This window comes from Miniopterus natalensis, chromosome 4, assembly GCF_054644295.1.
Source record: "Miniopterus natalensis isolate mMinNat1 chromosome 4, mMinNat1.hap1, whole genome shotgun sequence".
NCBI classification, from domain to species: Eukaryota; Metazoa; Chordata; class Mammalia; order Chiroptera; family Miniopteridae; genus Miniopterus; species Miniopterus natalensis.
Genome location: NC_142084.1, coordinates 80151963 through 80292287, shown reverse-complemented (window position 1 = coordinate 80292287; position 140325 = coordinate 80151963). Strand labels below are relative to the sequence as shown.

Below are 140325 nucleotides of genomic sequence, written 5' to 3'. Positions count from 1 at the left end.
CCCATGTCGGGACACTGGGCTGCTGGCAGGCAGGGACCATTTCTGGTCAGTCCTAGCAAAATGCTCAGCACAGTGTCTCACAAGTGTGTGGTGAGTTTAACTGCCTGAGATAGTCTCAACCAGGGGTCAAAAACTTTTACTATAAAGTTTAGTAAATCTTTTGAAATGTTTAATAAACATTTTAGGCTTGGGGACTCTCCAGTCTCTGTAGCAACTATTCAACTCCACTGTTGTAGCCTGAAAGCCGGCAGACAGTAAGTGCAAGAATGGGTGTGGCTGGGTCTCAGTAAAACTGTACTTACAAAAATAGACTGGGGTCAAAGTTTGCAGACCTCTGGTCTGAGCTAAGAGCATGTCATTAATTCCAGCTTCAGTTTCTAGTTTTTGACAGTCCCGAGGGGTAGACTCCCCCAAGAACTGTCCTCCTTCACCCTCCAACAAGTCCCCTTTCCCACGGCTCAGGACCTGCTGGAGTGAGGAGGGCAGAAAACACTGAGTCTGACCAAGCCGGGCAGTTGCTTTCTATGGTCACCTACATCACAGTCGCTTACGATTTCGTGCTGCTGCATTTTCAGAGGCTGTGCATGAGTGTGCATGCTTAGAGGTCTGTGTGGGAGGTATACACACATATATGCATGAGAAAAAGTGAGTGCACCCATGCTGAGGAGCAAATGTGCACCTGAGTTTACACTCGAGAGAGAGGCTGAGGGTGTGAGGGTTGAGCCCCTGAGCCCATGTCTGAAGTGTGCGCCTGTAAGCAATGGGCATTCCAGCCCTGGACAGGCCTCCAAGCTCCTACCCACTACCCACCTGCCAGAGTGGGTCCTTCTCCTCAGAGAAGATCTGGAAGTACTTCTGGGCCAGCTGCACGGGGGGCAGCGTCTGCAGCCGGAGATTGGTCCAGGAGTGCAGGAAGCGCACCAGGTGCTTAAAGGTGTACAGGCCCAGGCGGTCATTCCCGTAGTTGGACAGGTGTGTCATGAAGATGCTGATCTGCTCCAGGAGAGGGAGGTGGGAGGCAGGGGCTGGTCAGCTTCTGAGCTGCCTTCAGCCCACTTCCAATCTTCTGGTCTTGCTTCAGGTTGAAGGGCCATTCGATGACCAGTCCAAGGTTCATCGGGGCCGTAAACAAATTCGCAGTGTGATCTTGGGGTGGACACAGCCAGGGGAATGCAGATCTGGCTGACTACCAACTATTACAGCCCTGAAATGGGGAGCTGACCTACTGCGCAGTTATTCGGGTGTCCTGTTTTATTTTTTGGTGGTGTGGCGGAGTGTCATGTTTGGAAGATAAGGAATATTCAGTTATCCCATGAAACTAAATACCACCACCACTTGACATCTATTTAACATCTTGATACCTATATTAAAACATGAAGGATTATTTCCACTTTACAGATAAGGAAAGAGAGGCCCAGAAAGCTCAGGTGAATAGTTTAGACTAAATATATTATATATAGTTTATATACACTCTAATATATTACTAGTTTACTATGTATATTAACATGTATTTATATATTTATACACACACACCAAGACTGGAGAGAGAGCATGGGTCTAGTATTCTAACACTATTATACTGAAGTGCAAAAGTATAAAAGGAAAAAAGAAAGCTCAGATTCTCCGCCCAGGGCCATACTGCAGAGCAGGGATAGAGCCAAGGCTGGAGAGTGGGTTTCCCAATTCCAGACCCTCACACCTGCTTTACACCCCCTGCTCCCTAGGCCCCGGGAGGCCTGACTCCTAACCACTAGCCGAGGCTGTGAAGCACTCACAGGATTGAGGAGCACAGTGAGGAAGAGCTCGCCCCCATTGATGATCTTGTCCAGCTCACTGGAGCCACCAGGGTACTCATTGTAGAAGATGGTGTGTGTGAAGAGGCCACAGGTCTGCCGAGGAAGGACCTAGGGATGGAGGCAGAGAAGAGCTATGGCACTTCCAGGAATGGATGGCAGTGGGAGGACTCTTTCTCAGAACAGCCAGGGTGTCCCCTATGTGATAGCACAGCCCCCATCCTTGGGGGTCTTCTCCCACAAAGACCCACAGCCAATGACACTCTCAGGTGAGCCCACAGGCCGGGCTATTTTACAAACTTCACTGTTATTCTCTGTACGAAATGAGCAGACTCAAAAGTAACAGAGATGGGCTACTGATAATGTTTCTGGAGACTTGGTCTGTTTGCACAGTGAGGGTCCCTGACCCTGTCTGCAGCAGCTCTCCCAGTCACGCTCTGCCACTCCTGTACCAGCATTAGATGCCTGGTAGCACTCTTGGTCACACATTAGTTTAACTGTGTATTATCTGTCTTCTCCCATGAAACTGTGGGCTCCAAGAGAGCAGAGAACTCTCCTTTTTTTTTTTTTTTAATATATCTTTACTGATTTCAGAGAGAGGAAGGGAGAGGGGGAGAGAGAGAGAAACATCAATGATGAGAGAGTCATTGATCGGCTGCCTCCCACATGCCCCTGACTGGGGATTGAGCCCACAACCCGGGCATGTGCCCTGACAGGGAATCAAACCCCAATCGCCTGGATCCTACGTCGACGCTCAACCGCTGAGCCACACCCAGCCAGGCTCTCCTGTCTTGTCACCACCTCATCCTGGAGTTAATTCTAGTACCTGGTACTGAGAAGGTTTGTGGGTTGGCGAATGGATGGATGGATGGATGGATGGATGGATGGATGGATGGATGGATGGATGGATGATGGATGGATGGAAGAACCTAGCCTCCCCACTGCTGCTCCATCTGGGCTGACAACTCATCCTTCCAGTGGCTCAGGCCAAAAACCCTGGAGTCATCCTTGATTCATCTGTCTCCCACACCCAACATCCAACTCATCAGCGGATCCTGCTGGCTCTAACTTCTAAGTAAGTCCAGAATCTGATCCCGTTCCAACACTGCATCCTGGTCCAAGCCACCACCATCTCTTGTCTGGAAGACTGCACCTCCTAACTGATCTCCTGTCTCCCACTTTGTCCCCAACAGTCTCTACTCCACAAAACAGCTAAAATGATGGAAATCCTTTTAAAATATGTCAGATACTAACAGCACACCATTCAAAACCTTCCCATCTCAGAGTAATAGCTAAAGTGCATCCCACAACTCCTTCATGCACCATCTGGCCCATCACCCCTCTGACTTCATCTCCTGCTACCTGCCCCTCACTCGCTCCCCTCCAGCCATACTGGTTTCCTAGCTGGTCCTCAAACACACTCGACAAGCCCTCCTCGTGGCTAACTTGCTTTCTCTGCCTTGAATGTTTTCCCTCATACGGCCGCAGGGCTCACTCCCGGGAAGGTCCTCCCCTACTTAAACCAGCGCATCCTCTCCCCTGCCCCGCGCTCCACCCTCCCTGCCCTGCTTAATTTTTCTTCACGGCACTTGTCGCCATGTGACCGTTACTTTACTTATTTATGAGCACACTGTCTCTTGCCACTAGAATGTCAGGTCTACGAGGGCAGGGACTTCTGTATCCCCAGTGCCTAGAAAAGAGTCAGGTGCACAGTTGAAGCTCATGAACAATTTTAAGTAAACAAATGAGAGACAGAGGCCTGTCTCTTTAAAGAATGTTTACCCCATCACCACAGCTAAAAAGGAGCCCATGAAAGGGGCAGACCAGCAGCTGAGAGCCTCAGATGGCAGAGGAGGAAGCAGAAAGTGGCCTGAAACCCCCAACCAAATCACCAAAACTGTGCTTCCCAGGACAGTGTGTGCACACCCGCCCGCAGCTGCAGGGCCCACTCACCATGATGCCGTTGTGGATGAAGCCACGGCGGTAGCGGGCCGGCTTCAGGTGGGGGTACTCCTCTGTGCTGGTTACTCGGATGCTCCACACCTGCTTCCAGGCCTCGTACAGCTGCACGTGCACAGGGTACACGCCCGAGTGATGGGGCGCCACTGCGTATCCCATGTCTGTGGGAATGCCGTGCTCCTGGGGAGAGGAGGGCCAGAGCAGGGTAAGCGTGATGGTCTGTCCCCCTTGGGGCCTTATTTCCCCTTTGCAGGACGGGAGAGAGAAATCAGAAGCTAGAGCAGCAGGGCAGTGGGTCCAAGCCCTGGTGGTACAGATAGGGAAACTGAGGCCTGGGAGGGAGGGGGATGTGCTCAGAGTCTCCAAGTAAAGGACTGGCCAAGCTGGACTCTAGCTCTCAGCCCAGTGTCCTGCCCTCCAGCACCCGGGAGTGGGGAACAAGATGGGGCTTTTCCTGCCTCCCTGAGCCTCAAACTGGCTGGTGGGCCCAGGCTGAGCTAGCACCAGGCCTCATTCCCTCCTGGCTGAGCACCTCCTCCAGCTTTCTGGAGCCTCCCGTTCTAGCCTGAAGAGAAGAGCTTGAGCTCAGGAAACAAACAGGCCTGGGTTTGAGTCCTGGCTGGACTCTCATTAGCTGGTGTGACCTCCCTGAGCTTTGCTTTCTTGTCTAAAAATAAGGCTATCGATACCTGCCTCTTGGGGTCTCTGGGAGGGTTCCATGAAACAGTGGCTATAAAGATGTTAATAAAAAGCTGTCAGACCACACTGTGAAAGCAGCCAGAGGCTGACAGTCGGACCCCAGCCCAGCCCCTACCCCTCCCGGCTCTGCCCTGTAGGGAATCTTACTCACGACAGCGAACTTCTTGTTCAGGGCCATCTGCTCAGCGAGCACAGACTGGTTGTGGAAAAGGTGGGGCTGCATGTGGCTCCACATGTGGGGGAACCACCAGAACTCCTTCACATAGGACAGCAGCAGGTCGTCCCCAGCATCCTCCGCGTCAGTACCTGCCGCCCAAGCACAGGCAGCTCAGCCTTCCCCTGCCACAAGGTCCTCTAACCTGGACTGGTGCGCAGGGACGGGAGGAGGCACATGGCCATGCCCCCCCACACCCCAAGAGCTTGGAATAGTTGCCTGAGCTACATAACAGCCCAGGAGCAAAAATCTATACATTTCTGTAATTTCTTAAAATCCAGTAACATTTTCAAGTGGAAATAGTGCAAATCATTTTAAAAGGTGAGGGTGAGGGGATGACAGGAGGGAGGGATGCTTCCCCAGGACAGCACAGCCTGAGGCCAGGGAGACTCATGGGAGCATCATCCTGTTGTTGCTGTCCCCAGTGGCCTCTGCCTGCGGCTGTGACTGTTCTGTGAGCTGTTGGTTAGAGGGGCTGGGGGGTACAGGGGTCAAATGTGCCCCTAATGTGGCCCATCAGCCCACCTGCTGCCCCATGGCACAGTGCTCTGAGGGTCTGGGTGTGAAGGCCCTGGAGGTTGCTAGTGAGGGCACAGCCAGGCACACTTACCTGTGTGGAAGAATTTCCCTGAGTAGCCCAGGTTGAAGGTGAAGTTTGGGATGTGTGTGCGTAGTTCATTCTGTGTATCAAACAGGGCCTAAAACAGGCAGAGGAGAAAGAAAGGGGTGAGGGGAAAGCCAGGAGCTCCTGCTCCTCCCATTGAGGGCCTGGAAGTGTCCTGCAGCTACAGGACCAGCCAAAATGTGTGTGGGGCCTGGGGAAAAAGAAAGTGTGGAACTCCTACCCCAAAATTAAGAATGTCAAAAAGGCAACAGCAGAGTATTAGACGTTGCACAGGCCCTTCTGAGCATGGGGCCCTGAGTGGCTGCGCAGGTCCCACACTCATGAAGCCAGTCCCGTGTGGCCACCTACAGTAGGCTTCTGGCAAGAGAAGTCCTAGCCTCTAGACTCTAGCCCGGCTCTGTTGTGTGTCCTTGAGAAGGCTTTGTAACTTCTCCAGGCCTGTTTCTCAAAGCGTAAAATGGGCAAAATATCATCTCCCTGATGGGGCTCTTGGAAGAATTAAATAAGATACTGCATGTTGAACTGCCTGACGTTTGGTAAATGATGAAAAATGGTGGGGTCGTGTGTCTGTCTGTGGTCACTGCCACTGTAAGCTCCAAGTCTCTGCCTGTCAAATGTGTAGGATTTCTCCTCACGGGAGAATGCAAGGCAGATGTCAAAGGGCCATGACCTCTGCAAAGATGTACTGGGCACCCAGCAAAGCAATGTTCTCATGCACAGCACGCCCAGTGCTTTGCAAGTCAATGAAGGGTGTTGACACTTCTGAAACAAACGTACAGTTGTGCTCTGGGGTCAAGACTCAAAAAACGTCCTTGCATGACGCACAAGGCTGCTAAGAAACCTGCAAGGGCCTCCTACCCGAACACTTTGCAGACTCAACATCCTGGCCCTCCTGGGCCACCACTGGCATCTTACCATGGCCACACACTGCCCGGTAGACACACACACTCCAGCTGGGTGGCCTCGGGCAGTTACTTCAGGTCTCTGAGCCTCAGTGCCCTGCTCCGTAAAATGGGATTTACGACAATGCCCACCTCACAGGGCTGCTGTGAGGATCCGATGAGGCAATGCACAGGAAGGCCTGAGCCCAGAGCCTAGCCCTGGCCAAGCCCTGAATAACAGCTACTTTTGGTGTTATTTAAATTGCACTTACAGCCAGTACTGCGCCAGTCTCTGAAAGAAAGGCTCAGTGTAGCCTGTGCTTGGAACTGAAAAAAAAAATAACAACTCTGTCCTTTTTGACTCACAAGGACATTTAAGGCAAAAGGGACCCTGGCTGGTGAAGTGCGCTGCAGTCTGCACTGAGCTATGCGAATGGCAGAGGGAGCCTCTGTTCATATTCTTTTACAGAAATGGCTACAAACTGCTAGCATTCCTCCCACTCTAAAAATGGGGAAAGTAAGAACCAAGAGCAACCCCAGGGTTCATGGGGGACAGAGTGAGCCTGGAGCCTGGAGCTTGGTTTCCTCATGGGGTCAACCCTGGAAAGACCTAGGTTACGGCAGGAGACAGCATGGCTGGGCCACCAGAAGACGGTCCTAAGTGAAATCTCAGGAGGAAACACATGATTCATAAAGCAGATCAAAGCAAAGCTGCCCTGTCCCAGGAAGCTGGAACCACAGGGCTCAGAGCCTGGCTGTCCGCACACGCCCCCTCACACCTCACCTCAGCATCTCTGTGAAATCCTAGGATGTCAGAAAGTAGCCTGAAAACCTCCCACCTACCCCACCTGTCATTTTATAGCTAAGGCTCAGAGATGGGAAAGGACTTGCCCAAGTCACCCAATTAGAGTCTAATTGGAACTTGAACTCAAATCTTGATTCCCGAGACAGTGCCTGCCTTGGTCAAGAGTAGAGAATTTACTCTTGACCAAGGCAGGAGGGTGACCCCCAACCCACCCCACTCCCACCTCCCAGCCTTCCTTCCAGGCCCCACGGCCAATCCTAACAGTGAAATCAGAAGGATGGAGGCAGCACAGACAATCTGAATCACTCAGGGAGAAAAGCATTCCTCTTGGAAGTCTCTTCTCCAATCCCCCTAACATCAAAAAGAAATCTTGGTTTGGTGCTAATATGTCTCTCACACTTGCTAATCCCTTAGAAGAGAGGACAGGCGGTCAGAGGCAGCAGTATCTCAGCAGAATTTAATCCCCCGGCTTTGTTTTCATTGGAGCTACTGTTTTGGTTGCTCTCTATTTATGGCAACCAATACCGATTTCCCCATTTACACTAGTGAGGGCCTTTCCTTTGCAAATAACTTTGAGTAAAATAGTGAGCAGATGAAAACTGTATTTTAAAGACTGCTTAATGGTCTTAATTTGCAGGCTTCTCTTTAGTAGTGAGTGGTGTGTAAAACTCCGTGGATTATAAAACACCTGCACATAGGGTTTAGTTTGGTAAACACGCTATGACTTACACATAGGCATTCCTCTGTCTATCCAGACCTCAGTTGAAATATGCCTTGTGTATGACTCAAGCTCTAGTTCTTATTTTAAGAGTTTTGTAGGAGCTCTGACACTGACATAAACATTTTCGAGAGTTAAAAATCACGTTTGGATTAAAAGGCAGATGAACAACCCTGCACTGTTGGGTTCCCATCTGTGTCTCCATGGCTGGGTCTCTTCCTCCACAGATACATTCTTGAGCTTCACACTCCAGATCCAAAATTCCTCCACAGTCAATAATACTTCAATATACAGTGCTACCTCGGTTTTCGAATGTAATCCGTTCCGGAAGACCATTCGAGTTCTGAAACATTCAAAAACTGAGGGATCAACAGCCGACAGCTAGGCCTCAGGATCTTGCCCTCAGTGGAAGCCATGTGGCATGTTCGACTTCCGAGGCGTGTTCGAAAACCGAAGCATTTCCGTCCAGGTTTACAGTGTTCGTAAACCGAAATGCTCGCCAAGGGAGACGTTAGAAAACCAAGGTACCACTGTAATTTTAAATGATACTTGCTTCGAATAAGGCAATTAACTAAACCAACTGGCCAAGGAAGGGGGACTAACAGTGCGGGGGAGATGCAGATGGCAAAGTCCTGATGGAGTACAGGAAGGTCTGAAGGTGGGCGGCCCTGCCCTAACCGGTGTGGCGCCTGGGCCCTACCTTCACATCCTCCACCTTCATGCGCGTGCCCTCCTTGCCCACGAAGATGTCATCGATGTCCACCAGGATGTAGCGGTCCAAAGGCAGCGAGAGGCGCTTGCCGGTGAGGAAGGCCACAGCGTCCACGAAGACGAGCTTGTGCAGCCAGAAGTTGAGGTTGTTGCCGAACAGCACGCGCTGGATGCCGTCGTGGAGGCCCAGGTCCTGGACCACAGTGGCGTGCAGGGCGGCGTGCAGGCCGGCGTCGGCGCCCAGGTGCGGGATGGACTCGGACGAGCGCGTCTTGGCCAGCAGCACTGGCTCGTAGGTGGAGTGGTTGGACTGGAACACGGTCCAGTCCTCGCCGGGCAGCACGCCCTTCTCCACCTCGCTGGGCCGTGTCACATAGAGCAGTGGGGACCTGGGGTTGATGCTGCAGTCCTTCAGGCCCAGGTTCGAGTGCAGGAACAGGGGGAAGCCCTTGAGCTGCGCACTTAGCAGGCTGTTCTCATTGGCCTGCAGTCGAGGTGAGACAGGGAGGGGAAAACAGAGCTGTCATGTCCAGAACCCCAAGGGACCAGGAATCTCAGGTGTGTAATAACGGTAATGTCGCTCACCTTCATGGAGAGCTCGCCACATCTCTGGCCCTGTGCTAACTGGCCCATGCAAACCGAGCTTCACCTGTCACGTAATATACTAGCTAACAAGTATGCTGTCCTTACCAAAGGCAAGCGCTGGGTTCAAGTGCTTTGCGTGCAGGGCTGCTAGTAATCCTCGGTGACCCCTGTGATGGAGGCATTGCTATCATTCCCATTTTACAGATGGGGAGAACGAGGCCCAGGGAGGCTAAGTAACCTGTCCATAATCACAGAGAGGTCCAGCAGCAGAAAGTATGGGCTCTACCACTAGACTGCTTGGCCCTGGGCAAGTAACATAACAACCTCTCTGTGCCTCAGTTCCCTCTGCTATACAATGTGACTGAGAATTCGGTAAATAGCTCAAGGGGTGGTGGAGGATGGTGAGTGCAATGCAGGCAAAGTGCTCAGAGGAGAGCAGCGGCATCACCAATTGCTCATTCAGTCCTCACATGAGCCTCAGGAGGAAGGATCCTCTGTTACCCCACTTCTCAGGTGAGGAAACCAAGGCTTGAAGGGGAGTGCAGCCCTCAGTCACACAGTGGTCAGGAAGAGCCAGTGTGCAGCCGTAAGTCTGGTACTGGGGTCCATATACCTGACTACCAGGCTTTGTTTCCTGGGGTTTCCAAACTGCTTTTGCCACACAAACCTTTCTTCAGGAGCAATCTGAGGTGATGCGAGTGCAGACGAGATCAAAGAGTAGGTATCTACTGGGGGTGCAGGGACAAAGATACCCCATCTCATAGAATTCCCAACCCCCATATACCCTCAATATTCCCAAGGCCACCCCCTCACAGGAATCCAGCTCCCTGTACTTCCCTGCTCCTCCCAGGGTCTGCTGTTGCTGCCCAGCTCCCTGGGATCCTGCAGACAGTACCCCAAACCTCCACTTCTCCTCTTCCCTAGGCTCACAACCCCTGCTCCTACACACCATCTCTCACCCTCCCAGCCACCTGCCTCTAGATATGGTACAATTTGTCTTTGTCCCTGTGCCAGTTCTATGCTGTCTTCTTGGCCTGGCAAACTCCTACTCATCCTTCAAAACCCAATGCATATACCCTCTTCTCTGCACTGGCCTCCCTGGGACCATGTGAAAGCCTCAGCTATAGCACTTTTTACTGTGGAGGCTGCATTTCTGTTCAGGGTTTCTCTCCCACCCCACCAGTCTGTATGCCCCTGAGGGCAGGGGCTATGTTGTTTCCACCTTTGGTCCCCAGTGTCCAGCACAGGCTTGACACCATGTGGCAGCAAACACATATTTGATGAGCAACTAAATTTTTAAAAAGGATAAAAGGAACAGACAGATCTTCAGTACCTGGCACATGACAGCTGTTCAATACAGGTTTCATCTGTTCATTCCACAACTATTCATCATGCCAGATACTGTGTTTACTGTCAGGGATGCAGTGAGAAAAAAAGGACAGGGTCCTTGCCCTCATGAACCTTAAAGTTGAGCAAGGAAGAGACAGCATTCAAAGTCGCCAAAATAAACATAAAACTTTAATGAGAAACGTGTTACACAGAGGAGGTTCATAGTTCTAGAACAGTAGATAACTGGGCATAGTCAACCAGGAAAGGCCTCTTGGAGGAAGGGACTTTCCTGGAGAAAGGGACCTGAAAAATTAGTAAGCATTACCTAGGGGAGAGGTAGAGGCCAAGTTCAAAAAACAGCAGGTGCTAAGGTAGGAGAGGGCTCAGCAAAAGGCCAACAGAGTGATCAAGAGAGGAAAGGAGACAGACAGAAAGGTCAGCTGGGACCAGACCTGCAGGACCCTGAAGGCTGAAGTGGCAGTGGAAAGCCATCAAAGACTCCATCAAAGGGTTTTGAACAGAGGGATAACAGGCTCAATTTGCATTTTAAAAAGACCCATCTAGTTGCGGTGTGGAGAATGAGTGGGGTGGGGCAAAGCAACAGTGGACAAAGGCACCAAATGAGGCTGGAGAGGGAGGCAGTGGTGCACAGGGCCGCCCTGGAGAGCTGGCCAGGTAAGCACTGCACAAGGCACTCAGCTGTGCCCCAAGGTGGAGCTGCATCTACCCAGAGGGTGCCTTTTACTATCTCCTCCAGCAGGAGTGCTTTTCTTAATTCCCACAAAGGCTCTGCAGGGCCCTGGCCTTGTAACCAAGGTAAGCAGGAGCATTTGATGTTATCAGTTAGCAGGAGTACCTGCCAACTCCCACACTGTCCCAAGCCAGCCTCAATGCAGAGCACCCCATCCTGAGAGGCCACCTCCCCCAGCCCCAGTCTCCCCACGACCCCTAAACCAGCACTGATCAAAGATTAGAACTGCAAAAACGGTAGGGGCCAGGGACATTTCAGGACCTGTCCCTCACCTGCCGTGGCCTGGGAGGTCACACCAGACCATAGGCACTGGGGGATCCCATTTCAAAGCCCCGACCCTGAGCTGACTGCCAGGCGCTGGCAGTTCAGCCAGCTGCCCAGCTAGGGGACACTGAAGAAGGGAAACAGCCAAGTTGCTGACTGTCCACTCCAGTAGGCAATGAAAAGAATGGAGAGTAATGGCTGGGGAAAAGAATGGAGAGTAAGCCTCAGCAGCACAGAGCTGACCCCCATGGCCAGCCTCACCCCGAGGGAGGGGAACCCCTCCTGATCCTCAACACTGAAGACCCACTCAGGAGACACTAAATCTTCCAATGGGGTTGTCCAGGCAAAGGAAGGAAGCCCTGCTCCAGGCACTGGGACACCCAGTACAGACTCAGTGACCAGCTGATGACTTTGGGAAAGTCCAAGTGTCCTCTCCAGGCCTCAGGTCAGCTTGCTCTGATATGCTCACCTATGGTTGGGTTAGAAGCCTTGAGTGTGGTCGTCAAATCTTGGCTCTGACTTACTAGCTGTGTCACCCTAAACAGCCATTTAACTTTTTAATGTTTCTATTGATTTTAGAAAGAGAGAAAAAGGGAGAGGGAGAGGGAGAGAAACATCGATGAAAGAGAAACATCCTCTCATGGGGATTGAGCTTGCAACCCAAGCATAGGCCCTGTCCGGCAATCAAACTGGTGACTTCTTGGTTCATGAGACAATGCTCACCCAGTTGAGCCACACTGGCCAGGGCCATTTGACTTTTGAGTCTTCCTTACCTGTAAAGGAAGTGCCTGCTTCACAGGGTAGTTATGGGAATTACATATGGTAAGACAAGCAAAGCAATGAGCTCAGTGTCTAGCACATAGTAAGTGTGCAAAAAAAGAGGTCGGTAGCCCTTGTCATTCCTAGGAACTGGAGCTACTGGTGAAGACCTGCTCCCACCCTTAAAGGATCTCATGTGAGCATAGGACTCAGACACAAGACAGTGCTACCACCAGCTGCTTGCTGGACACAGAAATGACACAGTATGACAGCTGCCATTTATTGGGCGGCTACAGGTACCAGGCACTTTGCTAGTGTTTCCTACCCACTGTCTTGATTTATCTTGGTCCAGTGAGGCAGGAGCTGTGATTGGCCCCATTTCACAGATGGCTTGAGTAATACCCTGTCCAAGGTCACTCTGCTTTTAAATGACAAAAGGACCTAAACAAGGGTCTGGACCTCTCTGCCCTGCTCTCATACTGACCTGGGAATCCAGTACCAGTGGGAAATGGAAAATGAGTCTCCAGGTCCCTGAGGTCCATAAACAGCTTGGGTTTGGCCAACCCAATGCACAATGAATGGTGAAGCTGGCCTTGCAGAAAGAGCCCCCCCGCCCCCCAAAAAATGTAGCCTGACCACCAGAGGGCGCCCATAAGAGTAGAAAGTCATAGGCCTCTGCTCAAAACCAAGCTGGGGGGGTGGGGGATGGGGGGGTCTTGTCTTAGGCAATGGGGTAGAAAGAACAGGAAGACCTGGAATTGCCACTGACCCCAAAGTGACACTGAGCACGTCCCTGCCCCTCCCAGGGCCTCGTGTTCACCTGTAGAGCAAGGAATGGGGCTAGACAAGATCCAAGTTCTCTGTTGACCAATTGTGCCAAATGACCCAGCCAACTGCCTGGTTTCCAGAGACTGGGAATTCTGTGCACTGGATGTGGCTTCTGATGCAAATTCTACTAAATAAATGGTATCTGAGGTTCCTGGATTCGTTGCTCAATGGCTAAGACTAAGGCCTCTAGAGACAGACCCCTGGGTTCAAATCCTAGATCTGTACTCATTGGAGGTGTGAGCATGGGCAGGTTTCTTCCCCCTCTTTGCCTCTATCTCCTTCCTGTTAAATCAGGATGGTATCTACCTGGCTTGGAGAACGGGTTATGAGTGTTCAATGAGTTAATTCATGTAAAGCATACAGGACAGACAGGGCATGGCTCTGGGTGAGCACTCAATAAATGTCAGCCATTCTGACATTTTCAGGCCTGCGGCTCTGACTCGATCTTAATGAAGTTCATAGCAAGAAAGGGAACAGAGTCCAGGAGAAAAGAAGAAACAGACAATGAAGACGGTCTGACTTTATGCCACTATAAAGCCATAAACCAGGTCAGCATTTCCCGGAGGGTGCTCTCTGATCAAGAGTTTTGTGATCAAGCCAGGTGGGGAACAAATCTCAGCAGGTTGCTCTACTGCAGGACTTCTAAAGGCCTTCGAGTCCTTGGCCCACAAAACCTCTATTAGTGGCAGAGCATCCTGCTGCATTAACGCATGAAAGAACAGCTGTGGGAAACCTGTCATTATGCCAGGCTCCTCCCAGCACAGGGCCAGTGCCCAGGGGTGCCCACGAACCCCTGGGGGAAATGGTCATCTGACAGTGGACATGGGCCACTTCTGTCCCACCTCCTGCTCTCCTCACCGCTCATGCCAAGCAAGAACCTGCTTCAGGACACGTGCTTATCTTCTCCTCTTCCACGAAGGCCCCTTGCACAGAGAGAGCCACAAAACTCCCTCTCTCACTTCCCTCCAGTCACTTTATCAAGGACAACTCCCCTGGCCATCTATCAAAAACAGTCTCAACCGCCAAACCCATTGCCTCCGATGCCCTTGCCCGGCTGCATTTCTTTTTGAAGTTATCACCACCTGCCACATGGTATGTTTATTTGTTCACTGCCTGTCATCCACCCTAGCCTATGGCACTGAAATGTCAGCTCTGTGACAGCAAGGACTTTGCACATTTTGATCACCATTGTGTCCCCCAGCACAGGGCCTGGAACATATTAAATGTTCAGTAAATATTTGCTGAATTAAGGAGTGAATGTCCCCAGGCATCCAACTAGAGTCCCAACCAGTGCCTGCTTTCACCTGGCAGGTCAGAGTTCCTTGGCCAGAGGCTCTGGATGCCCCATCCAGCTGTCCCCAACCTCCCCCTCCCCAAGGACAGCTTCTCCATGATACTTTCAGCAAGGACTCTGATCCCAGCAGTCATTCTGAGTGCCCCACAGAGCCCAGAGCAGCTCACCTGCTCACTGGGATTTCTCTCTCCTCTTTCTCTCAATGCAAAACGACTGATTGAGGAGGCATATACATTCCACACTCCACCACAGCCTAGAGGAGAGATCTCGTGATCCAGAGCCCAAAAATCTCAGTCTCGGTTTAAGTCCTGGCTCTCCCACTTATAGGCTGCACAGACACATATACATAACTTAACCCTCCTGAGCCTTGATTTGCCCATCAGCAAAATGGGGATCACATACCCCATCCCTTAGGAGAACTGCCATGACAGGTTTTCAGGACCCTAGAAGAGCATATCCTCTGCTACCTCGCACCTTTCCCCAGGGTGTCCTTCAGGCAAGTACCTGCTATGTGCCAAGTCCCATGCATGGCAAGCAATCCCTCTGCCATGTGCTCCTAATAAAAGCGAATCCTTAAAAAGCACTTATTAGGCACCAGGCACAGAATGCTCCACATGCTTTATATATACTCCTCATTTAACCTTCACAAAAACCCTGGGAGTAGGTGCTACCACTACATCCATTTTACAGATAAGAAAAGTCATGCACTCAGCTAAGGATGTGGAGATGGGATTCAAACTCAGCTGAAGCCCTTAACTGCTTGGGGACCCTGCTCCCTGCGTACCTTGAAGAAGCCGATGATGCCCACGCCGTAGGCCACACAGTACTTGTCCAGCAGCTCCCGGTTCCAGGCATCCAGGTTCACGTACTTGAGGATGTTCTCATAGATGATGAGGGCGAAGCGGCCGCGGCCCTTGTCGGTGAGCGTGGGCATATCCCCCTTGCCCGGTGCAATCTCTGTGCGGTACTTAAAGCGGCTCGACTCCAGGATGGCCACCACCTCCTGGCCCAGCTGTGAGTAGAGGCTCTCCACAAACACCAGCACCAGCGGGTCCGTGCGGGAAGGAGTGGCCGCCTGCACGGGCTTGAGTGGCAGCAGGCGGCTGGGGGCCACAGGCGGTGGGTCCCCACAGTCAGGCTCGGGGGCGTCCGCCGAGGGCTCCAGGCCCCGCTTCCAGCCATATAGGTAGTAAGCGGAGACAAAAACGCTGAACAGGCAGAAGATAAACAGCAGGAAAAGGACAGCCTGCGGGGACACATGCCGACACAGCCTGCGGAGGCGCGCCAGGGTGGGCATCCTGGTCCCCGAGACCTTGGCCACCAGAGGCCCAGCCTGCCCTGGCCACCCCAAGGCCCCACGCAAGAGGAGACACCAGAGTTGTCCACTGATCAACAAATTCACAGACACTTAGCAAGGGAGGCGCTCAGTGGGCACCAGGAGTGGAGGATCCGGGCCACCGGCCCTTCCTCCCAGCCAGGAGCACAGTCCACAGGCTGATTGTGCTCCTTCCTTCCTCCGCGCCCCTTTATGTCACCATGGCAAACCCCCACGTGGTCCCGTGCACAGCAGAAGTACCCCAGGGCGTCAGGGCCTCCTGGGGGGGCCGGGCAGTGGGCAGGAAGACACTGGGCAGGTCCAGGGGTGCTGCATGCCGCTGGCTTGGTGGGGCCCCCAGGGCCAAGGCTGTGGAGAGAAGAGCCAGAAGGTGAAGAGTCAGAGTATGGGCTTTAGGGAATCCGCTGACAGTAGACGCACAGGACCTGAGCTAGGCAGGCCCAAGTTCAAGTACTGCTGCCCAACCTGGCTGAATGATCGGGGAAAGCTCCTTAATCTCTGATCGTCAATTCCCCCATTTATGAAATGGGGCTGCCATTAGTACTCACCTCACAAGACAGGCTGAGGGATTAAGTCTAACAATGTGTATACACCACTTACAGCAGCACCTACCAGCATCTGGTGTCTACTAGGGCAGTTGCTATTTATTATAATTATCAGTGTCTGAGACTAGACCAAGAAAACTCCAGAAGCAGGAAGAAGCGAGACAATAAACATTTCCCAGGCCTGGGAGCTGGAGGTGGAATTCTAAATCATGATTGAACACCATGTCCTCACTGTCTTCCCCTCAATTACCCACAGTGCTTCCCCCCATCTCTCTCTCTGAATGGTCCCAGCAGTCCCAACCGACAGATGAAAAGACTGAGGCAGAGCAGCCAAGCCAGAGCCGTGAAGTATCAGTGGCTTAGCTGTGAAATCACCACCTGCAGCACAGGGTTGGGGCCAAGGGAGAACTGAGTGAATCAGTCCAAGGAGCTTGGCACTTAGGCAACACTTAAGAAATGGCAGTTGTCACTACTTGCCCCAACGCAACAGGCATCTCTTAAGCTCAGGGCACATGCCACAGGTACACACCAGGATGCTGAGCTTGACTAGGGACAGGCAGGCAGGGCCTCTGTCCACCCAGGCAGCCAGAACTCTGGGTTCCAGCCTCCCCCTTGGCTCACTCCTAACAGGCATGGCACCTGTATGGGTTTCCCTGGAGAGTTAATGAAGACCACTCACCCACATCCACTACACTAAGGCCCCAATTTTATCGCCCCAATTTTATCACCCCAAATAATACCCTCCCATCACAGCCCTCTAGTCTCCCTTCAACATGAATGAAAGCAGCTACTGAAAACTAGCAGGAGAGCTCCCCAGGGCAATGGGGATGGAGACAGGGAGAGTGGGTGTGAGGGCCTGGCTTGGTGCAGCCAGAGAGGGAATATGAGTCTCAGACATAGACTTGGGAGTGAAAATCTTCAGAGTCCCTCCCAGCTCCAAGGCTGTCCAGGGTGTTCTGCATGGGTACAGCATACCAGAGACGCTGAACTTCTAGGAACTTATCCTAGAAGTGGTAACTGCAGAAGTATATAAAGATTTCCCCGCAAAAATACAAACCCAGTGCTATTTATAATAGTGAAACATGTCATTCACGATAGCAAATGCCCAACAACAAAGGACTGTCTTTGGCAATTACAGCGCAAGCATGTGACAGCATCCCGTGAAGGCAGCCATGTACAAGACATCAAAGAACAACATTTACTGACACAGCAATAGAATTACCATATACATTGTTAAAGTGGGAAACTTGTATGAAACTGTATGCACTGTCATATTTGGGGTAAAAATTTTTATGCATAAGCCAGAAACTGGTACTAAATCCAAAAAAAGTTAATGATTATCTCTTGAGTTTTTATTTTCCTCCTTTTGTTTTTTTTCCTAAATTTTCTACAACAATCATTTATTATTTTTGTGGAAATAAGAAAATAAATATTTTAAAAAGATGTGCTCAGAAGCAAGGGGAAGACACATCTCAGTCGCCAAGTCTGCTCCCAGTTCTGCCATAATGTGCTGTGTGACCCCGAGCACACCTTGACCCTCTCTGGGCTTCCTGCCTATTAGAGAGGGGCTTGGGCCAGATGATCTCTGGGGGCTCTTTCACCTCTGATGTCTATAATTCAGTCTTTACTATGAGCCAACACCAAGGCCACCAAGAAAACAGGCACCTACAGTGCAGGAGGACGAGTGTGACAGTGGGGAAGAGAGGGTGTTTGAGAGACCTGAGGGCCACCTAACATCCCTGGAGTGGGGAGGACCAAGGAAGGCTTCCGGGAGGAAGTGGTAAGAAGTGGGATCTAAACTGACCTGAAGAAAAACGGTTGATCAGGGGTAGAAGAAGGAGGGGCACATACCGCAGCCTGGAGTTAAGGGAGTGTGGGTAGTTTTCCAGGGATCCCGAAGTTCCAGCTGACAGCAGGCAAAAAGGGGCAAGTTTCCTGGGCAGAGTCAGGAGGGCTGGGTGACTGGTCCTGTTTATACCTAGGTGCACCTGTGTCCTACTTCCCACTGATAAAAGCAGCCCTCTGCCCTGCGGTCACAGTGAGCCCCACCCCTTGGCCCGAGGCCAGGACAGGAGTACAGGTGGGGAGGTAGAGCTGCCTCATGCCAATGAAGCATGAAGCCACCGAACCCCACTTCCCTTGCAGGCCTGGGCCCTGTGGTCACTGTCCCTCGGTCTACTGCACTAACAGCCTTTCAGCATGTGTGGTAATGATGCAACCAGTAGCGTCTGGTAGACACAGACCCTTGTGGGAATCAGATAACATTTTCCCATCAAAAAATGTGCACATCCTGGAAAATGTAAGGATTTCAAGAAGTCCAGACCCTGTAACCCCAACCTATCCATAAACCTAAAGCCCTAGGCTAATAGAGCCTAATGGTTAATGTGCAGACTGGAGCCAGACAGCTCCAGTCAAACCCTAACCCACCACCCAGTAGTTGTGGAATCCTGGGCAAGCTAGTTAACTTTTCCGTGCCCCCATTTCCTAATCTGTAAAATAGGAAAACTTGACATACTTCGCAAAGTTGTGAAAATTAAGTGAGCTGATCCATATAAAGTGCTCTGAACCATGCCTGACGCACAGCATCAGCCGTTATCATCACACACGCCTGCTGTTTATTTTGTGTACTCATTGTATGGGCAATAACTGAGTCCACGAACACTGTAAAGCTCTGTGCGTGCTTCCTCTTGATCCCCACTTGCAGAGGCTGTGGCCTTTCCCAGGAACTGGATGGATAGGCAGGAAGGGGCCAGATGGTTAGAGGCCAGAAGGCCAGGGAGAAGGCCAGGCTTGAGAGAGGGTAAAGGGAGCAAGAGAAGGGGCCCACCAGCCCATCCCCAGAGAAGTCCAAATACCTGGGGTAGGGGAGGGAGGAGCCAGGAGCTTTGTAAACAAAGCGCTAGCTTCCAGCAGCTGGCTGCCCTACTGCAAGCCCTCACGGGCCTGGCCCCAGCCATTCAAGGCCTCTACATAGCCTGGGTTCCAGAACCCTTGGCTCCAGGGATAGAGAACTGAAGGGTTTATAACCCCCTGGAGCCACCAAGGCCTCAAGGACTCCTACCACCCTGGACCTTGCCTGGGCCTGCTGACATCACCAGCCAAACTCCAGCCTCACCCAACCAGTCACCAATCTAGGCCTTCCTAGTGAAGTTCCCATTGCCTGGAATGCCTCCCCCCACCCCTGGGACACTTACTCATCCTTCAAGACCCCAGTTCCAATGTCATCACCTCTCTGAAGTCATCCCCATGCACCAAGCCCCTTCCTGCCCCCGGGTGGTCCCATTCCTCAGGCTCCCACCCCATCCCTACTCCACAGCCAGAGGCTGAAAACCAGGATCCTCAGGCTAGAAAACGATGCAGATGTGTCTGTCCTTTGACCTGCACAACATTTTTCTTTAATTTTAGATTAGTTATCAACATTTTAAAAACAGATTTCACACCATTTCTAAGTTGCCTTTAAAGAGAGCTTGTTCTGATGACATGGGGCATGCATCCCTACTGGCCACCATCAGCTGAGGTCCTTACAGCACCTGCCTCAGACAGGCTGGCCATGCATTCCCCAGTTAACACAGTCCCACAGGCACCCTCCTTCCCTCGTTTGGCTTCCTGCCCAGTCCGTGCACCTGAGCGTGTGGTCCATACAGAGTAGACTTGGGACGTTTTTACTCATGGCTCTGCACTCTGTAGCCTGCAGGTCCTGGGGCTTCCTGACCTCTGCACAGGCAGGCCCTCCCTGGCAGCTGGACAAAGGTCCTCTCCAAATACCAGTTTCTTTCCTTCCCCTTCCCAACATGCCTGGGTGCCCCTAGGGCAGGGATGAGTCTGATTTATCCTGAAGCTCCCATGACTTTCCCAAGGCACAGGTCCTTATTGAGCAGTCAGGATATAAATAAATAAGCAGCTGTTATTATCCCCAATTCACAGATAGGGAGACTGAGGCTTCAAGGTGAAGTAACTTGCCATAGCCACACAGGAAATTGCTAATTGTTGACTCAAAGTCTTATTCCTCCATGAAACCCAGGGGTTTCTATAATTTAAAAAACCACACAAAACATTATAATTACCATCATTGTTATTTTCACTGCTACCATGTATTGAGCATTTATAATGCGCCTGGCCCTATGCTAAGCACTTTTTACATATGCCATCTCATTTAACCCTTACAACTAATACTGACACTATTCACATTTACAACTGAGAAAAATGAGGCTCAGAGAGATTAAGTCACTTGTCCAAAATCACACAGCTAGTCCGTAGCAGAGCTAAAATGTCAATCCAGACACCATGAGAGGGGTCCAGAGCCTGCAGGGGGATCTTGGCTGGGATGGGGGACAATATGAGGGGGCCTCAGCCACAGAGACCTCTAGCCCTCAGCCAGGCTCCCACTGTGCTCTCCCAGCCCTAGGCCCAGCTTTCCCTGCCAAGATGCTGGGGATAATGAATGAGATGCTCTGGTTGTCATGGAGACACCATGGCAACGCCGCACATTCGGGAAATACCACAGTAACTGTGGCCACTGCTCCGGAGTTGAAAGTCACTCCCTACCCTACCCCCCACTCTGAAATGCTCTGGTTCCCTCATAATCCTCTCTAGGGCCCAGAGAGAAAGGAGGCAGAAGTATATGGGCCTTCCCAGAGATCAAGATGTCCAGAGATCAGGACTGGGGAGGGGGTCTAGTTATGCCCCAGATGGAGAGGTAGGCTCCGAAGTGCAACCAAGAGACTGAGCTTCTTGTGCCTTTCATGGTGAAGTGCACCCACACGTAACTTGTAAACACTTGGTTCCTACTATGTGCAGCAGGCCTCCTGTGAAGGGCTGTATGCTTCATGCCATTTCACCCCAACAATCTGAGAGGTGGCAGTGCAGTGGCTGCTGGCATGGCCGTTAAGGGCTCTGACTGGAGCCAGCCTGCCCAGGCTTGAATGTGGCCTCCATTATTTACTTAGCCTTGTGACCTTTGAGCAAATCACTCAACCTCCTTGAGGCTCAGTTTCTCCAAGTGTAAAATAGGGTTTATACTACTAATCTATGTGCCGCCAAGACTCAGAGAGATGAAACAGTTGTGTAAAACAGCTCAGTGCCTGGCACACGGTGATATAGGTTAATAAACTTATCCATTTAGGAGATTTGGAATTTGAGGCTCAGGAAGGAACTGGCCCAAGGCCACATATCAAATTCATAATGGATCCAGAAAGTGAGGAAGGGAGATCAGGTTTGAGAGCATACTGGGTGTCTGGGACAAGCAGATGACCCCTCTCTGTTCCCTCCCTCTGTGCTTTACTGAGCACCACTAGGGGCACACATAGCCTGGGCACTGAGGATGGAGGCCTCTGGGCTCTGAGGTTTTGTCTCCGGCATGCTGCTGCTGCAGGGTGAATGAAGGCCCTCACACCCCTCATGCTCGCCCAGCCCAGATTTGCTTTCTTGCCTGAGTTATTCCTGACAATGTCCCCTATACGTCCCACACTCACATGCACATGAAAGCACAGGAAAACTCACATGGTGCTTACACGTTCACATGGTACCATTCACAGGCATCTGGGCTACAGGCATAAGAACGGGGTGGGGAGCTGAGAGGAGGTGGCTCAAAAGTATGTGAATGGGCACTGGGCTTGGGGGAGAAGGGGTGGCTGCAGGCCAGGGTCTGACACTACCACATGCAATCCCAGGAACACTCCCCACAGCTGACCCAGCCCCTCCCAGTCTGTCACACCCCCAGCACAGTCACCCACCACCCACTACCCAGACACACCCCACAGCCACCCAGCTCCACCAGCCACCCCACCCCAACCTGCCCCACCCACCACATACAGAGCAGCCAAGAAAATCCTCCACATTTGCTTCCCAGCTGTGCAGGAGTTTCTCCAGCTCAATCACACCCCTGGGAGGCCCAGACCAGAAGCAAATCCCTCCTCTGCTGGAATTCACTGCACACCCCATCCCCCACAGCCCTGCAGCACTGCCTGGCCCAGGGCCAAGCTGCTGCCCATCAGTCACCCTGGAGTCCAGGGCAACCACCAAGGTGGCAGTCTGGCTCAGTCTTAGGGCCAAAGAGTGTACAGTCCACTCTGCAGTAAGGACAGGGGACACTGAGGCCCAGAGAGAGAAAAAGACCCTCTGGGATGTACCAGCCAGGCCTGCCCCACTCCCCACCTACCTTGGCTCATTTTCTTGTCCAAGAAAACTCTGCCCATCCCCCTCAAAGGCCAGCCTTAGCCGGAGGTGGGACTGCCAGCTGTGGATTTCCAGTCCTCGATGAGCTAGCTCCCTGCTCTGCATCCTACCATGCATGCTGGATTTACACTGCCAGATGTCAGCTGCTCTTACAACTGGAACACTGGTCCCCCAACTTCACAGGAAGCTTTCCAAGACAGAAGTGGTCTCCTACCCATGGTTAAGTACCCACAAGCCACGTGCCCTTGCCAGTTACCCTCCCTTTTTTAATTGGCTATGAGCTGAATGCATTAATAATATGAACTTCCATTTATTAGACAGGATATGCCTGCACTGCATGCTATTATTTAACCCTTAGGACAGCACCATCACCTACTTTCCACTCATTTCACAGATGAGGACACTGAGGCCCAGAGGAAGCCCATGAGTTGCCCCAGCACACAGAGCCAATGAGTGGGTGATGGGGAATCTTAGCACAGAGCCACCTGGGCCCATCCTCCAAAACCATGGGCCCTTCATGTTCATCCAGGACACCCCACTCTCTCTCTATACCCTTTGAATGGTGCTTTTTCTGCTTTTATTTTCATCCATTTTATGTGTATTTTAACTTAAAAGCAGCCTCCAACAAGCCTTCTTGGAAGCAGGCCCACAAATCACCCATCAATGCACAAGCAAACAAAGCATAAAACCCTGGGTCACTCGCAGGTTCTCAACCCGGGTCTTGTGGGTTCCCCGGCAGGGAGTGCCCAGCAAGAAACCACAGGAACTTAGACCTGCTTGTTGAGAATCTGTCCTTCGTCCAACAGGGCCTGAGTTGAGAGTTTACCTTTGCACCAGCTCTGAAGGGCTTACGGGGCAAACAAACAAGACAGCTTTTGGGAGGGGTGGAGTGGGGGGCAGGCAGGTCAGGACCAGCCACCCTCCTGTCCCAAGGACAGGCTCTCTTCCAATCCCCCTGAAGCTCCCAGTGCAAACCCAGATGGGCAGGCCCATCACAGGGCATGCTCCTCATTAGACCATTCAGCTTCCCAGAATAGGGGTCCCTCTTCCCAACCCCCAAATCCACTTACAACACAATCAAACCATCCCTAACTATTTTTCTTAGGCTCAGATCATAAGCACCCAAAAAGACTAGAATATTTATTTGCAAATATCATAAACTCCCTGGCTGACAGCCTCAGCTGTGACTGAGCTCCTGGTAACTCACCAGCCCCACACCCAGGCTGTGCTGAGAGCTTTCTCTGAATCATCACACCCAATCCTCACATCCTGAGAGATGGTGTCACTGAGATGTGCACTTTACAGATAAGGAAACAGTCTCAGAGAGTGTAAGCAACTGACTCAAGGTCACACAGCTGGGCAGGGCTGGAGCTAAGCCAGCCTCAAGTCAGCTCACCTATCCCTGCGTATAACCCCTATATAGTCCTGCTGCCCACCATTCCACACCATTCTTGAGCCAGGTATTTGGCCCAAAGCATACCCAGAGAGAGGCTTTCTGCAGGTGACCAGCCCCAGCTGCCTAAATGTAGGCTAACCCAGGAGAATCTGCAGCGGGGAAGCCTTCACTGGCAGAAGGGGTACCACAGGTCCCCAGAGAGGCAGGACCTCAGCTAAAGGGTCCTTACCTTCTCTTACACCAGGGGCCTCTGTCAGCCCAGGCAGGTAGGAGCCCCACATGCGAAAGGGGGGCTGCCTCCATGCCCCAGGAAGAGGCCTTTTGCTAAAGAAAAGGAGAGGCAGGAGTGAAAGTCAGAAGCAGGAGATCTCAGCTGACCACTGACAAGAAGGACAATGGTGATCAACTTGCTTCACAGGTCTGCTGCATGCAAGGTACTACAGCAAGCATGTCCCAGTCGTGACCTCATTTATCCACCATGTGGTCCCAATGAAGTAGAAACAAGTTTATCATGCCCTGAACTTACCCGTCTGCGAAGCACAGAGGAGCAGCGAAATGCCAGTCAAGCCCAGCCCCTGCCCTCCCACATGCCCATCCCATGTGGCCAGATGCTCAATGACAGATTTCTAGAAGCAGGCATATTTTAGGGTCTCCACTTCGAGGATGCAGAAGCCAAAAATCCATGTGGGCCTGAAGTCCACATCAGGATCCCAGAGCCTTCAACATGTTCCCCCTGTGCCTCTGGACTTGACCCTCCCCTTTTGTGAGCCTCTGTTTCTTCAACTGGACAATGAGGGGAGTGAACTAGATCAGAAGGTGATGACCTCCTAAGGTTACAGAAGCCTTTGAGAAAATAATGAAGGCCACTACTGGACTCTCCCCAGACAGGCGCCACATTCCATACAAATTCAGGTGGTTGGGCTGGCCCCCAAGTTAAGAACATGGAAACCTCCAGGGACCCTGCAGGCTTTGATGAGTAGTACTCTCAAGGTCTAGATGGGACTGAAGCCACAAATGTGACATCTGAGCACCCTGGAACCTCACCATTCCAGCTCCCCCATGGCCCTGTGGTAAATCTTTAACTGTCAGACCTGCTGGCTTCAGGTGGATTTGTGGACTTGCAGAGCTGTCAAGAAAGTCGCAAGAGAAGCTGATCCCTTCCCTCCTCCCCATCCCTCAGCCGTCACCTACTTCTCCAACAGGAAGCTGCCGGGTCAGCCTTCGGGGGCCCCAGGTGCTGGGACACTGAAGGAACCTGCTTACGGTTCTGAAGGCAGACAGGTCCCAGCACCAGGCTGCGGGGCCAGCCTGCCCCAACTCTGCACCCCGGTACCCTCCTGCATGGGTATGAACACGCACACATCGCGTGTACACATACGTACAGACAGACCTGGGAGGGCTGGACAGGAGGGTACAGGGAGGCCAGGGAGAGGATGACAAGACCCACAAGACCCACCAGAGCTCCAGGCAGCAGTTGCTCACCTCCGCTTCCCTTCACTGCATCCTCTCAGTGGCTCCACACTCCTCACTTAACACGGTCACACCTAATCCCAGAGCCGGGACAAATGGCATTACAGTCAGCTCAGTCCCCTCCCTGGGAGGAAGGGGGAGTGGCCCTAGGGCACCCTGAGCCACCAACCATGTTCCTGGAAGCCTTCAGCACCCCTGCCCCCCCCATGTCCCTTGTCAGAGGCCACCAGCCCCTACCTCCTGGACCTCAGCCTAATTCAGCCCCCAGCCCAGGGATCCCCCCAACAGCAGGGACCCCTGCCTGGAGGTGTCTTCCAAAGAAGAGAAAGCATGTCCCTGACCCTTATGTTGATGGGTCCTCTGGTCCCGCTCAAGAAAGGTGGCAGCTAGGAGTAGAGGAGCCCTCGCTGGCAGCAAGTGTAACTGCCTGCAGTTCTGCCTGACCTCCTATGTGATCTTAAGCAAGGCGCCTCCCCTGTTCCAGGCCTCAGTTTCCCCACCTGTCCCGAGAAGAGGAGAAAGGAAGACTGATATTCCCTGCTGCAGCCAGCTGGTGGTCAAAGCCCTGTGACGCTGGCTTTTGGTCCCTGCTGCACCCCAGCTGACCTGCCAGGCCCTTCCCATTGCCCCGCCCTGCAGAGGAGGAAGAAGGTGACTGCCAGGGCTGAGGGGAAAGCCATGCCAGAGCGTCAGGTGCTAGAGCTGGAAAGGGCCTTACAAAGCCCAGAGAGAAGCGACCTGGCCACGGTCACACAGGCAGCTAGGAAAGGGCCAGGCTGGCCTGGATTTGCTTCTTAGCAGCAAACATTTAAAAGCGTCCACCTGCCAGGGGTTTTGCCTTTTTAGAGGACTCCAAGGAGAGCACAAGGCAACTTTCTAATGACATAATTTCAGGACCCAAGAGCAACAATGGAAAAAAAAAAGAAAAGATGGTGTGCTTGTACTCATGGGGCTTGGGATGGAGACTGGGAAACTCGGCAAACTGTCCAAGGCGCCCTCCCATCACATCACGAGGGTGGCCTACAATGCTGCCAGCCCCAGGTAAATCCTAAGCAACCCTGAAGGGATGAGTAGTCTTGGCCACCTCTTAACAAGTCACCTGAGGCTCAGTCAGCAGGCCTGGAGGTGGTGATGGGGAGACTGGCCCAGAGGGATGCACCAGATCAGGCTGCCCAGAAGACATAACTGAAAGGCTCCAGGCCTTGTGGCCAGAGTGGAGGGAAGCCAGGTACTTGGGGGCGACCGAGAGGGAGGGAAAGCTTTGAGGCACTTGGAGCTGCAGAAGGCCCCTAATCTTCTGGAGGCCTGGTGGGCTTAACATGGAGGCTGCTGAGACCCAGGGCCCACATGAAAGTGGTTTCATCCCTCCAGACTTGCTGGGGCTTGTCACTGCAACAAGAGCCCCTGCCAACTCACGTCAGTGGCGCAGGGCTCAACACACTCACACAGAGGCATAGCTGGCAGGGAAGAAAGTAGAAGGTGGGGGTGGTGGGCAGGCAGGCCTCACATAGACAGCTAGAGAGAAGAGACATGGCAAAAAGCGCTGGGTGACCTACATATCACAGTCTCCTTTTAATGGGACTCAAGGGGCCTCAGTGAGATTCTAGAAGGTGACTTGCAGGTGTCCCCATGCTTCCAAGGCTCAGGAACACAGTTCAGGGGGTCAGGAGACCAGAGTTCTAGCCTTATACCTCTAGGGTGAGGCAAGTGAGGCAGCAGGCACCAACGTTAAGGAGACACTCCTCAGGTGCGGCTGTGCACCTGCACGACACTGGGAGGGAGCGCCACCTCACAGTGGCGCCCAAGAGTCAACACTCCAAGTTGGCTCTAAGGGCCTCACTTGCCTCACCTAGTCCCAACCTGGCCTATGACCTCAGGCAAGCCCCAGCTCCTTTCTGGGTCTTCTCTGCTCATCCATAAAATGGAATAACACCAGGTAGTTCCAAGGGCCCTCCTAACTCTAAGCTGGGCAATTCCATAGGGTGTATAACTGACCTCCACAGCTCATCCCCAGAAATGGGCACAGTGATCCCCACTCCCCACTATCCATAAACCCGTTAAAGTCACCACACTCCAGGTGGACAACACTTTATACAACTGCAGCTGTGTAACTGAGTGCTAGGCCCTTTGCTAACTGCTTGGCTCAACTTCAGCAAGGCCTCTTCTTACAAATGTGGAAACTGAGGCTCAAGACAGATAAGCAACTTGCTCAAGCTGCCAGCTGCAAAAGTGCTTAGCTGAGATTCAAACAGGCATCTGGTTTTCATCCCTGCATTCCATAGCATCCGCCACAGATCCCCAAAACCCACGAGGGCCTGGAGGATGCCACCGGGTCTTTGCACCTCCCACAGTGGGTGCACAATGCTGAAGCTAACGTGAAAGGCAGGCTGGCAGAGGCCGGGAGCAGATGGGGACGGGAAGCCAGCGTGGGCACTGGGCATTTGCAAGCTGACCAGCCTCCAGCCAAGCCAGCTGTCCACTGCTGTGGCTACAACGTCCTCATCACCACCAGCACACCACAGCCACCACTGTGCCATTTTTAAAACATTACACAGATGCAAAGCTTTTTCACAGGCATTGCTTTGGCGTCATATGACAACCTTATAGGAACAGAGCAGGGATTTCTTCTCCCTTTCTCAAATGAGGAAACTGGCGTTCCCAGCGGAGGAGTGACTTCCCAAAAAGCACACAGAGAGGGAGTGCTTGCGGGTGAAATTGGAGCCTGTGTCTCTAGCCTCCCGGTACAGGGCTTTGTCTCCCCTCCATGTCTCCTTTACTTTGCAGTGTAACCAGTATTGATGGCCTTTGTAACAACAATGCCCATTGTTGAGCTCACTCTGTGCAGGTGTTATACCCAGCACTTCATATATTCTCATTTAACCATCACAACATCCTCGTAAATTAAGTATTGCTACTGTATTCATTTCACAGATGGAGACACTGAGGCTCAGAAATGCAGAGCATCTGGCCCCAGGTCGTCAAGCTAGAAAGGGGCAGAGCTAGGATTTGAACTGACGTCAGTCTGGCTCTCCAGCCTAAGCTCAAAATCTCGGTGCTGCACTGCTCTGTCTGGAACTTGAGGGGCCAGGAGACCAGATGCACTCAAACAGCGTGTGTGCCTGGCAGGTTATGGCAAGATTACGATAATAGAAGGACAAACAAAGCTCTTGGAGAGCCCACTAGATGGAGGTTGTTACAAACATCTGGGCTGGGTGCCAGGAGTCTGAGCAAGGGACATGGGAACAGAGGGAGGTGACAGATAGGAGGGAGGTGGCCTTGTGAGACCTTGGTCAAGTGCCTTGCTCTCTCTCAATTTACCCAGCTGTTGAGAAAAGTCCCTGGAATATTTCCAGAGCCTCCTCCATCCCTAAAAACCCTTGGACCCTGGGAAAACAAGCAATGCTTGGTGACAGCCTGGCTGTGAGCCCTGGGGACTCTGAAATGTCCTTGGCTGTCCTGGCACGGCTCAACTACTGGGAAACAGGCTTGCAAAACACAGGGCCGGGCCAGCATGCCTGGGCACCACTGAAGTGTGGGTCCTGAGGGGACCACATTCCACCATTTCAACCTCTCCACGGCTCCGCAGCAGCAAGCACCACCCAGCCTGGACCCACACACGTGCCCAGTGGAATGCCACTCCGGACCTGCCCCACTGGCCCTGTTCAGAGCCCTACATGCAACTCAAGTCCCCTCACTGTCGCCTTATCCCTCAATGCCCCTCACTCACATTCCCAAGGTTAGCCCCTGGAATGTACAGACAAGGGGTCCTGTAGGAGACTTTAGGGGAAATGACCACCCCATCCCAAGGGACCTGTGCGAGGCAGAGACTGCCCATGCCAAGCCAATGAAGACCCTCAGGTAGGGAAAGGCAGGAGAGTCCATCAGGGCCAGCCCTCAGTTCTCACTCCAGCAGGTGGAAGGGGCTCAGCCCACGTCTCCACACTTACTGTTGCCCCTCAAACCACATGCAGTAACCTTCCACCACCCACCAGGCAAAACGCCTCAACCTGACCAACTGCATGGATCACGGTTACTAAAAGCCTGTTAACTGGGTGCAGTATGTGGCAGAGCCTTTGGTAACTGCCTTGTGCACATTTTCTCATTTAAACCTCATAGTAATCCTGTGATGCAGGCACTGTGGTTGGTGCATTTTTACAGATGGGAGCACTGAGGCTCAGAAAGGTTATGTTACTGGCCCTGAGTCTCACAGCCAAGAGACTATGTCGCTGGCAGAAAAAGGATTCACACCGTGCCTGAACCCTAGGCCCAGGTTCCTGACCATGGTGCTGTGCGGCCTTCTCAACGCTCCTGAGCCCACAGGAAAGCAGGAGGAGGTTTGCAAAGAGAGAAAAGAACACGAAGGGCCCGGGAAATCTTGGTTCTTACAGACCAGATTCTCAGGGCTCAGGAGGGTCCCACCAGGCACCCTCACAGCCCCTGAAGAAATCAGCCCTGCCCAGGACCAATCTCCCCCAACCCAGGGTAAGCACCAACCTAACACCTCTCACCTGAAATCTCCATTTTTCTCCCCAAACCTGCCTGTCCCACAGCCTTCCCTGTCTCAGTAAATGACAACACGGTCCTCAGGGTGGAAACCTGCCAGGGACACCCTCTTTCTCTCACACCCCACGTCTAATCCATTGGCTCATCCTGCAAATTCAATCCACTAGAAGCAGACCCCCGGCTGCCTCCTCGACTGTCCCCACACTGAGGTCCTCCCTCACCCGCCAGTCCCCCCTTCCACCTCCAGTCTCTTCTCCATGCAGTAGCTCACACGATCCCTCTTACATGTATGTCAAAACAAGTCAGGCCTCGGCCCAGCCCCTCAGCAGCTTCGCCTGTACTCAGACGCAACAGCCAAGTGCTCTCCATGGGCCAGGAGGCCCTGCACACTCCCTTGGGGCCCATCTCCCACCAGGATGGCTCTAATTCTTCCTGCCCAGCCACACCAGCCTCCTCGTTGTTCCTCAAGCACACCCGCACCCTCCTGCCTCAAAGTCTTTGCCATGCTGTTCCCTCTGCCTGGAATGCTCTTCCTCAGAAACCCCATGGCGCCTCGTCTCCCTCGAGTCTACTGTCCCCTTACCAGAGACTTCCCTCGACTACCGGACCCAGCAGAGCCACTCCCTGAAGTCACACTTTCTACCTCCCATTCAGCTTTATCCTTGCAGGCAGTGCTGAGCTCATACTTGTTGGTTTGCTGATTCTATCTCACCACTTTGATGTCAGCCCCAAGCCTTGGCCCGTTTTGCTCACTGCTGAGTCCCAGTGCCTAGAAAAGTGCCTGGAACGAAGTAGATGTTGAAAGAGGGACTAATGTCTTCCTTATCTGAACACAGATTCGGTTTCTGCAGGCCCCTAGAAGACCAGTGTCACCTGAAGGCCAATACGATACTCCATTTGTGCCAGCTGAAACCCAGAGGGTTGTCACATGAACAGCGCCCGGTCAAATCCCCACCCTGTCTTGGTACAACTGACTGCTTGGACCAGAACAGGACAATTACATTGGTCTCTGTCTGATGCCTTTGCCCACCCTTTTGGCCACTGAAGGAGAACTTCTGAGTCTGACAGCTGGGCCCTCAGGGCAGCTCCAGCCACCAGCAGGAACATGTACCAGGCTGCTGCTGCCCTCCCATCCTCCCAACTCCACCAGAGCTGCCAGGGGTCGGGCATCTGCAAAGGCTGCCCCATGCTCCCAGCAAGAAGAGGCGGAGGAGGGAAGCCCGGTGCCACGCCTGCCCTTTTCCTGTTGTCAGCAGGAGGACCATCAGAAGGAAGCTTTGTTCTCAGAATAAAGACGTGAAACCCAGTGCCAGGCGGAAATGGGCACTGGCCCATAGGCCACAGTTTAAGGAAAAACAAAAAATGGGATAGAGGATGTCTGAGGGGTAATTTGCACACTCAACCAGTGTCATGCCTCTAGGGTGGCTGTGACATGGTGACTTCACTTTTCCAGGCCCTAGCCTAGAGGTCATCATAGATAATCAGATGATCGCCCCAGCTGAGTGATCAGGCTCTGATCTTGCAGAGGGAGGTGGGGACAGAGGCCTGGGAGTCAGAAGACCTGGAGTCCAGGCCCAACTTTCCACGCACTCATATGTGACATTGGAGGGTCCCTTCTGCTGTGTACCTCCATTTACCCATCTGTAAATGGCTTGGCCAGATCTTAACTTGAAGCCTCACCCTACCTGCCACACGACCCACACAGTGGGACGCCTCTCAGCCTGTGGCCAGGTCATGGGGTTGTCCAGGCCGGTCCTCTAACCTCTCTGGGCTTGGGCCCTGCCTGGCACCAGGGACACAGCCCCTGCCCACTCTGACCCAGGCTCCTGGACTGCCTCCTCCACTGACATAAGGGCACTCCTCTCCTGAGTGAGGCCTGAAGAATGTGGAACTCCTCTGGGCCTGGCCAAGGTGAGGACAGGACTGGGGGTCCTTACCCCCACCCTGACACTAGTACCTGCCCCAATCCTCTCTTTCATGGCTCACAAGGCACTTTCAGCTACAACCACTGGGAGGAGCCTACTGTTAGTGCACAGAGGGGAAAAGAGAAGCCCATAAAGGGAAAGGGGCATTGTGGATGTCACACAGCACAACTGTCACCCAGGGGTCCTTCCTGGACTCTGAGTTAAGACAGGGTCCTCAAAGCATGTCTACGGACCCTGGCATCTGAATCTGCTAGGGCTGGGGAGGCTGTACCCCAGACTAAAGGAATCAAAGATGGGACAGAAATCTTCACGCATTTTTTAAAAGCTTCCTGGGTTTTCTTCTACCCAGAGCAACTGTGACCTCTTAGCTAAGACCTCTTCTAGGAGGAGACATCTTAACTGCCTCAGGGGATAGTTTAGGATTTCAATTAAGAGTGAAATGAACCTCAGATGGACAGACAGCTAGACAAAGGAGCTGATGGACAAAGCCAAACTCTAGAAGAATGAAACAGAGAAAGGCCTGAAGGAGGGGAAGCCCGGTCCAGTAAACACTTGAAATGACCACGCCTTCCCCATCCCGTCCCCTGAGGACACAGAGGTCTCGAATCGATACCCTCTGAAAGCTGCTGATCCCAGGCTCCTTCCTCCCCGCAAACTCCTCCTAGCCCCCTGGGAGAGTGAACCACCGGGACAGTGGCAGGTTCAGTGCTTCTCTCCTTGGTTATGCTGCAGCATGAAACCCTTCCAGTGACTATTTATCAGCAGCTTAAGAAGCTGTCTGGGTCAGTGGCTAAGCAGCCACAGATTATGTGGGAGAGGATTCAAGGGCCACAGGGCAGGCAGATCCAGAGCCTCTATTAAATGGAACCTTCACAGCTGGCAGGGAGCACCACCACCACACCTTCCGTCATAAGGAAGCACTTATTATGCTCCTACTGTGTGCACCACCCTGAGCCTCAGCACAGTGCTTTGAGGGACACAGAACCCTCCATCACCCTCAACAAGCCCACAGAGCAGACAGAAGAGGTACCACACTACAGCACAGGAAAGAAAGCAGCCAGTGCCATCAGGATAGGGCTGCAAACTCAGATGCCTAGAGAGCCAGGAAGATCACGTACATGTGCAAAGTGGCTGGTGGGGCTGGGGCAAAGCGAGTGTGTGCACCTCATCTCCAGTAGTGACCACTGGAAAACGGAGGCTCAAAGTCATCTGATCTTCCCGTTTTTTGAAGTAAAGCCAGAAGTTGGGATTTTGATGTAAAGTCTCCCGTTGGCAAATGCTCAATTTTTGGCATGGGTCAAGTAAAATCTGCCTGTGGGGCAGATGTGGCCTGCCAGTTGGTGGCCTCTGTTTTCTTAAAAGGGACAGAGAACACACTGTGGAGCTCAGTAGAGGCTGACTTCCCTGAAGCTGAGATACCAGGGAAGGCTTCCTGGGAGAAGAGGCATTGGTGCTGGGCTGCAAGGATGGAGAAGGCACTGCTGGGGAAGAAGTCATGAGGAGGGGGTGGGTGTACCTGCTGGGACCACAGGGACCATGGGTCAAGGGCCCCTAGCCCACTGCCTGCCTTTCCCCTTATAAGAAGAGTCTTTGTTTCCATTCCCAAAGCAGGCACAAAGGCATCAGCTCTGTCTGTCCCCAGGTGGCTGAAGGAGGGGCACCTGCCCAGCAAACCTCCAGACTAAATCAATTGGTGGTAAAATAGCACAGGTTCGATTTCATCCCTGGAGCTTAAAGAACAGGTCAGCTAATGCAACAGCTCCATCAGGGGAAGGGAGAGGAAGAGACAACGGGGACAAAATGAGGTTGAGAATGGAGTCCTGCCTGTCCAGGACCGGTTGGTTACATAACCGTGCTTCAGGACAAAGCCACGTTCCAGGCACCAGGGGGGCCTGGACTAGGGAGTCCCAGAAATGCAGAGGGATTCCCCCTCCTCCCCTGTCCACCCTACTCTCCAACCTTGCCCTGCAGCTCCTGGGAAGCCCAGCACAGAGTGCAGAGCCAGAGATGGAGACTAAGACCCCAGGATAAGGCACTGAACAGGATCGCACAGTAAATTAGCAAAGATGGAACTAAAACTAATAGCAAACTTTTATCAAGCAATGACTTTGTACCACACACTGGGATAGGTTATTTATGTCCATTTTCTTATTGAAGTCTATCACATCATAACTATTCTTATTATTCCCATTTTATAGATGGAGGAACTGAAGCACAGACATAGAAACTCACCCGAGCTTGTGCCACTCGCAAGTGAAGGTGCTGGCTTAGAACCCAGCAGTGGCCTCCACGATCACACTCTGAACCACGGAACTGCACTGCCACCAGGCTACTTGCTACAAGAACCACACAGGCTCTTCAGCAGCCTTCTCTCAAGCCTGCGGTGCAGGCATGTGGCCTCCTGCCCCCCTGTCAGCACCTTAGGGGAGGTCAAGTCCTCTAACAACCTGATGAAACTTACAGGCTCTCTCTTCAGGAAAAGAATGCACATATATGCCTCTAAATATTGCACGTGATTTTGGGGGCTCACAGATCCCTGCATTGGTAAGAATGAATGGGTCAAGATCCCAGCAGGATACACAGGATCAAGAGATAGGAGGTGGCAGAGGAAAGGGACTCCCTCAAGCCCTCTGGAAGCCCTCATGTCTGTAAACTTAGAGCCCAAACGCACAGCCACTTAAGTCCACAGGTGTGGGCACAAATCAGGGCTCAGGGCCTACTCATCCCTTCAGGACTGGGAGAACTGAATGAATCATGACACACAATAGCCCTTGCCTGTGCACCCACTGGGTGTGACTCACAGCTCCCAGCTGCTGGGCAGGCAGCACACAGCTGGGACCCAGCATCTGGAGGGGATGGCATCACCATTCAAACCATCCCAGCCTCCTCTCCACCATGCAAGTCACCATCTAGTGGGCCCACCTCACTGCAGACCAGACCTGGCTTGCCTAGAACCAGGCAGCTCTGAGTGTTTCAAAGGGGGACCCCTCCACAGCCCCTGCCCAGCCTCTGTGCCAAGGGCCCTGGGAGAAGCCAAGGCAACAACCTCTTGCAAGCAACCAGAAGACCCAAGCTCCAGTCCTAAGTCTTCTGAGGCCTCACTGTTTGACCTCAAGCAGGCCCCTCCCTCCTCTGAGAGCCTCAGTTCCACCAACTGTAAAATGGGGAGACAACCCTGTCAAGTCCTTCCCAGCTCCAAAGCCCTGAGTCTAGACACAACAGCGCCTGGCAAACTTCACAGGACCCTGGGATCATGCTTCAGGAAGTTACATAAACATCCTCCAGAAACACAAAAGTCAAACTTAAAGACTCTACTTTTTTTTTTTTTTTTAAGGATATCAAGAAACCCTTTTTATAGTCCCACTTCCCCCTTCCTACTTCCATTGTTCCAAATATCCTCTGAGGACCAAGAAAATGCATTTGGTTTCCGTCTGGGTTTTTGGGCTTCTTGGCACTCTTCCTCTTGGAAGCTGCCCCACCTCTCCTTGGCAGCATTCTCCCCAGCACACACCCATCTCTGCCCCCCAAGCATTGCTCTGGGCCACCCTGAGGGCTCCAGCTCCCCAGCCTGCCAAAGATGGGGGATGGGGTGCAGGGACAGTTTTCAGGAAGCAAACCCTTCCCTGGTCAGAACAGAGATAGCTCTGGGTTCTGGTCCCAATCGTGACACCATGTGTGGGCCTGTGTGGGCGAGTCCTAGCTCCTCCCTGGGCATTGGTTTCCCACTGAAAAATGAAGGGGAACATTGTGTTGGGAAAGCCCTTGGGCTCCTGGGCAGTGCTTTGGGGACATTGAGGCAGAAAAGAACAGCAGGGTAGGCAGGGGCTCTGATCTTGACCCCACATTTCTCCTGCTAGAACCAGAGGAGACCCACTTTTCTCTCTCTGATTTTACCTCTGCCCCCACTATGGGGCCTGGAACTCAGCAGTCTCTCTCTGTACCTCAGATGGCCCATCCACAAGACAGGAAGAGTGACAGAGTCTGCAGTGGAGGCCCCAACTTGGAGGCTCGAGCCCTAACCAACCCAACCCTATCACCACCCCAAGCCTGCTCCACTCATTTGATAGAATGTATATTCTTGTATCTTTAGAAAATCAATTTAAGATGTGCCTGCTACACAAACACTCCAGGGCAACCCCCACTGCCCTTTTCCCAATGAGATCACGCTTCTAAGCACCGCTAAGGAATTCTACAGAATTCCTAGATCTACCACCTCATGGTTATCTGGTCTCAGTATTTTCATCTACAAATGGGGATAATAAGAGTGCCTGCTTTACAGGATTATTCTGGGGATTACTACAGATACGATTCCATGGAAGTGTCCAACAAGCACTGATAAACTCCCAGTAAATGTGAGTGGCAATTACACGATCATCATCATTAAAATTATTAAGATGCTTAAAACCACTGGACCGGTGACAGCTAAGATCCCTTAGCACTCTTGGATCACATCTGGCCACTGGAACCACGCATCTATGCTCACGCCCCCATCCCCACCCCGCCCCCAGCACACACCCATCTCTGAAGCAGGACCCACACTCTGTCCAACCCCAGCTCTGGCCTCAGCCCCAGAACATGGCCAGCTTGTTCCTGGCACCCAGCCTTGCCACCCACAAACTGTCCCCCACCTTCAATCCCCCAATCCTGCCTTCCTCGGTGGCCCCAGCACTGTCTCCTGTAACCCTGTTGGGGCTCTGTTGAACTCCATCACTGCATCGCAAGATTTTTACTGGACTTAGAAAGCTTTTACACGACAGTGGCTCCTTGAAGACAGGGTAGCGAGAAACTGGGCTTTCCTCTGGGTCCCCCACATTTGCTGGGTGTCTGAATATGCTGACAGCCCAAGGAGAGAAGCATCTTTTTTTTTATTACCTAAGCAGTGTTTCCCAAACTTTAGCATGCATCAGAATTGCCTAGAGGGCTTCTTAAGACAGACTGCTGGTCCCTTTTCCCCAGCTCTCACAGTGCCACCCCCCGCCCCCCAGTTTTTGATTCAGTAGGTCTGGGGTGGGGCTAGGTAATTTGCATTTCTAACAAGGTTCCAGGTAATGCTGATGCAACTGGTCCAGAGACCAACTTCGAGAACCACTAACTTAACCTGCAGGTGAATCAGGGAGAGCTTCCATAAAGAGGTGATGCTGACACTCCTGTAAAAGCAGGAGCTGCCCAGATGCAAGGCGAGGAGGAAGGAAATCTGGGCACAGGGTGCAGCATGAATGAGGCACTGCAATGACGACATTCATTTCTTCTCACCTGGCCTCTGCCTGGGCAGGCAGGGTAAACCAGAGGTGGCTGCAGCTGCACAATGACTATAGTAAACCTTCACCAACCGCCACCCTGGACCTGCCCCAACAGGCCAATCCTTGGCCATCCTGGTGGTGATGAGAATCTACACCCCGCCCCCTAGAGCCAGACCGCAGATCTGAAGGAGGCCAGAGTCCCCACCACATCCCAACTACGTGAGTGCCAGGATTCTCGCTCCACACCTCTAGACACAACCCTCCATCCTGGCTAGTTTTGTTTGTTTTCTCATTTCTGGTGCTTCATCTGGCCAGAGAAGCCCCTCAGAAACCAGCAGACGCTGACAGTAATCTGGCTGAGCTGCACCCCCTGCTAAGCCTTAGTTACCACATCTACTAAAGGGGGATGACATGGTGCCTATCTCCTACTGCTGTTGGGAGGGAGGCTAAAATGAGCTCCTTAGTCAATAACATCATTGTCAACTATCACAATCACCATAACTAACATGGACTGAGCTTGTAGTTAAGCACCTTCTGGCATTATCTCTTTAAATGCTGTGAGAGGGGGACAATTATGGTGCCCTTTGTACAGATGACAGCTTGCCCCAGGTCCCCTAAGTAGGAAGTGGCCCAGCAGGGATTTGAACCCAGACGGTCTGGCTCCCGAGTCTAGTTCCCATCTCTGCTGTCTGTGTCCTAGCCACCTGCTCCAAGGCCTGGCTCAGGTCACCTCTCTCTACCACCATCCTTTCCCCCTTCCCAGGGAACAGGGAGGCTGGGCAGGAGGCGTCTGGAGGCTCCAGCCCTTATCACACACAGTCTGGGCCTTGGGTCCTTGGTCTTAAGGGCAGCCCCAGGACCTGCTAGCCAGGCCATCTTGCTTGGCACATGTCTGAGATGCCATTCAACATGGCCTCCAGTCTGGGCTTACAGAACGTGAGCACCTTAACCTGAATGAAAGGGCAGAAGAGGAAAAACAGGTGTGACAAAGAGAGGAAATCCTGCCAGGCTTCCTGGATGAGGCCAGCAGCTCCCACACCCCATGCAAATTACCCCATTTCTCTGGGCCTCAATTTCGTCACCTGAACAAGCCTTCTCTGGCCATGAGACAGAAAGTTCAGGCACCCAAACTCCCAGGAGTCCTCCCTCCATCTCAAAGGGGTGGATCACTTCCTAGATGTACATGAACAATAACAACAACCACTGTTATCTTTAAAGAGTTCCTACTCTTACTGTGATCTGCTTGACCTCCCTAGCAAAACAGGATTCTTACTCTCCTCCTGCTGCCACTGAGGAAACTGATGCCCAGGGAGATTTAGGTAACTTGCTCTGGATCCCACAGCCAATGGTGGCAGTGATGGGATTTGAACCAAGGACTTTCAATTCCACTCTGCAATGCTGCCCACCTCCGCTGGTGCAGAAATAGGCCACATGAAGCCCCTGCTTCCAGGGCACGGAGTCTAGGGAAGATGAGACATGCTCTTAAGGAACAAAAATTTAAAGCCAGATGTATGAAGGGTCCATGAGAGGGCCAGACAACAGGCTCTGCACATATAAAGCAGGGTGTGGGTAATGCCAGCTCTTCGGAATTAGGAATGACTGCAAAAAAAAAGGCAGAATGATTGCACGTAGAGGTGACACTGGAGCTGGGAATGGGTGGGGCAGGATTTGGGGGTGGGTGAGCGGGAGTGACTGGGGTGCAGCATCCTTGCCATGAGCAGAGATGTGAAGGAAGGAAGGGATGGGGCACACTCAGGAAGGGAGAAGAAGTAGGCTCTGCTTGAGGGCTAAGGGGGAATGGGAGATGGGCACTGCGGTCACATAGCCGGCCACCTCCCTACCTTGCCTTCCAGTAAACAGGTGTTCATTCATGATACACATTTTAAAATTTGATAACTCCAACCTGTATCAAAATAAGACAGGCAGTAATAAAAAGGGCCAGAAGGCAACTTTACACAAACTCTCCTCCATCTAGAAAAGAGCTTCATCCCCAGTATGACTCCTTTGGTGACAGACTGGCTCTAGCCTTGAGGCCACACAGTCCATGACATCTATGCCCAACCCTTCTACCAAGCTCCAAACCTCCCAAGACCAGGAGATCCTGCTTTAACCTCTAGTTCAGGGAAGGAAGGGGATAACCCTGCCCCCCACCCTTCCCACACCTCCCTTTCAAATCCATCAGCCCTTTTCTCCAACACCTACTGATTCAGCCGGATTTATGATTCAGCCTTATTTCCTCATATTTGAGGAAAGAGAAATTGAACCCATTTCACAGATTGCGAAATGGAAGAAAAAGGTTCCAGTCCTCTGTGAAACCAGTCTCTGGCTCTGGTGGCTGATCCACACATCCTGAGAGGCCCCTAGAAGGTCAACTGGGATGAGTATATCCCACGGGGCAAGGACTCTCCCAGGCGGAGCACTGCAGGCCCAGCATCTATGGGGAACATCCTGAGATGTACAAGAAGGGGCAGTTCTGAAAAGCTGTGAGAAAAACAGGGTGGAAGTGGGCCAAGTGCCACCCCCAATGCTGAGATTCTAGGGTAAAATGAGAACTGAAAGAGGTCACCCAGGTCTGACCCTCCTGGTACATGCCTCCTGCACCCTCTCCAACTTTCTAGACTCTTTGCAAGCCTTTAGCGATGGGGACCTCACCTCCTCACCAAGGAACTTATTCCTGTTAGCTTCCCTGCCACTCTTGGTGCTGTCTGTGCCCCCCAGAGGCCACACAGGACAAGGCTATGCCCTCTGCCTGTAGAGAGCCCTGTGGGGACTTGAAAGCAGTGACGCTGCCACTTAATGTTCCTTCCCCAAACCTTAGACCACCTGTGATGACCCCAGTCTCCAAGGCAGCTACAAGGTCCTGCAGCCTCCCCTCTGTCCCTCTCAGTTCCATAGTCTGAGTCAGACTCTGGCCAGCTCTCTGCTGGACCATCATCTCTGAGCTGGTTTCAACCACCCAGCCTTGCCACCATTTTTGGCCAAATGACCTGAGAGGAGCAGCACAATAGGGCAGAAACAGTTCAGGCCTGTGTTCAAATAAAGCTCTGTAAGTGACCCGATCCCTCTGAGCCTCCATTTCCCCATCTGAAAACGGGGCAGGGGTGGGAGTTACCGCCAGCAGCAGCTACTTTGCAGGGGTATTGTGAGATTTCAATAGAGCGTCTGTAAGAAGCCTGGCACAAGGCACAGTAACAGGCATCGACTCAACGAGCTGCTTACAACCCTCTGTCCTCTCCACTAGCTCCAGGATAAAATCCAAACTCCCGGGCAGATACTGCAAGCTGCCCACACCGATCTTATCTCCCACTGCCCCCATTCCCAGTCTGCAGCCTTACCAACACTTCCTCGCCCAGGAAGCCCTGCAGACATTAACAGCCAAGGAGCTTTCCCCTCCACTGACCTTCCAAAGCCCATCACTGATCACAGTCGCCATCACTTCATCTTTGTCTTCCCTTCCCATCAGATCAGCAGCCTCTCCAGTCGGAAACCAGCAGCACCTTTTGCCCATTTCGTGTCTCCATCACCCCATCCACAGATATTTTCCATACATATTCAACAAATTACCCTAATGTTCCATTTTGAGTAAAGAATGTCCAAATCTTCCAAACAGTACAGATACCCCAAAGCAAATTCCAACCCAGCAGAAGTCTGCCTGGTTTCCAGGGGCTTTCAGGCCTAGTTTTGGTCCCAAAGTATGGAAGACGGGTGAAACAGGTCCATAACCCAGGGGAGAGAGAGACCGGAGCTCAATTCTAAGTTTCTCAGATGCAGAGTTTCTCAGCTGGTCCCTAGGCCAACCCCAGCCAATGACTTGATACTTCTGATCACATCCTCAACTTGTAATTGCAAAACTGTTCCTTGCATACCGCCTTGCTGACAGGAGGCTAGCTTTCCATCTTTTCTTGCTTGCTGGCTCCCTCTCTTCACCTGTTGATTCTCCAAGACACCTCTCCCCCTGCTCTGATCATGATGACAAGGAGAGTCTGACAACATGCCAACGGTCATCCCCATCATTTAGGACTCCTTTCAGCCCCTCCACTCATTTCCCTGAGTTTCTGAATCCCCTCAATGTCCAATTAGTACTGGTATTTCCGCTGGTATTCCTGCAAGCTGAAAGTGAACTGTCTGCCCAGGGGGGCCCCTATTCCCAGGGCCCAGGAAAAGCCTTCGGACCCTGCAAGTCCAAGACACAGGGCTGGAACAGTCCTCGGAGCAGTTAGAACAGCAATGCATAAACTTTCCTCCTCCAGGAACTTCTTTCATTATGGACCCCACTCTATTGTTTTAAGATGTCTTTCATAAGCTAACAATTTGCTTTCCATTTTTTAAGAAATTACTCAAAGCCCCCAATGAAAGCCCAGTCAGCAGTCATGAGATGGTATCCCTGGCACAGAGGACAAAAACCAGTGGACGTCTGGGCCACCCCACTAATTCACTCACAGGGTATTTAATGAGGACCCCCAGTGTGCCCTAGGCTCAGGAACTCATACACACATGCACTTAGGATTCTGCAGTCCTCACGCTGGCTCCAAGTCCACTCCCCATGACTGTCCTCAAGGACCTTTGGGGCTGGAGCACCTAGAGCATCCCATAAGCTTAGCACTGAGGACTCTGCTGATAAGTTACACGGAGGAAAGAGATATCAGTCCCTTGGTCTTAGATCTCTTATCACTCCACCTCTGCCCCCTGCTGATCTGAAAGCGACCTGGTCTAATGGAGATGAAAGGCACTGCACTCCCCTGGGTGCTGGGGAGAGGTCAGTTGACAAAGCCACCAGCTGTCCCCAGCCAAAGCCAGGGAAACGGGCTCCTCCCTGCACACCCGAACTGGGAGAGTGTTCCCGCCAGGGACCCAGCCAGCAACAGAAACTGGACCACGGAGCTCCAGGCCTGGGCTCCAGCTGACTTCCCCTCCTGCTCCAGCTGCCCACAACAACAAGAGCCAGGGCAAAAGACCTCACCAGTACGAGCCAGAAGGAGCATCGCTTGGGGGTAAGAATAGTGGGGAGAGGGGGCAGATGTCTTCATAATTTCAACTGAAAATGAAACTGTGAGTTTGGTCACAGCTGGGCCTTATAGAGCCCTGTTAGCTGAGACTCAGGCTAGGGGAGGGGAGTCAAATCCAAGCTCCACCACTTCCCACCTATGCGACCTTTGCCATTCTGTACCTCAGTTTCCCCCTCTGTAAAACGGGGTTAATAGTAATGGCAAAGAATTAAATGAGATCCTATATGTAAACCAATTAGCCCAGTGCCTGGCCCATAGTAAACATGCAACAATAGATACCTGTTGAATAGAAACGCGCGGCCGTTTGCTGAGGTCCCACAGGTTCTCATTTCATCGTTATTCTGGCGGATACTATATCTTGCCCATTTCACAGGCGAGGAAACTGAGGCCAGAAGAAGGTAAGGAACCAGCCCACGATCACACTGACAGGCCCCCAAATCAGCCTGAGCCTCAGACCAGGGGCCAGTGCTGTCCCAGGCCGCTCCGCATGCTTTTGGGGGTTGGGGGGATACCAGCCCTGGGCGTTACTGGGATGGGGTTCTGCACGCCCCGGCCCTGGCACGGCTCCTGGCTGACCCAGGCGCTCAAAGGTGCGGGAAAGCCAGGGGGCGAGTCCCCGGATTCCCCGCCGGTCCCGAGCCCACGTGTCCCCCGGCGCCCCCTCCTCACCTGGCCCCGGGCGCCGACGGGCGGCGTCCAGGCGGCGGCCCCGCGCTCCCGAGCGCCTGAGGGCAGAGGGGAGCCACCGCTCCGGCCGCTGGCGGCCCGGGGAAAACCGGTCGGGCCGCCTTCGCCTTCCCGAAGCGGGGACCCGGCCCCTAACCCCCTCCCCCGCCAGACAAAAGTTTCCCCTGTTTGGGAGCAGGGAAGGGGGATGGGGCATTCCTCGTGAGTGACATGATCCGTGACCTACAGCTGCCGCGCTGCCCTCGCGCCCCCCGCCCGGCCCCGGCCCGCGGGCGCCCCCCGCCTTTCGTGCTCCCGCCCCAGCGCGGGGCCCGCAGACCCCGGCGCCCGCCCGGCGCCCGCCCGCACCCAACTTGCACCGGCGGCCGCCGGGGCGCCGCGCGGCCTGCACGCCGGGCTCGGGCCCCGCCGACTGGCCGGTTCCGGCCTCTCGGCCTCCTACCTGCCGCAGCTTGGGGCGCTACCCGGGGAAGGGGGCGCTCGGGGCGGGCCGCCGGACGCCCGGGTCCCCCAGCATGGCGTGCGCCGCGGGAGCTGGCCCGAGCCGCGGTTAACCCCTCGGCGGCCGCCTCCCGCCGCCCCCACCCCCATCCGCGCCGCCGCCCCGCCTCCCGCCCGCTCTCCTCCCCACCCCCCTCCCGGGGCCCAGCCCCCCGCGCGGCGCCGGGGCCGCCGGCAGCCTCCCCTCCTCCCACGGCCGAGGCGGGGGTCTCCCTGAAGACTGAAAGTTGGGGCGCGCTCCCTCGCCGCCACGGCCCGCGGGGCGCAGAACGGGCGAGCCCGCGCGCCGAGGGCCCCCCGCCCGTGTCCCCTCACCCCCCGGCCCCGGCCCTACCTCCCCGAGTGGCGGCCGTGGGAGCGGGGCTCGGCCCCGCGATGGAGCCGGTGCCGGCCGGAGACGGCTCGGGGGCCGGGGGCGGCGGGCGCGCGGCGGGCGCGCGGCGGGGGCCGGGCGGGACCCCGCTCCGCTCTCGGGCTGGGCTCTCGGTTTCCACCGGGCTCTCCCCCGGCGCTCCCGGCCGAGTCGGTGCCGCTCCGCGGCCACGTGACGCCGCTGCCTCTGACCCCGGCTCCGAGCGGGTAGGGGGCGGGGGCGGGGGCCGGGTGCCGGCTGCGGCGCCCGCGCGTCCCGGGGGTGGTGACCCCGAGGAAACAAAGCCCTGGGGAAGCCGACAAGTTAGGCGGGGGTCAAAGAGGGAACCGCGCTTGGGGGTCGGAGATGCTTCAGAGAGAAGCAGGGAGACAAAGACCCGCGCCCGCCGCGCCGCCGGGGCCCCCGGGAGAGCCCGAGGGGGGCTCCCGGCTCTGCAGCCCCTGGGCTTGTGGCACCCCCCCTGGGCCTGTGGCACCCCCCCCCCGGGCCTGTGGCACCCCCCCCCGGGCCTGTGGCACCCCCCCCGGGCCTGTGGCACCCCCCTTGGGCCTGTGGCACCCCCCCTGGGCCTGTGGCATCCCCCCTGGGCCCGGCCTGACCGCTCCCCGACATCCAGGTCTCCGCTGGAGTGACCCCCCCCCCCCGGGCAGGCCTCCTGGGCCCCCCTCCCCACCTTTGCCCTGACTCTAGAAAACCCCTTTCATGCCCTTTATCCTGACGATCTGGTTCACTGCTGGTTTCCCTGTTTACTAAAATGTCACCTCCCCGAACAAGTTGTTCCCAGGTGAATCCCCAGAGCCTGGCACGTAACAGGCAGCTGAAGAGGTGGATGACCTTTTGCAAATCTCTGCTCCCGCCGAGCCTCAGTTTCCCACCCCCCGTGTTATTGCCACCAGATCAACAGCCCTGCAAGGGCAAAGGGGCAGTGCCCGTCCTCAGACTGATGGGGCGACCAGGCCCCGAGAGGAGGGGGTTTCTGGGAGTCACAGGCAGCTGAGAGGCTCAGCCTGCGCTGGGGTCTGACTGCTCCAGGCCTGAGCTTCCTGCCACCCGTGAGCCAGCTTGTAAATGGGGGTGGCGGGTGGGGGTGGGGCTTTGATTGGTGAGCCTTAAGGAGCCTGCTAATGGGCAGATCATCAGGCCCCTCCCCAGAGCTCCTGATTCCAGGTGGGTCTGGGTTGAGGCTGGGCAAATTTGGACAGCGCATTGGTCATTTCCTAAGGACCTTCAGAGGCTCAAGATTATCTAACTGTTGGAGCCAAGCTCACAAACATATGTGCCACCTAACTGAGCAAAGGGAAGTTGGAGAAGCCAAGTTTGACCAGGAGAGCAGGATAGACTCATCCTGGTTCCCCCAAAGGGGAACCTCCTGTGGTGAGGGGAAAGGGTGTTCAGCCAGCCCACTTATGTGGGGGGGGGGGGGGGGAAGGAGATGCTGGGGGATGGGTCCAGGCTTCTGACTCCCAGACTTGTCCATGGGACAGCTTTGGATGGAGTATAATCAGATAAGACCAAGCCTAATGGTGGCAGCCACAAGCCTAAACTGCAGGCCGTGTTCAAATTTTGTAACTTCCTAGCACATACTCGCACCACCCCACCAGGATGACCAGGGAAATCAGCAGCCAGCAGCAAGCTCTCTTTTATGATCTGTGTTCCTATTGTCCGTAACCTCAGGTCCTTGAAGATGGTCTGGATCTTCAGCAGGCTAAGCAAGCCCCTAGAATCTTGCTCATACATATCTCTGCTTTGGAAAACCATTTCCATCCACATGAGGCCCTCTGAGCACCTTCTCTGTGCCAGGGATGGGTGGGATGGGGCAGGGACATGGATGTTCTCAGCAAGGGGGACAGCCTGTGCAAAGGCCGCATGGAAAGCACTCAGGAAAAGCTGAGTGTTTCATGGACAGGGGGCAGGGAGCAGAGGGCAGGGGGAGAAGAGGGGGAGACGTAGGAAGGAATGAGCAGGAAAACTGGAGAGTTAGGAGCAGATTATGAGTGACCCTGTGTGAGGGGCTCCACAGATTGGACATTATCTGAGGGCCTGTGGAATGAGAAGATTGGTAGGTGAGAGAGGTGATAAGAGCCACACTGGGGAAGGGTGGAGGGAAAGGGAGGCCACCTTAGGTAGGTAAGACCCTGCATCTTGCAAGTGGAGCTAGAGACCCTATTGCTTTTGGGGAGCATCTGTGAGCTGGGGTGACTACCCGTCACTAATGACACTTCCTATTCCTTTCAAGTCTTCAGATTTGCTGTTCACCAAGCTAGACCCAAGGCTCTCCAGCTCACTGTCACCCAGAAAACCTGTCAGGAGGCGAGGCCAAGGCCGCACCCAGGGAAACGGCCTCCATGGGTCTAGGTGAAACTGAGGACTTGCATTTCTAACCACACCCTGGGAGGTTCTGCCGTAGACTGTCCTGCTCCTCCTTCCCCTCAGGATCCAGCCACACCTCCCAGAGCTTTGGGGACCTTCTCTATGCTGACAGCTCCCCCTGCCCAGCCACCCGCCTCAGCCCTAAATGGCCTCCCCACTGCCCACTGGACACTCCCCTCGGCTGTCCCAAAGCACCTTTATCCAACTCCATAAGGCAAATGCTGGTCTTCCACCCAAACCTGCTTCTCCCTCTCCCCCTTTGTGCCCAGGTCACACATCCCATCCAAAAACCTGACACCAGCCCCTTCTCCCCACATCCTATCCAAGAGCCAGTCCCATTGATTCTGCTGCCCCCAGTTTTTCCTCTAACCCAACCTCAATTTTTCCTCACTGCCACCCCAGTCCAAGCCACCGTCTTGTCTGCCTTGTAGTAATGTCTTGACCTCTTAAGCATTCTCCCTACCTCCTGCTTTGCCCATTCTTTTTTAAAAAATATGTTTTTATTTTTTAGGGAGAGAGAGAAACATTGATGCGAGACAGCAACATCGATTGGTTGCCTCCCTTATACACCCTGACACGGGATTGAACCTACAACCTGGGTATGTGCCTTGACCAGGAATGGAACCAGCTTACCTTTTGGTGAGTGGGACAACACTCAACCAACTGAGCCACACTGGCCAGGACCCGCTTTGCCCGTTCTAACATAATCTCCTTGTGCCCATTTCTTACTTAAAACCACCAACAGCCTCCCATTGCTCTAAGGTAAATTCTCTGCCTCGTTGTCCAGTCTCATCTTTTGTCCTAAATGGTCTACCTACCCCTCACCTTTATCTAATTCCTTGTGAGAGTGTGGACTCAAGCCAGACTGCCTGCGTTTGAATGCAGGGCTTTACCACTTACAAGCTGTGTGACCTCGGGCCAGTTTTTCAACCTTTCTGTGCTCAGTTTCCTCATCTCTAAAGCAGGGATAAAACAGTATGTACTTCATGGGGCTGTTGTGAAATTCAAATGAGCTAAATATGTACCCCAGCCGGGCGTGGCTCAGCGGTTGAGCATCGACCTAGGATCCAGGCGATCCAGGTTCAATTCCCGGTCGGGGCACATGCCCGGGTTGCGGGCTCAATCCCCAATGACACTCTCATCATTGACTTTTCTGTCTGTCTGTCTCTCTCCTTTCCTCTCTCTCAAATCAATAAAGATATATTAAAAAAATATATATATATATGTAAAACCCTCAGCGTGGCCCTGGCTGGGTAGCTCAGCTGTTTAGAACATTGTCCCAATATACCAAGGTTGGGGGTTCAGTCCCCCATCAGGGCACGTACAAGAATCATCATCATCCAATAAATGCATAAATAAGTGGAACAACAAATTGATGTTTCTCTTTCCCTTCTCTCTCTAAAATCAATTGATAAATTTAAAAAAATTTAAAAAGTTATAGAACCCTCTGCGTGGTGTCTGTCACGTGATAAGCACTGCCTGGGTTTGAATGCTGGCTCTGCCACTTTCCAGCTGAATGATTAATTGTGATCCTTTGGGTATTAAGTTAAATTTCACTTCCTCCTGGTGCTTTCCTTACACCCCTAATCCAGACCATGCCTCCTGGTCTACATGTCATATCTGCCTCTTCCCCACCCTTGCAGTTACTTGTCGGCTGTCTGTCTCTCTAGTCTAGAGTGTAAGCTCTGTGTGGGAAGGACCGTGTTTATCATAGTGCCAGGCACAGGGTAGGCAGCCCACTCACATTGACCGACAGAACAGATGAAATCAAAGTCAAGAGATCCGTCATAAAACAGAGGACACCGTCTCCCTACAAAATACCCATCAATGGGACTTCATTCATTTATTCATTTGAGATTGATTAGTACCTCTCCTGTGGTCTTCTTCACAACTTCCTGGGGGTGAGGGGAGTAGAGGGACAGAGATGAACATGACAGTTGTGGCTCCTGTCCTCAGGAAGGTATATAGTCTACTGCAGAGAGAGCCATGTAAATGCTCAGAAGATACAATGCAATGTAACTGTGTTGTTATAATGGCCTGTAACAATTGTGTTTCCCAGGAAGTCTTTGGAACAATGAAAGGGAAAAATAACTAAAAACAGAGCTGTCTACACATCCCCAGTTCCCAGCAGGGATGTCTCAAGAAGGGTAGGTCTCATCCAAAGAGCATTTAGACCCCCCCCCCATACTCTTTCTCTGCCTGGAGACCTCCTATTCAGCCTTCAGGGCCCCACTTAAGCAGCACTTCCTCTGGGAAGTCTCCCTGCTCCTGCCAGGACTCTTATGGGCCCCAATCATGGCCCAAATGATTTTTTGGACTGTAGTGGGATTTGTCATGGACAATCCCAATTTCACCCATTACTTTAAAAAAGTAAAGGTGGTTGAATGAATGTGTAACTACATGTTAGTTCATGTTGGACTTCAGTGGAAGTAGAAATAGCCTCTGTCAGACCATGTGACCTGATTTGTGGTTTGGAGAACATGGTCACCGTAATTACAGCATTGACCACATGGTATAACAGTTTCCTTTTTCTCTCTCTCCCTCTCTCTATCTCTAGCGTGAGTTCAAACACACACACACACACACACACACACACACACAGAGCAAACCCTTCAAGGACCAGGACTATTCCATTCCTGGCAGACCTTAATATCTGTCAAAGGAGAAAAATCTGTAAAATGGGAAGGCTATTCATGTTTCCCATAAACAATGAATATAAAATGTTCTGGAAACCAGCCAAGAATGTCTGAGGTGGGGGATAGGAGCAATTAACAACCATCGATTACTGCCCTGGCCAGGTGGCTCGGTTGTCGCATCATCCTGTATACCAAAAGGTTGTGGGTTCGATTCCTGGTCAGGGCACATACCTAGGTTTTGGGTTCCATCCCCAGCTGTGGTGCATACAGGAGGCAACCAATCGATGTTTCTCTCACACATTGATGTCTCTCTCTCTTTCCCCACTTTCTCCCCCTTGTTCTCTCTCTAAAAATCAATAAAAACATACCCTCAGGTGAGGATTAAAAGAACAAATAAACAAAACAATTGACTACTTACTCTGGTGCATGCCACACGCTTTCCCTTTCTCACTCAGCAACCCAGAAAGCATGAAGCCCAGAGAGGTGAGGCAGCTTCCCCCAGGTCAGCCAGACAGGAGTGGTAGACATGGCCTCAAATCCAGATCCACCCAACTAAAAGAGTTCTTGTCACTGTTTATTTGTCTCTACCTCCCAGTGCTCAGGTGTGTGCAACCTACCTGGGCCTGGGCCCCTCCCCTTGTTTCCACCGGGTCCCTTCCCACCCTCCCCCCGCACGCCCACTGACAACAATGCCGCTGCTGTTGGAAGAGCACCTGCAGCTGGTTTCCAAAGCCGTCCCATCTCTGGGGCCAGGTTTCCTGTTTCGGGCAGAATCTAAGGATGTGTGTCACACCTTCCCCAAAACATCCCTTACTCCCGAGAGCTGCCACTGGGCCAAAGACTCCGCCGCTTGTAGCAAAATCCCTCTTGTGTGCAGCACTTCTCTTGTTTTTATAAAACATTTTCCCATTCAATAAACCAATTCCTAGGGACCCCACAGCAGTCCTGAGAGGTAGATACAATGGGCAATTTCACCCCATTTTAAAGATGAGAAAACAGAGGTCAGGCCAACCTGTGCAACATCCCCTCAGCTTGCAAAAGAGCCGAGCTGCGCTAAACATGTTTTCGGACCATCTGCCCACAGTCTTCCAAGTCTCTGGAGGGTTCAACTTGACCAAGAGAACAGGGATGGGGGGTGAAAGATCTTTAGAATCCTCACACGGAGGAGATAATGGCTTTTGCAAACAAATGTAAATTGCTTAATTTCCCTTTTTACGGTGTTCATTGTGATGCACCAATTACAACCTGGCAAAGAAAAACACTTAGAAGCACGTGTGGTCTCTAAATGATGTGACAGCAATCAGCTCAAGGTCCTCCGAGGGCTGGGCAGGGCTGGGCCTAGTTCAGCCCGGGCGATCAGTGCAGCAGGTGCCGGGGGCCCGGAGCTGGACGCACTTTCCCAGACCTCCGAGCGGCTCCCCAGGGGCTCTGCCCGACCCTGCCCTCCCCCGGCCACGCCTCCTCCACTCCCCCACCGTCTGACCTGCTCAGTTTTCATTCTCTTTCACTTGATCACCAGGAGCAAAATACTTTCAACAGAACTCAAATCAAAAGGTCCCATTAGCCTGGCCGGGCGTGGTTCTGCGGTTGAGCATCGACCTGGGATCCAAGAGATCAGGGTTCGATTCCCGGTCAGGGCACATGCCTGGGTTGTGGGCTCGATCAATGACTCTATCATCGTTGATGTTTCTATCTCTCTCTCTCCTTTCCTCTCTCTGAAATCAATAAAGATATGTATTTTTTTTTTAAAAAAAGATCACGTTAATTTAGCCCTGGCCAATGTGGTCCAGTGGTTAGAGCATCGGCCTGTGCACCGAAGGGTCGTACATGGGTTGAAGGTTCCCCAGGGGCGTGGGGGAGGCAACCAACGGATGTGTCTCTCTCACATTGACGTGTTATGTTTCCCTCTCTCCACCCCTCTCCCTTCCACTGTCTCTAAAAATCAGTGGAAAAAAATATCTTCAGGTAAGGATTAACCAAAAAAAATTACATTAATTATTAATTTTTAAAAAGGGGTGGGAATTCTCCATCAGATTCCCATCGACTCTTAGTTCATTCTCACCACTGCCGTGGGGTGGGTGTAGGCATTAAAATTCCTAGTTTCTGGTTAAAGAAACAGAGGCTCAGGGTCCTGGTGCCTCCACAGCAGAGGTCCAGAAAGACCCCCACCAGTGAAGAAGGGAGAGATGGTCAAGGTCACCTGGGCTGGGGGTTGGCTGGGGGTTGCTTCCAAGGTCTCCGCCACCACTCCATGCACACACACACCCCCAGCCCCCTGTGTTCATTTGCATTAATATCCTGGGGCCCCTTTCATCTTAGTTTAGGCTTCCAGAAAGAATTCAGTGGAGAAACCGAGGCCCAGGGAATAGCAGTGCCCCCATCACAGTGACATGGCCGAGCTAGGACAACCTGAGGAGGCCCCTGCCTGTCACCCTCCCTGCCCCGCTGTGTGTGTGCACCAGAGGCTGAGGAGGTGGCACCTGCAAGGCAAGGACTACCCGGGCCCTCGGAGATGTGCCAGCATGAGGGGCAGGAGGGGGAAAGTGTTGATTCCAGTGGGAAATTGGCTCTGGGACTGGCTCGGTGGCCAGACTCTAGTCTGGGACTATCTGCTCCAACAGGCACGGGCATTCTTATCATTCCAGGGCCCGCTATTCATACCCACCTGTCTGGGCTGGGTCTGTCCTGAGATGGAGCTGGGGTTGGGGGAAAGAAGAGTGAGGGAAATGGCAGGGATACACCCTCACCCCCACCACACACGCACACGCACACGCACACGCAAGGCACACACAGCACAACTGCACTCATTCCCTCATATGCTGTGCACACCGCTCACCACCCGCCTCCATCCATGGAGTGATTAAGAGCTTTGGAGCCAGACTGTCCTGTGTTTGGAATCTAAGGTTAGCCCTCACTTATTGTTACTTAACTTGGCTTCAATTGTTTGCTTGTAGAATGGGAATAACAGTACTTGCCTCAAAGGGTTGTTGAGAAATTAAATGAGAAGCCACTTAGCACCACGCCCCACATAACTATAGTTTTTCCTGTGATTTTATCCAACACTCTTCTATAGCTCATTGGGGTTCATCTCAATTGTACACACTCGCGCGCGCGCACACACACACACACACCAGAGGCTAATTCCCAGGTGATCCTCAGCCAGGTGACCCACCCTCACAGACCTGTCACCCTCTGACCCCTCCACTCCAGGCAGCCTGGGCCCTCAAGGCCTGGGTATGTGCCGTGTGTGCCTAGCATCCCCTCTGCCCAGAATGCCCTCACCTCCACCTCTCCACAAGTCTAACCGCTCCCTTTCCTTCAAGTCCCAGCTTCAGTGCCATCTCCTCCAGGAAGCCTTCTCTGACTGACCTCTGGTCTTCCTTCTCTGAATTGCTGCGGTCCTCTGAGTGAGTCATCGCCACTTGGTACTGCCAAGTGGTGGTGAGGCTTTCTCACCCTCTTCCTTCTTCCTCCCCGGAGTCTCTTAAAACTGAAAAAAGCATTTCCCAGGCAGATTTGGGACACCTTAAGTCAACCTCCTGATTTCCATGTCACCCCTAGTCCTAGCAACTGTAGTCACCCATCATACATCTTCCTGGAGCTGGAAACAGGGCAGGGTTTAGAGGCCAAGAGGTGCAGGCCAGTTACCCAGATGGACAGACAGGATCAATTACAAATTGGGAGGAGCTGGAAGGACCCTTAGCCCATGATTGGGGTCCTGAGAACAGTTCTGCTGAGGGATGGGGAAATGGAGAGGGTCATCTGGAGCTGAGGATCCCTGCTGGGGGAGGTGCCCCTGAAGCCTCCCTGTACAAAAGGTTTCAAGGTAGGTCCTGCAGCCTGCAGGACCGGACTCCCCACCTTTCATGGGGAGCAGGATGTAGATTTGTTCTTGTAGGCCCTGGAAGGTGCTCTGCGAGCCAACTGTGAGATTGCAAGAAGCTGCAGGAAGCAGATCCCAGAAACTCTAACCTTTTAAAAGCCCAGCAGCTTTGGAGCAGGGAGTTCTGCACTGAGTGACAGCCGGGTGAAGGGAAGGGCTAGCAGCACTGCTCAGGGTGGGCTGGAGGACCCCTGCATTGGATGGGAACAGGGCCAGGGCTCTTCTCAGATTCTTCCCGGCTCTGAGAGTAACTGTCTAAAATTCAATGATGTAAATGTCTGGAAATCTGGGTCTAAAATTCTGTCCCTTTAAAGTCCTGAAATGTGGCCCTGGGCTGGGTAGCTTAGTTGGTTGGAGTGTTGCCCCAACATGCCAAAGGTGCGGGTTCGATCCCTGGTCAGGGCACATATAAGACTCAACAAATGAATGCATAAATAAGTGGAACAACAAATCGATGTTTCTCTCTCTCTTTCTCCTTTCCTTCCCCTCTCTCTCTCTAAAATCAATTAAAAAAATAAAGTTATGTAATGCCACCCATGAAATTTTTAATTTTTTAGTAGACATGTTTTAAAAAGTTAAAAGAAACAGGTGAATTTAATTTCTATAATATATTTAACCCAATCTACCCCAAATATTATCATTTCGACATGTAATTAATATAAAGAAATTATTAATGAGATGTTTTAAATTCTTTCTTTTGTACCAAGTCCTCCAGATCCCCTGTGTATCTTAGACTCATAGCACAACCTGACTCAGACCAGTCACATTTCAAGTGTTGGACCCTACAGTTTAGAAACCTAAAATCTATGACTCACTTTCCTCAAATTCTAGGGAGCTGTGTCTCTGAGATTCCAGAATTCTGTGGCATATTAAACTTCTGTAATGCTACAATTGTGATTCTATCAGATTAAAATGTTTCCTGGTGTCTGCTTGTGGATGAGTCTTCTCCCCACATGTCTGTTGTGTGGAAGGAAATCCAGGCCTCTGCAGAGCCCCTGGGGGGTGAGGGAGCGAGGAGCCCTCCCCTCAGCTGCCCTCACCATCTGGCCAGCCCGTGGAAGCAGGGGTGGGCATGCCCATGTGCCCAGGGTGCTGGCCCCTCCACAGGCAGCTGTCTTGCCAGCCAGCCCTCCAGTTTGTCATCTCTCCATCCAAGCACAGGAGCCTGGAAGTGAGACTCTTGCCTTGGAGTCCTCTTGGGGGGGGGTGCCCCCACCTCCCTCCCTTGCTTTCTGTCCACTCTGGAGAGCCTCAGGGGGCAGCTGCAACAGATGGAGTGTGGTTAAAATCCCACATGGAATCCCCTGAGGGTAGAAATGGTCTCCATTTGCTTGAAGCTACAGCCTGGAGGGCAGAAGTCAGGCCTGAGGAGGGCAGAAGTCAGAGACCCACTGCCTGGGGCTGGGGGAGCCAGAAGAACTCTTTGAGGTCATGTGATCTACGCCCTGAGTGGCGCAGGTGGGGAAACTGAGGCTGGTGAGCAGAAGGGGTTTCCTGAGCCAGGCACAAGGTGAGTGTCAGCCATGGGTTTTCCTCTTCCTACTCCTGCACTCCCTCTCTCATCCCCACTTTGAGGGAAAGTCAAGGTGCAGATCCAGCTGGTGGAATGTCAGGGAGGCTGCCAGAAGGCCCCCAGTATTATATTTAGGTGGGTGACTTCTTGCCTTTGGGATGCTTGTTCCAGGCCCAGAGATCTCCTGGTTCTCCAGCCTTGCCCAACCTTCCCCTCGCCCCAAGCCCACAGGTTCTACAGAAGGTCTGGGGAACGGGGGCTCCGGCACAGGCAGGGGTCTGGGGGAGGCATAAGCTGGAGCTACATGGAGAGGGTCTCAGTCAACAATGAGCAGCCTCTGTGTCTGCTCCGTTATCCAGCTCCGGACTCCACTTCAAAGTCCTGCAGCCACAGCCCCATTTTGTCCCCACAACAGCCCAAGGGGAAAGGTGGGCAGGAGGGCTTCCCATCAGCACATACACTCCCAGCCCAAACGCCACGCAGGGGCCGGTGCTGGAGCTTTGTTCTGGTTCCACGTTTTGTAGGTGGGGAACCTGAGCCCAAAGTGGGGCTATGACCTGTCTCAAGCTACAGAGCCAGAGGGAGGCCCCTGAGGTATCGCTGACTCAGTACCCATCCGGGAGCCCCCCACTTGCTCTGCTCCCAGGCACCCAGCCATGCTGCAGCCAAGGAGACGAACATCAAGAGTCACCTGCACTCACATTTTCCAAGCTGGACTGTTTCCCAGCTGGGTTTCCCCCCCGGGGAAAGCCCCAAGGCCGTTCAGAATGGTCGAGAGAATCAGGGAGGAAGTGACAAAGATCCTGCTAGAGAGTCAACAGAAAGCAGCCCAACCTTTGGCTTCTAGGATCTGGTTCTGCCAAAGTGCAGGGGGTTGTGGGCTGGCGGTGGGGCAGCATGAAAGCAGACCTGGAATCCAGATTTGGAAACGCTTAGGAGTGAGGAGGACCTGGGTTCGAATCCCACGGCTGCTACTAAGCAGCTGTGTGATCTTGTGTCCGTGACTTCACCGGGCCCTGCCTCTGTTAACCGGCCAATACCCACGTTCAGGGGAGTGGGAGTCTGAGTGTACACAAGCTAAGCCCACAGCTAGTGCTGAATAAATGTTAGTTCCGGCTCAAATGCCCCTCCAGGAACCAATCAGGCCCTGCCCCCCTCAGCTGCTACCCTGTGTTGCCACAAATACGGTCCATAAATATTTATTGACCAAACAAATGAATGAGTGTTGCCAGCCCAAAATACAGCAAAATATAGGGGAAGGCTTTGAACTAGTCTATCAGGAGATCTGACAGACTGGCACAACTCACTGGGCGGCCTCAGCTTTTAAAGAATATAACAGTAACCAACCTTTCTAAAGCACTCCCTAAGTGCCAGGCTTTGCTAGGCACCTTAGAGCACGCGGTTCTCCCACAGCACCCGGAGAAGGTGTGACTATTGCTAAGTTGCCCCGCAGCCACATTGCTGGTGGCAGCCACGCTTAGATGTGGACCAGCCATCCTGTCCCCGGAGCTCATGGTCTTCACTGGGGGTGGCCAGGACTCCTGTGGGGGGAAGCCCCCCCCCCCCAGGCCCTTGCTGGTGCTGCTCAGGGTTTCCCACGCGTTTTGGAGGCTCTTGCAAGTCAGATGAAGTGGAGGCTCTGCCCACTCAACACTGTTGCCTGGGCCCTTTGTCAGAGATTAATTCTCACCATTTTCTGGGTATTTCCTGCCCAGAAGAAGGAAGGAAACAAGGGCTCCAGATCCTTTGTCTTCCCCCAGCTCATCCTCTCCAGCTCCCCTGCCCCGACTTCTGGACCTTCCTCTTCCTTGAACCACTGACCTTGAACTTGAAGTTCATTCCCAGGCAGATTTTCCACTGTAACAGGAACAACAACTCAGGGACAGGGTTCTATGCTCTACCAAGAACTGAAGGGTGCTTTCCTTTTCGATAGGAAGATTTGGAGAAATCCTGCCCCGAGCGGGGTGGGTGGGGGGGGGGTTCGGCAATGTGCCAACAACTGACACCAGTATACAAAGAAGCTCCACAGAGATGGTGTGGATCAGCCCAACCACCCTGCTCAGAGACGGTTCGATCACTACCACCCAATTTAACAGAAAGGGAAACTGAGGCCCAGGAGGCTTAAGTGACTTGTTCACAAGTCTGCAAACATTTGGAGGCAGAAGCAAATGTTGACCCATCTCCAGAGATTTATTATTATCATAGTAACTATTAATATTATTGAAAGCATTTACCAAGCTCAGACTCTGCCAAAAGCTTTCCTCTTGTTGCCGTATTTAATCGTCTTAGCAACTCTCAGTAGTGAACCCCGTTTTACAGATAAGGAAACTGAGGTACAGAGAAGCAATCACCTACCCAAGTCCAGCATTCGCATCCACAGAGTATCTGGCAAAGCCAAATCTGAACTCAGCCTATCTGGCTCCAACGTATCAGGTCTTACAGGCAAGACAGGGCCACCTCTACCTGGGTTAGAGGGGTCACCGTGTTTCCCAAAGTGGGGCCTGGGATGAGCCTGACCTTAGCCCCTGTTCATGGAGCTGCTTTAGGCCTGGTGCACACAGCTCCTGGGAGCCCCTCAGGCAGCAGGCCCTGGGAAGTGCAGCAAGCCCTGCGGAACTTTGGGCAGGCGGGGGCCACATCTGTGTGGGAGCTCTCCGTACATAGCGGCAGCCCCTGGTCTAGGTCAGTGTGGCCCTGTGACAGCTTCACACTTGAGCTCATCTGTGTGCACAGATCCCTCCCTCCCTCCTTCCCTCCTTCCTCCCTTCTTACCGTTTTCCTTCACCAAACACGGGCTAAGTGGCCCTCAAGTTTTTACACACAGACATTCACTTCTTTTGCTGACCTCCCCAACCAGGGACAGCTGCATAATTTATGGGGCTCAGTGCAAAATAAAAATGCAGACTCTCTTGGTCAAAACTTGAGAATTTCAAGACAGTAACAGCAGAGCATTCAGCCAGGCATGGGACCCGGTGTGACGACAGAGGTGGCGTGCCCATGTGCCCGTGTGCCACCCCGTTCCACTCATCTCGTCCCTGCCCCTCTAACCACCCAACCCTCCGTTTATATCCTCACACATTCCCCATTCTTCCCACCTCAAGGCCTTCGCAAAGGCTGTTCTCCCGGCCGCAGACCCTTTTCCCAATCTCCTCTCGTAACTGGGCCTTTCTCCTCACTCAGGTCTCAGCACAAAGCCACCTCCTCTGGGAGACACCTTGGCCACAATCCAGAGTGGCCACCACATAGTCCTCAGCCCCCCATCGTATCTGCTGGTTGTCCCTTCCTAGTGAACTTGAATTTACTGTGTCCTGTCCATCTTCCCGAGGGCAGGGCTCTCCTGTCCAGGACAATCCCCGGGGCCCAACCCAGTGCTCAGCACATAGCAGGTGCTCAACAACTCTTTGTAAAATGGTGACTGAATAGAGGAATGAATGGACACAGACACCCTAACACCCACCCTCCGCTATCCCCACATCACCTCCCACCCTCCCTCTGCAACCCAGACAAGCACAAGGGTAACTCCCCAAAGATCCTGGTGCCCCAGACATCCCAACACAGAGAGCGGAGGAGACCCAGAGGGGCAGGCGGATCCTGAGGCCTCGAGGCAAAGACAGACAGAAGTGGAGACGCCGGAGAAAGAGGGAAAGGGGGGAGGGAGGAGAAGGGAGCAGGCTGCCGAGAGGAAAGAAACAGGAGGCGGAGCTGGAGGAAGGAGAGGAGAGGCAGACAAGGAGAGCGAGTTGGGCTTGGTGGTAATCCCGTGTCTTCTCTTTATTAGCGAAACTAATAATTACTATTAATACCTGGCCCCTCCCTGGCCCTTTCATCCAGGCTGGTGGGGAAGTTTTGAAGATGAAAGCCTGGGGGGCCTCTCAGGTGCAGGTAACAGGGCTTCACAACCAATAATTAAACTTGGCAGCCCGCTCCAATTACCCCCACCCCCCATCCCCAGGATGCTGTGCCACCCGACTCAACGCCTTTCTAGGTGGGCACGCAGCAGCTAGCTGCTCTCCGGGCCTGGCCCCCTCCTGAGAGATGCTGAGTAGTTGCCCTTGGAGGGGTGGGGCTGCCAGCAGACAGAGTCCTGGGGGAAGTGCCAGAAAGAAGAGCCTCATACCAGGTGGCACTGAAACGAAGGAGCCCTGCCCTCAGCTGAAATTACAGCCCCATCCTTGAAGCTGCCTCCCCAGCCTCACCCTGGGGGCCTGAGTGTCTGGGCCCTGCCAGATGGCAGTGGGCACGTACCACTGGCAGCGAGGATCTAAACAGACAAAGAGAAGAAGTCAGAGTGTCTAGTTCCTCCACGCAGCCCCAAGACCACCTGGGTCCTGGTCTCTGGCACCCTCAGAGGCTGTTTTGTTCGGCGTCCCTCAAAGGGGCCTCCCCTCTCTAGCAGCAGGGACTGACATCAGCCAGGCTCCCCCGCACCCCTGCAGGGATGGGGCCTTCTGCTACCTTCCCTTCTTTGCTGAGCCGCCTGGACAGTGGGCTGTGTGATCTCATCCAATCTCTTGACATTAAGTACAATCTAGAGGCTCCTGGAGTTACATCAGTAGCCCCCACCTTTCCCATGAGCCCCAACTGCCTGCCCCATCTTTCTACTAGGATGTCATGTGGTGGCTCCAGAAATAACAGGGCCTAAGCTTGATTCCTACCCTCTGCCCAAGCCATGACCTCCCCTCTTGGGTTCTAGGCTGCCCGCCTTGGTAAGTGGCTCCACAGCCCAGCCATTGCTCAGTCCCAGGACCTGGAATCATCCCCACCCCTGCATCCAATCCGTCTGTAAATCCTGTAGATTCTACTTCCCAAGTGTCGCTCAGATCTGAATGTTGTCCTCCCTCCTCACAGCTGCCATCATGCTGAGCCACCACCCCCTCTCACCTGCATGACCATCGTCACCTGACCCTCCGGACAAAGCCAGAGTGGACTTTGAAATACACAAATCAGAACAGGCTACGCCTGCTTAAAGCTCTTCACTGCCTTCCCAGGCTATGCAGAGTGTAATGCACGCTCCTCACCGGGCGCACCAGGAGCCTGCCTCCGGGATGATCTCATCTCTTTCCCCTCTTCACGCCACCCCACCTCCACGCAGTCCCTCGGGCTCTTCTCAGCCTTGGGAACTTTGGGACCAGCTGTTCCCTCTGTCCCAATGCTGGCTGTTCTCCAGCCCTCCTGATGGCTGCACCCTCTCACCCTTCTGGTCTCTTCCTTAGAGTCCTGTCCTCCCCTTGCCAAGAGAGTGAACCCACCCCTGTAACCTTCTCAGGTCTGCCCGTTTCCTTCACAGCGCCCACCACAATCTATGATGATAAAACTGTTGGCCGGTTTACTTGTATGACAGCTGGCCGTCTCCCCTGCTCGGCTGCTCCATCGTGTCTACGCTACCCACTGCTCTATCGCTCTCCCAAGCCTAGTACAGTGCCTGGCACATAGTAGGTGCTCAACAAATATGCTAAGTGATAAGTGACCCAGACTCTGTATCCTGGTGCCAGCAACCTGTTGGGTCTTGTTGTTTTCTCTGGGGTGACCCCCCCAAACAGGTCATTCACAACCCGGTCCTGTGGTGTGGCAAAGTACATAGGGGCCTGTATCAGGGTCTAGGAGGTCTGGTAGCAATCTGCGTCTCTTAACTCTGCTGTGAACCAGCCAAGTGACCTTAGGCACGTTCCTGACCTTCTCCTGCCTCAGCTTTCTACTCTGGAAAATGTGAATAAAAATCTGAGCTCCTGGGGGTGTAATGAGGCACAAAGGAGTTCCTACACCAAGGCCACCGCACAACCATGTCCCAAGTGGATGTCCTGACTGAAGTGCAGATTTACACACTCTCATTACCAAACCCAAGGCGGTCCCTAACACCCTTGCACCACACACACACACGCACACGCACAACACACGCACACGCACACAACACACCCACCCAGCCAAGGCCAGTCCCCTTCCTTCCCCAGCAGTGTGGGGGTCAGGCGCCATCTAGTGGACACACAGGGGAGAGCAGGCACTCTCTGTCGCTTGGTCCCACTTAGGGTGGGACCCGCCCTGCAGGTTCTCACAGGGCACAGCTGGGTGCAGGAGCAGACAGAGGGGCTACCCTTTGGGGTGTCCTTAGCCTCTTGCCCACCAGCATGAAATCTTGACCCTGAATCCCAGTGGGCCCATCCCCCAATCTTTGAGCTCACCTCCCACCACCCCCTCCCCTCAGCCACACAGAGCTTCTGCACGAATGATTCTGAGTGATCCAAGTTTTCCTTCGACTCAAGACCTTCCCACAGGCAGCTTTCTCAACCTGAGAATTCTCCCCGACCCTCTTCTCCCTGTCCTGGCTAACCCCTACTCCCTCAGTGGGCCTCTACTTATATGACCCCTGCCCAGAGGCCCCTCCCCAGGCTAGAGCTGCCCTCTGTTGCTCCACAGTCCCCCAGTACTAAGCCTGTGCCACAAGCTCCATGTTTCTTGCACGAATCCTGTTAGACAAAGACCCTGGCAGAGGCCCTGGAATTCTCCCCTCCACATGCTAAGTGCGGAGAGAGTCTGGGCCCGTGCACTCAGACTGCGGGCGGGTCACTGCAGAGGACACACGGTGGCCCTACGTTTGGCCCCACCTCCCAGCCCCAGGGCCTCCTGTGCTGCAACTGGTCCCCGCCTCCTGGCTGTGAGTCTGGGGTGAACTGACTCGCCCTCTCTGGACCATAGCTTCTCCTCACCCTCACCTTGCTCCCTTTTGCAAAACTTCCCTCCAAAGGGAGGAGAGGATGGATCCCACGTGTAAATTAAACTACAAACTGTTGCTAAGAATGGGAAGTAAGGGGCCTTCCTGGGCTTGAGGGTCCAGGAAAGGGCTAGGGTTTGGCTTTCCCAAGGCCAATGCCCTTCTCTTCATTCATGCACTCAACAGATATTTGAGGGATCCCTGGACCCGAGATGAAACATACTGGGGCTCTGGAGTCAGATTGCCTGGGCTCGGGTCCCAGCATTGTCACTCGTGGCCACTGACTGCTAACTTGTTTCCTCAGTTATAAAATGAGGGCAGTAAACATTTTCTCGTAGGGTCAGTGAGGGCATCCAATGAATGGTGCGTGCGACTCGGTACAGGGCCTGGCACGTTGTAAATGCTCGATTAATGTGAGGCCTATCCTTGCAACTATTATTCATCGAGAAGCTACAGTGTCCGGCACTCATCTCCTGCTGCCGTCATCTGCCTCCCGGCGCCCAGGCCTCCCTTGTCTCCCGCACTCTGGTTCCTAGGGGCCCGGGGACTTTTCCTCCCCAGTCCCTCCCGCTGATCCCTCCGCAAGGCCTCAAAGCCTTGTGCCACCCTCAGGAATTCCAGAGCATCCGGAGTGGAATCTCCTCCATCCCAGCGTTTTCTCTGAGTATTTCTGGTCTGTCCTAGGAAACCTGGCTGTCCCCTGAGGACGCTACATTCTCCCTCAGGCCTTCCAGTGGCTTCCCCTTTTCCTTCCACAGCCTGTGGAGGTGAGAAAAGGTGGGGAGAGGGGAGGGAGAGGTCACAGGTTGTGAGCACATTGTCCTCTCTACTTGTCATTGTCACTTTCAGGCCATTCTCCCTCCCTCTTCCCTAAAGGACACTAGCTTTGAATCCTGTTGCTATACGATAGCACCCATCACTCCACCTCGGGGCGGACATCTACCAATCCCTGGGTCACACCCTCCCATCCCTGAGGGCTTTACCCTGGACTCAAAGTCACTCTCAATCAGTTTGTCCCTGTTTTAGTTCTTGGTCACTTCAGTATTCATATAGATGCTGCTGCTGACATCACTTGGCCTCTGGTCACTTGACTTGCTCTTCTGTCATGACCTTGTCCCCAAGCCCATCTCAGCCAGTCACTCCTATGTCAATAAGAATGTACAGAATGAATGAACAGACTATGAGGGGTGATGGTAAACACATCCTGTCTACTCGCAGTGTTGCTGGTGCGTGGGATGGGGTGGAATGGGGAAAACAGGCAAGGCTCCGGGGAAGTGAGACCCTTCAGAAAGTGGCTCCTGCCACTCCTCCAGCCTGACCTCCCAACCCTCTCCCCTCACACACAGTGCCCACGCTGTACTGGTCATGTTTTGAATTCCTGGAACTCTCCAAGTGCCTTCCCACCTCAGGACCTTTGCATATACTATTCTTCTGGCCTTGGCCATCCTTCCCCCTTCCTTTAGCTAATTCCTGTTCTATTTTCAAGCCTTAGTTTCAATGCTATTCTTATTGTACCTCAGAGCTTAACACTGAGAAAGTGCCCAATAAAGATATATGTTTCAATATACATTTAAAAAAATACTGTATTAACCCATTTTACAAATGAGAAGACTAAGGTCCAGAGAGGTGACAATTTTTTCCCCCTAAGGACCCACAACTAATAACTATCTGTAGAAATAATAAGCACGTTGATTAAATAATCAAAGGGGATTTTTTGATGGTCTCTGGGATGAAGATAAGGCTTTCCTGTGGAGAAATTTGTCATTTGTCCTGAGGTGGTTGTGCAGATTGCCTTCAGCCATAAGATCAAACAGTGCTCATTTCACCAAGCCTTCCCTTGCTGAGGTTTAGAGGTCTGGAAGCCACCCCACAAGACTCCAGTCTCTGCTAACATACCTCCTCTATTGGGGAACTCACTACTTGAGCACAAAAAGCTTTCTTTTTCAAAGAATACAAACAGACAATTCACAGAAGAGATGCAAATGCTCAAAATAAGCCATAAAGAGACGTCTGAGCTTACTAATCATGGAAGAAATACAAGGAGACATACTTAGTTTCTCAGTTTAGCAGAAATAAAAATTGATCTGAACTTTCTGGAAGGCAGTTTAGCAACATATATCAATGTGTAAAATAACTATTTCTTTTGACTTCAGGCAATTTACCCTGAAGAAAAAATAGGACAGGTGTGTTGACAGTTTTGTTCATATTTGCAAATTCTGGAAATAAAAATGTTCAACAATAGAGAACTGGTTTAAAAAAATTAGCGGTACAGCTATACAAGGACTGTGTATCATGCAGGAGTATTCCGGTATCATGCAGTACAGGTGTTCTGGTTGCTGGAAGGAGGATTGGGCTGCTGGGGACAGGGGTGAGAGGAGGAGGGTTTTTGTTTGCATACTTTTTGGTAACTTTGCAATTTTTTATTTTTGTGAATGCATTTAATATTCAAACTAATAAATAAAATTTAAAATATTTGTAAAAAATGTTGCAGATCTCTACTAGTTATTATGGGAAGATGTCCATAACATCTTCTGAGTGAGAAAATAAAAAGCTACCAACTGGCATATAGAATATAATTTCTTTATGTAAGATTGTATATTTACTAAGGTGTAAGTATAGATATAAGTATAATTATTTCTGGAATGATGTTCCAATTTGGTAATGGTGATATCCCTAGAAGAAAAGATTGAGAGGTGATTTTTATTTTTTTTACATACTTCTCTGTATTGCATGGATTGTTTATAATGAGCATGGATTTTTTTAAACCATCAAGGAAAAATATTGTTCAGATTATTTTCTTTTCTTAAAAAAGGAAGTGCCTCTTCTGTATGTGTGTGGGAGATGATGTTTGGAAAGGACATACACCAAGGTGTGCATATGGTGGGCAGGACTGGCATTTCTTTGTTTTCTTTTGTTCTCCAGTCTGCATGTTCGTATTTTATGGTTTTTCTGTAATTAATTACTTTTGTAAATGGGAAAGGGGACAATACATTAAAAAAAAAGTTCTTCCTTAAATTGAGGTGTATATCCTATACATATATACGTACATACACACATACGTGCACATACAAATATATATAACCTACTTCTTGGCCCTTCCCCATATCTCCATCTATACATTTTTCCAATCTTTTAAGATCCTTCAATGTAGTCATTAGAGGGATATATGGAAGAAGCTATTAAACATATAGGCTTTGAAATCAGAATTCCAAATTGCTCACAAATGTGTAATCTCAGTTAAAATTCCTTATCTATAAATACTGTGGGGATTAAATGAAGCAATGTGTATAAATCACTTATCCCAGGTTGGTATATAACAACAAGCACTGAATAATTTATTTTTTCTTTCAGATATTTGAAATACAGCTTTACTCTGATTCTAAACAAAAAAGCATGGGAATGACAGTAACAAACAAGGTTTTACCACTGAATATTGTGATCCGACTGTATTAGTCTTATATTTGAAACTCAATAAGGAAGCCCTGTCTGGGTAGCTCAGTTGGTTAGAATGTCCTCCCAATAGGCCAAGGTTGAGGGTTCGATCCAAGGTTGAGGCTTCGATCCCCGGTCAGGGCACAGACAAGAATAAACCAATGAATGCATAAATAAGTGGAATAACAAATCAGCGTTTCTCCCTCTCTCTCTTCCTCTTTCTCTCTAAAATCAATTTAAAAATAAAAAGAAACTCAACAGGGAAACAATTATGTTCCAAAACAGCTAAATATGCAGTTCCAAAAAATGATTTTATTTTTTTAACTGCCACATTCACTCTGGAGGCCCATTCAGCATCCTAAAGATCCAGCCCATGTTCTGCTCAGCTATAGTAAAGTGGCAAACACGCTGCACCACCAACATCACAGGACAGTTGCCCATAAAACTGGATTTCTGATGCCGGGCCCCAGCTTCACTTTCGCACAGGTCATCCTCCTCATCTGAGTCACCTATGGGTCTTGCTCATATTGTGCTACTAAAGCCGGGTCCACGGCAACCTCTGGTGGGGAAGGAGCAGGCACGGCGACAAACCCCAAGTTAGGGTCTCCAGTTAGTTTTCTAGCAAGCCAGAGGGAGGGCTTTTCAAAGTTGTAGCTGTGGGAAGAAATGTCATAGTACTGAAGATGCTGCTTTTGGAAGACAGTTGATTTTGCCTTAACTTTCCCATCCTTGATATCCTCATTATAGGACACGTTGGGGGCATTTTCACACATTCCTACCGAATCTCCGTGCCAGTTAGGCACATTTTTATAAGTAACTCTCCAACTTACATTAAACGTTTTAATGGCACCGTGGGCTAGGACGTACATAACAGCCATTTCTCAAATTCACCAGTCAGATGAGGTTTCCCGAATGTAGTTTTTCCAGTGCCCTCGCCCTCAGCCAACACAAGTTTGAACTGAACGTGAGGTTCTCCCTGGGCAGCCATCTGATGTCCTCTGGGCCCTCCGACTCTGCATAATTTATTCTTGTTTTGCCCAGGACATAGTAGGCCAAACTCTGATTGTCTGTTTTTCATTTTTGATTGAACTTATTGGGGTGACATTGGTTTATAAAAGCATACAGGTTTCGAGTGTACAACTCTGCAGCTCAACATTGCGTCCTGCATCCTGCACTCAGCACCCAAAGTCAGGTCTCTCTCCGCCACCATTTATTCCCTCTTGGCCCGCTTCCACCTCCGCCCACCCCTTTCCCTCTGGCAATCACCATACTTTTGTCCGTCTAGGAGGGTTCTTTGTGAATTTTTCTGTTTTTTGCTTAATCTCTTCATTGCCCGTTTTGTTTTTGTTGTTCCCCTCCGCGCCACGAGGGGCGCTGCCGCCTCCAGGCTGACCAGGCCCGGGGGCAGGACGCCGGAAGTCTTCTAGCTGCCGCGGCCGCCATCTTAAAACACAGCAGATGTAGCTGCACGGTGCAGTCTAAGGGGCCGACCCGCTGCCGGCTACACCCAGTCCCTTGCCACCTTCGGCACTCCCTTTAGTAAGCCGTCTTTTCAAGGGCGAGTCTTAACCTCCTTGGGAACACTAAAGGCACTGTCTTCCGGGAGGCTTCGCCCCTTGACCTCAGACATATACTTCCGGGGACACCCATGTGACCTATCGCCCCGCCCCCTCCTACTCTCTCTTTCCGGTGGTGGAATCTGGACTAGGCGCGCAGGTAGGGGACCTTGGCGAGAACAATCCGGTGGCATCCTGTGGCCAGGGGGTCCAGCGGGGTCGGGGGCGCGGCGCTGGGGGTCGTTCCACGGAAGCCGGACCAGGTTCCGGGCGCGAAGAGCGCGGCAGGCCGACCCCAGACGCAGGTTCTCGCCTCGCCTCCGGAGGCGGCAGTCTTGCTTCAGAGAGGAGCCTGTGAAGTGGGGGTGAGCGTGGGTCTAGCCTTGAAGGCCTCGCCCCCGCATTTGGACCCCTGCTACGTTTAAGCGGCCGCGCCGCGTGGTTGGGAAGGAGCGGGGATCCTAGTCCGATGTGGGCTCCCGCCTCCACTCCGCCAGCTTCTTCCTGGGCGGTAGCAGGCTAGGCGCCTAATCCCTAAGTTGGTTTCCTCGTCTGGAAAGTAGGAGAAACTGTCGCACCGATCCCACGGGGCTGTGGTGAGGATTCAGGGAGGGAATGCAGGAGAAACGGCCTCGTGTTGGGTGTTTCTTAAGGCTGGGTGATGGCTAAGTTGGGCACGTTGCAAGTTCTGGGTGTCCAGAAACTGGGGTTAGGGACTGCACGTCAGAGTTCGCTGAGCATCTGCCACGCGCCTGTTACCCCTGAAAGCAGAGGTGAGGGTGGGACTCGAAAGTTTTGTCGGGGCCAGTAGGGAGGGGCTGCAGTGGGTGTGTTCCACCGGGACACTGGGTCGCACCAAAAGGTGATTGATCATGTTCCATTCGTGACCGCCTAGCCCACCCCGGTAAGGCGGCCACATCCACAACGCAGTTATTGGACCAATAGAACACGATAGTACTTTTTCAATATATTAATCTTGTAAACCAAAAGTATAAATAAACCTTAGGAGCTCTTTGAACCCAGGGACGTTTTCTAAACATGGATTTTTAATTTTTTTTTTTTGACGGGTCCAAATGTTTGCTAGCTAATCCTCGGGAGCTAGTGCTCCCAGAGGAGCGAAACTTGGGGTTTTCTTTTAATAGCCAGGGAAAAGGGGGTTCTGTTAACCTTGGGGTTCTTTGATTTGTCTTTCAGAAATGGCACCTCGCAAGGGGAAGGAAAAGAAGGAAGAACAGGTCATCAGCCTCGGGCCTCAGGTGGCTGAAGGAGAAAATGTATTTGGTGTCTGCCACATCTTTGCATCCTTCAATGACACTTTTGTCCATGTCACTGATCTTTCTGGCAAGTGAGTATCTGGGTGGAGTGGGGATGGGGGAGGACATGACCCTGGAACTGGGTGGCAGTTTAAGGGGTTTTCTTGAAGGGATTAAAAGGAACCTTCAGATAAGGGGCTTGGTTGCTTAGTAATTTCCCAGGCACTGGAGTTACAAGAGAGGAGACGTTTTGTTCATGGCCTTACAGTGTGATGATCATGGAATCCTCAATTTCTTGGTACTCTGTAGAGACAGTGGACTGAAGGGTAGCCCTGGGTACAGGTTTTGGCTGCCATTAGCAAGTTTTTGTGATTTGGGTGAAGTCATTCAAATTCTAAGTTTGGTTTCTGTGTATGTAAAACAAGGTTAAAAGTGCCTATCGCCTAGAGTAATTGGGAGAATGAAATGCAAAAGTAAGTAAATGTAGTGTTAATACAGAGTTTAGCTATTGTGGGTCTTTGAACCCCACTAAGCTTCCCATGAAAGAGCCCGTGGCAGTTTTCCTGAATACCGGGGTACATGTTCCAGATGACCTTCATTCTCTGCCATATCCCAGCTTGGCGCCCTTCACTCATTAGGACATAATGCACTCTCTCAGTCTTGTTGGATGAGGAACTGCTTTTTTGTCCCCAGGGAAACCATCTGCCGTGTGACTGGTGGGATGAAGGTAAAGGCTGACCGAGATGAGTCCTCTCCATATGCTGCCATGTTGGCTGCCCAGGATGTGGCCCAGAGGTGCAAGGAGCTGGGCATCACTGCTCTGCACATCAAACTCCGGGCTACAGGAGGGAATAGGTAAGGCTGAGGCTGAGTGGTAAAGTCACTAGGCTTGGGTGCCAGAACACCTGGATTTTAGGCTTGGTTTTTGTTTTGTGGCTTTGCACAAGACATCTTATGTATGTAATTAATAATCAGTTCCTGCATGCTGTGCAGCCCCTCCCCCCAGCAACTTAGTGTGTTAAGCCCTCACTGCATACCAGCTTTTGTGTTTTATCTACTAGAAGAGGGTGATTGGAAAAAGTAAAGATAGTATCTACCCTCCTGTGTGGCACGTAGGCTGTTGTCAGATTTTAAACAACATAGAGCAGGGGAGTGCATGTTTTCTGTTTGTGGCAAGTGCTGGGAAGCAAAAATAAGGTGTCGGGGATGGACTAATGATAAAGTATAATTTAAGATCTAAATGTGCCAGGAGTCCAGTGAAGGAAGGATGGGAGAGTATTCCAGCTGCTAGAGAAAGGTCCTGAGGTAGGAATGAACTTGGCACATTTGAGGGAAAGAGTGTCAAGAGGTGTGATCAGAGAGGTCCTGCTGGATCCTAAAGGACCTGGTAAGGATTTATAGACTGGAGGGGGGGGGCGGGTGTGTGTGAATATTTTTAATAGTAATGACCAATAGGATTAGGATTTTTTAAAGATGACTTCTGTGGGAACAGACCAGATAGGAAAACTGGTCCAGTGGAGAGATGGTAATGCCTTGGTCTTGGGTTGGTGGAGTAGGAGGAAATGGACAGATCACCAAAGAAGACAGACTTAGAGCATGTGGCTGGAAGGGGCAGTGCCTTAAACAGGCTACAGGTAAAGAGGTGCAAACTGACCCAGGGGCCAAATCTGGCCTGCCACTTGTTTTTGTATGGTCTGTGGACTGAGAATACTTTTTTTAAAAAGTATGTCACAGAACTGTAAGTGGCCCATAAGTGGCCCACTAAGCCTAAAATATTTATTGTCCTGCCCTTTAAGGAAAGTTTGCAGATCCCCGACCTAGAGGGTTGTGAGATCTTAGAACTCAGAATGACTAGACCTTCATTTTCTAGGACTAAGACCCCTGGACCAGGAGCCCAGTCAGCTCTCAGAGCCCTTGCCCGCTCGGGAATGAAGATCGGACGGATTGGTAAGTGTCTCCTTGTAGCTAATGCTGGGATTTGCTTTGAAGCGTTGACCCCAGAAAGCGTGCGGTATGCTCAGTGGATATAGGGCTTGGTCGCATGGCTGTTGGCAGTTAGGTTTGTTGATGCAGACCTCGAGAGGGTACCACGTGACCTATCTCTCAACCTCTGCCTGACAGTGGCTGGTGAAACTAAGAGGACATGAGTTGTCCTTGTCTTCTCAGTGTTCTCAAGGGGGTTACTACTGGCATTTTGTGTGGTCTGCCTCCTGTGTGGTCCTTGCCTATTATAGGCAAAACTTTTGTTATACTTTGTTTTATTGCACTTCACGTATGTGTTTTTTACTCAATGAAGGGTTTGGGCAACCCTGTGTCAAGCAAGTACGTTGGCGCCATTTTTCTAAGTCTTATCTAATGGTTAGCATTTTTTAGCAATAATATATTTTCTAATCGAAATGTGTACATTGCTTTTTAAAAAAAAAAAAAAATCCTCACCTGAGGATATTTTTTCCATTGCTTTTCAGAGAGAGTAGAAGGGAGAGAGAAACATTGACTTGAGAGAGAGAGACATCAGTTGGTTGTCTCCTGTACGTGCCCAGACCAGGGCCAGGGATTGAGCCCAGGACCCTTTAGTCCACAGCCAACACACTAACCACTGAGCCAAACTGGCTAGGCCTGTACATTGCTTTTTGAAGACATACTGCTGTTGCACACTTACAGTATAATGTAAACATATGGGCACTGAGAAACCAAAAAGATTCGTGTGACTTGCTTCATTGGAGTGGTTTGGAACTAAACCTGCAATATCTCCGGGGTACACCTGTAACTGTCAGTAGAACATGCCAGTCCTTGTGACAGAAATGAATGCAGAGGTCAGTGATTTCCATGGTTGGGAATCTCAGCAAGTCCCCTACATTTGTGTAGCCACAGGTGTTAGCCCTTCTCTCTAGTTTCTGTGCACTTGGTGGCAACGTGTACTGATCTCTCAGTCCAGTCTTCTCTTTGAAATTTTCTTTCAGAATACTTTTCAGTCTTTTACCTCTTGACAAGGCGATGGGCTACAGTTACACTGTTTAGGAGGGTTTTTCTATTAGCGAGTCTGGGCTAAGTCACGAACCTGGATTTGTTGGCTGCTGCTGCCATTCTGTGCAAGTTGTGTACCCTCTCTCAGCCTCAGCTTCCCTTTCTGGAAAGTGAGTTCAAATCACTTCAGAAGTTTTGAGGAAGCCGCAGGTGGGGTAGCTCCGTGTTCATCTGTTATATACCGAGGACTCATTTGGGAAGCAGTGCAATCCACTGCTGATGCATTATACTCCTGACCTAGGGAGGGCTGGGCTTCTTCCCATCCAGTCCTATACAATGATGTTTTCTCTTCTCCCCACAGAGGATGTCACTCCCATCCCCTCCGACAGCACCCGCAGGAAGGGGGGTCGCCGTGGTCGCCGTCTGTGAACAGGACTCCTCAAATTACTGTTTTCTGTTAATAAATTGCCTTTGTGTCAGCTATTTCGATTCCAGTTGTCTCTCCTTCATGTTAGGGCCACCATTCAGGGAAGTTAATTCCTTTCTCTGTCTGCATTCAACCAGGGTGTGGGACTGACTTGAGATCACAGGTGCAGTGCTAAATCAGCAGGCATTAAATAGATCCATTGCTTCAGAAGATGTATATAACCTCTCAGACAGGAACACAAGAGGGGTTGATTCAGCCCCTGACATGGGACAGTGGGTGAGCCTGCGTTCTGCAAACTGGCTTCCTGGGAGGAGGTGCCTAAGAAGAGGTGAGGAGATACCTGCAGTTGTCTTTTGTATACTGCTTGTGGCTTTAAGTTTACCTTAGTCATCTAAAGCGAATTGAGGCCTTGTTTTGAAGGTGGAGATCTTGGTTCCAAAAATGAGCCAATTCTTGAAGAGCCAGAGCAGAGTGGAAACTTGCGCCAAGTGTAGCCTGAACAGAAGAGGAGGCTTCCAGACCTGAGCCATATATAAACACGCGTGGGTGTAGACTCACCCCCCACACCTTCTGTGCAAAATTGGTAGCGCACTCTATTGCATCTTGCTTTTTTTCACTTGGCAGCTCTCAGAGATTGTTCTACATCAGTACATAAAGATTCAGTCACCCCACAAATACACACCAAGCCCTATTTTCATAGGCAATGATAAAGATAAAACTTGCTTTCCGGAAGCTTGTACCCAACTCCAAGGGCCTGGTAGCACCAGACGGTTCTGAGTGTTCTGCACGGGATTAGCATAGGGCCCTGCGATGGTGATTGTTAAACCAGCGGGTTGTCAGAAGAGGTAGGGCAGCGACATGTTTTCAAGGCTCATGACCTAGCTGGAATCAGTACTTCGTTCCCTCATTGCCGAATACCCTTCCATTGTGTGGACACTGGTCCCTTCACGACTCTTGTGCTTGAAAGAGCCCTGGAGACGCAGGTCTAGCCATGGCTCCTAAACTTTATTGAACAAGTCAACCTTTTTTAATTTTCTAAATCTTAAATGATTACTACCCAAAGTATAAAATGAACTCATGCTGTTTTAAGTGATATTAGTAAATGATATGAATCTAAAAAAATTCCAATAATACAGGTACTCCCCCCCCCTTCAGTAAATGGAACTTAGTTTTTTCTCTCCTGAGTGTGGGCTGCACTTAGTGACTCCCTTTCCAAGGAAAAGAACTGGGAAGAGGGAAAATGCCAACTGCTCTGGAGAGACCTTAATCATGGTTGTGTTTGTGACCAATCATGCTGATAACCCTGTACTCCAATTTGGTGAGATGAGAACACTTCACCTCTGCAATATTCATTCTGAAAACCCATAACCCACTTAGAGGACATTCTACAAAATAACTAAAGTTGTCAAAAGTCATGAAAAACAAGTATAGGGAAGACCAGAGGAGCGGAGAGCTAACAATACAAATGGATTCTGGACCAGAAAGAGTGTATTCATGTAAAAAAAATATAAGTAAGGTATGGAGTCCGGTTAGTAGTTTCTTGGTTTTGACAAGTGTACATGGTAACGTGAGATGTTAACATTAGAGGAAACTAGATGAGTGGTATTCAGAAACCCAATTTTCCCATTTTGGTAAATCTAAAGTTATTCCAAAATAAATTTAGGAAAAAAATGGTGCTTTCCTACTGTCAGCCTGGTTTCTAAGGCAGGAGGTAGTGCACAGACCCTCAAGAGATAGACGTGACTGGATGAAAATCCTAGTTCCTCGGCTTTGGACTCTGAGGCAAGTTATTAACCTCTCAGCCATTTTGTGAAAATTCCCATGATGATGGCTGCCTCTTAGGGTATCACAGGAATTACATAAGATTAAAGTGTTTAGCACAGTGCCTGGCACTGAAGAAGCGGCTATTCTTATGCTTGCTCAGTTCTTAAGCCAAGCAGCGTGAATGACAGCTGGCTGGATGCTGGTGAAAAATGCTGGTGGCTGCTGGAGCATTCTTTTTATTTCCTGTGATGGGACTTTGCAGCTTGGCTTGCTGTTCCTTGGTAACCAGGGATGCAATCAGCCAGATTCCTTTCGGGGTTTTGTTTTCAAGGACAGCTAATTTCTGCAGCTCAAGTTGGAATGTAGCAGCCTATTGGCCATGGAGGCAGGCAAGGCAGGACTGAGCTGTTGGCCACCTGAGACTGCAGACCATGGCAGCCCAGCCTTGCGGGCGAGCCTGATGCTGCTGGCTGTAATTCAGCCCAACCAGGTCCCCAGCAATGGCCTCAACTTCTGCCTCTTTTCTTTGACCTGAACTCCTGCAGTACTTTCCTAACAAGCCCCCTGCCTCCCCTGGCCCCTGCCCATCCCTAGAAGACCTTGCAGCTGGGTGATCTAAAGCTAGTTTGATTATATCACTCCCCAGCTATTTTATCACTGACCTACCCTATTGTCTTCAGTCTAGAATCCAGTCTCCTGCATGAATTGCTAGTGTTTTATCCAGCCCTGTCCTACTCTTCACCCTCTCACTCTGCCCAAGCCAAACTTAGTTCTTTCACTTTTCTAGTTCATGTCTTCAGCCTTTTGCCCGAGCCTTCTTTCTCCCAGCTTAGCTCTTAGTATCTGCTCTCCCCACTTGGCTTCACTGCCTTCTGCTCATCTGTTAGAATCAGTTTTTCATCACTTCAAAGTCATCTTCCTGGCTGCCCCTGAAGGTGCTTCTCCACTGAATTCCCACAGCATCCATACTGCCTGCGTGGTACTACTTGTCAACCCCCATCCTTATAGCCTATGTTCCCAATCTGTGAGCTCTGAGAAGACAGGGAGTATGTCTTGTTCATTGTCTGCCACCCCAGCACCCAGCCTAATCTCTGCAAAAGTTGGGGTTTGATGGATGAATCATTGCAAAAATGGATGAATAGGTTTCCATCTTCTGTAGTTAATTCAACTAGATTGTTTGACGTTCCTTTCTAGATCCTGGATAAGTGAAAACAGACATGTCCTTGGGCTCCAAAGAAGTAAAGGAAATCCCCCAAGGGCATTAAAGAAATAAGAAGGAAAAAGACCCCAAGACGAAATGGATTAGGGAGCAGAGGGCAGCGGGCAAAGAAAGCTGGTGGAGCCAGTAGGGCAGAATCAGTGCCAGGAGGTTAAACTTAAGTAAGCTCTGTCCCCAGCCCCAAGGTGAGGGAACTGAACTTGACCTTCACAGTAAACAAAATCCTCAGATTTCTGGGCTAATGTCCCAGGTAGGAGTGTCCCTGGGCTCTTGGCAGAAACAAGCAAATCTGCTCTGGAGAAAACCATCTACAACTGAGGCCTTGCCAGCTGTTTCTGCTTGTTTGCTTGCATTGACCTGGGTGATGTGGCTTTCTGTTGTCCAGGAGGGTCCTGTCAAGGCCATTCTCAATTTCTTTTAATGCAGGATCAAGAAAACCTTTTCCAAGGTGTGGCTTCCAAGGAGCATTAATAACCTTAGGTGGTCCAAAAAGAAGATGTATAAGGGACTTGAAATAAGTATAAGTTCTGTCTTGTGCATAGTCCTAAATGGTACAGTAGTCCCAGTGGGTAGGAGTTTTAGAGAGGTAGACCTGAGCAAATAAAGAAGTTTTCTCACTTATATATGGAATCTAACGAACAAAAGAAACTGGCAAACAAAATAGATCAAGAGAGATGGAAGCATACAACAGACTGATGATTCTCAGAGGGAAGGGGGGCAGGAAGAGATTAACCAAAGAACTCATGTGCACATATGCATGACCCAAGGACACAGACAATAGTGTGGGGAACAGCTGGGGAGGGGGTGGGAGTGGGGAGAAGGGGGTCAATGGGGGGAAAAAAGGGACATCTATAATACTTCCAACAATGAAGATAAATTTTTAAAAAATTTTCTAAGAGAGCTGCTCAAAGAGGGAATAAAACTGCTTCATTAGATAGTGATCTCCCCATCTTTGGAGGCATGCAAGTATCAACCAGACCCCCAAAGGCTAGTTACATCAGAATCTCTTAGTGTGGCAGAGACAGTTGTTCCCCAACATGTTATTTCTTCATCTATTATAAATAGGTATCTCAATTTTTAGCTGTATGTATGGTTAATCAGAATAAAACTCTAGTTCCCAGCCTCCCCAGGCAGCTAGGTGTGGCCCATAGGACCAAGTTGTGGCCAATGAGTTAAACAAAAGTTGTGTATGTAATTTATAGGAAATGTCTTTTTAAAAATTATTTTTTAATTAACTGTAGTCACCATGCTGTATATAACATCCCCAGAACTTATTTATCTTATAAATACATGAATTGTCTTGAAACGGAAAAGGCATGCACTTTTTCTCTTTCCTCTAGATAATAAATGATTTTAGGTCTTTGCTGAAACTTGTCACCTTATGAGACAGCCCTTCCCTGACCATCACACATCACTTAGTGTCCCCACCACTACTTCTGGCCGTCATTCTCAAGCTATTTAAGCCGCGATATTCATAGCACTTACCCCGCCTGATACATCTGTCTGTCTCTGAGCCCAGTGGTTCTCAACGAGGATGCATCAGACTCAGGCTCAGGAGATACGTCATGGAGGTCTGAGGACTTGCCTTTCTAACAAGTTCCTAGGGGGTGCTGATGCCTGTGGTCTGGAGACCACACTTTGAGAACCACTAGACTTGTCTGTTTAGGTCACTGCTGTATCTTGGCCCTGGGAACAGTGCAAAAGTGATAATACTCTAAATATTTGCTGACTCAAATTTCAGGCATTATTTCTTCTAATTGCTTTGAAGTAAGTACTGTTATCCACATTTTACATATGAGGAAACTGAACATCAGAGAAGTGAAGTGACTTGTCCAGGGACACATAGCGAGAAAAAGGCAGAGCTGAGATTCACACCTGTGTTTGTCTGTAACCACAGGTTATGCCCTTAATCACTGCTCGGTCATACCCTTGACAGGCTGGGCCTCAGTGCCATCAGGCTGGCAAGGAGGCTGAGAAGGGGGAAGAGGGGAAGGACGTTCCCTGTCCTTGTGTGTCTGCAGAGGGTTGGGCGGTAGGTGACAGCAGAGTCCTGCTCCTGAAGGGAGCCAGCTGCTGCGGGAGCTCGCTGCAGTCAGACCACCAGGTGGCTGCATCGTCCTGACAAAGCTCCTGCTGGGATGGGGGATGCATCTGTTCCGCTATCATTATTTTTGTGGCTCTAGACATATCCCATTTCCTGGGGGCCTGTTTCCCCATCTTTACGGAGAGGAAATTGGATCTCTATAATCTCCAGAGAGCCCTTGCAGCTCAAATACCATCTACAGGAGACAGGTAACCACTAACATCCAAATACCCCAAAATCAAATATACCATTTTTCTTCTTCCCAACTGGAAAAACAAAACAAAAACCCCCACCACCACCACCACCACCACAAAACAAACACACACACACAAAACCCCACTATAATAGCACTATCTAAAATAAATATGATGGATATCACAAAGCTGAGCCATATGTAGTTTCAAGTTTTCTAGTAGCCATAGTAATAAAGTATAAAAATAAAATTAATTTTAATATATTTTATTTAACCTACTATATCCAAAGTATTTTTATTTCAGCATTAATATGTATAAAAATTATCAAGATATTTTACATTCTTTTTTTGTACTAAGTCTTTGAAATCCAGTGTGTAGTTTATACTTACAGCACATCTCAATTCAGACTAGCCACATTTTAAGGCTTCAGCTGCCACATGTGGCTAGTGGCTGCCATATTAGCATAGTCCTAGAGTATTAATAATTAACGGCAACCATTTCTTGAGATAGGCACTGTGCTGAGTGTTTTATATTGATTCTCTTAATCCTCACAAGATTATTAGCCTAATTTTGCAGATGAGGACACTGAGGCTCAGGGAGACTGTATCTTGACCAGGATCATAACCAAGTAAGTGGAAGAGTCTTAAATTTAAACTTGGCTCCATCTGGCTTGAGTCTGGGCTCTTAATCTTGACATAATCCTGCTCTGATGGTAGTTAGTAAGGATGTGCAATCAATGGGCCCACTGATGGGGATTCCAAATCCAGGGAATGCCAAAGGCTGGGAGCCAACAAGCAGGCCTGTGGGGACAGGAGGCGAGGCCTTTACGCTTCCATTCTCCCACCCACAGCTACGTGCCTGGCAAACAACCAGTGACTCTATCAGGGAGAAATCATGATCTTAGAAAAATCATGTTTATATGATGAATAACTGAGCTTGCAAAAAAAAAAAAAAAAAATTCTGGCATCAAGAGAAAAATGAAAATTGAGAAAACAGAACCATGAGAATAACTGGCAGGTGAGTGCAGAAGAAAACAGAATGCCAAGGGACAGGGCTAGGTCCAAAGTGTGGAAGTTATAGGGAGGCAAGTTGCAGCTCTACTTCAGAAAAAAGACTGATAATGGTAATGTCAATAACTAAAGTGCATTAAGCATATACCAAGCAACTAAAAGGTAGCATCTTATTTAATCCTCATACTCATAGTAGGTACTGCTACTATTACTGTTTTACAGATGAGGAAACTGAGGCACAGGATGCTAGTAGGTAGCAGAGCTGAGATTCAACCAGAGCAACTTGGGCTGGCGTCCATGCTCTGGATTGCCATGTTATTCTAGAATGGGCTGTTCTTGTAGGCAGTGAGTTCTCTGTCTTTGGAGGCATGCAAGCAAGCCACTAGGAAATGCTCAAGAAGGATCATTCTTGAGTAGGATGGAGCCTGGTGAATTGATATTAAGCTTGTCTGGAGAGTAATGGAGGTAGCAATTGCCCACAGGAAACAAAGACTGGGAAGGAATCCCATCTATCTTTCTAATTCATTCCCTTGGGAGCAGAGGCTTCATCAGGCTGGTCCAAGTGAGGAAGGGGTCTGTGGGAGGCAGTGTGGCAGGAAGAGGGAAGGGAAGTCAGGAGCCAAGGCCTTGGTGTAATTCGGGAAGTTTCACTTCTTCCTCAAACCCAGTGGATGGGGCTGCTGGTGGCAGCATTTGGGAAATGAGCCGCCAGGCTGAGGAAGGAGGTCTGAGTGCCAGGGAACACGAGAGAGAGGTGGCAGGGAGCTAGTCTTGCTGCTTTGGAGGAGAGGCACTCCAGGGCCACTCGTGCTCAGGGAGGAGGCTGGATGACAGAGCGACCTCGCTGTGGAGGGGCGGCTCTGTGGAAGCGTCTGGTAGGGGCTGGGCAGGACCCCGTCTCCCCCATCCTGCTGGTTTCACTTCCCCTCCCAGTCACCTCCCAACCAACATGCAGACCTGTTCTCATCAAGGTCTCTCATGACCCAAGGTAGCCAAGTGCATGGGCAATTCCGGCCCTCATCTGCCTTGTCCCCTTAGCAGTATTTGACACAGTTGACACTCCCTCTTTCACTCCTTTGTTGGGAGTTGGGATTGCACCCTCTCCCGCACCCCTCCTCCCGCTGCTCGGGGCTGCTTCTCCTTTTGGTCTCTAAATATCGAAAGTCCCCAGAGCTCAGCCCTAGTCCCATGGTCTTAAATGCCATCTGCAGGTTGATAATTCAGGTCGTTTCTTCATTAACTTTCAGTCCAATACCTTCAACCATCTACTGGATGTCACAAGAATACAGCTGGAGCTAAGCTCTAGAGTCTACCTGTTCCCGAATGTGTTCCCCAATCTTCCCCATCTCAGTGAATGCCACTATCCACTGTACGCTGGTGCCCAAAACCCAGGCACCACCTTTGACCTCACCCTTGCAGCAAGTCCTGACATCCCTACCTTCGGAATAGCTATTGAATCTGTCCACTTCTCCCCATCTCCAACGCCACCTGAAGTCACCACCATGTCCTCACTACTACAGCTTCTAACTGGTTTCCTGGCTCCGGCTTCTGCCCCCTTCAAACCTATATGCCACACATGGTTTTAAAACATAAAGCCGCCCCAGCCCCCCTCCCTGACACCCTCCATTGGCTTCCTATTGTTCTCGGAAAAACACCCAAGCGGCGGGGCCCTGGCCTGGCCCTTCAACAATACCCAAAACCGCTCTGCTTTGCTCGCTGCACTAAGGTGCGCTGCACTTCTTTCTGTTCCTCAAATGTGCCAAGGGCTTCCTGTTTCTATGCCATCATCTTCTCTGTCACCCAAACAGGAAAGCTCAGCAGCGTCCCCCCGCCACCCCTGCCCAAATCTAGTCTGGCCTGAGTTGTGTGGACTGTCCTGACAGGTTTACTTTGCACCCCTTCTTCCATGCTCCCAGCCACGGCCTCCACCAGGCCTGACTGCTCCGCTTGACCTTTCAACAAAGACCGGACTGGTCTTCCTGGCCATCAGCCTCAGCTGTCACCTGACCCCAGCCACAGGTTGACCCCTGACCCCTACCCAAAGCCCAACCCCAGTCATTGGTAGTCTGCTTTCCGACTGAGATCTGACTCCTCCACCCCTCATCAGGTGTCTCCAAATGCCCCTGTATCCTAGTGCCTGGCCGAGCACTGGTGCTTAATACGTCTGTGTTAGATGAGTGAGTCATAGGGCAGGACTCAGTCAGTCCTGCTCAGCTGCACTCTCAGAGATCACATGTCCAAAAGGCCACTCTGTTTACCTACCTGTCAGATGGCGCCTTGCCCTGGAGAAGAGTCGGGGAGTCCCAGGTCCTGAAGTGGCTGTGGAACATGTGACGCTGGGCAAATCGAATTCTCTCCTCGCTCAATTGCCCCCTTCAATAAGATGGGAAGGAGCAGAGCAGCTAGTCTCTTTCTCCCAGAAACAGGTTTTATATTCGGGGCCTTTTGTTACCAAGTGTTTCCCATCCAGGCTCCCCTTGGACCTTTACAGCAGTCCCGTGAGGCAGTGGGACTTATCTGCCCCCACTGTGCAGATTCTCAGTGTAGCAGCCTGGGCCACCCTTTTAAAACATGAGTCAGATAACGGTACTTCTCTGCTCAAAGCCTTGCCGTGGTTCCTGCTTCCTTCAGAGTAGCAGCCAAAGTCGTGTTAATGGCTACAGATCTGGCCCTGCACCTTGCTGACCTCGATCCACTCACTCGCCATCTCAGTGACTCCACTCCAGCCACACCGGCCTCCTGGCTGTGCCTCAACTACGCCAGGCACATCCCCACCCAGGGACCTTTCTCTGGCTGTTCCGTCTGCCCAGAACACTCTTCCTGCGGGCATGGGCTCTTGGTTAGCTGCCTCAGCTCCTTCAAGCCTGTGCTCAAATCTCACCTTGTCAGTGTGGCCCATCCCAACCTGCCCCCATTCTGCTGTCCCAGTGATACCTTTTTTTTCCCCCTATCTCCTTGCTTTCTAGCAAACAATCTGGTTTACTTGTTTGTCTCCCACTAGAATGCAAACTCCGTAAGGTCAGGGATATTTGTCTGCTTTGTTACTGATGTAGCCCAAGCACCTAGAAGAGTGCCTGGTACAAAGCAGACGCATAGCACATGATGAATGAATGAGTGAAAGAAGTGAAGTAAGCGGCCTGCCTGGGGCAGGTACAGCGGATATGGGGCTGGAGCCCAGGCCTGCTCTTTCTGCACAAAGAGAGCATTTTCTAGCTCCTGGATCATGGCTGAAATGTACTAGGGTCTAAGAGGCCCCCACACAAAAATGATGGCTGGGTCGTGTGGGGTGGGGGACAAGGTGGACATGCACAGCCTGCCTGCCACCTGGGGCAGCTCTTCCCTTTCGGGGATCAAGGAGGAGAACAGGATGGGCTGGAAGTCCCGGGAAAATTTACCTCCTGATTCACCCAGGTAAACTGGCAGGACCTCATACCTCTGAGGTCTGGAGTGAGTGCCCAGACCAAGGCAGGACAGGTGTCCCAACCTAGACTAGCTTGAGGGGGACAGGACAGGAGGACACTCCCAGGAAGGTCCAGAGGGACAGGATGAGGCCTCCAAATCTGTTGAGCAGCTCCAAATCTCTGCACATAGGCGGCAGGGTCCCAGATTCATATTTAGCAAGTTTGCAGAAGAAATTATCCCACTGAAGTATCTAATGCTTATTGCATACTTAGTCTCTATGTTAGGCATGTGTATTCATTCATTCAATTCTCCCAACAACCCAATGACATGGATTCTATTAGTATGCCCATTTTACAGGCAAGGAGACTGAGGCACAGAGGAATTAAGTAATTTGCTCAAAATAACACATCTGGTAAGTGGTGGAGCTGGAATGTTTTCCGAATAAAATAAAACTTTAAATAGTTATTGAGATACTTTGAGAATTACAACACACATTATGAGCCTATGCTGTGAAAGAGCCCACTGTTCCCATAGTGTCAGTATAATATCAGTGGGAATATAGAACCTTAGCGGCTGGCACAATTCTTGTATAGGGGAAAATTGGATTTGTACACACTGTCTTCAATTTTTTTCCAACCATTTATTATGAAAAATGTAAACATATAGAAAACTTGATCATTTATATACCCATCACCTAGATTCAACTGTTGTTAATTCTATTTTTTTTCTGAACCATTTGAAAATAAGTTGCAAACATCATGTTATGCCACCTCCAACTACTTCATTTGCCTTCAGCTCCTAAAAAAAATATTCTCCTACCAGACTAAAATTCCTTTCTTTAAAAAAAAATCCTCACCTGAGGATATTTTTTCCATTGTTTTTCAGAGAGTGAAAGAAAGAGAGAGAGAGAGAGAAACACTGATGTGAGAGAAACACATCAATTGGTTGCCTCCAGCAGACTCCCTGGCCTGGGGCTGGGGATCGAGCCGGCAACCCAGGTACATTCCCTGGCTGGAATCGAACCCAGGAACCTTCAGTCCACAGACTGACACTCTAACCACTGATCCAAACTGGCTAGGGACAGACTAAAATTTCATTATCACACCTAAGAAAAGTGATAGTAATCCCCAAATATCATCTCATGTTCAGTCAATATTAAAAATTCCCCAGCTTCTCAAAAATATCTTTTGTAATTTTTTTCAAACCAGAATCTTGTCAAGATTTACAGATTGTATTTGGTCATTATGTTTCTTTAGTCTTTTAAAATATAGAACCCTCAGGGATTCCAAGAAGCCGGCAGATTGAGTAGAAGCTACACTGACACTCTCCCAGGAGCAAACTGGAATTACAACTAAAATATAGAAAAACCATCCTGAATAGTCAACTGAAGACGAGCTGGAGAGCACCCTCATAACCAAGGACGTAAACTGGAGACCACATAGAGACTGATAGGAAGTGCAGAGGCGCAAGAGGGCTGGCTGGGCTCCCAAGGGCATCAGCTGAAGGTCTGGAGGGATATCTCAGTTGTGGGGGTTCCCACGGAGAACTTTGGGGCCTAAACCCCAAGCTGGGCTTCCCCACCCATAACACCAGAACTGAGAAGGTGCCCACATAACATCTGGCTGTGAAAAGCAGTGGGGTTTCTGTCTGCCCAGGAGAGACTGATGGAAATGCAGGCAAACTCTTAAAGGTCCAACACACAAAGTTTCATGTGCAACCACTCACCTTGGGCTCCGGCAGAGGGAGGGCAGAGTGGACTAGCACAGTGTGAGGAGAATCTAAGGATGCTGGCTTGGAGGATAGAGCGCAGAGGGCAGCTATCTGGATTCCTGTGCTGAGTCATTCCCCCATACGGCAGAGGACATTTACCATCCTAGCAGCTTTTGCCTGAGGGGTTGGGGCAGGAAGCAATTGCCCCAACCTTTAAAAACCTCTCACCCCACCCTGTGGAGTTTCTAGAGCCTGAGGCTCATTAAGAGGCTGAATAACAATCAGCCACCCCACCCTGTGGAGTTTCTACAGCCTGAGGCTCATTAAGAGGCTGAATAACAATCAGCCTCTGGGTGCTTTGAGTCTTTGCCTGATTTGCTTCTGGACGCAGGGCTTGGAAAAGCAGACCTTGGTGCATATCTTGGTCCTTTCCAAATGCACCCAGACCCAGCAGAGGGAACCACAAACTGTGGGGTGCAGAAAGCTTCAAACAGGGTACTTAAGGCCAGTCACAAACAACATCTGACATTGGCCTGCACCAGAGACCATCCAAAAGACTGGGAGTCCTAGAAGATCTACCTAGAAGGTAGAAACAAATCCAAACAGGCAGCCAAAATGGGAAGACAAAAAATAAGCCCCAAGTGAAAGAATAAAAGAATTCTCCAGAAAAAGAGCTAAATGAAATGAAGATAAGCAATCTATCAGATATAGAGTTCAGAATACTGATCATAAGAATGCTCAACAGCATGAAAAAAGATATAGAAACCATGAAGGAAGTTAAGGATGACATGGTAGAAATGAAAAAACAAAAACAAAAACAAAACACATTGGAAGGAATGAACAGCAGATGAGGGGAAGCTGAGGATCAGATCAGCAAATTAGAAGACAGGCTAGAAAAATGACTCAATCAAAGAACCAAAAAGGTAAAACCAGTTAAAAAACAGGAGAGTTTAAGGGAGCTGTGGGACAACATGAAACATAACAATATTCACATCATAGGAGTACCAGAAGAGGTAGAAAGTAAGCATGGGTTAGAGAACATGTTTGAAGAAATAATGGCAGAAAACTTCCTTAACCTGGTAAAGAAAAAAATCTACACAAGTTCAGGAGGCACAGAGAGCCCCAAGCAAAAAGAATCCCAAGAGGCCCACGCCCAGACACATTATAATTAAATGCCAAAAATTCAAGGCAAAGAAAGAATCTTAAAGGCAGCAAGAGAAAATCAATCTATTACCTACAAAGGATCTCCCATAAGGCTGTCAGCTGATTTCTTATCAGAAACTCTACAGGCCAGAAGGGAATGGCATGAAGTATTCAATGTAATGAAAAGCAAGTATCTGAAACCAAGAGTACTCTATCCAGCAAGGCTATCATTCAAAATAGATGGTGAAGTAAAGAGCTTTCCAGACAAAAAAAGGCTAAAGGATTTTATCACCACCAAACCAGCATTGCAAGAAATGTTAAAGGGATTGCTGTAATACGAAGTTGAAATAGAGAGAAAGAGGAACATAGGCATAAAGAAATAAAATGGCAATAGATAAGTACCTATCAATAATAACCTTAAATATAAATGGATTAAATACTCCAATCAAAAGACATAAGGTAGCTGAATGGATAAGAAAACATGACCCAAATATATACCGTCTACAAGAGACCCACCTCAGAACAAAAGACTCACACAGGCTGAAAAATAAAACAAAACAACTTCTGGAGGACTTTAAAGGAGAGATCGACAGCAATATAGTCATAGTAGGGGACTTCCACACTGACTATACTGGCTAGATCTTCCAGATAGAAGTCAACAAGGAAACAGTGATTCTAAATGACACACTAGATTAGGTGGATTTAATTAACATTTACAGAACATTTCAACCCAAAGCTGCAGAATATACATTCTCCTCAAGTACACATGGAACATTTTCAAAGATAGTCCACATGTTAGGAAACAAAACAAGTCTCTACAAGTTCAAGAAGATTGAAATCATATCAAGCATCTTTTTAGACATTTACACCATGGAATACTATGCAGCTGTATAAACGAAGGATCTCTTGCTCTTTGAGACAGCATGGTGGGACCTGGATGCTAAGCGAAATAAGCCAGTCAGAGAAAGACAAGTGTCACATGATCTTATTCATGTGGAATCTAATGAAAAAAATGAACCGATGAACTAAACAGATCCAGAGACACAGAAGCATGGAACAGACTGATAAATCTCCGAGGGAAGGCAGGCGTGGGGGTGGGGGTGGGGGTGGGGGTGGGGGTGGGGAGAGAATGACCTAAGAACTTATATGCATAAGTGCATAACCCATGGACACAGACAATAGTGTGGTGAAGGCCTGGGGGCAGAGTGCAGGGTGGAGGGGATCAGTGGGGGGGAAAAGGGGGACAGTTGTAATACTTTCAACAATAAAGAGAAATTAAAACATTTAAAAAATGACAAAAAATAAAATAAAACAAAATATAGAACCCTCTCCACACACACCTTTTTTCATGACATTGACTCTTCGATGGGGAGTTGTGGTCTGTAGACTATCCCTGGATTTGTCTGTTTCCTCATAGTGTTATTGAACCTGTTCTTCTGTCCCCTGTATTTACTGTAAACTGGAATTTAGGTCTAAAGGCAGATTTAAGTTAGTGACTTTTTAGCCAAGATACTTCTCAACTGATGCTGAGTATTTTACCCCATCAGGAAACACACAATGTTAGGTTGTGCGACCACTGGTGACTCTGAGTTTCATCACTTGGTGTGACCGCAGGACTGCACCATTGTAAAGTGCCCGTCCCTCTTGGCAACTAGCAAGGAACTTTGGGATGATTCTTTGGCATGTGACTATCCTGTTCCCCCCAAACATTTGTCCCATGGTTTTGGCATCGATTGGTGGTCTTTGCCTGAATTGTTACATTGGGGGTTACAAATAGGTGATTTTCTAATTCTGTTTTTTCTTTTAAGTTATTTAGCTTGCATTTTTCTACAAAGAAGAGTTTTCCCTCATCAACTGGGGTTGAATTATAGTTCCATCTAAAGAGGCAGGGTAAATTATTCTAACTGATGCTGGACTGGTCCTATGTTTTGACTGGCAAGTGGGCCCTTCAGGTTGGCTCTGGGGTCCTTACAAATCCCAGTAGTCCTTGAACACTGTTTTGCTTTTGGAAAAGTGATGTCTCCCACTCATCTGTATTCTGCCTTCTTCAGCTCTGCGATCTGCCATTTCGGAACTGGGATGTGGATCCAGGAGGTCTGCCTCAGAGCTCTTTTGTTTAACACTCATGTCTACTGCAGGGGCCAGGCCCAGCTCTGTGTGGCCTTGTTGTGTGACCTTGGGCCAGTCCCTTTCCCCTCTCTGAGCCAGACTGTCTCTGTATAAACAATGAGGGGAGCTGAATTCTGCCTTATCCCTGTGTCCCTTGCTAAGGGTGTGGCAGATACCAAGCCTTCCTTCTTGTCACTCTGTCTCCTTCCGGCGTTTACCGTTTTATGACAATGTGCATGCTCCTCAGAGCTGAGCTGCACAGTACACTGGGACCACTGTTCATCTCCTAGAACTTCTGTGTTCCCATGAGTTAAGAGTTGTTTTGGCCCGGCCGGGCGTGGCTCAGCGGTTGAGCGTCGGCCTAGGATCCAGGAGATCGCGGTTCGATTCCCAGTCAGGGCACGTGCCCGGGTTGTGGGCTCGATCCCCAGCGGGGGGCGTGCAGGAGGCAGCCGGTCAATGACTCTCTCATCATGGATGTTTCTATCTCTCCCTCTCCTTTCCTCTCTCTGAAATCAATACAGATATATTTAAAAAAAAAAGTTGTTTCGGTTTTTCATTTGCTTAATTTTCTATGAGATTCTCATAATTCAGCCTCACACTCTCCAAAAATGATCTAACTTACCCCTCAGTACTTTCAGGCATATCCGATATCTATCAGTCTAACTTGTTGAGGAAATGTCTGTTAGAGCTTTCAGGCTGATCCAATGTGGATCTGTTGCTTTGCTCTGGGATTTTTCTGTTCTGTCATCCTGGGGGTCCCCACTCCCTCTCGGAGTTGAATTTCAGTTTCCCATGTCCCAGGTCTTCCTTTATTTTTAGTGAACTCCTGCATTTTGGTTGAGCATACCTTCCTGAAGCTGAGAAAACATAATTTTTTGAGATATTGAATGTCAGGAAATATCTTAATATGCTCACCTATTTGATATTTTGGCTTAGTAAGCATTCTTGGATAGAAATAATTTCCCATAGAATTTTGAAGGCATTACTTCATTATTTTCTGGTGTCCAGGGTTGCTGTTAAAAAGTCCAAAGTTATTCTGATTCCTGGTATTTAAAATAAAAAAAAAGATTCCTGGTATTTTGTATCTGTCTTGTTTTTTTCCTTTCTAGAAGTTTGTGGAATCTTCTTTCTGTCTTTATTTTTTCTGAAACTTCACGATGATTTGCCTTAGTGAGAAATTATTTTTATACCTTTAGTTTGGAAATTTACGTCTGAGTTCTGGAAATTGTGCAGAATTACCTTCCCCCACCCCTTGATTTTCTCTGTTCTCTATTTCTGGAACTGTGATATTTGGCTGTTGGGCCTCCTCGACTGGTCTTTAGTTCTCTTATCTTTTCTCCCTCTTTTCTTTCTTTTTATCTTTACGGTCTACTTTATGGGAGACTTTTAAAAAACTTTATTTTCCATCTACTGATTGATTAATACCTGCCCTTGTATTTTTAATTTTAAATAGCTGTGGTTTTGCTCTTATAATATGACTTAGACCTTCATAGCACCCGACTCTTGTTTCGTGAGTGCCATGTGGCCTTTGTCTCCATTTGTTCCTTCCATGGGGCTTTTTTGGGGGTTTGGCTACTTGTTTTGTTCATTCTCTTTTATCTTAGAGGGTTTCTTCTTTTTTCAAACCCTCACCTGAGTATATGTTTTTATTGATTTGGAGAAATGTCTCTTCATGCCCGCTGCCTGTTTTTTGACCGGATTACTCATTTTTAACAATCGAGGTGCATGGATTCCCTTGTGTATTTGGGTGCCAGGCCCCTGTCAGTTACGTCACTTGTGAATTCTTCCCCCCGTTCAGCGGGCTCCCTTTTCATGTTGCTATTGGTCTCGTTCACTGTGCAGAAGCCTTTTAGTTCGATGAAGTATCATTGGCTTATTTTTGCTTGTTGCCCTTGCTTGAGGGGACATACACCCCAAAATATTACAAGACTAATGTCAAATAGTTTACTACCTATGTTTTCTAGGAGTTTTATGGTTTCAGGTCCTACATTTAAGCCTTTAATCCATTTTTGAGTTTACTTTTATATATGGTATAAGAGAGTGGTCCAGTTTAATTTTTTGCACGTATTTGTTCAGTTTTCCCAAAATCACTTGTTGAAGAGAGATAGCATTTCTCCATTGTATATTCTTGCCTCCTTTGTTGCAGGTTAATTGGCCACATAAGCTCGGGTTTATTTCTGGGCTCTCTATTCCGTTCCATTGACTTATGTGCCTGTTTTCATGCCAGTACTGTCCTGTTTTGATTATTAGAGAGTCATCGTATAGTTTGCAATCAGGGCAGAAAATATCTTAATAGCAAATATTTGGATAATAACAGTTTCATTTCTTGAGCATCTCCTATTGCACCAGGCTCTGTGCTAAATGCTTATTTAACCTGACAACTCTGCAAATTTAGTATTATTGTTCGTACTTTACAAAGGAGGAAATCAACATGCAAAGGTTGAGGGACTGACCAAAATCCACACAGCTAGGATGTTGCTGACTTGGGATTTGAACTCAGGTCTGGCTGCATCAAAGGCCATGTCTGCTCTTCCCTCCACCCCCCAGTACATACATAAATATATACACAATCTCCCTTGACTCTTGAAATCTAAGATTCACTGAACCTTACAACCACAAAGTTTTTAAAGTAAAAAAAATTATTAATGCTAATTCAAAAACACACAAAAGACATAAGATTAATAAAACAAACATTGTCTACAAGCCACAGATAATAAGAAATAAAACCTTGCCAACACAGTTAAATCTCCCTTGGGTACCATTTCCCAGTCGCCCCTCTTTTCCTCCTCCTGAATTCGATCCACATAATTTGAGCATTAGGAGGCAGAGGGAACAGTGGTTAAAAACATGGACTTCACTAATTCCTGGATGCATGATCCTGGGCAAGCACTTGGCCTTTCAAAGCCTACATGTCTCTATCTGTAAATGGAGATAAAAAAATAGAAGTCCTCAAAGGGTCACTATAAAAATTAAGTGGAACAAAATATGTAAACCAATTAGCACAGGGCCTGGCACAAAGGTGGGCTTAGTACATAGTGGAAAATATTAGAATCGTGGACTCAGGTTCATAAAATGCTTGAGTTAGAAGGGAGCAGAGGGAACTGAATCCAACTTTCCACCCCTGTTTTTGAGGTGCTATAACTGAGGCCAGAGAGATGGAGAGGGCCTTCTCTACACGCACAGAAGGTGAGCAGCTCCTTTCTGTCCCCACAGATCGAGGGGTAAGAAAGGGAGACAAAGGCATTTTCTGTTTCAAAATGATTTCCTGTCTAGGGAGTGATGTTTCTCAAAACATTCAAAGAGCCTCACGAATCCAAAGGCCTGCCCAGAAACAAGTGATGAAGGCGCCGGCGGCCAATGGAAGCTCGTTGGCCTTTCTACCTGCCGGGGAGCCCCCGCATCTATCCTATTCCATCAAAGGCAGCTTTGCCCAAGTCAGGGTATTTCCAGCTCTGTGGCTTTCACTTCCACTTCTACCAGGTGGGTGGAGTGGCCTCCTGCGGACGAATCAGATTTCTCCTCGGCCCCAACTTCAAGAAGTGAGCCGCGGGTTCAGGGTCTCAGACGCGCAGGAGACAGCAGCAGCAGCAGCGAGAGGCAGCGAGAGGCTTGGGTTAGACCAGAGGCCAGAACCATGGAAGACCAGCGCGACCTCATCTCCAACCACGAGCAGCTGCCCATGCTGGGCCAGCGCCCCGCGGCCCAGGAGAGGTGGGTGTGAGCAGCGGGAGAGGGCACGCAAACCCTGGGCTGCGCAGATGCGCAGGGGCGCTGGGAGGGAGGGAGCGCCAGACCGGGGCCCGGGAGGCGTGGAGTTGGGCTCTGACCTGAACAATGTTTGGGTGATTTTAAACGAGCCTCTGGCCTGCCCTGGGCTTCAGTTCTCCCTCCTGTAAAATGCGGGAGCTCCTCCAGCGCAGGGCTTTTAACTTTACATCATGAACTTCCCTTCTGAAAATCATAAGGGAGCTCTGGGCTCTTTCCCTAGAGTTTCACAGGGTATCCGGGGCTTCACGAACCCCCCTGAAGCTGGGCCGTGAACCCTCGGTTAGGAATTTTGGACCAGATTTTGAAAATGTTATAGATTCTAGGTGCAGAAGCAAAGTTTCTAAAAGAATGGTAGAGCAGCTCATCGCAGAGTTCCCTCCTAATAACCACAGATGGGTACACGAGTTTGTAACAGGAAATTATAATTGCAGGTGTCTGTAGAGTAGATGGAGACACCGGCCATCACAGGAGGGATTGAGAGATGTTGGGAGGGGGTAAAAAATGGGCAAGGGGGGCTCTGGCTAAATTTCTAGAAGGGGCTGAAGGTTGATGTGGGTTGTGTCCTGCCTGTGCCCCTCTCCCTTGCAGCAAGGGGCCATCTAGAGGGCCCCCCCCCAGCCTCAAGATAGCTTCACCCATGTGTTTTCCTGTAAAAAAAGGGCGGGGGGTGAGCTATAGTGCAGTTACCATAATGTCCCCTGCTCTCCCTAATCCCCAAAAGGTAACTTGTGAATTACTGGGTTTACAGCTACATGTGATGTCAGCTGTTGCCAGGCAGAGGGGAGTTTCAGAGAGACACTCAGATGTCATGTGGACTTACATTCTGGGGGATGGGTAACCAATACAGACCATCAGAGCAATGGGGCATCCTGGGGCATCCTAGGACTAGGAGGGCGAGCCAGCTTTCTTGTGATGGTTGGATTCTGGTCCAAGTTCTGTACTCTCACATATAACTTGGATAAATCACTGCTTCTTTCTGTAATAATAATAATACAACATTCATGATAATAGTTCCCATTCACTGTGTACTTGTTACCAGGTCTCAGCCACTGCTAGTAATTATGGACACATAACCAAGTGCTAAACTCAATCCTAATTCTCACGGTAACCCTATGAGTCAGATTCTTTTATTATCCTCATGTTTACATGAGGAAATCGAGGCTCATTTTGGTAAGTCTGGCTTCAAAGTTTGAGCTGACCACCAACTGGTCCCCTTCTAGAGGTACAGTTCGTAGAGAGGGGAGGTGAGCTGAGGCCGCCCAGAGCTGCAGACCCAGTGTGGGCTCAGGGTACAGAGAGATTGCCCCCCTCGTCAAACCCTTGTCTGGTTTTCCTTAGCTCAGTTACTGCTTCTAAAATTGGCTTGGCCCTGTGTGCTCAGGCCATTCCAGACTTGAGCCAGTTTCAGACCCTTTCGCGAACCCTTCTGCCTGGCAACATCTGAATCATCGTTCCTGCTGGTTCTGGTTGGCTCCTGACTTTGGCCAGTTACTTATTGTTACTGAAGGAGGAAGTGAAGAGGGGGCGATGACTTGGCCCTGGTCCAGGACCCAGGGGACAGGCATTCAAGATGTATAAAGAGGAAGGAAGCCAGATGTTGAAGTTAACTATTAACTCCCTTGAGAGTAGCAATGTTACCATTGGAGAGCTAAGTGCTAGCAAAGGAGAGAGCTTTACCCTCACGATCTTATTTAATGTAACAACCCTTCCAGTAGCTGTTCTTACCTCAACTTACCCAGAGAGGTTGACTTGCCCGGGTCCCCGTCTGAAAAGGAGGTTCAGAGAAGGGAAGGGGCTTTCCCCGACTTTCTAGCTGGGACTAGACCGGGTGTGGGGTTGCAGGAGTGACCATGAAGGTAATGAGCTGCAAACCTTGAACCCAGGCAAGACCCAGGCGCGGGTGGGCTTCCACCACCATCGGAGGCTCGGCAACCCCTGTTCCTCAGAAGTGGGATTTGTTTTCCCTTCCATCTGGTCTCCTCCTTTCCCCACACAGGGTTTTTGCCTTCTTCTTCTAGAATAATAATCCCTTGGGCCGGGCCTTGGCCCAGAAAGTGCAGAGAGCTGTTGAGCAGGAAGCCAGTGCGAAGCAGCTCTGCCTGTGATGCCATGAGTACTAGGCAGGAGGCTGTCCTGGAGTCTCCTAAACCTCCTTGCTGGTTGCTCGAGTAAACGGGGCAGTCTCATCCTGAGAGTTTCCAGTGGGGCCCTAGTAGCCCCACTCCTGAGGTGAGGTGGGAGAAACAGCCCAGGAACTCTCATGGTCCTGGGGCAGGAGCCTTACAGCCCCCATACAGTCACTTGTGCATGTGCCCCCTAGACTGCATCCGAGGCCAACGCTGCTAGGACCCCCTGAGGTCAGGTCTGGCCACCCCTCCCTGTGCAGCTGGCCAGTCCAGAGAACGTGAGAAATTCTCCCGGTCACGCAGGCTCAGGCACTGTATGTACTCCCACAGAAATCCCTCCTGAGAGGACATTACCATTTGAAATACTACTGTGCCTGCACTCAGCTCTCCAAAAACTACCAAATCCTAGAGCTGCTGAGGTCAGAGGCACCCATGTGACAGGCCCATAGAATGGCAGAGACTTGTTCAAAGACATGCGGAGAGTCTGGGCCAGTGGGGGCAGTTCCCGGCCCTGCTCCAGCCTGGCATTGTCCGATGCCCCCAACCTAACCCTAAAATGTCAAGGCCTCACACCTCTTTTTCAGGTGGGCGTGCAAGCTCTGCTGCCTGCTGTCCAGGTCCCACTTCCTTCCCTTTTCTGACTTCCCTGCAGGGGTTGGGCCGGTAGGAGGGTAAGACCCCCCTCCCCCTTGAGGGCAGAGCTGATCCTCAGGAGACCCCGTGCAGAGGGAACCTGGGGAGACCTTCCACCTCAACCCCTCATTGCACAGGTGGGACTGAAGCCGAGAGCAAACAAGGCACTTGTTCCTGGCTCTTTCCCACACAGTCTAGGCCCAGGGGCAGCTCCAGGATTTCAACTCAGGGCTGTTGGCCCAGCAACGGTTGGAAGTAGGGGCCGGGGGAATGTCTTTAAGCTGCACGTCCATCCATAGGGACTTGTTTGTGCCGAAGTGTGTGTGTTAGGGGTAGCTGAGGTGTGTGGGCTGGCGGAAATGGGGGACACATTTCCCCACTCCCAGCCAGTCCTCGGGGCAGCCACCTGCATGGACTCTCCTCTGACTTACCCTCCCTCCCCCAACAGCAAGTGCAGCCGTGGAGCCCTGTACACAGGCTTTTCTGTCCTGGTGGCTCTGCTCCTGGCTGGTCAGGCCACCACCGCCTACTTCCTGTACCAGCAGCAGGGCCGGCTGGACAAGCTGACGGTCACCTCGCAGAACCTGCAGCTGGAGAGCCTGCGCATGAAGCTTCCCAAGCGTGCGTGCCCTACCTCCACCCTGAGAATCCCCCACCCCACCATCCCTCACCTCAGAGACCCCATTCCTGCACCTGGCGGGGCCCACTGGCCTCTCCTGGTCTGGAATTGCAGTCCCTCCTCATCAGGGTCTGAGATCCTGGGTCCCTGATGTGAGTACCCTCTTCCCTGGGCACGGGGGCCACGCTCATGCTGTACTTCCTGACCCCACAGCTGCCAAGACTTTGAGCAAGATGCGGATAGCCACCCCCATGCTGATGCAGGCGCTGCCCATGGAAGGCCTGATGCAGGGGGTAAGGACAACCCCAGGGCAGTGCAGGGGGCAAGTGTTATCTAGCCTGGATGGAGGGCAGGTGCCAAGGGACAGGGGAGACTCAGGAAAAACCAGGCTGGGGAGGGGATCCTGACTGCTGGGGCAGGACAGGGCCCCACTAGGGGAGAAGAGGAATCCCAGGGCTGGGGGAGTGTCTCTTGGGGCCACCCATGATGGGAGGGCAAGTTGACAAGGTGCTTCTCATGACCCATAGCATCTCATGGCTCCCTCCTGTTCTCAAAGCCCTTATGCATGGGTAATGTTACTATTCACCAAATGACCTGCTCTCACAAAGTCCTGGGTGGGAAAGTGTATGCAGATTTGACCAACAAGGACATCGAGGCAGAAAGGTCAAGTGACTTGCTTGAGCTCTCACATTTGGAGGTTGCAGAGATGGCCTGTGGAGGATCTGGGGCTCTAGGCTCTTACCCAGGCCCTAGCTGCTGCCTCCATGCCAGGGCCTCTCCCCTCTGGGGGCCAGTGCTGGTAACCCCTGCCCCCCTTCTCTCACAGCCCATGCAGAACGCCACCAAGTATGGCAACAGCACACTGGACCATGTGATGCACCAGCTCCTGGTGAGTGGGACCCGGCCGGGGGCCCTGCCTGCCCACACAGGCCCCTGGCAAGGCCACGGTCTAAGACCCGCACCTTGCCTGGCTCATAGTAGACATTCAGTATGGGCTCACCAAACTAGGGAAGGCACAAGAGGGCCCTTAAACCTTGTATGTATTCCAGTCCTGCCACTCTCCCACCTTTTCTGAGTGTTTGAGATGGAGAAACCGAGGCACCCATTTTTTCCTTCCTAAGTTTTTACTGCATGTCTACTCTGTGCCAAGCACTGTGAAAGGCTCTGGGCCCACAAGGGGGAGCAATCAGACCCAGGTCCCAATCCCATGGGGATCCCAGGTTAGCATGGGAAACAGGCAAGTGACCAGGCAATGATGGACATGCAGGGGGTGGCGTGAGGAAAGATGCAGAGGACCCAACCTAGCTGGGGGTGGGGTCCATAGTCTTCCTGAAGGAGGTGTGACCTGAAAGGTGAGTAGGTATCTGTAAAGACTAGAAGATAGGGGTTACTGGTATAACTGGTCCTGGAATCTAGGTCTCCCACCTTCTAGCCTTGGGGTCTTGTAGCTGTGCAGCTAGATTGCCTTTACTATCTGCCGTCCCCCAAGCTCCATCATGGCTGAGGTTCAGGGTCCAAATTTGTTGCAGAATGGAACACCAGGGAAACATGGGTTGCACATTTCACCTTACCTGCCAGGGAGCTCTTTTTAACCTTCTTTCCTGCCTTGCTACCTTGCAGAGGGCTGATCCCCTGAAGGTGTACCCACAGCTGAAGGGGAGCTTCCCAGAGAACCTGAAATACCTTAAGAAGACCATGGATGGCCTGGACTGGAAGGTTAGCAGGCTTCCCTGCACTGGCACCCTCTCCCCTGATGTCTAGGGCAGGGCTGGGGGGAGGCGAGGTGAAGGGTGAGCCTGGGAGGCCATTCTCAGGAAACTGGAGGAGGCTCACCTGAACTTAAAAAGCCCCCAATGCAGAAAATGCTTGGAGTTGAGGAGCCAACTTAATCAAGCCCTGTGGGTCTTTAAGGGGGAACCAGGCTGTGGCTGGACCCTGGGGTGCAGGGGCCCTGACTGGCCCTCCATGTCTCTGCCCCTAGGGGCAAAGCCAGGCAGGGTTGGAGAGGGCTACTGAGCCTGACTCCCTGCCTCTGTCCCGTTAGGTCTTTGAGAGCTGGATGCATCAGTGGCTTTTGTTTGAAATGAGCAAGAACTCACCGGAGGAGAAGCTCACTGAAGGTTCACCAAAAGGTACAGGGAGTTGGGGGCCTTGGGTGCTAGGGCGCCTGGGACCTCAGAGCTCTCCCAGAGAGAGCACTGAAGTTAGAGCCCAGAGCACTCCCTGATCCAACTGGACTCTCCCAGCCTCTCAACTCTCACTCCTGTCTCTCCTGCCTGTTCCTTCTGGGCTTGGCTGCCCCCACCCCAAGCCCACATCCTGTCTTGAGGGCCTACAGGGTACAGAGGTCTGGAGGTGACTTTGCTTGTGGAGGGTGGCACTGGGCAAGTGGACCTGGAGCAGAAACCACCTGGAACATCCCAAGAGTCATTGCAATGACCTGCCCCACCCCTCAGAGGGACCTCCTGAGGTCACACAGACAGCGCCAGACAAGAGAGCCTTGGTTTTTTCCATCTTATGGACAATGTGTACCACGATTTTCAGCTCTGAGGCCTTGAAGAATGTTGCATTTTAATCCTGGTGATAATCTGCCAAGCAGCTTTGGGCATCTGTTCCTTCTGGGCTTCAATTTTGGAAGTAGAAGACCCGTGTGGGCCTCAGATTTTCCATCACAGACTCAGAAGGCATCTTAGATGCTGTTGCGACCAACTCCCAGCTGATGTTTGAATCCCTTCTACAACATCCGCAAACAAACCCTCATCTCTGCTTGGATACCCCCAGTAATGGAAGCTCAGACTTACCAATGTGTTCATTGTTCTTCCCTGGAAATCAGAATCATGGGTGCAATTTCAAACTTTAATAGGCATGGAGTGTCAGAAAAAATCATCAAATTTTTGGATGAATTAGCCACACAGTAATTCACTTCCTCTTTGACCTTGGGCCTTATTGGTCCAGTCCTCAGTTTCCCCATCTGTGCGTTGGGTAGAGTGCAGCCACTTGGGCGGAAGGCATTAGGCTCCCAGCAGTGGTATATGGATCTCTGTTCTGCTGAGACCCTGGTTCAGAGTCCACTCACTGTCTTCACCATGCCTGTCGCTTTAGTACTGACCAAGTGCCTGGAAGAGGCGAGCCGCATTCCCGCCATCCACCCGGGCAGGTTCAAGCCCCAGTGCGACGAGAACGGCAACTATTTGCCGCTCCAGTGCTATGGGAGCATTGGCTACTGCTGGTGCGTCTTCCCCAACGGCACCGAGGTCCCCCACACCAGGAGTCGTGGGCGCCATAACTGCAGTGGTAAGCAGTGGCCACTGTGCCAGGGAGTGTCAAAGGAGCAGGAAGGACTAGGAAGGCTGAGGGATGAGAGGTCCCCCCTGGCACACATGCAGCCAGGACACTCAAGGTGTAAGGTCCAGGGGGGCAGCCACTCAGCTGTGCATCCACCGCTTTGTCCATCTATCTACCTGTGCATCCCTCATCTGTTTGTCCATCTACCATTTCTCTCCTTATACCCACACTCATCCCCTCATTTCATTTCATCTCATTACCCCCCTTCCTGGCCTCCTTCTCAATTCCCCAACTACACTCACTGCCACCATCCAGCAAGCACCCTTCCAGGCGGCGCCTGCTCTCCCAGGATAGGCCTGCGGCCAGGTTGGGAAGAAGTAACCCCAGGCCCCTCACCAGTGGGTACAGTAGCTGGACTACAAGTAACAAATGGCCTTGCTGTTCCTTTGCAGAGCCACTGGACATGGAGGATCTGTCGTCCGGGCTGGGCGTGACCAAGCAGGATCTGGTCCAAGGTAAGGGCCCCTCCAGAGGGGATTCAGTCCCCAGCTGGGCCAACTCCCTCATGGGTGGGTGCCCAGCGTGGCATGACCCTGGTCCGTTCTCCAGGAACCTTCCTGAGATGTCCACTTCAGGGATGAGGAACAGAGTTGTGGGTGGCTATATGATAGTCAGAACTTGTACCCGAGCAGGGAGCAATGGATGGTAGAGTCTGCGACTGCTCTGAGGCCCCAGTATGCTGGGAAGGGGCAGGGACAACAGGTGACTCCAACCCTAACCTGCTGCTTATCTCTCTGTAGCCATCATGTGAGAACAGCAATCAAGGACACCGGCACCCAGTCAGCCCTGCATGGCCAGAACTTCCTTGCTCCCTTCTGTCCCCCAACCCTAGCCCCATATTCCTCCCCTTATATGCCCTGCCCCCGCCGTCTCCCACCCTGCACCTCATTCCATGAGACACTGGTGCCTGGTTCTCCATCATCTCTGGACACAACAAATCACATCAAGAGCACAGACTAATGATATAGGAGGGCCCGGCTGCCCAAGTCCCCATCCACCAACAGGGACACAAGGCCCAAGGAGGTGGACCATGAGCTAGGCTGACTCCCATTTCTGACACCACAGCAGCCCGCAACCTGGAGTTTCAAGCCCTAGGCCCATGAACGAGGAGAGCCGGTGCAGGCAGAGGAGACGACGTTCCTCCCCTTCCGGCTTTAGCCTTGGCTTCCCAGCCTATGTAACTGGGGGCACAAGCCACCCTTTCCCTCTCCCCTAAAGAACCAGCCTTTCCACCACAACCCCTTCTCACTCTCTGCCAAAGCCCAGTTCCCTTTGCGCAGCAAGCTTGTCATCAGCCCTTAGGAACATGGCTTCTGTAAGAATAAAATGTAGTAAGTAGAACACTTTTGGTTCCCGGCTGTTCTGTTGGGATCTGGTTTGTTGACTGAAGATCCTGGATCCAGTGATCTGGGTGGGAGGATGCAACCCCGGGAGCCCAAACACAGATGCCTGTGGGACCAGGCAGGGCTGGGGTGTTGTAGTCTTTGGACACAGACACATTTGGTTTCCATGTTTAACCAGAGGAACATCCTGCTTCCAAAAGGAAGTCGGCTCTTGCCCAAAGTTCTTTAAGCACAAACTCCTCTTGGTCCAGTTTCCATTTTCCCACACTCCCATTTTCATTGCTAGACTAAGAAGTCAAACGTGATGACAAAGGCAACAATACAAGGACACCAGGCAGTTGTTGCTAGGAGGGAGCAGAGGTCCCTGTTGCCAAATTTCTTGACTTTTCAAGAGGAGGCCACGATCAGAATGTTCAGTGTAAAGCCTCTGTTTCAACGAAGCCCAGCAGGACACCCCTCTAGCACACGTAAGGGGAGTGAGGAGCTATGAGGGCCTTGCCCAGGGGCCCTGGGTTAAGGGTACAGTAGATGCCAACCTCTGTCTCCAACCCCAGCTCAGTGCTCACTTTTTCTGCATGGTCTTTTGCTGTCTCTAGCAGAAGGCTAAACACCTTGGAGAAAAATCTCCCGACCTCAAGTGCTCACACTGCTCTGGGCCCAGGGAAGTGGGCCTTTGCATTGCTGGCCATCACCAAGTTCTGTAGAGGGCACCCTCACGTATCTTTCCAGTTCATCTATTTTCTGCCTTCACTGTTTCAGAACCTTTGTTACCTGGACACAAGGGCAACTCAGTCCTAACTGGTTTTCCTGCTCCTACTGTGCCTGCCACAGCCATTCTCCACCAGGTACCTCAAAAGGGCCTGCCCCAAGCTCCAGTCCTAACCTGCAACTTCGAAAGGTGGCTTAGAAGGCCCCCTGCCATTCTTTGCCTCTGGGTATTTGCCTGCCCTACCCCAGCATCTGGCAACCAACCATCACCATACTCAAGCTCCCTCTTAGCTACGATGCCACCTCCTCCAGGAAGCCTTCCCCACCAATTCAGTATCAGATACTTAACTAAGACAAACTGTCCCATTTAGCACAGCATCCCAGAGCCTTGATATGTAGTCAAGAACAAATCCTGAGTGATGGTTTGTTTACCTCCAAGTGTCAGCCAGACTCCCAAGAATAAGTCGATTGCAAAACGTTTGCCCTGGTGCACTGGAACCTGCACCTTTCCCTCAAGTCTTTTATTTTCTGAGTTCTTACAAAAACACGAAATGGGGAAAAACCGACTAAATGAGGACAAACCCTCAGCATTAGCCAGGGACCAGGGACATGAAAGGAGCGGAAGGCTGGGCCTCAGTGGGTCTGCAGGGGAAAGAGGTGGAAGGTCCCGAGGCCTCTGGGCACGTTGGGTCTGAGAAGGGGGGGCAGGGCACTTAAAAAAATATATATACTGTACACATCTATACGCAGTGTCCTGGTCCAGATAGAAGTCAGGCGTGGCGTTAGTGAGTGGAGATCTCAGAACTGGGAGCACTACTTCTTCCTCGGACCAACCTATGCAGGGCTCATGGGCTGGGCCAGCATGGACACTGCGGCTGGCCGTCTTCTTCTGGGGAGGAAGGGGAAATGAAAAATTCATTCCAACCCACGGTGGGCAGAGGGCAGAGGCACGGGGCTGGGCACCACGTGGCTAAGAAATCCCTGGGGGAAGGAAACATCTAGATGGAAGATTTCCTGACTTTTTTCTGCATCAAGGAGAATCAAATCAAATCAAACCTGGCATCTGGATGCAGGGGACGGGCACTAACCAGTGGACACTGGCATGGGCCATGCCCCGGGAGGTGGGTTGAGTGCCTAACTTCATTAGTCCTTGCCACCAGCCCAGGCAGGCTCTGCGTGGCCCTGCTTACAGTAGGCTGTGATTGCTGGGCCTGCTCAGCGTGGAGCAAGTAATCCCCTCACCACCACCTGGGAAGCACAGGCCTGCTGAATGGCTCGTCTTGGGCAAACCATCTTCTTTCCCACGAGCAAATGCCCTCCAGTTAATGATCATGAGGAAAAGGAACTGGACGGCAGCGAGGGAGACGGAGCTCATGCCTCATTCTCATCCAGGTGCGCCATCCCGGCACCTACCTCCTAAGGCCTGCACAGAGCCTGTATCTGGGAGCACATGGCACTGGCCATGGCCCCGACTGCTCTGCAGCTCTAGCTCCTGGCATCACACCACTGACCTTGAGGGACAGAACCTCTTTCTCCACCCCTTTCCCTTGGGGCCCACCTACCAGGTCCTGCCTGGCTCCCTGGGACCATGGCAATGCTGGAGTTGCCCCCCCAGGGATTGGATGGTCAGCAAGGGTCCCTCAGGGAGCAGCATACCTGCCGCCTTGTGCCCCTCAGACAGTCTGCTGTTCTGTCTTCTTCTGTGAGGAGAGAAGGTGAGAGGCTCTTATTATCTGAAGCATCTCCCCACTCATGCCATCCCCACCTGGAGGGCATGAGGGTTGCCTCCTGAGGATCCGAGGCCCCTTAGAACAGATGTTGGGGGATCCCAGAGGACAGGAACGGTGCCTAGCACTCTCTCAAGGAAGGAGCCCAGGACTGGGCAGTATGGATGTTCAGCTTCCCTAAACACAGCCGAGGCCCTGTGGGCCAGTGACAGCTTCGTTCTGTACAGGTGCTAAGTCCCCCACACCCTGCCTTCCGGTTAGTAGGAAGCAGACGTTCGAGTGCTTCTGTGGAGGGTCCCTGCCAGCCGGGGCACACACATCCCAGGGAACGTTTCCTCTCCTACCTGAAGCCTGTCCAGCCTCCCTGTCTCCTGGGGCCTGTCTTCCTTCACCCGCCCCAAGAATATCCTCCTATCTCAGACAAGGCAGGCTCGCTTCAATAACTTCCGCACGCACAGTCCTGTCCCAACTCCGCTGACTCTTCTCTAGTGTCACAGCTTGCGTGCACGCGCGCGCGCGCACACACACACACACAGAGGCAGGAGCAGGAACCTGGTCTGGCTCCCACCTGTCGCCTGACAGGCACAGAATGGGGCTGGGATGGGTCTTTTTCCGGCCCGAAGCCCCAGGGAACGCACTCACTACCTTTTTCTTCTTTTTCTTCTGGAGTTGGGAGTCGGGGTCTTTGGCTGAGGCCTTTCTGGCTTTCTTCTTCTTTTCCTTCTTCTCCTTGTCTTTTTTTTCTGGGGGAAAAAACCAAACTTCCTGAACAACAGGTATTAAGCTTTAGCGTTGGGGCCAACGTGAGGAGACACCCAGGGCAGGTCTCTGGGGATCCTAGAAGTCACTCCTCCTGATGTTGGGTCCCCAGCTCTCCCCATCCCCCAGGGAGCCACGAAAACGGGCCCCTGGGATTCTGTGACCACCTGTCCTGGCCTTGGAGTTTCTGCCCTGGCCACGGACCACCTGGAGTATCACTAGTTCTCTCACTTTTCCACGTTTATTTGAGTGTAAAGTGGTGATGAGATACCGCCTATTACACGGGGTTCAATGAGGTCCCACCACATGCAGAGTCTAGCACAGAGCTCGGTAAGGAGCAGCTTTATCTCTGCTGGAAGCTGCTGTCCAGGAGCACGGACCCCTGAGAAGCCTGAAGCTGCAAGTGCAGTGAGCACTGTGGGGAACCGGCCACACCCTGGAGTACAGGGTCACCCTGCCTGCGCCGGCCCAGATGCTCTGGGGGCGTTTTGCCTTTGTCAATAGCTGTCCCCCATGACCCCGGACAAACCCTCCCTCAGCCTGGCCCTTCTGTGCTGGCTGAGGGCCCGCCCCGCCTGCATGGTGACAGACAGGACAGCCCTCAGCAAAGCACTGGGGCAGTGCCCTCTGGCCTGACGGCCACTTACTCTTGTCAGATTTTTTTTTCTCCTTCTTGTTCTTTGGGTTGGCTTGGCCTCCACCCTCCACCTTCACCGTCTCCAGCTCCCCTTCTGGCTTGTCCTTAGCCCCTCGGGCCCCAGGAGCCTCCTTCTCCTTGCTGTCGCCACTGGCTGGGTCTCTCTTAGATTTCCCCTTGGCAGTCCTGGGGGCCCTTTCTGAGGAAACAGCACCCTCCCCGTCTGCCAGCTGCTTCTCTGCCAGCTGCTTCTTCTTCTTGCTCCTAGGGGCCCTGGCAGCCGCCTGGTCTCCTGACAGCTTCCGCTTGTGGCTCTTCTTGCTGCTCTCCTTAGTGGCGTCCACGGCCTTCTTCCTCTCCTGCTCCAGCAGCTCCGTCAGGACCTTTACCACCGAGGCCTGAACCTGGGCCTCGCTCAGGGGCCAGGGCTCACTCAGGATGCGCTGGGTAATGTCGCTCTGCAGTGACAGTGTCAAGGCTTGGGGGCTCCCGGCCTCCTTCCCGGGCTTCTGAGGTATGGTGCTGGCCTCTCTTCTGCCTACGGAGAGAGGACATGTGACATGGATGCGGGAAACTGGGAAACAGACCTCTCATGGTGCAAGGGCCAACGAGATCCAAGACTGACTGACCTCCTCTGACAGCAGTCACTCTGCCCCCACTGGTTGCCTAGCTCACACCTTTCCGCCACCTTCTAACTTAGATCTCTTTTCTGTCTCCTCACACTAAAATCTCAGGTTTGGGCTGGGACTGGACTGACTCCAGAATGTTAATGGAAGGGCCTGGAATCTATCAACACAATGAAGGTGAGACAGGAGGGGGATGGTATCGTTCAGTCAGGAGTCCAGAGCCAGGAGGCAGAGACCAGGGTTCTGGGTTCACCTACCACTAATATTATGTGACCCTGTTCCTCCCATGGCTGGTTTCCCTCTTTGCAAAACGAGAGATTAGATGAACAGTGAGGTCCCCCTATTCTAAACCACAGATTCACATAAATGCAATGGCTGTGCACCCGTTCAACTCATGTCCATCTACACATAGTGGGCCATGGCCCTTCCTGCCCAGGACTCAGGTGGCTAGGGGTGATGGGTGCGGTGTCTACACATGTGGCAGCTGACTCAGCAGGTTTGCTGCCTGCCAGAGTGACTTCTGGAGCAGCCTTTGTTTAGAATTCTCCATGCTTCTGCTCTCCTTTGATAACTGCACTGACTATATGTGTGAAAATAAAACCCTCCACAGCCCCTCTAAAATGTCAGCCTGTCGCCCCCGCCTCTCACAGAGAGAACACTGGGGAAGAAAGTGAGCAAAGGCTGCTCTGCTGACCGGGTGCCCGGCTGGCTACAGCTAAAAGCTCAGGAATGTGGTGCGTGGGACACCATCACTTCCATCACCACTCTCGACTTTCCAGGTGACTGGCAGGTCTCCACCTGGTTTCGGGCCTCACAGGCACAGCCCTCCTATGCACCGGGCTCTGAGAGGTGCTCAGTGGCTGGGGCTCCTCCTTGCAGTGTGCAGGGGGCCCTATATTGGCTCTGGCTCCAGAGCTGTGAGGACTAGCAGAGGGGAGGGCAGGCCAAGCTGAGGGTATCCCAGGACAGAGAGGGGTCCAATTTAGTCCTCTGGTGCTTAGCAAGGGCAGGAGTAGGGTGGAGGGGAAACTGAGGAGGATATAGTTACCTTGGCAACCTCTTTCCCCACAGCCCACTTCTCAGCTTCCTGTTTACAAACACCTAGAACACCAAGGCTGGGGAACCCCAAGAGCTGTCCCTGGTGGCAAGTGACTATTTTCTGCATGTGTCATGCCTTTACACCAACTGGATGCATCAACCCCTGTACTGTGTAGTTAAGACACAGAGTCCCAGAGTGGCCAGGGGCTTTAGAAAGTCAACCTGTTGCCTGCGGTCTTTACCAAGTGCTAGAGACTTCTCCAAGTGTGGTTCCTGCCTTTTGTGTGAGGTCCCTGACTCCCTGGACACATCATGAGCCCATTTGTTAGGAAAAAAGTCAACAGGGTCAGCTAGAGAGAGCCCAGTCCTATACTCCACAAGTGAAGATGCTCTTCCTCTAAGGCAGGGTCACCCTACAGGTGTACTGGCAGCCCACAGGGCTGGATGACCTGACTTCCAGGCTGCCCCAGAGGAGCAAGGCACCTGGGCGTGGCCCCCTGAATTTTGATGAGCAGCTCCAGGCCGAATGCAGGGGTACCAGGCCTCACTTGGAGAGGCCCTGGTGACAGATAGGACCACGTTGGTGGGAGTATTTCTGAGAGAGGGAAAGAAGGCAGCTGCTACCTTGTCCCTCTGCATCTTGCTGTGTCCTTCCTGCAGCCCTGTACTCACCTGTTTTAGGGGACACAGTATCTGCTGCTGCTTGGGGCTCTACTTCCCGCTTGCCATCCAAGACATCTTTGGTGGCCAGAGCAGAGGAAACCGAGGGTCTGGGATCTGGCTTGGGAGTGGCCTTTGCAGCCTGGGAATTGGCTGGAGTCAGCACAGGAGGCACATGACCTGAGAGAAGAGACTGAAGAAGCCCAGTGTGAAAGAGGCCAGAACCCCACCCCACCCAGCCCTGAGAGCATGGCCTGCTGTGGAGGAGCCAGCCCAGGGACCCCCAAGACCCGGTCAGCCATGCCGGGCTGGGTGGTTGGGACACCAGCCCTTTCTGTGTAACTCCTATGCTACTTTAATTAATACACATTTTAGACAGGCACATTTAGAAGGGAAATTTCTTATTACTAATGCAAATGGAAAATCACTGGCGCTTGCCATGTGCAGATGATAACCTTAAAATAATCCCATCTGTTAAAGAATGCTTTTATCTGGGAATCACCTAACGTCAAGGTGAGCCCTTCCTACAGACTCCAGTCAGCCGCTCATGCTTCAAGCTGAAACGGGGCCTCGGGGAAGAACCAGCTCGCTTCACAGACAGGACCCTGCCCAGGGTCCCTGGGAAGAGGAAGGACCCAGACCTCTGACCTGGGGCTCCTGGTCTAGGACCCTGAGGTTGCCAGCTCCCCTTGCTGTTACCTGGGAAGGTGCTACCACTTCATCCTCACTGGACTCTGCTGTGGTCTCCTCCACCAAGGTCTCATTCCTGGAGGGTGCTGGACCTGCTGGAGGAGCACAGGTATCCTGTGGAGAGTCCCAGATACCCCCTGCCGCCTGGGTAGGGCAGAGGCCTTCCTGGCCCGGGATGGCTGGGTCCCTCTGTATGCGCCTCATTCTCCCATCTACAGTCACGGCATTCTAGGCAAGAAGCCTGAATGCCAAACCTTCCGTCCTAGTCACTGAAGTCCACTTCTCTGCTTCTCTGGGGTGGGCTGGGTTGGCCCTAGGATTATGGTGGGTCAGTTATGGGAGCCCGATTCCAAAAAGTCGGGATGGTCAAGAAGCAACATCAGAGGGTCTTTGACAGAGTTTGGACCAGCTTTCTCAAGGGGTTGTACAGATGGGGAAACTGAGGCCCAGCATGGGATGACAAGGCCGAGGTGGCAGAACAAGTGGAGACAGAGCAGAGAGGCTTGAGCCTAGGCCTCTGCCAGTCTACCTCTTTCATCCTCCAGGCCCACCCAGACTTTTCCTCCCAGGACTCTCACCCAGCCTTTTCCACCCAGGACCCTCACCCAGCCTGTGGGCCAACGGGGCCATCTGGGGCCTATCAGCATCCTCCTCGCTCCCTGAAGAGCTGCTGCTGTTGCTGTCATCTGAGGTTGCAGAGGCTTTGGGGTGTCCCAAGTGAGGGGCTGTGGCCTGCTGGACTGTAGAAACCTTGGGCTTTCTGAGCTTGTTGGTCACTCTGGCTTTCACAGGGGTGCTCCGGGGACTTGCCACAGGGAGTGTGCCCAGGGCACCATCATTCTAATTTGGTGAAAGGAAAAAGTGGGAGGAAAAGTTAGGGGAAATTAGACCTGATGCTTACTGAATACCTCAGTTAAGGGCCAGGCACTGTGCTGGTTGCTTCGAGCATAGGCTCTAACTCTCCCACAGCTCTCTAAGATGGCAGCCGAGGCCGAGGGAGGCAAGTGCACATGTGTGCAAGGTCACAGGGCAGTCAGTGCAAATTCTGGGACTCAGGCCCCTGCCTGGGCCTCCCTTCTGCCCTATGTGGTCTTTGATGACTGTCCCCTCCGGGGTGGGGCCTGGGGTTCTCCAGCTCACCCCACTTGAAGACAGGGTTCTGGCAGCAGGAGGCTGGGCCTCACTTGCTTTCTGGGCAAGGACCTTCAGGGCGGCCTGGGTCAGTGGGAGGTTAGCTAGGTTCCTCTTTGTGACCTGTGGACAGGCAAAGGCAGCCCTGAGACCCCTGGGTTCTCAGGTGTCATCTCTGCCACACCCTGGTCAGATCCCGTTTTGCTGGGGTGGGAGGGGACCTGTATATGCAAGGAGCCATGGGGCTGGAGTGGTGACTGAGGAGAGGTCAAAGGGGGTATGCCTCCATCTGGGCAGGAAATGGTGTCAGGCTTGAGTTATGAGCTAATCACGTCATTCTCAGAGGGTCCAAAAACACTCCCAGCCCCACCACTCAATCTGAGCCTCCACTGGGGACAAGTCTTTAGCCTAGTGGCTGCAACAGCCTCTCCAAGGGTCCCCCTCATGGCACTCCTGCTTCCCACACCTACCAGCAATTAGGGAGAAAGAACTGAGGAGAGAACTGGGCATGACTCTGATGTAAACCTCCTGGCTCCCAACTGCCCTCAGACGGCCATGCAGCTCTCACTCCATACTACTTCCTCCAGCTCTCTAATGCCCACACACTTCCCCAGAGGGTCCCTGCACAGGGTTTCCTGCCTGGAGTGCTCCCCAGCTTGCTGGCCTGGCTGCTACTCCTGCTTCTATATCACCTGCTTGGGTAGGCTATCCTGCCCATCCATTCTAAAGCAGCTCACCCCATTCTCCAGCTATTACTGTTTCCTTCAAAGCACCCACCAGTTCTATTTTTTGGTTTCCTTCTTTAGTGGCTGCCACCCCACTCACTTGGGAACTTGGCAGGGGCAAGGACCGCTGTCTTGTTCCTGCTGCAGCCGCAGTGCCTGGCATGGACAGATGCTCAGCACCATCTGCTGGCCGAATGGCTAAATGGATGCAGTGACCACAGCCCAGATACCTGCCCAGCTGTGATAAGCCCCTCTGAGCTGGGGGCGCCCAACTCCTATTCGGGCCTCCTCCAGCTCTCTCCTGTCTTCTCAGGAAGAAAGCATGAGGAAACAGGAAAATAAATGGGTATAGCGCAAAGAGCAATGACTGGGAGCCAGAAGAGACCTGGGTTCCGGCCCCACCTCATCATCAAAACAATGAGCCATTAACTCTACCTGCCCAGTTTTTAGATTCAGGCAAGAACCAAATAAAGACACACTGAAAATGGTGACGGCTGAGATGTTAAGTCACTAGTATGAACACTAAAAAAGGGCAACTTTTATTCATGGCATGTCAAAACTGGGACCAAAAAAAATCAAAAGCCTAACCATGTTGGAAATGCTGCTGAGGGACTCTTGGGGCAGCAGTGACTCTGCCTAGTGCCATGTCCCCAGATTATCATTCCCAGCCACTCAAAGGTAACCAGGTGTAGCCAGAGAACCAGGAGAGCACTGGCTGCAAGGAGCAGCTACTTCTGGAGATGGGGAGTGGGTGAGAGCAACTGCAGCCCCACCAGCAGCACATGTGGGTATGTGAGGGAAGGGCAGGGAGTCCCCTCACTCCACTGGCCCAAATAGTTAGTCCTTCCTTGCCTGCCACATACCTGAGTGGTGGGTGCCTCCTGTTTTTTGCCTTTTGTCACCCGACTGGACACTTCATTGTTGCTGGCCCCAACGCCAGCTCCGAGGGCTATTCTTGAGTGGGCTGTGGGCACGGTCACTGCATTGGTTCTAACGGCTGAAATGGAGCGAGATGGGGTGCATGTCAGGACACAGAAACCCCATGACCTCCCAGCTGTGGCAACACCCAATTTATCAGGCCTTCCTAGGAACCCAGTGCAGTGGCCAGGGCTCATGTGGCAGAAGCCTGTGTAATGCCCTCCCCAAGACTTCTGAGCAGAAGCTGTCACAATCTCCATGTTAAAAGGCTCAGGGAGGTCACGGCTGCTGGGGCATTGCAGGGGATTCAGCCCTTCGCTGCGGGCCCATGCTCACCTGGGAGTTGAGCACTCCGTGGCAGAGATCACATCCTGGCTCTCTCCTCAGCCCCTACCCACACTCCAATTCTCCATGATGTTCCCACTCAGCTGGCCTGGCTGCTAAACTCCCCATGTATTTAACATAGTCCCTCATGAAAATCACCATGGCCATCTGCAAAGGTTCAGGTGTACGATGCTCACTGTAGCACTAAGTATAAAGTCCCCAATAGCCCAAAAAGTGACTCTCAGCTTCCTCCCACATGTACTGGCTAAATAAACTATGGTATGCCCACCCAAAGGACTGCTTTGCAGCAAGCAGGAATCATGCTGTAAATATGTAATGTTAAAATATTATCATGGTCTCACTAAAAACACAGGTATGGCTTAGGTTTCTGTAAAATTAACAGCTGTAAAATATTAGCAGTAATTATTCCAGGCAGTGGGATTATAGGTAATGTTTTTTCTTTTGTGCTAGTCTGTATTTCTTCATTAGCCTACCAAAATTAGGTATTAATATTCTCATCAAAAAGTGTCATAAAAAGAAGATAATTAACCATTTTCTTGCTATCACTAGTAGAATCACAAATTTGCGAACATCAAAGAAATCCCAAATGTGGTCCTATCTCCCACTGATTCCTTAGACTATGTAGAAACTTGGTCCCTGCTACGTGCAGCCGCTGGTCTGGGTTCAAGCTTTTGGCACCGGTACAGAGAAGTCCCGGCAAATATGCCTCCTGAGCCAGCCCCTCATCGAACCAATGCAGTGCCCGGAGCCCTTGCCTGAAGCCCCTCTGACCAGCTGGCCCGGTGACCCGGCAGCATCCTCTCCCTTCTGGGCGTGCGCGGTCCCTCCCAGCTGAGCCTGTGGTTTCGGCGGGGTCCAGCCCCCCTGCAGGCCCCCGCTCACCTGGAGTGGGGCGCTGCGTGGCAGGGATCACATCCTCATCCTCGCTCCCGGAGGAGGAGCTCCTGGCTGTGCTCTCCGAGGCCTGGGCCTTCCTCGGGGCGCTTGCGGCCTGGGCTGGCACTGGGGTAGCAGCCTTACCAGCTGGACTACGATTAGGGTCGACAAAAATCAGAGGGGTTTTAATCACCTTGAAAAACAAAAACAAAGAACACCCACCCAGTGATTAAAAGCTGGGCCAGGGGGAGGGCAAGATGGGGTAGGGGAGGGTTTGACAAGGCAAGGGGTTCCTGAGAGCTGGGGCAGCTATACAGAGGCCATCCCAGCTGCCCAGAGCACTCACAGCTCACTCTCAGCCGGGCACCTGCTAATTCCCAGCACAGCACCTCACAGCTCACGGGAGCCCATCTAACCCTCATAACGAGCCCGAGGTCGGCAGGATTAGCTCCATCGTACAGATGGGGAAACTACAAGTCCAGAGAGGGGAAAAGAGCTGCCCAAAACCCCTCTGATTTTTGCCGCAACTGACTTCAGAGGCAGATGCCTCCTGAGATACATCCACCTGGGTAGTTGTTCAGTCTAGCTGTCCCCACCCCAGATTCTGATGCAGCCCCCTCACACGTGACCTAGGACAGAGCAACCCAGCTCCATCACCCAGTGGCTTCAGCATGTAAACTGCACAGGGAAAAGCCACCAGGTTAACAGAGAGGACCACAGCAGGGTGCACCCCTTATTTGGACCCACTACAATATAAAAAATATCATTCATGAAACAAGGTGGGAAATGAGGACATCGACTGGGCAGGTCAATTTTTTAGGTGTGATACACTGCGGTTATGCTTAAAAAAAAAAAAAAAGTGATTGAGTGGAGGGTTTGGATGAAATGGGCTGAGGCCTGGGAGGGCACATGGGGGGTTCTCTATGTTGGTCTATGTAGGTGTGCTTTAAATTTTCCAGTAAGACATTCAAAGAAAAAAAAAGCAGCAGCTGTGCCCTGGTGTTCTGCAGACCAGTCAGGGAACCATAGCTCTGGTGAATGTGACAACCGCAAGTGCTACACATGTAGCCACGAGCCAGGGAGTGGGGAGTCTGTTTTCCCTTCCCCAAAAGTCAGGTCTGGCCTGAGTTCTGTTCCCTCTCTGGCCAGCGGGGAAGATGAAAGGTAGCAGGAGGGACGAGCCAAGGCCATGGTCTGGGACTCAGGTCTCCACCGTGACACCACCCTGCCCACCTTCCCTGATTCCACACCTCGCCTTCAGGGTGCTGGGGGAGAGGAAAAGTGAAAAGAAAGCAGAAAGGTGACGCTTGAGGGTGGAAGCTCTGCTGGGCTCGGGCCCTTCCTACCCCTGCCAAACAGCCTCCCCCGCGGCTGCTCTGATCTGCCACTTCCAGAGCCTTCCTGCCCACGTGATGAAAGAGAGAGGATGAAAGTGGGAGAAGGCTTACAGTTGAGGGAGGGGAATCTATATATATGTGAGAAGACAGAGGAACAGATTGTTGGGGATGAAGAGAGGCAACGAACCCACCGAGGCAAACAATAGCGTCTGGGATGTTAAAAGCAGCTCAGTAGCAAAAGCCGCCTCCTCCTCATTCCGCCTGCCCACGCCGCCTGCCCTGGCCCAGGCTTTGGGGGGGTACAGGGGCATAAGGGGACCACAGCTGAGACCTGTTTCTGATCCCACCTCTGCCATGACCTTACAGTGGGGTCAAGCCCCTGAGCTCTAAGCCTCAGTTTCCCACTGTTGAAAGGGCTGTTAGTAATGTCAGCTGCCTTTCACTCACCAGAGGGGCTCTGGTGTGCTTTGGAAACTGCAAAACAGTACACATGGGGGGATGAGGGCCTTCCTTCCGTGGTGGTTAGAAGAAACTCATGGGAAACAGCCTGAACATTTGGCTGTGCCTGCATGTAGGCGCTGGGCGGTAAGGGCCCAGCGGGAACACAGGGACTCCCTTCCTACCTTAGGGTCTAACGTCTGCAGAACCAAACCTGGGGGCAGAGCTCACCACCTTGTGTAAAAGCTGAGTTCATCACAACCATGCCCTCATTCCAGTCTGGGCCAGAGGGGGGTAGTTGAGTAGCCCAGGCTGCTGACCATGGGCAAGGGACATAGCCATAAACGCACCCAAGGTGGCAGAGCTCCAGAGGGCAGTTCTTCTCCAAGTGTCTCTCTCAGAACTGTCTGGGGGTGGTTAACAGATTCTGGGCTGCCCCATTCCAGTAGACTGAGAAATCTCCCTCGCTGGGGATGTGGCCTGGAGCCTCCAGGGTTCACAAGCCCCCAGAGAATAAGAAGACTGAGGCTCAGAGAGAGCAAGTGGCCTCACACAGGGTGACCCATAAACTGGTGCCAGGGCCAGGGCTGGTAGCTCTGCAGGGACCAGGCAGGAGTTCCTTCCAAGACCAACCATCTAAACCTCTTATTTAACACCCTAATTTGGTTTCTTTCAGGTCTTCTTTTTCTCTCCGCTCAATCAGAAACCTTGAGGGCAGGGCCTATGTCTTTTTAATTCGGTAGCTACACCAAGCCCAAACACAGTCCCTGGACTGGGGTTAATGTCAGCACAAGGGGCTGAGCCATGGACCAGCCCCTTGAAGTCTCTCTCAAAGCAAAAGGGTGGGCCCCATCCCCTCCAGGTGGGGACACTGAGGTGCAGTGAGGGGGCCTGGGAACGGAGCCACAATCCCCTCTCCACCTCCCAGCATGGAAATCTGCGCACCATCCTGGCATCAATCCCCTTCCCCCACTGATGGGCTAATAATAAAAACAGAGTGAAACTTGTCCATAGAGAAATGCTCAATAAAAGCATAATAACGATAATAATCATAATTAGTGAGCTGAGGATTAGGAGCTAAAAATCCCCGTTTGGAGGAGGCAGCAGCGTCCCCAGGCTGTGCCTTTTTCCTTGAATTCTCCTGGGGGGAATGCACAAGCGGCCGATTTTTTTTCCTTCTTTTTTAATAGGGACTCCAGAATCTTCAGGACTAACGTACCAATTAAATGTTTCAGTTTAAGCACGATGTTCATTTTAATTGTGTTAGTCCGCCCCCGCAGAGAAGGGCAAAGCAGCCCCCTCCCTCCCAGCTGTTTAGATTTTCGAGGAGGCAGCCTCCAAAGGCTCCACGGAGCAGAGGGCAGTGCCCAGCCCCACTCTCCTCCTTCCCTGGAGGGGGCAGTCTAGAGGCAGGGCCAGGGAGTGGCCAGAGTGGGGATGGCCTGGGTTCTGACTCCAGGTCCTTGTTATCAGCCATGTCACACTGGGGCAGTTCACTTGCCTTCTCTGAGCCTCATTCCCACCTCCTTAAAATGGGGATAACGGAAGGACCTCTCCTCCTCACAGGCTGGTTGTGGGGATGCAACTGAATAATGGACATCTGTGGCTTAGGACGGAGCCTGGCACATAGGAAGTAACCTATAATGCTAGTTGTAGTTGTTTGGCCTTATTTTTTATGACCTGTGCTATTGAGTGAGCCCATCCCTGAGTGTGCAGGCAGCATGTGACCTTATTGATGGATCGATTAGCATATGGTGTGACATGTAAGGGGAGATGGATAGAGACCATAGTGGTCTAGGCATTGTAGAACTCCTGCATCTCTGAGGGGCCTGGCAGAAGTTTCCAGGAGCTTGGGCTAGTGGACATAGGGCAGCGCTATCTGTGAGATGGCCTAGGCTTCACGTGGAAGCTTGGACACCAGCCCAGTAGGCTTGGGCCTCTGAGTTGGGGAGACGGGTGGGCTTGGTCCTACCCTCGGGGCACAATCTGGGGAGGAAGACGGAAACTGCAGAGCATGTAAGGATGGGCCACAGGGGCTTGAGTGGCTCTGGGCCAGGCCCACAGGATTCCAAAGAGCAATGTAGAGAAGATTCCTGGTCTCAAAAGGAAGCAGGGATTCATGGGGAGCCTGAGGACTGGTGTTTGCCCTTCCTCAGCTTCTATGGGTCATGAGAATTTTGGGAAATCCTTTTAACTTGTCAGGCCTTGATTCCTGATATCAAATGGGCAACACCACCCACCACCCGCCCTCCTGCAGGAACAGGGGCTTGCTTTCAGGCAGGGTGTCGTGGATCTGCACCAGTGCACAGACACAGGAGGGAGGATGCTACCCCACCTATTTACAGCTGAGCCTCCCGGGCCTCAGAATGGCTAGGCGTGCCCATCATCACGGGGCTGGTGGTGGGACAGCCGGCTCTGACCCTGCACTGTCTGGCTCTGCGGCCTACCCCAAGGGATTATTGTGAAGACAAATGTGTCAAAATAGAGGAAAGAGCTCTGGAGACTGTGAAGTGCTGTTTAAATGGGAAAGATCTGTCGACCCCCACAGGCCCGCAGCCCAGCTCTGAGCCTGCAGCATCCTCAGAGAGAAGGTTCGGCCTACCTGGCTCACTGGCAGCTCCTCGTCACTGCTCTCTGAGGAATCTTCAGCATTCTTCTCTGGGGTTGCTGGAGCCAGCATCTTGCTTTTGGCAGTTTTGGAGTTACTCTCCTTCTGATGGGACAAGCACATGATGGGGGAAATGGGGCGTTAGCTGAGGGGGAGCACAACTGAGGAACCAAGAAACCACGGCCAGCAACAGCAACCCCGGGGAGGCAGTGCAGCCCCTCCCTATGTACATGCACGTGGCCGGAGAGGGGGGAAGATAGAATGAATGAGCAGACACAAGGGCTGCTGACCCAGTATGGCCCACAGACACCGGAAACACAGGCCCTTACTCTGCTTATCTTCCTGCCAGAGTGACTCTGAACTTGAAAGGGATGTATGGATAAGATGCTAAAACCTAAGGACTTAGTGCTGTTGGCCGGGCATCTGAACGACAGGTGACAGTAGCATGGATGAAGTTGCAGGGGTGAGCCAGTGGCCCCAGCATTTCACAGCTGGTTGTAACACCCCAGCTAAAAGCAGGAGCTGGAGCTGGCTAAGTGTACCAATGGCTGCCACCCTTCCTGCCAGGCCTGGCATAAATGAGTGGGGCCAGCTGGGTAGAATCTGCAGTTGGGGGGCTAGAGGAGGAGGGAGAGGACAGCAGTGAAGAGCAGGGGCTGGTGACCAGCGAGGGCAGCCCAGGGCAGAGGCAGGAGGCAGCTCTGTGCTTCCTGACTGCAGTGAAGGCCCACCAATCACTATCAGCCCAGCCAGCAAAGTGAGGCTGTTTCCAATTTCTCAGAAGCTAGAACCCCAGCTCTATTCTGGTGGGCCCCACCCCAGGCTTTGGGAAGGGTGGCCCCTTCTCCCAGCAAATCATGGGAACTGCAGCCCCCTCATCAGTGAGTGGCTTTGGGAGGGAGCAGGGTGAAGGGAGCTTGTGCTTTAGATCTGGACAAGACGACAAGGTGAAGGGAAGTTGGCTGGGGGATTTCCTAGCTTTTTAGGAGATGATGCAGCCCTGTTGTGACAATGAGGCAGGTGGAGCAGGGTTGGAAGAAATCTGGGTCACCAGTAATGTTGAGGGAAGGAACCATCTCTACAGTAGCTTCACTCTAGGGACTTGGTACACCATGAGATAACCAATCCCCTTACTACCTAAACTCTTATGAATTAGGCTTTCTTCCATAGATTAGGACATCCTTATAGATACAGCAACTCATTTAAAACTTAAACAAACAAACAAAGCCACATAAGCCAAAATATGGCTGGGATCCTTGTTATCTTAGTTTGGCAACTAGGCCTCCACCATAAATGTTACCGGTAATAAGCAACTAGAAGTGACTGTTGCCTGACAGCTGTCCTTTGCTAACCAACCCAACTGACTTCATATCCCCTCCTCCATGACCCTGTGACATCTTTGGGTTCTTGGCCTCAAGTGCCTTGGTGGGAGTTTCTGGCCCAGCCTTTCATGGGCCTGGTGTGCCCACTCAAACTGTGAATGCCTTGGTAGCTACGGGAGTGCCGAGGACACCTTTCATCGGGAAGGCCTTGGTTTGGGGAAGTTTTACAGAAGGTGCCACTGAAGGAGACGTGGAAGACATCTTGGAGGCAGAGCCTTCACCCGGTCTTCCTTCCCTACCTGGCCCCGAGCCCAAGTTCTGACCGAAGAATGGGCAGCGGTGGCCTGGCACTGTAGCTGCTTCCTCACTAGGTCTCACCTGAGCTGGGGTCACAGCTCCCGGAGCCTCCCCATCGCTGTCCGACTCCTCGCTGCTGCTCTCTGAGTCTTCCTCCCTCTTCCTAGCCTGGGCGGCTGTGGGTCCTGTCTTCCCAGGGGGTAGAGGGGCAGCCCCTTTCCTGGGGGACCCCTTGGTGGGGGCCAAGGCAGTTCTGACCTGGGTGATCTTCCCTGAGGGTTTTGCCTGGAGTGACAGAAACAGAATCAGGGCAGGGAATGCAGAGGGACACAGGAGATGGATGGGCACACGTAGTTGTGCTGCGGGGGCTCCTGACAGAGAGGGAGCACAGGGCTGCTCTCTGCCCTCCCTGGGCCTCACCGGAGTGGGTGCCTCCCGTTCGATGTCCGTCTCTTCCTCACTGCTCTCCGAGTCGTCCTTGACGGGCCCTGGGGCCTGGGCTGCTGCTGCCTTCCCCACAGCAGGCATGGACACCTGGCCCCTCACCGGGACGGCACTGCTCTGGGGTGCTCTCGAGGGTGGCTTTACCTAAATTGTGAGGAGGTGAAGGTATTGAGGAAAGAAGTGGACAGCAGTTTCTTTTTAGGTTAAACCCCACCCACAGTGTGATTGTGGCGACGTGGCTCTGCCTGTGCAGGGCTCTTTGCTCCATCCCCAGCACCTTCCGGGGCTTCTGGTCCCACTTGCCTTGGCCGGGGACCTCTGTTTGGCTTGAGCAGCTGCAGTGACCACTTTCCCAGGAGCTGATGCTGCCCCTTTGGCTGAAGCCACTCTGGTGGAAGCGGGGTTGGTTTTGGTCTGAGCGGTTTTCACTGAGGCCTTCACCTGGAAGGAAAAAGGGAAACATGGAAGGGAAAAGGTGAAATGCGGTAGAGATGTCAGCCAAGAACACTGACTCTGGAGTCGGATGTCTGAGTTTGGATTCTGGTGCCTCCATTTAATAGCTGTGTGAACCTGGGCACACCATCCGACCTTGCTGGGCTTCAGTGTCGTCCTCTGTAAAATAGGGATAATAATAAGGCCTACCCACAGTGTTTAACAGTAAGACCCCAAAACCATAGCCATTTCTATGGCTGGAAAAGTTTTGGCCAAAATGTGGCAGAAGAAAGTGAGAAAGGCAAACAGGCTTTTGAGGCAGGCACTCTGGGGCCCGGGCCCAGCTCTGACCCTCACTGGGTGGTTGAGCTGGAGCACATTACCAAACAACTCTGTTAAACTCCAATTTGCTTCTCCAGAAACCAACATAAATGAACACCCATGGTATAGCTGGGAGGCTCAGATGGGAAGACAAATATTTAAGTGATCGGCACACTGAAACTTGCTCTGGAATGTGTCCACAGCTTGGAAAAAGGGGTAGGAGCCTGCTAGGCCAAGACTCAGGAGGGCCCATGTATAATTTAAAACCTCAGTGGAGGAATCACAGGGCCCTGGGTCCCACAAGGTAACTGAGAGGGGGACAAAAAAAAAAATCCAAAGAAATGTGTGCTCTGGTACAGGGAAAAGAGAAATGACTAATTTCTGAGTGGTTATTGAAAAAAAAGCAACAATTAAAAATAATAAACGGTGGGTGGGTGAGTGCAGGGAGTGAGCTATCTTCACTTCTCCCAGTTCTTCCAGGCTGGGAGATGACTTGATTCTGCTGCACAGCAGCCTGATCACCCTCAGGGAGATGAGAGCTGGCTGTGTGCAGGCCCCTTGCTAGGTGTGGCAGGTGAGATTTTTGTTAAATTCTCAATGCTGTAAGGGTTGATTTCCAATTTAGAGAGGAGTAAACAGAGGCCCTGATGGATTACATCACTTTTTAGGGACTTGAACCCCAGCACCAACCCCTCACTGTTTGCTCTTCCTACACCGTCTTCCCAGTGATCCCACCAGAATGCTCTGCTTGGGGTAACTCACCCAAGCCAGGCACTCTCCCACCCCTGGCCTTTGCATAGGTTGGGGTTTCTCTGGAACAGTCCATGCCACCTGGCCAACTCAGCACACAGTGTAGATACCACCTCCTCCAAGAGGCCTTCCCTCCTGAAAAACTCCTTGATTGTGTTCTGCTAGCCCAGGTACGCACTCTCTATTTCAGCCCTATCACACCATGTTGGAATAATCTGTGTACATGTCCATGCCCCCCTTCTAGGCTGGAAACTCAGGTCTGGGGTCACAGGAGTTCCAGACAGGAGAGCACCTGGAAGATGGGGTACTCAAAAGAGCCTACGGAAAGCATGAGGAATCTCAGTGGGAGCTCAAAAGGCCATGCAGGAGACTGGGAGCCCTGATGGGCAGGAGACAAAAGAGTAGAGTGGGGAATGAGGCTGAGCTGACTGCCCCTGCGACTTCTGCACACCTGGGGACAACAGCAGAGCTCAGACAAGCACATCCTCAGCCCTGTCCCAGGCACTGATATGGTTAGGATGGACAGGCTTCTCCTAGGCCTCACCTGTGTTGGAGCCGAGGCAGCCTCCTCACTGTCTGATTCTTCCTCACTGCTCTCTGAGTCTTTGTGTGTCTCAGCTTTGACCTGGGCCACAGCAGGCCCTGCCTTTCCAGGGGGTACCAGGGTGGTGCCTTGCCCTGAGGGCCCTTTGCTGGATGCTGAGGTAGCTTTCATTGGGAGGCTTTTCCCTACAGACTTAGCCTAGAATGACATGGAAGAGAACTGTCACAGGAACTCAAAGGACCACAAGGGGGTCGGGCCCGAGTCAGCCAAGCACACTTGGCCTCACCTGTCCCCCTGCTATGGCAGGAGCTGTCTCCTCCTCACTCTCTGATTCCTTGCTGCTTAAAGAGCCCTCCCCTGACCTCTGGGTGCCCCTGGCCACAGCTGGGGATGACATGCAGGCTGGCAAAGTCACTGTTCCTGCTTTCCAGGGGGCTGGTGTACCCACTTGCACTGCAGGGACCTTGGCAGATGCAGGGGTAATGGGAGTGCCCTTCCTTGGGGAGGCCTTGATCTGAGTTTTCACAACCAGTTTTGCCTGAGGGGACACAGGAGTTAGAATCCTGGACTCTGAACCTCCACTCTCCTGGCGGGAAGCTCACTGCTGTCCTTCCCCACAGCTCCCTGTGGAGCCGACCAGTGGGGCCACTCAGGGTCATGCTATGTTGCAACCTCACCTGGGCTGGAGTCATGGCTGAGGATGCCTCCTCCTCACTGTCTGACTCCTCCTTGATGTTCTCCAAGCCCTCCTTGGACCTTTTGACCTTGACCTGAGTGGCTTCAGGCCCTGACTTCTGAGGGGCTCCCTTGATGGGACCTGAGGCAGATCCAACCCTGAGAACTAGCCCAGAGGACTTATCCTGGAATGAGATACATGGGGTCAGGGGAGGGAGCCCAAAGCATGTCTGTGTGCAGACACAAGAGACTGACAGGGCTCTGGCACTGGGGGGAATGGAGTGGGGGAAAGAGCCTTATAGGCAGGGGCCTTACCTGGGTGGAGGCCAGAGCTGCTGGCGCCTCCTCACTGTCCTCACTGTCCGACTCCTCGCTGCTGCTCTCAGAGTCCTCCTCCTGCTTCCGGGCCTGAGCCAAGGTGGCTGCAGACCCTGCCTTCCCAGCAGGTGCTGGGACAGTGCCTTTCCCAGATGGTCCTGTGGCTGAGGCGGCTCTGCCCTGGGAGTTCTTCCCCAAGAGCTTTGCCTGGGAGTGACAAAGAACAGGGTTAGGGCAGGGGACCCACAGAGGAGATATGTGTGTAGAAAGATAGAAGGTGAGTAGGCAAATGGGGCACCAGGGCTCTAGGTGCAGAGGGGAGAACAAGTCCACAGGTGGCTCTGCAGGCAGGGCGCAGGCCATGTAGTGTCCTCCAGCCTCACCTGAGCCAGGTTTGAAGTTACAGGCAACGCAGCTGGTGCCTCCTCCTCACTGTCTGAGTCCTCGCTGCTGCTCTCAGAGTCCTCCTCTGGCCTCTCTGCCTTGGCCTGGGCAGCTGCAGGCGCTGCCTTCCCAGGGGGTGCTGGGACAGCCCCTTTCCTAGAGGACTCCTTGGCGGGAGCTGAGGCAGCTTTAACCTGTGTGGTTTTCCTCAAGGGCTTTGCCTGGAGTGAGAGAAGTGGAATCAGGGGAGGCAGCCCAGAGAGTGGATGTAAAGAGACACAAGAGAACACACAGGAAATGACACCACACACATCACACTGTAAGAAGGGGTGGGCAGGGCTCTGAGCATGCCTGGGGCTCCTGTGGAATGGGAGACAGTCCTCAGAAAGCCTTCCAGGACGGGAACAGGCTTGGGCTCTCCTTCCCAGGCCTCACCTGAAGGGAGGTATTGGCAGCTGGTGCCTCCTCCTCACTGTCTGAGTCCTCGCTGCTGCTCTCCGAATCGTCCTCTGGCCTCCCTGCCTTGGCCTGGGCAGCTGCAGATCCTGCCTTCCCAGGGGATGCTGGGACAGCCGCTTTCCTAGGGGACTCCTTGGTGGGGGCTGACGCAGCTTTGACCTGGGTGGCTTTCCCTGAGGGCTTTGCCTAGAGCGAGAGAAGCAGAATCAGGGGAGGCAGCCCAGAGAGTGAATGTGAGGAGAAGCAGGAGACCACATGGGGCTAACACCCCCCCCACACTCACACACACCACACAGTGAGGGGTGGCAGCAGGGCTCTGAGCACGCCTGGGGCTCTTTTGCAGGGGAGACCAAGTCTCCAGAATGCCTTCTGGGGCGGGGCACAGGAGTGGGCTCTCCTTCCCAGGCCTCACCTGAAGGGAGGTGTTGGCAGCTGGCGCCTCCTCCTCACTGTCTGAGTCCTCGCTGCTGCTCTCCGAGTCGTCTTCTGGTCTCCCTGCCTTGGCCTGGGCAGCTGCAGATCCTGCCTTCCCAGGGGATGCTGGGACAGCTGCTTTCCTAGGGGACTCCTTGGCGGGAGCTGACGCAGCTTTGACCTGGGTGGCTTTCCCTGAGGGCTTTGCCTAGAGCAAGAGAAGCAGAATCAGGGGAGGAAGCCCAGAGGGTGGATGTGAGAAGAGGCAGGAGACCACATGGGGCTAACAACACCTCACAATCACACCACACAGTGAGGGGTGGCAGCAGGGCTCTGAGCACGCCTGGGGCTCTTTTGCAGGGGAGACCAAGTCTCCAGAATGCCTTCTGGGGCGGGGCACAGGAGTGGGCTCTCCTTCCCAGGCCTCACCTGAAGTGACGTGTTGGCAGCTGGCGCCTCCTCCTCACTGTCTGAGTCCTCGCTGCTGCTCTCCGTGTCATCCTCTGGCCTCCCTGCCTTGGCCTGGGCAGCTGCAGATCCTGCCTTCCCAGGGGATGCTGGGACAGCCGCTTTCCTAGGGGACTCCTTGGTGGGGGCTGATGCAGCTTTGACCTGGGTGGCTTTCCCTGAGGGCTTTGCCTAGAGCGAGAGAAGCAGAATTGGGGGAGGCAGCCCAGAGAGTGAATGTGAGGAGAGGCAGGAGACCACATGGGGCTAACACCCCCCCACAATCACACACTCCACACAGTGAGGGGTGGCAGCAGGGCTCTGAGCACGCCTGGGGCTCTTTTGCAGGGGAGACCAAGTCTCCAGAAAGCCTTCTGGGGCGGGGCACAGGAGTGGGCTCTCCTTCCCAGGCCTCACCTGAAGGGAGGTGTTGGCAGCTGGCGCCTCCTCCTCACTGTCTGAGTCCTCGCTGCTGCTCTCCGAGTCGTCCTCTGGTCTTCCTGCCTTGGCCTGGGCAGCTGCAGATCCTGCCTTCACAGGGGATGCTGGGACAGCCGCTTTCCTAGGAGACTCCTTGATGCAGGCTGAGGCAGCTTTAACCTGGGGGGTTTTCCCCGAGGCCTTCCCCTAAGAAAAGAGAAAGGGCAATTGGTTCACTTCCTCCTGAAAACCCTCTGGCAACACCTTCAGGATAAAGCCGAGGCCGTAGTGGGGCACTCAGGACCCCCTGCTTCTCTCCTCACTCCCCACTTTGACTGATGCTCTGACCTGCCCTGCCAGTGCCACACTCTGTAATTCCTGAGGCACACTGCACCTGGCCATCATGGACTCCTCCTCTGGGTCCCAGACAGACACCAGTTGCTTATGACAGTTGTCCCTGATGCTCCGGCACTGCCCCACAGTTGCCCTGCACTCAGGGTGCTATAGCCTGTCCCTGATGGGCTGCTCCATCAACGAGAAAGCTCTGTGAGCACAGCCACCGTGTCGGCTGCTGCACCCTTAGTGCTGCTGACCCCAGTTCGTATCTGACTGGGCTCCGGGGAGGAAGCATGCAGAGGCCCAGCGGGAGGAAGGAACTGGAGGAGGGAGCACGCAAAGGCCCAGAGGGAAGGAGGAACCAGAGAAGCCTGGATGTGGTGAACAGAGAGGCAGTCCAAAAGTGAAGAGGGGACAGAGTGAGGCTCTCCCTGAGCTTTCTACACATGGACAGCACGAGGACCCCTGGGAGGCGTCTTGGCCTCATGGGGCAAGGCCCCTCGAGCCTGGCCTCCTCCTCACTGACCCACTAACTGACTCCCGCTGGTCTCAGGCTCCGATGTGGCCTCAGGGTTTTGGCAGGGTGGCTATGGGTCTTACTTTTTCAAAGTTTTGAACCAATATGGAGAAAAGTAGGTTTTAGGTAAAAGTCCACATTTGGGTTCCTTCTGAAAAATGGGTGCCAGACAACATGGGGTAGCGCTGGGCACAGCAAAACTGACCTGAGCTGAGGAGCTTCCCCCAGTAGACAGGGTCTGCATACTCGAATCTGTCATAATTCTCGCTCCTACTCCTATGTTGGGGCCTTGGCACTCGCTGTGTTCCCTGCCTGGAATGACTCTCCACATGGCACATGGTCCCCTCCCTTTGCTCCAGGTTTTCAAGCCTTTACACATGTCTCCTCTGTGAGGCATTCCCTGAGCACTCTAGTTTAAATGGCCATTCCTACATGCCTCCCTGCTTTCCTCTTTAGCATTCACTAACATCTAGCAAAGTCTATCTCATTTATCAATCGTTTCCCAGGTACCATCCTGCCTCAGGCCTGGACCTTGGCTCCTGGGGCTCACCTGGACGAACTCAGGGCTCCCACGACTTTTTACCAACACTGTCTGACCCTTCCTCTTCCCACTCTCCTCTCTTATTCCAACAGCTTCCCAGCCTCTCTGGATTTCCCTTGGGAAGTAACCAAAGCCTCAGGGGCTACATCCCCGGCTACCCACCCAGGAGAGGGGGTCCCAACAGATAGAAGGGAACCAAATTGTTGATAGCTATGAAGCCATGATTTGGCCTGAGAACCCAGAGGGCCGAGCAATGAAAACTACTCAAGTCCCTTCACAGCAAGATTAGCAGCCCATTTCCTAGACAGAAAAACTGAGGTAAAGGGGAATTATGGCAGAGTTGGGTACAGTACCTCTCTCTGGGAAGCAGCACTCTAGGTTGCTGCTTAGGCAAGAAGGGCCATTTCCATAGGCAGCTGAAGCAAGTCCAGTTCCCCTTTCCCTTCCCCTTCTCCTTCAAGTTTCACTCCTCTCCCCCTAAATCCCAAGGTGAGTCCTCTCTGCAGGGGAGGTGCTCATTACACAGCTGGGTGCCATGGTACAGCCCCAGGCTGTGGGGACCAAGAGACCACAAGGGGCAGCCATCTGCTGGGCCTCACCTGGTTGAGTTTCCCCACAGGGGCCTTCTTTTCACTCTTGGTGTCCTCCTCGCTGCTCTCCATGTCTTCTTCGGGCTTCTTGGCCCTGCCGGCTAGGGTGGGGGCACCTCCTCTGACTTGGAGTGCCACATTCCCTGCTTTCCCCGGGGCTGGGGCTGCCCTTTTCCCTGGAGACTCCTTGGCAGGGGCTGGTGAAGCTTTGACCTGTGGTGGTTTCACCTGGATCAAGAGGATGGAATTAGGAAATTATAATCCTTATCCCAGGAGGGTACAAGATGCTCCACAGTTTATAAAGCTCCCTCAAATAACCCCGAGACAGATACTGTTGTCACACCCATTTTCCAGAAGGGACAAGTATCTCTGAGAGGTTAACTTACTCAAGACTAATATTAAGGGGCAGAACAGTGACTGAAACCATGTCTGTGCCACTTTGGGGGCAGAACTTTCAACCACTGTGCTCCTCTGCCACCCAGGACACAGGGTCTAGCACACAGGGGGCAGCCTCTCTCCATTAGGAAAGCAATCCTCGTCTGCCTCTTCAACTACAGCATCTGATTGTTGTGGCCATCCCGAGGGCTAGGGGGCCAGGATCTGAACACCAATCTTGCCACTGGATTGCTGGGGGGCCTTGGGCACATTCTTTCCCTCTCTAGGCTTTCTTAGACTTCTGAAAGTCTGACACGTCCAAGGCAGGTAATGCCCTACCTCCATCTCTGTCAGTGAGACCTCACTTGACCCTGGGTTTCTGGGGCAGCCATCTCCTCAATCCCAAACCCTTCCTTGCTGCTGCTGGAGCCCTACCCAGGCCTCTGGCCCCCAAGGTCACGTGTTTAACTGCTGTTTCCCAGGGCATCCTTATGGCTAGCTGTATCTAGGGCCCAAAGGTGGGGATGGAAAGCGGATAGCACCTGAAGCTATGCCTGCTCTAGATGCGGGTGAGGCCTCCACCTTCACAGGTTACTAGGGGAGGCAGGAGGAGAGGGGGGAAGTACTCTGGGAACCAGATCAATCCATCTTTGAATCTTGCTGGGTTCCTCTCCCAATATCATTCCACTGGGCCCCCTGGTATCAGCTGCCAGCATTTCTCCAATTGCCCCTCCACAGTCTCACTACTTTCATTCTGTTCTCCAATCCATGCCACAACCAGTGAACTTCTTGAAACATAAATCGGATCACCTTACCTCCATGCCTAAAACCCTGCAATGGCTTCTCACGCCCTGATAATAAAACCCCAACTCCTCCTAGTGGTCCTCCTGGTCAGTGGATCTGGCCTGACTGCCCAGCCTACCTCACATCACTTTCCCCCTCATTCACAAAATTGTAGATCAGCATTCCTTAAAAGCAGCAGCCTCTCTTTGTCTCTGTCACTGCCCATGCTGTCCCCTCTGTCTGCGTCATGTTCCTCTCATTCCCCCTCATGGCTCTCTACATTTTCCCGTCATAGCAACCATCACCAATGTAAATTTCTAAAGGACCCTCCACTTCCCCACAGTAGCAGGAGCCCTGCCTTTCTACCTTATTACCACTATACCCTAGGCCTGGCACTTGGCAGATGTACCGTAAGAAATGACTTCCCAGTCACAGTTCAGAGAAGACACAAGGCCCCAGACTAAGACCTGCCCATCTCTGGCCAAGCGCCTAGGCCTGACATTCACCAGCGGGCTCAGAACCCCTTCAACAAACTCACCCCACTCTCCCCGACCACACTATAGGACAGCCACCGCCTATCCCTGGGCCTTTGCTTGTGCAGCTCTTCCTGCTTGAACACCTTTCCCCAACATTCCTCCCCTTTGGTGAAGCCCCCATAAGTCAAGGCCCTGTGCCACCTCTCCCAGGAAGCCTTCCTTATCTCACAGACAAATGGCTCCTCTCCCCAACAACCCTAAACCTTTCTCAGGCCCAGAGTACAATGCACAGCACCCAATCCCCTCCCCTCCCCGAGCTTCAGCCTTTCCAGCTCCCGGTCACCCTGATACTTGCTGAACTGATCTGGTCCCACTGGTCTGTGAAGCCAGGCTCTTGGGAGGGTTAAAGGTTTGCAGGGGCAGCTCTTGAGGGTGGGTTGCAATTACCTCCACGTCCGACTCATTGCTTAAGCTGGAGGTATCCTCGCTGGAGCTGTTGACCTGGTTCACTGATGCTATTCCTAAGGGATGAACAGAGAGGGTACTGAGGCCATCCTTCCCAGACCCACCCTCACTCCGCCACACCAGCTAATCAGAGCCAGGTGCTGAGCATTCGAGCCTCATTCAGCTCCACCATCTCTTGAAGCTCCACAGTTGAGGTGCATTCTACTCATATCCCTGTTTCTGCACACCTCTGAGGCCCTGCTAAGGGTATAATAGGTCCTAACATGGCAGCCAGCTTAGAAAAATCTCCTTCTACCATTGAGGCAGGCAGGGCAAACGCCTATTTTACATGAGAAACAGTGGCAAACCCAGGCCTCTCAGTTTAGTATCTAAGCCTCCGAGGTGGCCCTTGCACCTACCTGAGAGCAATAAACCAGAAAATGCTCCACCCCCACCCAGGCCACTCAACTTCCTCAGCAAAGCCCGATGCATCCCTGTGGTTGACTGTCCCTCACCAAGGGGAGGGGAAAATGGCCTGAGGTGAAGGGCCCTCGTCATGGAGACAAGCCTCTGAATTCCAGAATGTCCCAGAACTGGACAAAGCAGTACCCAGGCCTGCCTCCCCAGCCCCACTCAGGGTGCTTCTCACCAGGTCTGGTAGTGGTTCTGTGTGTTGGGGCACTGCCCGACGACTTAGTTTCTGATACCAGGATGGTGTTTGCTGAGGGCCCTGCTGACTTTCTGGGTGACTTGCCGGACAGAAGGTGGGCCGCTGCCTTCCCGGAGGCAGGGTGTGGTGTGGAGTTCACGGTCTTGTCGACTTTCTTGGTCTTTGCCTACAGAGAACAAGTAGGGTCCAGTCCAGTGAACTAAGAACAGACCACACCTGAACCGAGCTCCTCCACTCCCTAGCTGTGTGAGTTTGGACAAATCACCTCCCTACCTCTCTGGTTCCTCACCTTTAAAGTGGGGTTAATAATGGTGCCTCCCCTCACAGAAATGTGAAGTGAACCAGGCTCCCATTCTGGGAACACAGTTGTTACTAAGTGGTCAGTGGCAGTTTGTTGTGGTTAGTATCATTATTTCATAACTATTGTTACAGAAAAGGAAACTGAGGCCCAGTGTGGTGGAAGGACTCACCAAGATCACACAGCTGGTAACTCAGGCTGAGATTTGAATCCAGGCAATTAACCACAACCCTGTCCTTCTCTGACACAGGAGACTGTCCCCTACAGGGCACTTGCACTCTTACAGGTAACAGCTTGGAACGTGGTCCTACTCACCGTAGCTTTTTCTTTCACGCTTGATGGCAAAACCGTCCCCACGGCTGAGGAGTTAGTGGATGCTGGTCTTGGGACTACAAAACACAAACACCCACTGGATGAGCTAAGTGAGCCTTTTCTTATTTAAGAGCAGCAAACAGGTTTCCGCTCACCTAAGAACTGATGTGGCTGCCTGGGGCTGGATAAGGATCTGAGGCTGAGCCCAGATTTGTGGGAAAGAACTCTGGGGTACATTAGCCACATCCACCAGGAGCAAGAGAAAGGCCAAATGAAAGCTACATGTTTGCAGCCTCGATGGAGTTCCGACTGCCTGGTGACGAGACAGAGGCCCCCAGAGGAAAGGACTGGCTGGCTCACAGTACCGCTGCATGCTACCAAGAAGGCACTGGGGACACAATGTCTGGCACAGAGGGATGGCTCAAATAAGTACTGAAACAGACAGGCAGGCCCTTCTGATCTTCTGCCTAAAAGGTCCTGGTCTTCCCTGGGCTCGTGCAAGGAGAAGCTAGAGGCAGCCCCCCAGGAATAATCAACTACCTAAGAGCCTGGTCCCAAAAGGTGTTGGGCCCTGGGCTGAGCCTCACAGGCACCAACGATGGGAGGCCCCCTCGCCCCCCAGCAGCACCCAGCATGCAGGGCTCTTACAGGCTTTGGCGGTTTGAGCTACCGCTGCTTCCTCCTCCTCTTCGGAGCTCTCCGAGGTGCTAATGGGGTCTGATACCCGGGCCGCCTTGGCCTGCAGTGCGGCATCTTCCTCTGCCTTCCGCTTCCGGCCAACCTCTGAGGTTCTGCAGGACAAGGGAGACTGGCTGTACCAACTGGTGACAAGGACCACTCCAGGATATCTGAAAAGAAAGACCTTCCCACATCCTCCCACCTCTCCAAAGAAAATATGCATAAAGAGAGTTTAGCCCGGCTGGTGTGGCTTAGTGGATTGAGCGTTGTCCCATGCACCGAGAGGTCACAGGTTCAGTTCCCGGTCAGGCACATGCCCCGGTTTCGGGCTCCCCAGTAAGGGGCTTACGGGAGGCAGCCAATCGGTTTCTCTCATTAACACATTGTATGCGGGAAACGTATTTATACGTTTTACGTTGACTGGTAGCAGAGCGCGCGATAAAAACTACCCGCAAACAATGTTAATGTTTCTATCTCTCTCCCTCTCCCTTCCTTTCTCTAAAAAAATCAATAAAAACATTTCTTTTGCTCAATGTTGCTAATCATCAGAGAGATGCAAATTAAAACCACAATGAGGTATCACTTCACGCCGGTAAGAATGGCTGCCATCAACAAATCAACAAATGACTTGTGCTGGCGAGGGTGTGGAGAAAGGGGAACCCTAGTACACTGTTGGTGGGAAGCAGACTGGTGCAGCCACTATGGAAAACAGTATGGAGGTTCCTCAAAAAATTAAAAATGGAACTGCCTTTTGACCCAGTGATCCCACTTCTAGGAATATATCCTAAGAATCCTGAAACACTAATCAGAAAGAATATATGCACCCCCATGTTCATAGCATAGTTTACAATAGCTAAGATCTGGAAACAGCCCAAGTGCCCATCAGTAGATGAGTGGATAAAAAAGCTGTGGGACATTTACACCATGGAATACTACGCAGCTGTAAAAAGAAGGATCTCGTGCCCTTTGGGACAGCATGGATGGACTTGGAGAATATTATACTAAGAGAAATAAGCCAGGCAGAGAAAGACAAACCACATGATCTCACTTATACGTGGAATCTAAAGAACTTAATAAACTGATGAACAGAATAGATTCAATGACATGGAAGCATAGATCAGACTGAGCAATGTCAGAGGGATGGAGGAGGGTGGGTGGGTGGAGGGGGAGAGAGTAACCAAAAATTTATATGCATATTTGCACAACCCAAAGACACGGACAATGGTGGGGAGAGGGACAGGGTGGAATGGGTCATTGGAGAGAAAGAGGGACACCTGTAATATTTTAAACAAAAATAAAATTTAAAAAAATAAATAAGGAGAGTTTAAACAGCCCTGGCAGGTGTGGCTCTGTGGTTAGAGCATCAGCCCAGGCACCACAGGGTTGAGGGTTCGATTCCAGGTCAAGGGCACGAACCTGGGTTGCAAGTTTGAGGGGTGTGTGCAGGAGGCAACTAATCGATGTGTCTCTCTCACATTGAGTTTCTCTCTCTCTCTCCCTTTTCCCCTCTCCTTCCACTCTCTCTAAAAATGGGAAAATATCCTTGGGTGAGGATTAACCAAAAAAAGGAGAGAGTTTAAACAACGATGAAGACAGTGTGTAGTTAAAATTCTACATTTTCACTCATTTCATAAAGTGTTTTTTATAATTGTCTAGTAGTCTTCAAGATAATCAGGAATGGTCAATGACATACTAACAGCAGCTAACAGCCGTTGAATGACAGGTGCTAGCACCTGCAGGCACTTCGCAGAGCCATCCAGGCTCCTCCCTCCAGAACTGTCAGCGCCTGCAGTGCCCTCTTCCTAGAAGACTCTGCCCAGGCCTTCCTGTCCTTCAGGCCTGGGCTCCAACACAGCCTCCTCAGAGAGGCCCTCCTTGATCACCCTGCCCTCCTCCCCAAGATATTCTCAGCTCTGTTATCCTGTTTCATTTTCTTCAGAGCACTTTTCTCTCTCCTGTTATTTTACTTACTCCCTGCCTGACACCCTCACTACACAGTACGGTCCGGGGAGGGGACGGGCTGGCAGGAACCTTTTCCAGCTCAATACGGTATCCTTAGTGCACAGCACACTTTTCAAAAAATGAACAACTAAGTGACTTGCCCAGGATCAAAGAGTAGGTCTTTGATTGGTAGGATAGGCACTCAGATGGCTGAGTCCCTGGAACTTTCAAGTATCATTTCTTTGACTCCACCCTCTCACCCGGAGGAGACAGCCCTTGCTCTCCAGTTTCCACAGATATTGCTCTGCCACAGTTTGGGGTGTGCTACTCAGGTCCCTGGTTCCCAGGAAGGTCACCTGTTGAGAATCTCCTATTAAAAACAGGTTTCGTTTATTACATCTATCAATTGTTCTGCTTCTCTCATCCCAAAAGAATGCAAGCTTTACAAGGGAAGGAGTTGTTCTCTTTTGGTTCCCAGTTATATCAAGAACAGTTCTGGCTCATAGTAGGTGCTATAAATTGGGGGTGGGGGGATGCCTCTGATGGCCAGGTTTAGCATTTTATTTACTATTATCTTCATTTTACAGATGAAGACACAGACTCAGGGAAACCGTTGGTCCATGGTCATACAGCTAGTTGCTTGGTTTGAATGTGCCAGGAAGCACGAGGCTAGGTTTCCTGTAGTGGGTATGAATTTCCCGTCTCACTCAGTACCCCTTAATCCACAGAGGCCAGGGGCTGCAAAGGGCTTGTGGTGAAGATCACTGAAGCAGGTCTCCGGGGAAGGAAGTGCTGTGGCTAATACCCAAGACACCTGGACAAGTCAGAGAGGGTGAGAGAGAGGAAGTGCAGGGTGTGCCCTGTGCTTGCTTTGGCAACAGAGAAGAGTCAAGAATTGAGGGCTGACTGGGCTTTTAAAGACTTTGGAAGCAGGGATCTCTTCTATATCATTCCTGCCTTTACTTACATACATCTGATAACAGGGAGTTCACCACTCCCACTGTAGCCTACCTAATTTTTGGATAGCTCTGATAACTACGCACTTGTATTCAGAAGCTGAAACCTCTTCCTAAAGTAGGTACATACAGATCCTACTTCAATCTCCCAGGGCCCCAGAGAACATGCCACAGCCACATCCCTTACAGATGTACAGACAGTGGCCCCCTCACCTGCCCCTTTGCCATCTCTTTTCCATCCTGGACAATTCAGTATTCTCAATGGGACATGACTCCAGGTCCTTCACTCACCTGGTTGATTGTGGTCCGAGTAGTGCACGGAGAGAATACAATTGTTACCTCAATTCTCAAACCATTCCTCTGTTGATACATCCTTGGATTATTTCCCAGTCCTTAAGTATTTAAATGTTACATGTTTCACAGGCATTTCACACTCAATATGTCCTTGAATTTTTTCCCTCTAAATCAGACTCCTTTCCAGCTCCATGCACAAGCCAGATACCTGTGATTCAACTAGATTGCCTCTCCAACCCATCCATAAATCCTGGTTTCATCCCTGAATACTCCTGGAACCCACTTCCTACGTCCTATTACTCCTGTCTCAAGCCCCATCAGCTCTTGCTTGGATGATGATGTCCACAGCCCCAACCAGTCTTGCCAGGCTACAGATTGACCTCACCACTCTGCTTCATCCTTCCATGGCTCCTACTGCTCTTGGGATCAAGACACAACTTCTCACCATGGATGATCGGGCCTTGCATGGGGCGAGTCCTCCTGACTGCCCAGCCTCATCTGCATTGTGCCCATGGCTACAGGCCTCAGCACCAGCAGTTCCTTCTGCTAGGTACACGCCACCTACTTCTCCATACCTTTTGTCTAGTTCACTCCCCCACTCCCTGCAGCTTTCAAATCAAAGGTCATCACAGGGAAGCTTCCCCTAGAACCCCAAATGAGGTTTATGTGGTTTTGGCACCAGGCACCTCTTTTTCGTAATCCTTACTGCCACTATAATTTCACATTCATTCATTTCATTCTTTGATGTATGCCTTCCTCCCTGACTCCAATGTCAACTCCAGGAAAGAAGGAGGCATGTCTGTCTCATGACATCTCCATGCTTAGAAAAGGGCTTGGCATTTATTGTAAGTTTTCAATAAATGTTTATTGATTGAATGAATAACAAATTGCTGAGAAGCTTCTGTCCTTATTGTTATTCAATACTGATAACAGCTCTCAATGTCCTCTCCAATGACCAGACACCCATACATGTGACCTGGCTTCCTGGGGGCGATAACAGTGTCTACAGTGGGCTTTGGGGACAGATTTTAGACCAGATTAGTACCCTAGCTTATTCCAAGCTGAGAGATTGGGGTGTTCCTACTCCACACTTTCAACACTGTTAGACTTACTGTTGCCAGTGCGTATAGATGTCCAGAAGGGTTACAGGCTGAGCCGGGAAACTTTTCTGCAGAGAAGTAAAGAGAGAGCTCCAATTAACCCCCCAGCACAGAAAGGATCCTCTTTGGGCCCAACTCTCCATAAACTCATGACTCGCACAAGTAGGTGGTTTAGAAGGGGGTCTTTTTGTTCTGGAAAATATGTCTGCTTGGCCCTGCCAGTACCACTAAAACCTTGCAGAGACAAACAGGGCAAGTATTTCCAGTTAAAACCTTTTAAGACAACATGTTGGTGAGAGGTGCCTTTGAGACTGGAGTTGGAATGTTCCAGGCTAGGATTAATCCAGCCCCCAGCCTCCCTGGCACTTTCCATGCTTAGAGGCCACAAGACAAGGCTTTTCCCACCCATGACCTTTTAAAAGGCTTTTAAAGGTCAGGTTGGTCAATCTCCCCAGGGCAGAATGAACCACAGCCCAGACACCCGAGGCATCCAGGTGGCATGACTGCAGTCGTTATCCACTGGGAAAGTACTGGAATCAAATGGTGCCGTCCCTTGACAGAAGCAGAGGGAACCAGGTGAAATCCAGGCCTTTGGAGCCAAGGCCAGAGGGCTCACCATCTCTGCAAATATCAAGAACATGGGATGTAGCCCGGCCATGCATGGCTCAGTGGTGGAGCGTCGACCTAGGACCCAGGAGATCGGGGTTCGATTCCCGGTCAGGGCACATGCCCGGGTTGCGGGCTCGATCCCCAGTTGGGGGTGTGCAGGAGGTGGCCGATCAATGACTCTCTCATCATTGATGTTTCTATCTCTCTCTCTCCCTCTTCCTTCCTCTCTCTGAAATCAATAAAGATATATTTAAAAAAGAAGAAAAAAAAGAACATGGGATGTCAAGTGTCCCAAGGAGGCTGAGCGAGCAATGTGCGGAGAAGGCAGAGGGTGTCAGGCATCTGGGCAGAGTGACCAAGAGGGTGCACCTGCAGTCATGCAGAACTCCTCTATTAAATAGCTGGGCTAATCTCTTCACCTCTTCATACTTCAGGTTCCTTCTGTATAACTTGAGGATTACAGTAGTACCCACCTAGCTGGTTGCTAACAGGCCTGCATGAGATAATCTAGTCAGTGCCCAGCACAGTGAGCCAGTAGCACTGAGACTTCAAGTGTCAGTTTCACTTTACTCCACCTCAGGCACACTGTCCTCCTCACTGTCCCTCAAATATGTCAGACCACCCTGGCCCCATCAAGACTTGCTATTCTGTCTGGAATGCTCTTTACTGCTAACTACAGAGCTCCCTCCCTCCCTTCCTTCAGGTCTCTGCGCAAATGTCACCTTCTCAGTGGGGCTTCCTGACCACCCTATTTATAACTGGACATTCCTATCCCCCTTGCCTATCTTATTTTTATAGCTAGCACTTACCATCACCCAACACACTGTATCATTAACTTTTAAAATATTTGTCATCTGTCTGTTCCTGCTAGAATGTACGCTCCATGAGCAGGATACTACTTTTACTTAGGCAAAAGCCCCAAATGAAGACAGGTACTGTCTTTTGCCCCCCCTTTAGCTGTTAAGTGATATAAATGGAGTAAGAAGCGCAACTGAAGTCTAGAGAGTGTTGGAAAAAGCATAGATAATGTCTTAGGGCCCATCACCCTTTAGTCTCTCCAGGAGGTCCTGAGAGCAAGCATCAGGACCATTGCTTCCACTGTAGCCAAAGGGATATTGGCTAACCATTTTACCAGCTTAAAACCATCCAGGGGCTTACCATTGCTCTTCAGATTAAGACCAAACTGCCTATAAGAGGGCTCCAACCAGCACTGCCCCCCCTCCAAGGGACCTCTATCACCCCTCCCTGTACAATGGAATTTCCCAAGGCCAAGAGTCAGCAACAAGTTCCCTCCCACCACAGGGCACTTGCACCTCTGTCTGGAATATCCACCTCCCTTCTGTCAGATCTCAAATCAACACCACTTCCTCAGGAAAACAGTCCTAGATACCCTGACAAGGGCAAACTGCCATCCCTGTCTTAGCACTCTATGCCTCTCATTCTTGGCACTTAATGTAGTGTTGAGTGTACAGTTACTTTTATGATTCTTTGATTTATGTGCATCTCCTCTACTAGACTGTTATCTCTAGAAAGGCTGGGGGACGGTGCTCACCATTTTATGACCAGCACCTTGAGCACCAGATTAACAGTTGCTGAAAGAATGAATGAAGAAATGACTACACCAGAAGTTCGAATCCCAAAGCTGACTGACTCAGTACTGAAGGGCTGTTAAAGGCCTGCGCTCCAGCTCAGTTAAGGGGTCACAGGCCCCTTCTCTTGGCGCTCTCCTTCGCACCCCGCCGCCCCCCCCTGCCCCCCCGACCCCCGGGGCTGGTAGCAATCCACTCCTCAAACTTGCAACTACCTTCTCGCCTTAGGGAGCCGCACCACACCACGTGGCCCGGCACGTAGGAAACTTTAAATCGCCGCAAACAGGAAGAGGGTGGAGAGGTACGGGACGCGGGAATTACAGAGCCCTGCGCGTGGATCACACGTCCCGGCCCGCCCACTGCATACTATGGGGCACCTGAGGCCCAGAGAGCCTGGGAGCCGCAGCGCAGCGCAGGGCAGAGGCTGCGGCTCCTAAGGCCCCCCGTGGGACCCGGCTCTGGGAGCCCGCCAGGGGAAGGAGCGCGGGTTGCCGCTCTCCAGATCTCACACGCGGCCCTCACACGCGGCCCGCACACGCTCACCTGGCAGCTCTGCTCCTTCACTTCCCGCGCGGCGCGCACAAAGCCTGCCTGTAACAGATGCTGGTAGATCAGGGGAAGCAGCTCACGCCGCTTCCTGGCCTCAGCCATGTCCGCGACTTGCGGCCGGTTGGCTCACCTGCACGCCCCCCCTCAGCCCCCGCCCGCGACTTCCCTCGTGCCCTTAGACCTCCCGCGTCCCACTTCCGGCTCCTCGTTAGCCCAGGCCCGTGGCATGCCGGGAAATGTAGTTTTATCTCCTAGAGTAGCCCGCCTGCCCCAGCGGGGGTGAAAGGGGCGGAGGCTCAGAAGGACGCGAGACCGCCCATTGTCGGGGAGGGCGTGGCCAGACCTGACCCCGCCCCTTGGCCGGCCTAGATAAGTGAGTCTCCTTAAATCCTTCAGCCTTGCGCCTTGGAGTTTGTCTTCCACGTTAGCTTTCTCAGGGATGCTACTGGGTTTTATTTATGTCTGAGCATCCTAATCAGCGTGTCTTTCTCCACCCGAACTTCCAGTTACAAACTCAGTTGTTCATGTCACACTTTTTAGGGCTCATGAACTAGAAACCTGTGGATGAAAAAGCACCTGGTACTAACCCTGACAAGCTCAGGGGAGACCTGCGTGGCGGCCTTGCAGACTCAGGAACGGAAAGTAACTGCATAGGAAGGTCTGAAATGAAAACTCCCTAACTAAAGGCAGTTCATGGCATGTAGTCATGTCCTAGGCAGGTAGCTTCCTTGACAAAGGTCAGCCTTTACCTTCACGGAGCTGCCTGTTGTCTTTTTCTGCATCTATGATAACATGCCTGATAACATACCTTTGGAATATCAAAATAATTCCCCCCACACACACACCAGAGCAGAGACCACAGATCCCCTCGTTATTATTATGTTAATTCCCCTCAGCTTTGCCTTTTCCCGCCTCCCTAATCTAACCCCAAAGGATTTCATTTAACCCCTTTACATCTCCTCCTCTGATTATAACGTATAAAATAAGGGGCAAAACTGCTCTTCTGTCTCTGGAGCATTTTCTCCATTCATTGAGATTTTGCTTCCTGGCAATTGTCAGTTTGGCCTAAATAAACTCAAAATTTCTTACAGGTTTGGGCGCTTATGTTGACAAACTACCTGTCATTATCATTCATTCACTGAGCAAAGCCTTCCTGAGCACAGTACCTGGAGCTACCCTGGGCTATAGAACGGGAGGGGTGGTGAAAAGACGAATAAGGCATGGCGACTGCTCAAAGTGCACAGGGACGAGACACGGTAACCAAGCAACTAGGATTCAATGCCTTATGTGCATTGGCCGGGGCAGGCAGAGCCTGTGGGAGCAGGGATGAGGGGCATCCAGAGAGACATCTAAGCTGAAGCTTAAAGATGGTGCAGGGATTTCTAGGTGCAGAGGAAAGGACTGGCATCCCAGGCAGGGGGCACTGCCTGAGTATCGACAGGAGAAGCCGCAGTCTGGTATAGGTTGGTAAACCCAAGCAGAGAACTCAGTCTGCGCTGCTGGGCTGTAGAGTTGGGGGTGGGGGTAGGAAGGGGGAACACTGAGGACACATGAGGATGAAGAAATAGTGCCTACAGCACCCCTTCACCCACCAGCAGAGTCTGCACTTCAAAAGCAATAGACAGTCTCTGACTGGTGTTATACAGGACGGTGGCCTGCGTTTCCGTTTTTAAAAGATTGCTATGACCCAAGTGTGGAGGATTATTTTGCAGAGATAAAAACTAGAAGCTGTTGTAGTTGTTGAGAGTAGGTTGGTGGGGACAGGATGAGCTAGGCTGGGGACTATTTGAATGAGCTGTTTTATAACTTCATGGACCTATTGAGATTCTGAAGACAGCACGAAACACATAGGCTTTGCTCTAGAAAGTTTGAATGTGTGGACACTTAACATTTTCCAACAAGTATCAGGATGTGGATAAGCACATGCCTGAACCTCCTAGGGTTTGAAATCCATCAGGAAGAACAGGGGACAGGACCATGTGACTGATCGAGTGCAGTGAATGAAGAAGAGGTGAAAGGTTAGGGTCGGTGGTGTGCAGGCAGACTAAATAGCCATCTCAGACAGTGAATAAAGAAAAATTGAATTTATTTAAGGAAAGGGGGATGGGGAATGGGGATGTCCAAAGGGAAGGGCTACCCAGCGCTGAGCCAAAGGGTATTGGGTCCATCATGGCAGAAAAAATATACTTAGGATGGTGAAATAAGGAAGGTGCATAGCAGAAGCAACAGGAGCGCCTAGGCTGGGCTGCTCTGGCTCACTGAGAAGTCAGAGAAAAGGTCACTTGGGACATGGGTTCGGGGGTTAGCCTGGGACGAGCTGCTGTTGCCCATTGCTCCCCTGGTTGCAAGTCACTGGGGTCCCCTCGGAGGGAGGAAGGGGAAAAGGAATGGCGCTGGCATGCTCCCCTGTGGGTCCTTCATCCTCACCATATTTATCTCTCTTTTGCAGGTGGAAATCTTAGGGGAGGTCTCAGGGGAGGGTCTTAATAGAATATTCATCAGCTTTCCAGTTTTGCTACTTCTCTGAGCCTGGAGCCCAAATACAGCTGAGGCCTAGATGTTATCTTTAGGGAGGAAATGCTCAGGGAGTCTAAACCACATGACCAGCAGCGATATGCTGGGGGAGGATAGGTTCCCCTGGGGATAAGGTTCTTGTTTTCCCAGTTTTGCCCCTTGCTAGCCATTGGGGCTTTCTGCCCCAGTGAGTTTCTGCACTTGGCCCATCATCATTGCTCTGCTCATGTCTATCTAACAAGAGGCAGGAGCCCTGGCTGGTTTTGCTCAGTGGTTTTGCTCAGAGCGTCGGCCTGAGGACCAAAGGGTCTTGGGTTCGATTCCCTGTTAAGAGCACATAGCTGGGTTGTAGGTTTGATACCCGACCACGTGCAGGAGGCAACCAATCAGTGTGTCCCTCTTATATTGATGTTTCTCTCTCTCCCCTTCCCTTCCACTCGCTCTAAAAAAAAAAATCAATAGAAAAAATATCCTCGGGTGTGGATTAACAACAACAACAAAAAGCAGAAGAGGAAGGAGACTAATCTACATACAGCTACTTAGCAAATATTTATTGAGCACCCACGATTGGGGATGAACCAGTCTCTACCCCAATAGGGCTTATGGTCTAATGGGAGAGACACATGCTAAACAAAGAGCCACACCAATGTGTTGTTACAGAGGGTAAGTGCAGAAAGGGAAAGGACAGTGTTTTCTCGAGTCACACTGCCCGGTTCAAATTCTGACTTTGCCTCTGATTAACCATGTGACCTTGGGTAAGTTACATAACTTCTCTGAGCCTCACTTTTTTCCTCTGTAGAATAATTATAATTTCTATCTCATAAGGTTGTCATGAGGAGTAAATGAGTTCTACGTAGAAATGCTCAGAAGAGCTACTAACAATAGTGCTATGTGTGTACATATGTCAGCCATTATTCAACAGGAAGGAGGAGTCTATCTTTCTTGGGTGTTAGGGCAGGATTCTCTGAGGAAGTGGTGTTTGTGAGGAAATCTTAACTATGTGTAGGGGAGAATGGGGGGGGAGGAGAATCCTGGGCAGAGGGAAGAAGCTGTGCAAAGGGCCTGAGGCAGAAGATACAGCTGAGAGAAGAGGCAGGTAAAGTCCTTTGTAGCAGGGCCCAGAGGGAGAGCAGAGTGACGGGAGTACAGAAGGTGGGTGGAGTATAGATTCCACATTAAGGATCTTTCTTTTCATCCTATGATTGATAGAAAGCCACTGACAGAACAGCTCAGAGAGGTATGGGATGATATTTGAATTTAATGTGACCTGTGTGAATGCCCAGTGGCAAGTAGAGGAGTGTGTGTTTGAGTAAATGCAGGAAGACAAATTAGGGTTAGGAGTGCAGGCAGGCATCCAGGGAGCATATAATGGGTGGTGTGTGTGTGTGTGTGTGTGTGCTGGTAACAGTGGAGTTGGAGAGCGGTGGAACTTCTAGAGTTATCAGATAGTAAAATCATCATAGAGATGTGTTAAAACGGTGGGTAAGGGACAGGGAGTATTAGAATGGACTCAGAGGTCTCTGAGCAAACAGGCAGGCAGGGACTTTCACAGGGACAGGGAAAAGGAGAGGGCTGAGATGGGGGAATGAGCCAGGAGGGGAGGGTGGGGAAGGGGACATGAGAAGTGCAAGTTGCACTTTAGACATATTGAGAGTGAGATGCCTTTGAGACATGTTGACAGTGAGATGCCTTTGAGTAGGCACGTGGAGGCCTGGCTTTGGACTCACACAGAGACGGGAAGTGGTCCGTAGAGAGAGGATCAGTGAGACTGTGGCTGAGGGCAGGACTGCCCAGGGAGAGACCTGGAGAGCGAAGGGGAGTGGCCCAGGATGGAGCTCCAAGGCACACCCCCAGCTTAGGTCTGCACAAGGACAGACCAGGGACACAGACAGACAGACAGACAGACGTGCCTGCAGAGGGTGAGGAGGGAGGAGGAAACCCAGGGGAGTGGCTGTCGGGAAGGAAGGCAAGGGAAGAGTTTCAGGAAAGCGGATAGAGTTCAGGGGAATGCTCTGAGAGGTGGAACAGGAGGAGACTGGAACCACTGGCTTTGGTTTAATGACAGGCATGGGGACTGTTGGTGGCTTTAGGGAGGGTGCTACTTCTGTGGAATGATGGAGAAGGTCAGATGGCAGTGGTCAACGATTGAAGGAGGGCTGGAGGGAGGCAGTAGGTCTTTTGAGAGGTTTTCGTGTGAACGAGAGGAGAGAGCGTCTGTGACAGGGTCCACGTGCGTTGGGGAGGTGCGTAATGACATGAGAGAGACCTGAGTTTGTTTAAAGGCTAATGGGAGATCAAAGGGAGAGAGATTAAGGAGGGCTGCAGGAAACAGGAGACAATCAGCGGGCCATGTTCATGAGCACGTGCGAGAGGATGGGATCGGGCGTGTGGGTGGAGGGGTTGGCCTGGGAGAGGAGGAGGGATGACTTCCCCAGAGCCAAAAGAAGGAACAAAGAGAGGTGCAGATGTAGCTGTAGGTTTGTAGTGGGATGTTAAGGGAGATTTCATCTCGAGCTTCTATTTTTTCTGCCAAGTGGGAGGCAAGGTCTTCTGCTGAGAGTGAGGAAGAGATGGGGGGAGTTTGAAGGAAGGAGGACAACGAGCACTCAGAGAGCCGAAGAGCAAACTTGCCCACAGAAACCCCAATTGCTCCATAGTGTTGTCAACCTAGTTGAGGGCAATGGTCATTCAGTTATATGTGTCCTGTCTGGTCCTGCTGAGAGATTTCCCTTCACAGCTCACCTACCTGGAAACAGGCAAGGGGAAAGTACTTAGTGGGTTTATCCAGGCCCAGGGCTTTTCCAGATGGGTGGGGGGAAAGGGCACAGGAGTCTGAGCGTTGGCCAAAGAGATGCCCAATCTCTGGGTCCTGGGATCTGGGCAGGGAGGAAAGTGAAGACAGGTAGCGTTAATTTTCAGGGAGACAGAGGAAGCCTTTGTGGACTGGGCTGCCAGGGGCCTGGTAATCAGGAGCTAGAGCTGGGAGAAGGTTGGCAACTTGAATTGATGGTGATGCCCAGGTGACTAGATGGGCTACTCACTGCGGCAGTGAACAGGGTAATGAGCATACAAAACACTGGAAGATCAAAGGTTTTCTTCACCTTTCCAAGAACCAATTTCACCCCCTTGGGAGCATTATCGCCCCAGTAGGCTGCATACCTTAGTAGAATGTAAATTCTCTAGAGGCCAGACTCTAGAGGGTTGTCTTATTGGTTGCACACCTATCAATAAATATTGGCAAATGCAAGGGTGGCTCCAGCCCTTCTCCTGAAGAAGAGAGGGGCAGAGCAGGCTGGCGCCCACTGTGGCTATGGGCCTGGAAGCAGAAATGTGGAAGGCTTATGGAAGGCAATGGTGAAGGAACTGAGCCCTTGGTTGACCTTGGAAGAAATGGAGAACTGGTATTAAATTAAAAAAACAAAAACCAAACCAAACCAGGATGGTCTAATACCTTCTGTCTGGCAACAGGTTGTTTGTTTTTGTTTTGTTTCTAATAAAATTCATTCGAGGCACTTAAGCCTTGTCTTCGGCTCCTGGGAGGCTGCTTCTTTTGTGGACAATTTCTTTATTTCCTTGATTTTTCAAATCATACCCTTCACTGAATTGCCTCAGGGCCCAAGCACAAAATTAAAACATTAAACTGATAGAATATAACATGGCAACAATTAAGGCAGCAGCAAACAAAACAGTGCGTTAAAAAAATTAGCCTCAGAGCATTTTTCTACCCGTTAGAGAAAGATGTCTTTGTTAGCAGTGGAAGCCAGAAGCTTCCAAACCACTCGACTGCGAGTGCCTCTCGGGTAAGCTTCATGCCTTAGTCATCCTGGAGCCTCATCAGGGCACAGTGAGGGCACTCAGAAAATGAGTGAAGGAAGGACTGCCAGCAGAAAAGGAAGCTAAGCAGGTGGGGCACTATCTCCTTCCCTTCCCAGCAGGCTGGCTCCTGCGCAGAGGTATCAGCAGGGGGAGGGTACTGGGCCAGGAGTGAGGAAATTACCCGTTTGGTCTGGCTCTGCTGTGTGACCTTGGCCACTCTTTTACCTTCTCTGATCCTCAACATTTTTTTGGTTGGAGAGGTTGAAAAAGGCCTGTCCAACATTGGAACTCTAAGAGAGGGGCTCACCTGGGAAGGCTGCCCTTGACCCCAGGACCCAGAGATGGTCCCTTCACCCACTGTCACAATGGGTTCTCCCTGGACCAAGTCACTTGGGCCAGTAGGTTTCCCATGGCCTCCTTTCCTCTCATGGGATGACAATTTCTCTCTTTCTTTTTTCTTTATGAAAGGTTGACAAGTTATTACTGAAGTAACAAGTGAAACAATTCATAGATGTACAGGGAGGAAGTGAATCTTTCCTCCCTCTCATCCTTTCCCAGCCCACTACCTGCATTCCAGGCCCTGCGCTCTGCAACCAAGATGCGGTGCGTGCGTGTGCGAGTGTGTGCGCGTGTGAGTGTGTGTGTGTGAGAGCTGGTGTCAGATCCCTTCACATCCCCCCTCTGCAGGGACAAACACACACCTCCTTCAGCAGGTTTTGACCCCCCTTTTCCCTTTCACTTCTCTCTCCTACAAAAGGGGGTCATACTAAACGCACAACAACTGCAACTCACTTTTTCCACTTAATAACATATCAGAGCCGTTTCTCCAGACATCTGGATCTGCCATAGCCTTTTGAGTAACAGTGAGCTTGCACCTGAAGAGTGGGTACCCTGAGCCGGCGCTGTGCTGTGCACCAGCGTACAAGCGCTAACCGTTTTAACCCTCAGAGCACCCTATGAGACATGCAACTGGGTCCGAGCCCTGTTTATAGTTGAGGAAACTGAGGCTCAGCAAGGCCAAGGCCTGGCATCCAGTGAGTGGCAGGATTTGGACATGCTCCAGCTGCCTGAGTGCTCAGTCCCCGGGCAAGACGAATGCCAGGCAGAGGTGGGAGACGGCACGACATAGATTCTCCACGCTCAGTGTTCTGGCTGACACCGTGGTGCTGCTCTAAACAGCCCAGTGCATGCATCCTTACCGCCCCGAGCTTTAATTACGGTAGGATGGAATCAAAAGCGGGCCAGAGGGATGCCTGGGTTTATTGTAATAGCTAAAAGCCAGATTAACTACCAAAAGGGTTGTACCAATTCACAGTCCCTTCAGCATAATTTCTTATTTATGTGGTTTTATTTCTCAGAGCTGGAAGGGTCTCTGGAGAGCATCGAGCCCAGCTCTCTCCTCTTACTGGTAAGGAAGCAGGTTCAGAGGTAGGAATCGACTCGGCAAGCTCCCCGGTGGGGTAGAGGCAGAGGCAGGCCCTGTCCCCCTTCACCTAGACCATTGCCACATCGCTCCTCCCTTCGTGCTTCCTTTGCCTCTGCCCTCTTCTCCCCTGTCTGCTTTCCACACTGTACTTGGCATCCCATCCCTCCCCTGCTTATCAACCCCCGCCCGGTGAACGACTGACCACGGGATCAAGTCATAGCTTCTTAACAGGCATCCAAGCCCGTCCAAGTCTGTACATCCTTCAAAGCCAAGTGCAAATGCCATCTCTTCAAGGACGCTTTTTTCCCTGACTGCCGTCACTTCTCACCTCCAGCATGACCTTCTCTGTTCCGCAATGAGGCCCCTCCTCTGGCTGCTCTTTCTAGGAAGGGCCATATTGCAGAAGGACCTGCCAGGAGGGGGCAGTGCACAACCAAAGAATGGTCTCGCAAAGGTCAAGGTCACCAGGTAGCCTGGGG

At 51.7% G+C, this 140325-nt stretch overlaps 4 protein-coding genes and 1 pseudogene across 8 annotated transcripts in view; 2 read left to right on the top strand and 3 right to left on the bottom strand.

The window, feature by feature from the left end:
* NDST1 (N-deacetylase and N-sulfotransferase 1) overlaps nt 1-42325 on the bottom strand; it is a 53017-nt gene extending 10692 nt beyond the window's left edge. The window contains exons 1-8 of one of the 3 annotated variants that reach the window (XM_087816922.1): nt 42090-42325; nt 15000-15899; nt 8395-8889; nt 5276-5363; nt 4603-4757; nt 3747-3932; nt 1776-1904; nt 811-993 (exon numbers count right to left, since the gene is read on the bottom strand). In XM_087816922.1, coding sequence (XP_087673048.1) covers nt 811-993; nt 1776-1904; nt 3747-3932; nt 4603-4757; nt 5276-5363; nt 8395-8889; nt 15000-15512 — 1749 coding nt within the window. In that variant the 5' untranslated portion in view covers nt 15513-15899; nt 42090-42325. Of the gene's footprint in view, nt 1-810; nt 994-1775; nt 1905-3746; nt 3933-4602; nt 4758-5275; nt 5364-8394; nt 8890-14999; nt 16554-42089 lie in introns of those variants that run through there. The other 2 variants (XM_016210594.2, XM_016210595.2) reach the window with 2 other exon arrangements.
* Nucleotides 42326-64420: 22095 nt separating this feature from the next.
* Nucleotides 64421-64899, bottom strand: LOC148093391 (GTP-binding nuclear protein Ran pseudogene; annotated as a pseudogene).
* Nucleotides 64900-65531: 632 nt separating this feature from the next.
* On the top strand, nt 65532-70167 carry RPS14 (ribosomal protein S14). Of its 2 annotated transcripts, none has more exons than XM_016210632.2 (5): nt 65532-65627; nt 66662-66812; nt 67414-67575; nt 68591-68667; nt 70046-70167. In XM_016210632.2, the coding sequence occupies exons 2-5, from the start codon at nt 66664-66666 to the stop codon at nt 70111-70113; spliced, it is 456 nt and encodes a 151-aa protein (XP_016066118.1). In that variant the 5' UTR covers nt 65532-65627; nt 66662-66663; the 3' UTR covers nt 70114-70167. The 2 variants fall into 2 exon arrangements, with proteins under 2 accessions (XP_016066118.1, XP_087673047.1); XM_087816921.1 differs by lacking the exon at nt 65532-65627 and adding an exon at nt 65957-66026.
* An 18184-nt stretch (nt 70168-88351) lies between these two features.
* CD74 (CD74 molecule) lies at nt 88352-96580 on the top strand. 2 transcript variants are annotated; one of them, XM_087816083.1, is made up of 9 exons: nt 88352-88459; nt 91724-91896; nt 92108-92187; nt 92721-92783; nt 93515-93610; nt 93939-94026; nt 94997-95188; nt 95632-95694; nt 95980-96580. In XM_087816083.1, exons 1-9 carry the CDS (start codon nt 88383-88385, stop codon nt 95988-95990), a joined length of 843 nt encoding a protein of 280 aa, XP_087672209.1. In that variant the 5' UTR covers nt 88352-88382; the 3' UTR covers nt 95991-96580. The 2 variants fall into 2 exon arrangements, with proteins under 2 accessions (XP_087672209.1, XP_016066082.1); XM_016210596.2 differs by lacking the exon at nt 94997-95188.
* A 1188-nt stretch (nt 96581-97768) lies between these two features.
* On the bottom strand, nt 97769-132216 carry TCOF1 (treacle ribosome biogenesis factor 1). Its single transcript, XM_087816920.1, has 30 exons — nt 132085-132216; nt 129356-129411; nt 125023-125165; nt 124378-124451; nt 123744-123930; nt 123098-123171; nt 121026-121244; nt 119030-119239; nt 118595-118804; nt 118164-118373; nt 117728-117937; nt 117292-117513; nt 116906-117115; nt 116593-116775; nt 116202-116453; nt 115916-116113; nt 114172-114309; nt 113845-114012; nt 113506-113709; nt 111800-111910; nt 107429-107615; nt 106147-106280; nt 104568-104681; nt 104033-104267; nt 103437-103519; nt 102750-102930; nt 100424-100951; nt 99663-99760; nt 98947-98990; nt 97769-98179 (listed from the first exon to the last, which is right to left on the bottom strand). The coding sequence occupies exons 1-29, from the start codon at nt 132190-132192 to the stop codon at nt 98964-98966; spliced, it is 4974 nt and encodes a 1657-aa protein (XP_087673046.1). The 5' UTR covers nt 132193-132216; the 3' UTR covers nt 97769-98179; nt 98947-98963.
* Between the last annotated feature and the right edge of the window lie 8109 nt (nt 132217-140325).

Coding starts and splice junctions, on each gene's coding strand:
- RPS14 (XM_016210632.2), top strand. CDS start 66,664: ATGGCACCTCGCAAGGGGAAGGAAAAGAAGGAAGAACAGGTCATCAGC. Junction 66,813..67,413: donor GTCACTGATCTTTCTGGCAA/GTGAGTATCTGG, acceptor TTTTGTCCCCAG/GGAAACCATCTGCCGTGTGA. Junction 68,668..70,045: donor AATGAAGATCGGACGGATTG/GTAAGTGTCTCC, acceptor TTCTCCCCACAG/AGGATGTCACTCCCATCCCC.
- CD74 (XM_087816083.1), top strand. CDS start 88,383: ATGGAAGACCAGCGCGACCTCATCTCCAACCACGAGCAGCTGCCCATG. Junction 88,460..91,723: donor CGCCCCGCGGCCCAGGAGAG/GTGGGTGTGAGC, acceptor CTCCCCCAACAG/CAAGTGCAGCCGTGGAGCCC. Junction 92,188..92,720: donor TGGAAGGCCTGATGCAGGGG/GTAAGGACAACC, acceptor CTTCTCTCACAG/CCCATGCAGAACGCCACCAA.
- TCOF1 (XM_087816920.1), bottom strand. CDS start 132,192: ATGGCTGAGGCCAGGAAGCGGCGTGAGCTGCTTCCCCTGATCTACCAG. Junction 118,805..119,029: donor CTGCCAACACCTCCCTTCAG/GTGAGGCCTGGG, acceptor CTCTCGCTCTAG/GCAAAGCCCTCAGGGAAAGC. Junction 117,938..118,163: donor CTGCCAACACCTCCCTTCAG/GTGAGGCCTGGG, acceptor CTCTCGCTCTAG/GCAAAGCCCTCAGGGAAAGC.